The 102,436-nt window shown below is 38.8% G+C and overlaps 3 protein-coding genes and 1 long non-coding RNA gene across 9 annotated transcripts; 2 read left to right on the top strand and 2 right to left on the bottom strand.

Annotated features, from left to right (window-relative positions):
* Positions 1 to 2,373: 2,373 nt before the first annotated feature.
* On the bottom strand, positions 2,374 to 12,891 carry XRCC3 (X-ray repair cross complementing 3). Its single transcript, XM_071426350.1, has 8 exons — positions 12,358 to 12,891; positions 10,920 to 11,030; positions 10,440 to 10,577; positions 9,321 to 9,533; positions 6,629 to 6,783; positions 5,597 to 5,809; positions 4,195 to 4,241; positions 2,374 to 3,160 (listed from the first exon to the last, which is right to left on the bottom strand). Exons 2-8 carry the CDS (start codon positions 10,972 to 10,974, stop codon positions 2,938 to 2,940), a joined length of 1,044 nt encoding a protein of 347 aa, XP_071282451.1. The 5' UTR covers positions 10,975 to 11,030; positions 12,358 to 12,891; the 3' UTR covers positions 2,374 to 2,937.
* Positions 8,612 to 88,346, top strand: LOC139589734 (uncharacterized). The gene is made up of 2 exons (XR_011679100.1): positions 8,612 to 8,760; positions 88,105 to 88,346. It is a non-coding gene; the product is annotated as an uncharacterized lncRNA (long non-coding RNA).
* On the top strand, positions 13,030 to 27,510 carry ZFYVE21 (zinc finger FYVE-type containing 21). Of its 2 annotated transcripts, XM_071426351.1 has the most exons (8): positions 13,030 to 13,210; positions 18,007 to 18,057; positions 19,357 to 19,525; positions 21,219 to 21,294; positions 21,665 to 21,756; positions 22,539 to 22,592; positions 24,070 to 24,212; positions 25,035 to 27,510. In XM_071426351.1, the coding sequence occupies exons 1-8, from the start codon at positions 13,088 to 13,090 to the stop codon at positions 25,068 to 25,070; spliced, it is 744 nt and encodes a 247-aa protein (XP_071282452.1). In that variant the 5' UTR covers positions 13,030 to 13,087; the 3' UTR covers positions 25,071 to 27,510. The 2 variants fall into 2 exon arrangements, with proteins under 2 accessions (XP_071282452.1, XP_071282453.1); XM_071426352.1 differs by lacking the exon at positions 22,539 to 22,592 and having other exon boundaries at positions 13,033 to 13,210.
* On the bottom strand, positions 26,117 to 95,338 carry PPP1R13B (protein phosphatase 1 regulatory subunit 13B). 5 transcript variants are annotated; one of them, XM_071426336.1, is made up of 18 exons: positions 95,193 to 95,338; positions 70,082 to 70,229; positions 63,389 to 63,508; positions 61,849 to 61,916; positions 44,531 to 44,632; positions 43,340 to 43,514; positions 42,770 to 42,966; positions 40,864 to 41,028; positions 39,855 to 40,035; positions 38,017 to 38,172; positions 35,062 to 35,231; positions 33,724 to 34,225; positions 32,431 to 33,197; positions 30,746 to 30,883; positions 30,535 to 30,668; positions 29,669 to 29,835; positions 28,521 to 28,720; positions 26,117 to 27,651 (listed from the first exon to the last, which is right to left on the bottom strand). In XM_071426336.1, exons 1-18 carry the CDS (start codon positions 95,199 to 95,201, stop codon positions 27,610 to 27,612), a joined length of 3,441 nt encoding a protein of 1,146 aa, XP_071282437.1. In that variant the 5' UTR covers positions 95,202 to 95,338; the 3' UTR covers positions 26,117 to 27,609. The 5 variants fall into 5 exon arrangements, with proteins under 5 accessions (XP_071282437.1, XP_071282435.1, XP_071282436.1 ...); XM_071426334.1 differs by lacking the exon at positions 95,193 to 95,338 and adding an exon at positions 81,669 to 81,809; XM_071426335.1 differs by lacking the exon at positions 95,193 to 95,338 and adding an exon at positions 81,669 to 81,809 and having other exon boundaries at positions 40,888 to 41,028.
* Positions 95,339 to 102,436: the final 7,098 nt, after the last annotated feature.

Raw genomic sequence — 102,436 nt, 5'->3', positions numbered from 1 at the left:
ACACTCAATAGTTAAGGTCAGTTGTTAGAAAACCTGAAACAACAAAGCAAGAAGCCAAACAGAGTGTGGGGGTCTGGTAGAGGTCCAAAGGCCCACGCTGGGAGGGTGCTTGTGCTCACAGTGAAGTTGCAACACTTCCTTGGTTACATCTGCTTGTACATGAGAAATATTTAGGGAACCATAGTTTCTCAAGTGTTAACATTTCTTTTCAAAGTGTAGAAGAATAATTAAGTAGTCTTGCAGGATAAAGACTTAATACATTCTAGACTGTAAATCTTCTTTGTAAAAACTACTTCCATTTTTTTCCTTGTATAAAATACAAATCTCAGTTGTGAAACCCAAAGATGAATAAAGCTCTATAAAGGGAAGGTTCTTAAATTGCATTTATTAAAACTTAAGCACATTTCAACACTTTTGACACAGGGCTTCAATAGACAGGGTGTTGGGTTCCTATGAGGGTTTGTAGCCCAAAACTGCCCTTGGGTCAGGTGGAGATCCTGGGCTGTGCTGGGGGTGGGACTGAGGGATGGGGCAGGAGCTGGAGTGATTGAGTGTTGGCTGTGAGCCTCAGTGGGGCTCAGCTGCATTTGAGATTTCAGGGTTTGTGTGTGCTCATGAGCCAGGAGACAAACTGCAATGTACTCTGACTCAGCTGGAGAGAAATAACCAACAAACCAATGGGGTAATGACACAACACTTGAGCAGGCAAAATGTTCCTTGTTTCTTGGTAAAAGTCTTTTTCACCAGGTAAACTGAAACTTTGATTGCAGACCCATCTGTGACTTATAACACGTCAGGGCTGTTCCAGAAAGCAATTGCAAGTTGCAAAAAAAGGGTGATCAAAATATCACTGACTCATATTTTGATCAAAATATCAAAATATGACTGAGCCTTCAGAGGTTTCACACTGTTCTGGACATGGCTCACAGCAAGGCAAACTCCTGGGATTGGAGCCCAGCATTTGCTGAGGCTCTTCTGTAAATGAATATCCAGGTAGAGTTTGATGACTCCATGAAGCAGCTGCATCTCTGTGGCTGCTTTTCCCAGGCAGCACAATGGGATGAGCATTGCCTTGGCTGCAGTTGCAGCCCAGCTGCAAAGGGCAGGAACAGAAGAGAACTGGAGTGGCACCTGTGCTGCATTAGTTGACCTTTATTGAAGTTATTAGGGAGGAGGCACAGAAGGGGTAAGGGTTTGAGGGAGGAGGTGGCCCTGCTTGTCACTTTTTCCTTGGAGGACACAAAGCTTCCTGGTTGGATTTTATTAAAAGAAGCTGTGAGGTCATTTCCAAATACAGAGAATTAAGACATTTTAGAAAAATTATTTAGACACAACTTGTGCTATTTGCACAAGGGCCCCTGAGACATCTGAAGGGGTTGCAGAAGGCACTGAAAGCAACTCATCCTTTCTGCTTGCTTACACTCTCCTTCCTTCAGCTTCAAGCTGTGCCTGTTCTCCTCTGGAACTTCCCCAGGCAGTCACTCAGGGTCTCTTTTCCTTGAGTCATACTCAGTTGTCCCTTGAGAAATCTGCCACAGTTCCAGCTGAGGCAGTTTACAGCCAGACAAAGCTTTCAGCTACCCAGCTGCATGCTTCCACATGGAAAGAGGATGAATGTCCTGAAGGAGCATGACTGGGGACAAGCAGAGGAGGCAGCTGCTTCACAAACACAGGGGTCCTGGCCAAAAGAGACCTGAGCAATGTCACCCCACAGAAAGATGTGGAGTTCCTGTCTGGGCCAGCAGCAGGAGGAGGGCAAAGGGGAGAGCTCCATGAGTGTGTGATACAAGTGAGCATCACTCACTGCTGAGAGCAGCCACACAACAGAGGCCTCTGGACAGTGTCACTTCACCTGGCTTGCTTTCACATGGAACAGAGCAAAGGAAAAATTCAGCCATAGGAAGAGTGGGTGTCATGGCAGTGGTCTGAGGACAGCAGAAAAATGTGAGAAATAGCAAAAAGACAGGAACAAAACCCTGTGAAGCTGTAACTGAACAAAAGATCACCTCAGAAGAGCAGTAGCATCTGAATGGATGAAAAGAGCTGAAGGTGCCCTTCAGGATCATGGCTGAGCTGAGAGCCCAGCAGCAGGGACACAGGACATGAGAAGCAGCAATCCAGCAAGCCATGAAGAATGCTGATTTAGCAAAACACAGAGCAGGGCAGAGCACCAGGGAGAGCACAGAGAGCTTGCCCTGAGGCTACACAGCTTCAGCAATGGGCAAAGAGAACAGGGGATGTGGTTTGCTGTCCTTCAAATAAAGGAGACTAAAGAGGCTTTTGCTATGAAGGGAAGGGACTGGAAAGCAGGAAAAGAGTGGAAATGAACCATTAAAAATTTTAAAGAGTGCTATGAAGCTAGATACAGTCATCTAGTACAAAGGCAGTGCAATTTTAATTCTTACAGTAGATGTTAAAGTACCTTTATGGGATTATTTTCATTAAAATCTTAATAACAAATGGTTTTAAAATAGGACAGCTGCTTTGTGACAAAGAATGGCTATCCTTAATTGGCAGCATGAGACCCAGAACCACCAGCAGGCAACATAAACTGCTTGAATTTCAAGTCCTGTTGGGTCTGGAAACAGGGTACAAAACTACAGTAAATGCTGTTTCTAGAGGAGCATGCTATTAAAATAAAATTAGACATCATGGGGATTGCTACATCCCACTCTACTGTGCAGCCTCCACCTACCCACAGCTTCCCTTTCCTTCAGAACCTCCAGGACATTCATCTCACAAGGAAAAGCTGAATATCCAAGAGTAAAAAGATCATCTTGCACAATGCAGACAAGGCTAAATGTAGCCACACCATTGCTCGTATACCTCACCATCAGTTTCTCTCATCTAGGAACAATTGCATTTCACCAGTAATTCTTCCTGAAAGCAAAGCCCTGGTACATTTTTGGAGCAGCATTTTTTTACTATGCACAAGTGTTACTTGATTCCTTTTACACCTTCCAGCTGTACTGTATAGTAGCAGAAGGATGGAGGAAGATGAGGAGCAAACACAACACTTAAAGTCCTGCGGCTGCCAGGGCCGGGTGCCGCCGCTGCAGGGGAGTGGCCAGGCAGCCACAGCCGCCGGGCCATCAGCCTCATCAGCAGCTGGTTGGACCAGGTTATCCCAAGGGCTGGAGTGACTCTGCTGCCCACTACCCTGGAAGGGAAGTATGACACATTTCTGCATGCATGGATTTCACAGGAAATACCTTCTGTTGTAACCAAACTGCACTAGAAGGCATCGTGTATTGTTTTTCTAAGATATACTGAAAACTATGGGTCCTTGAAGACAGGTGACAGGGTTACTCACAAAACTTATGTTCTTCCTGTGGCAAGGAAACAGCTGGAGGAGAAGTGATTCTGTACAGAACAGCTGTCATTCTTTCAACTACAGCTAGGGGGGAATACCTGCCTCCATCTGGACAGGCCTCTCTTGCAACAGGAAAACCACACGAGAAAAATGGTTGAACTTTTAATATCTGAAGTGTGTAACTGTTGGCCTTGGATTCCATTTGCAGGTATATTTAGAAATGGTGGGTAAACAGAAGACTGCATTTGTGTGACTTTCAACTCAAGGTTTCCTGGAAAAAGTGCAATTTCTCCAGTAAAATAAATACAAGATAACCAGGGAAAAATAATAATTGAACCTTATTCTTGTTCTGTGTTAGTTCCAGAATCTGAAGAACAGAGTGAACTTCTCACAAAAGCCCATTTATGTAGCACCCAATTTATGCAGTAAATCAAGGTTATAGTTAGGATTCAAACAACAAATATGTACATTTGAATCCTGTTATTATCTTGGTGTCAGAAGATACTATTTTGGGTTTTTTCTTAGCTTACTAACACAGCCAGCTGCTAGGGTTTGGTTGCTGTATTTTTTAAGCAGACAGAAGGTGCATGCAGTTACATCAGAGACAAGATGCAGAAATACTCTTGTGTCAGCAGGTACTCAGGCCATTAACTCCAGAGAATTTTTCCTGCTAACTTGTGATCAGGGATTAAATGTAAATGTGTATGACAGTTTCTTCCCCTTCACAGTATGAGCTAGTGCTGATCTCCAGCAAATCCAGCATTGCTGGGTAGATGCCCCAGTGCTCCTCACATGACTTTATAGCCTACCCTGGAGTGACAAAGATCAGAATGGTTCAGAGCTGCTGTGTTTGACATTGTCACTCTGTGTGGGTGACTCACCTGCAACTGCACTGAGCAGCTTCTGACTCACTCACTGCATCCGTCACCTGGAGCACAAAAACAGATTTGCAGCTGACCTGGGGTTCTGGGTTTGTATTCAGCAAGCACGAGGGCAGGGAAGGGAACCAAGGCAAGAAAATCCAAGTTATCAGAGCATATATTAAGCCAAGTTAGAAAACACTTATTCTTTCAAGGCAAACTAAGATGGATTTGGGAATCACAAGCTGAGTTTGTAGTGTTAGAACTACTTAGCAAGGTACAGCTTACATTAATTAAATTACTACTAGATGGATGCCTTGTTTGTTAAAAAATAAACCCAAACCACAAACAAATCCCCCACATTCACAAAACTGTTCCAGTGCTGTAGCTGGAGAAAAAAAGTACAAAAGCCCAGATCTCCCAAAAGTGCCCTGTTCTCAATGATTTCACTACCTCTGAAGTTTCTCTGTGGCCTGCCTGCACATTGACTTACCCCTTCCAAGGCCACACTGGAGTGTGAATGCTTCACCTCTGGCATTCAGATGCTCCTTCAACTTGTGAGCAGACTAAGAGCAGTGTCTTGCCTTGTTTTCTCAAAAGAAACCTCTTTGTGACCAGTGTCATTGTGAGCTTGTTTTGGTCCAGCTCAAGTCAGTGCATGCACTTTAGTGCTTCAATAATCTCAGCAATCACACAAAAGTGCTGAGTTCCACAGAAATGCAGCAAAGTCCCTGGTACTTCACTGTCTCCTGGAATATAACTGCCTGCAGAGCTCCCAGGGCAATCCTCCTGACAATGGCATTTGAAGCCAGTGGTAAGAACTCTGTTATTTTCCTTTGATGCTCTGTGCAGTTGCTACATCTACCTATTTCTGTTAGCTTTAGCGGACAACTTTTGAGAGCATTAACTTTTGTCATTATATTGCAAAGGTTCCATATTGTTGTGTCCTTATTGCAAGGGTTTCATACCTCCTTGACGCTTCTTGTAGGCAGTTCCTCTAAGCACAGCCTCCTTCTCACATTAGCCAACCAACTCCAGTTCCCCTCTCAACCAGCCAACCCACTCTTTTATAGTGCTCTTCTCATTGGCTACAGCTGTGGCCTGTTAAAGTCAGGTCTGTTCCTAATCTCCAATAATTGGCTCAGCTGCAACTCCTTAGGGGTAAGATTACTTTCTATACTACCTTTATTTTCTTATATTCTGTCTCCCTACAATTAACAGCCTATAAAAGTTTAAGTAATAAACTTTGAGTAGTTAACATTTACTAAAGTACATCAGTTTAAGGAAGCTTCAGTTTCCATCAGTCATCAACTGTCGGTGGTAAATACAGCACCATGAAATCTGCATTTACACAGATTGTTCCATCACCCTCCAGCCGTTTATCAAGCAGTCCCTACAGATAAGAAGCCATGGGATACCATACCTGGTTAATGCACACGATGGGAGTCCTGAACCTGGTGCTCAAGCTGTGCAGCTGAGCCCCAAAGGCCTGCAGGTATCGAGCCTTGAGGGCAGCGTCAGCCGGGCCGAACTCGGCGCGGAACAGCGCGGCCATGGAGTCGATGAGCACGAGGCGCGCCATGCCCCGGGCCAGCAGCAGGGACAGCCTCCTTGTCAGGCACTGCTGGAACGTGTCCTGCCACACACACACACAGGGACAGTGACACAGGGCAAAGAGCCCTGCTGGACATCAGGAGACTGAGCTACAGCAACCACTGCACATGAGCTCAGGGAGTTCTGAATCATGAAGGCAGCTGGTAGATCTCTGAGTCTCACCAGTAACCACATCTGGTGTACTGAGGAAGAGACAAAACTGCAACCTGCATTTACCTGCAGCTCTGACTTCACTGATACTTTTAAATCTCAAAGGTGTAGTACTACACTCCTAAACTGTTCTGTTTTCATGGAGTTATTTAATGTTAAGGGGTTGGAATGGACCTTCAAAATCATCCAGTCCCAACCCCCTACCATGGGCAGGGACACCTCCCACCACACCAGGTTGCTCAGAGCCACATCCATCCTGGCCTTAAACACTGCCTGGGATGGGGCATCCACAGTTTCTCTGAGCAACCTCTTCCAGTATCTCAGCACCCCCACAGTAAAGAATTTCTTCCTAATATCTAAATTTCCCCTCTTTCAGTTTGTACCCTTGCCCTGTCCACATGTCCTGACAGAGAGTCCCTCTCCAGCCTCCCTGCAGCTTCTTCAGATACTGGAAGGCTCCTGTGAGGTCCCCATAGGAGCGACCTTTTCTTCTCCAGGCTGAACAGCCCCAACTTTCTCAGCCTACCTGGGGAAGGAGTGGTTCTCACTGAAACACTCAGGACATGAGACTATCTTAAAGTGTTCCAAACCAGTTACAAACTGTGCTGCTCTAATGACCTTAGCAGTAAAATACTGCCTCAAATCCACATTGATCAAGAGTCTTAGAAACATTCTTTGTGCTACTACTTACCAGGTCTGCTACCTGCTCAACAAAAATATTGTTTCCAAATCTGATCTTCTGTATGATTTCAGCTGGAACATCTGCACGCAGCTTGTGCTGTTGGTCTATGAGCTGCTGCAAACGTTTGCTTGGGAAAACATCTTCTGTACAAATGTAGACAGCTCCTGTAGCCAAGGAAACCACAGGGCTCTTACACACACAGTTTTCTTAACAGCACACATGTTATGGCAGACATTCTGCATTGAAAAGCTACACACACAGATTTGGAAATCCATGTTTGTTTGATTATTTTGTAACCATGTTGAATCAGTGATGAACAAAAACCCCACTTCTGTGACTCTCCTGCAGATTCCTGCTCCTTTCTTCACCACCAGCTGGGAGAACCGGATTTGTACTCACCACTGGGTGACACTCACTGTGCACAGCTGTGGAGCACCTGATCCCCTGCCCTTGGGATCAGGAGTATCACACTTTATCCAACCCACAGAGTGACACTGCACAGTCTGCCTGCTTCAGCCAGAAATCCAAACCACAGCATTAGGAATTTCATGCTAAAAACCTGTGCTAACTTGTGTTGAGACAACAGCTCCTCAGTAAAACCTTCTGGCCTTCTCAGCTACCATGCTTATTTAAGCTGACTGCCTTTTGCACAGTGTTGCTTTAATGCTGAAAACCAGGGATTTCTCTACTATGAATTGTGGGCTCACAGGGAAATCATCTGCTTTCTGAAAACCAGACCTGCCTTAAGCAGGAGGTCACTTGTCCTCTCCTTGGTTTACTTAAAAAGGGTGGAATGTCCATTTCTTCAGATTTCATAGTCACTGGGGTTCTTCCAGATGCAGATTTGCATTTCTAGATAGATTGATGCTCCATTGATTAAATAATTGTATTTTGATCCATAGTTTTGATCCATTGCAACATTCAGGACACTGAAAACACAGTCACGAGTCCAACAAAACCCAAACAGAAATCAGCAATTTCATCAAATCTGTTATTTAGGCCAATAAATGTGTTATGCTGGTCATTGACAAAAAAATACCAGCAAAAATCAACCAAACAGGAATAAAACCTACTAAAACCCCCCAACCTCAAAAAGAAAAAATGTTCCTTCCTATGATCATAATCTGTCAGGCACCAAACCAGTTTGTTACCAAGAATCAGTAGCAAACATTATTTTCTAATTCAGAATTCTAATAAAGATATTAATTTGTTCCATTATATTCACATATTACTTATGAATATGGGCATATAAAATAAATTCAGCCAACACAACTGAACACAACTGACATTCCTAGAACAGCAGAAAGATATCCTGGAGGCAAAGGAGGCCTTTGTTTACTTTCAGCATTTCTTTGCTGCCAACCTCCTTGCCCTGAGAATTACAAACAAGACTAGCACTAAATTAAATGAAGTAACTGTTTAAAGAAATGTATTTCAACATCACCACTTATGAGAAGAGAAGTTTCTAATCAGTAAAAAAATACAATGCAGGGAGGGATAATAATAATATAGAGATAATTTTAAATCAGTAGCAAAATCTTCCACTGGTAGTGCAGAGTTCTGTGAGAGTTTCTAAGCATTGCTGTTCTCCTCAAGTTTCCTAAAGGATAAAACTCCTCACATTTAACCTAAGCTGTAATTGCTGTATTTCTCACAGGAGGCTCAACACAAGAGTGCCAGTAGGGTGTTGGGCACCTTCCTTTGTTCCTTGATTTCAACACAAACAGGAAGAAGTGCTGGATCATGGATAAAAATGTATTTAAACTATGTGCAGCAGTGAGCAGCAGCACACAAAGGAACAGAACAAAATATAATTGCTTCTGCTCTGATTAATGACATCATGTAATGTAAGCCATGGGCTACTCACAGCCCTTTAAGCAAGATCTCAATTTGTACAGTCCATGATTTTTCCACGTGGGTGGATATAGTTCAAGAAATGAGTAAGTTTCCCCACAAGGAGCCACTGAGCTGCCAGATAAAGCCAGTGCTGTGTGGAAGGAGCAGCAAGGCCACAGGCAAAACACACCTAAGGCAGACTACCAAAATTCTCAGAAGTGACACAGGCTTCCTCTCTTTCTATGGCAGCAATAGTAAAAAAAAAAAAAAAAAAAAAAAAAAAAAAAAAAAAAAAAAAAAAGGGAGTTAGATTAATATGACAGAAGGGTAAAAATACCATACTCAAATCAAAGAATAAACCTGTATACTTTGGTAAACCCAGGAAAATCACAGGTACAAAACAAGGTTACCTTTCTTCAATTAAATTTCCATTGTTTTTCCTCTGTAAATCAGTACAACTATTGTTATCAAAACAAATAATCTTTGAAATTTGAAATCCCCAGCTAGGGAATATATACCATAGATCCAAGATGTTTGTAGAAAGTTATCTGCTGAGCTGTTCTGCTGACCTGAGGAGCCAGTGAGCTCTCAGGACAGCACCACTTCTCTTACATTGTTTGAGAGTGTGTTGAGTTGAACCCAGAGTGGCAGACAGGCAAACAACAGCCAACAGGAGTTGTGAATTAAGTTAAGTTGTGCTGCAGGATGTGCACAGCTTTTCTCTCTGCAAACACACATTAGTCACTAGCTGGCCTCCTGCTGAAGTTATTCATGCACTGGGCCTGTGCACCTGCCTGGATGAGGCTCCTGAGGACAGTGTATTCCCTCAGATGGGAACTGAAGCCAGGTTTAGTTCAGCACTTACCAGACTCTAAGCCACCATACTTGTAAGGGTACTGCACACACAGGCACAGCTGTAAACTAATCTGAGTCTTCCCAGCAGAACTCTCCCCAGCAAGCTCTGTGATTCCCACCAGAGGAATGCCTCCTTTTAGCAAGCTGTCCAGCACTGAACATCCCAGGCTCAGCTTCTGGTGCTGGGAGGTGAAATGATCTTTATCTTGGTAGAGCTGAAGTGCTGCAGGGTTTGGGAGTGGTTTTAATGATTGAAAAGAAAAAAAAAAAAAGAAAAAGAAAAAGGTAGTTTCATTTATTATTTTTCCAACACACAATGATACAAAATAGATGCTGTATACAAGGTTTATCCCTACAAGGGATGCTTGCTTTGTTGATGGAGAATTTCCCTAATTCAGCCTGGTCTTCCCCACCTCTCTCCCCATGAGAGTTCTGCTGCTGAGTATCTGTACAAAGATTGATAATTTACACTGAGTTCTTTCCTCCTCTCAAACTCTTTTTTCCTTTCTCTGCCTTTAAGGTGTCCCTGAGGAAAGTTACACTCTGAGAGGATTTTGACAGCAAAGGTTCAAGCACAGCCATTATGGAAACAGAAGTAGCAGAGTACAAAACAGCACAGCAGGCATCTGGTCAAAGCCTGAAGACACATGCAATCACAAGAAAATAGGTTTTAAATACAGATTTGTCATTAAGAATTTGTGCAGAAGGAGCTATTAGGTCCTGCTTGTTTTGGAATGAGGTGTTTATGACAAAGCAGTTTATGAAGCTTTTAATATATGATATAAATTTTTCAACTAGTCTTAGTCCAAAAGGAGAATAGTGAGAGAGAGGAAGAGAGTGTGAAAGAAAAAGGAAATATTTTGTTCCTGTGTTTAAGTGTTTCAGACTGGAGAAACACTTTGTCCTGTTTCAAGCAGGTTCAATCCTGAAAATGACACCCATTCACTTCCATTTACCCCCAGGGAGCTGTCCTTAGCATAGTTAAATCATTCACTACAGCACAATTAAAACACTTCTTCTATTCTCATTTTAAACCCACATTCCTATGTCATTGAGGAGCCACAATTTCTCCCAGTGATAGTTATTCTGAGCTTTAGATAGAAGATTTTTTATGCCCTGACTGCATTACCTGTGACCATGCTGCTCCTCCTCAGTGTGTGAGAGACTGTTTTCAGCAGGCACTGGATGTCTGCACTGGAGAGCTTCATCAACCTCTGCAAGTCTGCTCCAGACAGGTTTAAAATCTCTTTTACTGATTTTATGTCAGCTGAAACAAGAGGAATTGTTATAAATATTTTGGGCTGTCTTACACAGCAAAGTTTTCCCAGTTTGTAATTCTCATTTACTTGGGGTTTTGTACGGTGGGCAGGCAACACTCACGTGGAATGTACCAACACAAGCTGTAAAATTGTTTGGAAATTTATTTTATTATTGAAGCATTGGCAAAACCCAACACTTCTAATTACTCAGAAAACTTCTTCATGAAATACTTAATTACAGTTCTAAAATGTAAGTGTTCATCTGCCTGCTTATACCCACAAACACACAATTATGTCAAGGATGTCACTGTGGTGACAGATCTGTTGGAGACAATGGCAAATTAAATTACCTTTTTTCAGGGCAGCAATTGTTTTAGGGTTCAAGTCAAACTGGTCCCAGTCCATCTTTTCACACAGCACAGCAATGAGCAGCACATCCCATAATTATCTGTGATAATTATCTGTGATAAAAGATAATTATCTGTGATTAAAGTGGCTTTTATCATAGACACAGGCAAGAAAAAAATAGGCATAAATCAGTGTCAAAAGTTTCCAGAACTTTTTTTTTCTTCCTATTTTTAACAATAGATTTATCAGTTATCTTAGAGAAGTAGCAATTATTCTGGGGTTATTATGTTATCATGAGAATTATTGCTATTATTATTATTTTATATATTGATATAATTTTATTTGGAAGAGTGTGGCCAGCAGGCTGAGGGAGGTGATCCTCCCCCTCTATCAGCCCTAAGTGAGGCCACATCAGGAGTGCTGAGTTCAGTTCTGGGCTCCCCAGCACAAGAAACACAAGGAGCTACTGCAAAGGGGCCCAGCAGAGGCCACAAAGGTGATGAGGGGTCAGGAGCATCTCTCTGCTGAGGAGAGCCTGGAGAGGAGAAGACAGAGAGGGGATCCCATCAATGCATATCACAATCCAAAGGTGCTGCCAAGAGGATGGAGCCAAACTCTCTTCAGCTTCAGCTCAAGGTGAAGAAGAGCTCTTACACTGAGGGGGGCAGAGCACTGGAACAGCTGCCCAGGAAGGCCACAGGGACATTCCAAACCCACCTGGACCATTCCTGTGTCACTGCTTTGGGTGAGCCTGCCTGGGCTGGATCATCTCCAGAGCTCCCTTCCAACCCTGGCTATTCTCTAATCCAGCCCTTTGGCAGAAGTCTTCCCTGATGGCTGTTTACATTTATCCTATTAAAGAATCCAACCAATAATCCTGCAGTTAAGAGCTCCTGCTAGTTTTAATTGCCTGTAATTCTGCATAGTGCTTTTGCTCTATGTGCAGCTCACAAGCTAGCTGGAGCATTTATTCCTGCCCTGTCACTCTTCACACGAGCCTTTCATTTTCTAAGAGAAAAAAATCTCACACTCGAGCAGTTTAGGATGACCCAGGATTATTCATGCATTGGACAGTCAAATATACATTTATTAGCTAAAAGAAAATTTAATATTAAATTGTTAAAATCTGTTTGTTTCTTGTAACGACCTTAAACAGTTTTTTAAATACTTTGGTACAAAACAAAAACAGTTTAGCCCCATGGCTGCTTAGAAAGCACTGTGAGGTTCTTAGCATTATTCTGATATATTTATGAAGGATTGCAGCAGACAGCCGGTGGTTATATGAGCATACACGACTTTATGAACAATCCCTTTTTCAACATGGGGGGAGAGGTTGTGACGGGTGCTAATAACAGAATAAATCTAAAAGACAAGCAAATTACTATTAAGTAACACCCATTTAAAGCAACGTTCTGAAAAAATTCAGAAGCCGAAACTTACCGACATCAATCATGGTTACGACGGCCCTCGACTGAAGGGCTCCAAACCATTGCTCCGCTCACAGGGAGCCGCTCCATGGATGAGGCCCAGGGGAGACCGAAACACCGGGAGCGGGCCACGGTGCAGCCAGGGGCGTCCCACGGGACCGACGGCGGCCGGGGGAGCGGGGGGCGGACAGCCGGACACACGGACAGCCGGACAGAGCACGGCGCCGCCGCAGGGCCCTCACGCAGTCACGAATCTCCCGCCGCCCGTGCAGCCAATCAGCGAGCAGCCTGCCCGCCGCAGGCCAATCAGAGCTCCCTTCAGTGACTGCCCCGGCGGGACAGCCAATGGCAGGGCGCCGTTCCTTCCCCTCCCGCTGGGCCGGCCGGGAGCGGCGGGGCCGGGCCGGGCTGGGCTGGGCTGGCTCAGAGCCTCGGGCGGGCGCTGGGGCCTCTCTGCGGAGCCGCTCTCTGCGGAGCCGCCCCTCGCGGCCGCGGCGGTCCGGGCTCGGTGTGCCGCTTCCTGGAACTCGGCGACGCGGCCCTTCGCTTCCGGGTTGCGGGGCACGAGGGAGGCGGGACTAGCGCGCCGAGGGGAATAGGATTGGCTGGCAGCCCTGAGCCTGTGGGCGGGGCCGGAGAGCCGCTACTTTCCATTGGTTGGGTGCCGTGTCCGTCGCGCAGCGCCGCGCGGCCATTGGGCGGCGGCGCGGCCGTCCCTTGGCGGCGGCGGCGCGCGGGGGAAGATGTCGGGCGGCGACGCGAAGAAGCTGGTGCGCTCCCCCAGCGGGCTGCGCATGGTGCCCGAGCACCGCGCCGCCCGCAGCCCCTTCGGCCTGGACGAGCCGCCCTGGGTGCCCGACAAGGAGGTACCGCCGGCGGCAGGGGAGCCGCGCTTCCCTTCCCCTTGTTCCTTCCTCCCTTTCCCTCCCCTTTTTCACTTCCCTTGGGTTGATGGGTTAAAGGACGCAGGGACGGGGCTGTCACTCGCCCCTCAGCGCTGTGCGGCCCCGGCGCGAAAATTCGCGAGCGATTGGTGATGAAAAGTGTAGCGAGCTGTGCAGTGTTGCTTTAAATGCGGATAAAGGTGGTTATCATTTAAAACTAAATTGCATAAATTATTGAAGCAATAGGGCTGAGGTAGAAGAGCCCTTCTGGCTCCTGGTGCGAGTGGTCGTGGTGTTAAACAGCTCAGTCTGTTTCAGTCAACTTTGCTTTAAATACTTACTAAGTAAACGACGTGATGGTGATATTTTTAATTTCGCGTAACGAGAGTTGATTGTTGCCAGCCGCCGCACCCAGATGCACATACAACACAGAATCCATTGTTGGTTTATTTATTTATTGCCAGCGTTCTGTGGCGTGGACACACGCCAGCGCATTTAAATGTGAGCGGAATGAAGATTTATTTTAGCTGGGGCAGTGTGGGTTTCAGCCGGGGTCACCCCGCAGAGCGTTCCTGGGCAGATCCGGACGTGCTGGGTCTGTTCTGCATGGGAATACCGAGTGCTCCTCCTTCGGTGAGGAGTGGATAACAAAGCTTTTCCCACTGCCTCGGATCTCTTCAGGCAGAAAGTCCTGTGTAATTCAACTAAAGATTGTTTGGGGACTGTGGTAGGATCTATTTAAACTTGTTGGATATATAGAGGGAATTGAGCCTGTATATTTTAGATACATCAGTCTGATATAGTGTGCAGATCTATAGGCTGAGGGTGTTGAATTGTGACTGAATGTGCTCAGTGATATTTGCTATTGAGAGGAAGTGTGATAGAGGTAAATATTTAAAATGCATTTGTTTATGCAAGATTAAGACTATAAATTGTTATTTTGTGGTTAGTTATTTTACTAGATTTCTGGAAGTAAAATATTTTCTTACTAGAAAAAAATATTTTTACTAGATTTCTGGAAGTATGTTAGAGCTCTGACATCCCATTGGTTAACAATTGCCAAATAAGTTGCAAACTTTTGCCTTAAATAAAGCAGGTGTGTGATACATGGGGAAACTTATAAATCCCATGTTTTTGTTAAGAACAATTAAATTTAAAGATACAGGGTTACCTAGGCAATGAATTAGTTGAGATGCTTGCTCTTGGTACCATGTCAGACATAATTAAAAATGAAGGGTCTATGTCCAAGACAAGACCTTGAGTGGTATTAGCAAATTCTGGTCTGGCTTTTCAAATCCATTGGCTTTTGCTGTGCAGCCAGTAACACTCACAAATCCAGTAATTTTATTTTTCTTATGCAAGAAGAGTCAACTGGCTTATTTTGTTAAATTAAGGCCACTTAAGAATTATGGCAGTTGGTAGTTTTGTGCAGCTTATACAGCATTGAAATGTAATTAAGTTTTAAATTTTATTAATCACAAGATTATACAGTCTTAAACTATCAGTAACTATGAGGAATCTGAAATGCAAGGCTGGAGCAGGACTGCTGAAAAGTTTACTTTTTAAAGTAATCTTATTTGTAGCAGAGGTAATGAGTTGAGGGGGATTTATGAAAGTCTCTGCTGAGCATCATTACACCCAGGACAGAGCTTAGAATGTTGGTCTCTGCATGTGCCTTGTCTGACTCAGAATTTCTTTGTTGATCACCAGCAGAGCTCAATTGATGATATTTCTGTTAAGGAAACCTTGGACTAGAAATGGAGTGAGATGTGTCAGTTTGCCTGCAGAGGTGGCCAACCCTTGTGATACCCAGCTGTGCACCAGATGTTTCTGTGGCTGAGGAGCACTGTGTGCTGCAGAGGAGCTGACAGCTGTGCTGGGAGGGTTCCCTCCCTGGCTGCAGGAGGGAGCTGAGCCCTCCTGGCCAAGCCAGGCTCAGGCAGTGCCAGGGCACCTGAGCTCTGCCTGCCCTGCCTTTGCATCCTGCGCTTTCCCCCTCTGGCCAGGTGTGCTCCAGGTGGGATGTCCTGGACTTCCTCCTTTGCAGAGGTTCCCTGTGTTAGGGAGCTCAGCCAGGGGTTCCCATGCATCCCTTCTTGAATCACTCTGTTATTATTTATGCAAATAAAGCATGTGAAGTGTAACTATAGATTCCTGGCCATCCATGGGATTCTCACCTCTGGCTGGATCTGTGGGATTATGGAAATAAGTTCTCACACTTGAGCCAACCCATGACAAGTTTGCAATGAACCAGCTCTTGGTATTTTTAAATTAATGCCAAGATCCAACAGCTGTTGGATGTTCTTCCATTTTCCTCTTTCTAGATAAAGTAATCTGGTCCTGGCATTGGTGCTTGACTGCACATGAAATGAATGTACTTCTGACATGAATTCTTACTTAATTTCTTGCTTCACATCTTTTTATTTGAAGACATGAGAAGTAACTTGGACACTGTGCTTCCTTCTCTGTTAATGTGATAAAACCCCTCCAAGCAATGAAACTTAATTAAAATCTAGTCACTCTCTGATTATGTCAGTGCATGGATGAATAGGAAAAATTCACCTTTCAAGATGTTCTCAATAAATAACTTGTCCCAGGCAAAGCAGAAATAAAGCAGAAAGCAAATAATTCACTCCATTCTGGTTACTTAAAGCAGAAATACCTTGAAGGAACAGTATCTTGAGCTTGCTTGTGTCAGAACATTTTCCTAAGAAAATCTCATTTTGCAATGCCAGCTACCCTGTGCTACTTGACTTGTGATTTATTTAGGACTGCTGTTTATATCAGGCAGGGCAATCATCATGGGTCTGGAATTCAGAAATATTTTTCTATAGTTTGTGTTAAGTAAGAGGATGGATAATCTTGTTCCTTCCTAAAAATCACTTTTATGTTTAGCATAGCATTCTGTATGAAATCTATGTAGAACAGTTAGAAGAGTTTGGGTTTAATTTTTTCCCCCCTCTAGCTTGTGACTTGTGCTTTCTGCATTTTGGCAAAAAACAAACAAACAAAACCCCCAAAACCTAACCCCCCTGAAAACCCAGTCCAGGCGAACTAAAAAAGCCCCACCACCACCAAAACTCAACCAAAAAGCTCCCAAATATTTTCATCAAGAAAATTAATTAGAACTCAGGTAAATTGAAGGCATACCAAAATTATTGCCAGGTCCAGCTCCCAGGCAAGCTGTTAAACTCCATGTCAAAAATTAAAACCAGGTAGAGCAGAACATGACATTGGCTGTGGAGTTCTGCTTGTTACAGAGGTGAAACCTGGTGTGTGCTGGAATTGCTTCATGCTGCCATTATTTATCAGTGAGTGTTGAAACAACCTTTTCTGTAGCCATTGTGAAAAAGATGTGTTTGGATGCCTCAGTTCAGTGTTAGTTAAAACAATTCAGGAACACTTCCAGTGCTCTTCTGTGTGGGATTTAGAAACAGCTTCTTGTAACAAATTCTGCAAGTAGGTGTTTACCTTCCACTACAGTGACTGCCATTACTGTCTAATGTGTTAATGTCTGTTTAGACAGAAGAGCCTTTCATATAAACTATTACCAATTATTAACAAGCTTACACTTCAAAAGGACATGAAAAATTTCTGGAGAATTTTTAATTTAGCTGCCATAATATTTTCTTGGCTGCAGCTGTTGAACTTGTGACAGTGATTATCTGCAGGAGCAAAAGTCCCTGAATAGAAGCTGTTGTAACCTGAGGGGATTTATAGAAGGAAAAGGGTTAAGTATTGAAATATGTTAATTAAAGGCAAAGGGTGATTACTGTGTGCTTAGCAAATAGCACCTGCTCAGGTCAGGGCATGTGGTGAAGAGGACATTCTGCTGTAGTCTGAGATAGTCTGGTTTGAGGAATTTCAGTTTCTGGAGTTATATAACCTAGTACAGGATCTAACCACGTTCTTGTGAGTAAGTTGTCAGGCATAATTTTGCATTAATATTTGCTAGTAAATAAAGCAAAAATTGCATTATAATAAGCCTCAGACACTGGGGCTTGATATGGTAGATAAAAAGATGTAAGGTTTTGTTGAAAATCCAGTGACCTAAGGGTTGAGAATCAACCCTTTCATAGGTAACTTTCTACACAGAAAATTTTGATTGTCCAGCAGTCACTGATCTCTTCTGGTTGTTAACACAGTCAGAGCTGTCACCCCTTAAACTCTACTTAGTTGGAAGGGAGAAACTCCTTCAATTTTTTTCTGTCATTTTTTTTGAAAGGAGTGTGGGTGTAAGTTTGTTTTAGGAAAGAGATATTTCAGGAAGTGACTTTTTGTAGCTGGAATAAGCATTAGGTCTTGGTGGCTTGGAAGAAAACCAAGTATCTCTTAGCATGTTTCAAAAATGTGTGAGTATTGAGAGCATTAAATTGTGTAAACAATGTTTTGGCGAGTCAGCAGAGCATGGTAGTAGAGTAAAGTGAGGACAACTTACAGAAAACCAGTTGACTCTGGAATATGGGACTGTGTAGATAGCCAAACATTATCAAGAATGGTAAATAATTCTGAGATGTTCTTTTGCCTGCTGGCAGGATGCACTGTTCATTAGGGGGAAGTTTGGCAGGTTTTTTTTTTTTTGTCTTGCAAATGGAGATGACATTATTTTGCTACATCAGTATTAAATGAAAGCTATTCATGGTGAAAAGATAAGGGATGGAAATTTGTTGGAGGTGTTTCTTTATGGGGCATAATATGAAGCTCATTCTTTGTATATGGTGGTAGAATTAAAGGTTTAAAAAGATTGTAGACTAATCTTAATTTCTACTGTTTTCTAGTGCCCGAGATGTATGCAGTGTGATACAAAATTTGACTTCATAACTAGAAAGGTAAGATAAATTAATGAAATATGAAGCAGTAAGTGTTGCAAAATACTAAAATTGACATATTTTGAAAAGTAAACCAGGATTTGTCTTGAGTTTGGAAGAGAGAAATTCCAATTAAAGTAGAAAGTGTAAACTACATAATTAGGCTCACTGGATGAAGAGAAAACACTAACATTACATTCTGTTTATTAATGGTAAGAGGTCACTGGAATGCAGACTGGTGTGCAGAATATGACATGGAGAATTCTACAAAACACCCTTCCAAAGAAGGCCAGCAGTGATTTTTAGGAGGGAACATCATTCCTGTGTATAATTCCATTGACACTTTGTTAGCACAGGCTTACAAAAGGGAAGAAAGATGTGAAAGTGTGACTTGTAGTGCAGTGACATAGTTCATGTTTTTTAATTTAATTGTTTGGTGGGAGAGGGAAGGAGAAATTTTAAGCCAGACACACTCATATGTTATACCAGATGACAAGCTGCTGTGTTTCCCTTGTGTTAGCTGTGGGAAGCAATTGGAGGTAGCCCTGGGAAATAGGTACTCCAGAGAATTTTGCAGAACATTTGGAAGGAAAGCCTAACACTGACCAAAAGTGCAGTGTTATCAGTTCCTTGTATCAAACTTTCAGGCTTGCTTTGAGCCACAGATGAGTTCCTGCTTGCCTGGGAGTACTTGTTCTGTCATGAGAACTTGCATCAGGAAGATCTGCTGGCACTGTCACACCCCTGATCTGGAGCACAGGCCACTGGTTGCAGATTTAGGGGCTGTGAAACACACTGCAATACTCGGTCTGGTTTCACAACTTCACTGGATTTGTGCTGTGCTGCCTGATACTCCTGATAAATGGAATAGCTTTAGGTTCTAAGTATGAAGATTCTTATATTTTTCCCATGGGAAGAAGAGAATAAGTTTTAAAAGAGAATAATAGTATTTTTAGTTGAAGAAGAATAGAAACTTCAGTTGAAGTTCTCCAAGATCTTTTGTCAGAAGTGAGAAGGGACCTGGAAACTGCTCTTCTCATGGGTTTTTATTGACAGGGAGGTGAAGGATTTCCTGGACACCAGAGAAGCCCTTTCCAGTGTTTTCTGCTCCAGAAGCATCTTTAGAGAGTGCCAGCAAAGGCTTAGAGTGCTGCTGTTTATATTATACTCAATCCTTTGTGTCCCACCTTCAGAGATTCCTGTAACAGTTAATTTCTTCTACCTGTCCCTCAGCTTGCATGTTTCACACCTGAGAAACTTGTAGTAACCTCTTAGTTTCCTTAGTAAATAAGTAAAGGAGGTGTTCTCTCGTGCTTTTAGCATCACTGCAGAAGGTGTGGGAAGTGTTTCTGTGACAAGTGCTGCAGTAAGAAAGTGCCTCTGCCTCGCATGTGCTTCGTGGACCCCGTGCGGCAGTGCGCCGAGTGCGCCCTGGTGTCGCAGAAGGAGACGGAGTTCTACGACAAACAGCTCAAAGTGCTCATGAATGGTAAGCACCCGGGGCTCCTGGTTGTGTTTATTCAAATTCCAGTGAACAGCAAGAGCAGTGCTTCTTGTCCAACAAGCTGTGGTTTTGTTTCCTCTTTGTCGCTCCTCTTGTTTTGCAGTTGATGATTTTGTGTTAGGGGTTTATTTAGAGAGAGGTTCACACCTCATAGTCAGTGTTTGCACCTCTCAGCTTGTACTTCTTGGTCTTGACAAAGAGTGATTTAATTAAAGACTAATTCTTAATACCTGTGAGAACAGATGAAAATGCAGTTGGCATTTTCCTTGAAATAATGCATCTTTTAACCATACTTCTGTTACATTAAATAAGGATGAAAAATACTTGAGAGAATATTTTAACATTTTCAAACAAGATACAGTGCTTGTTTCAAGCTTCATCTGAGAGCTTTGATCTTGTCCATGGCCTACAGCTGTGGTTGATGGCAGATCATCATGAGTACTCAATTTTCCATAGGTTTAAACCTTCACAATACAGTAATTCATGTTCCAATTACATTAAGAAAGCTGAAACTTCGGTTTTTAAAATAGTCTGTGATCCTTCAGTGCCTTTTGATGATCTCTCAGCATGATGCCTGTGTGCATAATGGGTGAGCTAAGCCCCACATGTGATGGGAAAGGATGTTGTTCCTGGGGAGATCTGGCTTCAGAAGGGAGTGTGCTCATCCTGGAGCACATAAATCATTCTTCACTCTGCTTTACCATGAGGGCGTAGACGAGTTTTTAAGTCACATCTTTTAAACGGAGGAGGTTTTTTTAAAGCTTGTCCTGTTTGCTTTCATGTTGTGAAGTTGTTTCTGACTTGCTGTAGAGCCACAGATGGTGGTCAGAGAGGTGGTGGTGGTGGCTGTAATGTCCTTCTCCAGCCTTGGTGCTGCTGTCTCTGTCTCACTTCAGCAGCACAGGCTCTGTGCTGGGGGTCAGTGAGCCTGGGTGAACTGGCAAGTAAGGAGGTGAAACTCCAGGGCTGCATGGTTCAGGTTATGGGGATGGATTGCAGACCATTGGGCAGGGCTGGATGTTACTTTCTTCATTTCCCAGGCCAGCAGTATTGGGATTGGGTAATACAGGGAACATGAGGCATGCAGGAAGCAAAGGGGTCGGGCGTGTAGGGCTGCTTGGAGCTCTGAGTCACTTCTCCAGTGTAGCAACAGTGACCTTCCCCTTGCCAAAGCAGTTTTCAGGGGGAAGAATCAACATGAAAGCTGAAGTTCATTGACCTCACAATAAGACTGAGCCAGCCTTCAGTAATGAAAAAGAGATGTCTTTACAGTTTCTTAAGCATAGAATTGAAGGTCACATCCTGATAATAAATGGGTTTTTTTAATACAGAAACAATCATTTGTGTTACAGTGATGACAGAGGGTCTTTAATTGCCTGTCTTTGCCACCTCCAAATCTCTTCTCATTTTTAAAAGCTTCCTCTTGGATATCATCTGCATTTCTACACATGGGAGAAATTGCATAGCATGTGTGAAAGGTCCTGTAAGTCAGAACATGATAATTAAAGATCAGCTTTTTATACTTGAGTGTTTTGTGATGTTAATCAGTTTAATATTTCAGTTATTCTCTTATTTCACTCAATTCAGTGTATTAGTAAGTCAAAGTTAGCTGTTCTTTCTGATACTTGAATGTTGCTTCTTGAATTCTGTATTAGAATACTAAACCATTTCTTTCCAGGTGCTACATTCTTTGTAACTCTGGGAACATCTGATAAATCTGAGCTCATGGTTTGTCGACTTTCCAACAACCAGAGGTGAGAAAGATTTATAGAAACTGCACTTGTAAACTATAGCATTGTTGTACTTACAGCTCTATTCTTACATAACTTAAAAAAAATATGAGAGTAACATGCCCTGAGGATATTGGAGAGAGTAATCAGACTGAAAGGGTAGATCCAACAATACTGGAATGTTTGCTTGAATTTACTAACAGTGTGGATCAGAATGTCTTGGAAGGGTGAAATTTCAATGAAAAGTAACATTTTCTACTTGATTTCTATCCCTCCTCACCCCAAAGAACAGATAAACAATGTCACTGAGAGATTGTTTAATTTTTTTCCTCTGGTTTGGACTTGATATTGTTGAAAAAAAAAGTGAAAAAACTCTTTTTCTTCTATTATGTAGATACCTGGTTTTGGATGGAGACAGCCATTATGAAATTGAAATTATACAGATTTCAACTGTTCAGATACTTACAGAGGGATTTACTCCTGGAGGTAATTTTTTTCTTTTAATATAAATGAACTATTAAGAAAAAAAAATGAAGCTGCAGTTACTGAGCTAGACAATGCAGTCAGTGTGTAACTGTGTTGGTTACAACTGCTCTCAGAATGTCCCATGTGGCTGCTGGGATTTGGGGGAACACTAAAGATGGAGAAGTTCCCCTACAGCCTTAATGTGGGAGAGCCTCTTGATAAACCTGAGTGAAGGTGGTTGTCACCTGTTCTCTTGGGTATGTACAAATATTTACTGATTTAAGAGCTCATGGGAGGGAACTGTTAGTCTTTAGTAGCTTCCATTTCAGAATCCAGCTGAGATTTTGCCTTGACTGTTTCGAACATTGTTAACAGAATGAAGTGGGGGAGGGAGAGTAAATAATTCAACTATCTTTTCTTAATATCATTCAAGACAAAGGGGTGGCCAAATGAAACTGGTAACATCTAAATTGGAGTGCAGCAACTTACTGCCCCATCTCTTACCAGATTTTAGAGTTTTTCAGGATGAACCTGAATATGAATTGACTGAAATGAGAACAAACAAGGTCAGGAATTTCAATAATTGTTCTTTATCAGCACTTCTGTCACTGCTGGGTTTTTCTAATTGCACAGCCCATCTGTGCATTATTCAGTCAGTGCAGCATGTTAACTTGAATAAACTTACCTTGGTTTTTAAATCACCCAGGTATATTGCTGAGCCACTTAATGCTCCTGTAACTCTTTGTTCACTACCCTTCTGATTGCTTTATCTCTTTTCTGCCTGCCTTCCTTGTTGATGGTAGAAAAAGATATTCACACTTACACCAGCCTCCTGGAGAGCCAGCCTGTTACTGAAGGTATCTGCAGTGCCTTTCAGCATGACTCACCCAAGCATGTCATGGCCCCCTCACCTCTTTCTCCTCTGCAGTGCTGATTATTTGCTTGATCCATAATTGCTGCTCAACCTGAGTTATGTTCGAGTCTGACATGTATCTGTTCCTTCCCATATGTCTGTTTAATAAACCAAGAGTGAATGTTTTGTAACACTCTGGAGGAGAACTAAAGTACTCAAGGTGTTCTTTAGACCAAAGTGCTGTTGTCCATGCTGGGAGAAGGGGAGATGAGAAGTGCTATCTGCAGTAGTACACAATGTTACAGATATCTGCTTGGCAGGTTGCTGAATTGAGCATACTAGAAATGAATATACTCCCTGTGTGCTGTCTGGAAAGGCTTTGCACTGAAACTGTTAATTATTGGCTTGCTTTTACACAACTTTAAAAGAAAGGCCTCTTTGTTGTGCAGGGTGTGTTCTGTCTTAGTAATGCCAGACATGGGCAAACTGGTCAAGGTTGTAGGTGTGTGATTTCCCCTGGTTTATCTTTCAGTAGACCCTTAATCCATTGTTCTGACCATAGGTGCAGAGAAGCGATTGATGAAGTTGAATTTCCATTTATCCTAGGAGAGTAGAAAATAGCTCTTTTATAAACCCTTCTGTGGGCTTCTGATTGCGTTGGCTGCATTAACAGCACTAACTAGATTGAGTTTGGCTTAGATTGTGATTTGTTTTGGCTCCTCAGATATTGCAGTAACAGCCTCCAGGAGCCCTCTCATGCAGACACTTCTAAAAAGAGCTTTGTAAGAAGTGTCCTCTGTATGCTAGTGCTGTTCCTAGACCTTAGTTTATGCTCCACTGCTGCAGGAAGTCATGACAGTAATTGTCATTCTAAAAGTTCTCATTGAATGTCTGTATTTTTGCTTTGGTTTATCTTCATCTCTGCAGCCTCAGGAAGAGAGATACAAACACACCTCGCTTATCATGCTGTTGGCAGAGCAGCATTTTTGGCACCAATTTCCTTCAGGAAGTAAATGATGTTGCCAGCTGTTCTCTAGCCTTATGTAAGCACCATTCCAACCTTTGCCAGGTTTGGAGGGACTGCTGCCTGCTGTGTCAGACTGTATCCAGCAGGACCCTGCTTTGCCATCAGTTTGATTGGACCCTAGGCCTACAGACTGCAGGCTACTGTATGAAACTGTGGTAACAGTGTCTTAACATGGTGCTAGTAAATCATGAGGGTGTTCCAGGTGTGTGGCTTTACCTGAAGGCTGATGCAGGTTCTGCCTTGGTGCTTGGCAGAGAGACTGAAGCAATATGAGGCTGCAGGTTCCACTGCTGGCACTACGAGCTGTGGTCATGAGCTCCTCCGATCCAGCAAATGCTTGTGCTCTGAACTGAGCAATGAGCACATTTCTCCAAACATACTCATGAGCTGGAAAATGTTGTGTTACTTAGCTGGTAAAACCTACTGCTGTTCCAGATGTTGTTTCTCCTTTCAGGAGGCAACACTCGTGCCATAGGAATGATCCTGCAGTACAAGGTACCGGGGTCGGAGGAGGTGATGCAGATGAAGTTTACTGCTGGTGAAGACTTCAGCTGTAACAAGAAGCTGTCAGCAGCCTGGCTGGCAGCTATGCATAAGGTAAGCAAAGCAGCCAAAACTTAGACAAGGCTGAAGAAAATCTTTACCTAGGGTGTTCAGCAGCACCACAGAGAGCATTCAGCCTTAGGAATATTTCTATTATTTTTTTATCAAGGACTTCAGGGCCTTGTTGCTTAGAAAACAGAAGCTATGGCTGGGTGTAATGAACATGACTTTAGCTTTCTGCTCAGAGACTGAAGAGTTTATGTACTCTGAAGGATTTTCCAAGATCTTATATATGTTATTAGATGAAAAGAACTAAGAATTTAGCTTTAAACTTCCTTGGATTTTGTTACTGGCTAAAGAATGTGCACTATGAAATACTCGTTTGACCCTAAGTTCAGCTAATTATTTTTACTGCTTCATGAAGGTTCAAAGAAGTTGTTGATTTTTGGAAATGGAAGAGTTTGATCTTTGGAGCTAGGCCTTGCATGGGTAATGAAACTGAGCGTTCATATTTGCTACATCAAAGTTATGGTGGGAAAAAACCAAGGCCACTCTCCAATCAGTCACCTGATCAGTTGCTGATCAGAACTGTCATTTATAATGTGTATGGGCAGGTTTGTGGCTCTTTGCTGCTTTATTGCCATTTTGGAACTCCCCAGGTGCCCCTACCCCAGCCTTTACTCTGCTCAGCACCGTGTGCTCAAACTTCTATCACTGTGCAAGTGCATTCAGCACTTCCTCAATGCTAGTAAAGGCCTCAGATGGAGGAAAAGTAAGAATTTAAAGCCCTGGATTTAAAGGAGGTTTTTGGAGGGGTGGGAAGTAGATAAGGTGGCTGCAAGTGAACCTTTAGTTAACATTTTCCCTTTATGTTAGGCAACAAAACTTCTCTATGAGTCTCGGGACCAGTGAGAACTGCAGCTGTGGCCTCCTGAGGGCACCCACAGACACCAGCCTCCACAGACCTGCCTCTCACTTTGTGCTGATTTGACAGCTGGAAATATTTGCTGTTCTTGACTCTCTCATTCCAGCATGGTTCATTATGTAAGAACTGGCAAATGCAATGTGAGTATTTTTTGGAACCATGAGTATTCACGGTAGTGTGCAATATGTATACAGTTAATGCTTTAAACAACCTCACCTTTTAAGACTTTGTATATTTTGTTAAGCCTTTACTGGCACTTAATATGAAAGTGACCTGCACTACAGCTAATGTACAGCACAACTTTTATAGTAACCATTATATATACTGTTTGCTACAGGAAGCAAACAAATGTGTATGTCTCTTCTGCAGAGAATAGCTTTTGGGTATAGATCTCAGGTTTTTCCCTCTATCCAAATGTTTAAAATCAATGTACAAAAAAAAATCTGCCTTAGATATGATTTTATAGAAATCACGTGAGTTTTTTTAAACATTTAATTTTAAACATCTAAATTTTTCACCGAATACCACCAAATTTGACTTGTATGAACTTGACCGTGAAACTTCACTTCTGTAATAAGCTTCCAGAATAATTTTTAGTTTTGTATTTTCTTTTTTGGTAATGAGCTTTTGTTAATCTAACTGTAATGCTATCTGAAATTGTATACAATTTAATGTACAAATATTGTGTACAATTTAATGTACAAATAAATTAATTCACTTATTTAAAAAAAGAGGTGTTATTTAATTTTGTAATATACAACTTCTTTAGTAATGGCCACCATGGTCTCTGAACTGTGAAATTTTTCACTTTTTCTAAAGAAAACAATAATTTTAGTTCTAATTTAGCTTTTCCCAGTTGGAATACTGGGATACTAGTGTGTAAGCACATCTTCAGTGAAGCTGATAAAACAAGGAGGAAAGGTGGGTTGACAGCTGTAACCTTGGCAAGCTACAATTAGTGTTTTCGTGCAGACTCTGACCAAAGCCACATCTGCTGTCGAGACCTCTATAAAGAGAGTGGAGAATGCAGCCATGCCTTAGCAGTACTTTATTGTGCACATTTACATGTTCTCTGAATTAGTGTATCATAGGCTCTTGAAATCATCACATTCATGTAGCAAATTCTTCAACAATAATACCCTTTCACTTTTCACCACAATATATACAGTTAATGCTGACCTGTGGTAAAAGCAAGTTACAGCACTGCAGAAATGGATATATAAATTATACACAGAACTTGTACATGAAGAGTTAATCAAATTGCATACTGTTAAATGGGAGAAAATTACAAGAAATATGGCTAAAACTTATAACGGGAAATTCAAAATATGCTTTTGGTATATAAAATAATGTACAATTAAAATTCCAGTGAAGTGCCTGTTTGTGGGGTTTTTCTTTTTTGCTTGAAACTACAATGTAGTGGAATAGGTTATTGCATAACTTGCCTTGGCAGCAGTTGTAGGCTGCCAAGAACCACAGAAACTGTCCTCAAATAAGCTATTGCCTTTCTTAAATCCTTCTCTAAACCTTGTTTCTTTCTTCTCCTCGACTTGGCATCTACACGACCCTCTTTCTCTACTTCTATCCAGTCCTTCATATTTTCTTCTAGACTGACTCAGGCAGACTTCAGGTGACACAGTATAACCCTTACCAGACTCTTACCCTTTTCAACTATTGCACTTTCATCCCTGCAGACATACAAATCCCTTAAGCTGCTGCAACTTCAGTACTAACTGTTGTGTCCAGGCTGGATGAGCTCGGGGGGTTAGTAGGGGAACCTTTACATTCGTAGAGGTAACACCGGTGCTGTAAGCTGAATAATAAGAAAATAAAACACCAAGTGAAATATTGTGTAGGGACTTTGAGAAGTGTACAAATACTGTTGGTTTTTGTTAGTTCTCTAGCTTGATTCTAAATGCAAATACTGCAAGATGCTAGACTAGGTAAAGCTTTCGTTGGGTTGTCCAGACTAGGATTTAAGTGTTTACCATGTTGCCACCTAAAATCCCAGCCTTCACCAAGCTTTGGTAACTACTTAATTATGCATGTAACAGGTGAAGATCTTGTGTCCTAGAACCCAAAGAGTTGATCGGTAATGAGAACTCAACATTCACTGGTATGGAACAGAAATACCCAAAATCCCGACATGGGACAGTTGCTGTGGGGGGTTGGAGCAAACTGGACAGTGCATCTGCACTCTGCAAATGACACCTCTGAACATGGAACACAAGGAAGCTCCTACCACAGAACTCTGACTGAAAACACCGTGTGAGACGAGAGCTGGCGCAGCACTGGCGGCAGCGGAGGCATCGCTCTTCTCCTCAGTGCTGGTCACACAAACAATCCTCGTTTACAAACTGCAGATCTTGGAAATCATGGATGCTGTCCATTTAACAAGAGAAAGCACCATTAAAACTAAATATCATAGTTTTATTTCTCTGTGTGAAATGACCAAAAATGATGGCTCCAGTGTATGTTCTAAGTTTCCAGTTACCAGCATGGTACTGCACTGTTGTACAACTGAATTCAAGCAAGGGTTCGCTGTCGAGGTTTTATTCGTGGATATAACTAAAAAAAACAGAATAACAGTATTAGGCTTTGCATGGTTAATACAAACTTAAATAATTTATAACTGAAGGGGTACTTTAGGCAAAACTTATTAGGCAGAACTGGGTGATGAAGTGTTTTGGGGGGTGGGGTTTTTGTAAGCTTGAGAGTGTTCTTAGGCCACTCCTGAAAAACAAGAAGCAGGAGGAAAAGGGCTGATTTACTCCTGCTAATGGCAGCAAGATGGCTGCTCTGAAAATGACATGGTGCATTTAGCTAAAGATCCAGAACAGACAAAGGATGCTTTTACATAAGTACAAAAATTCCCTGTTGAGCACTCCAGAGAGCTTATTTCCTGCTCTGCAAGGTTCTCTTATGCATTTTGTCCTCAGTAGCTCTCTACTTAGTCACCTTACATTCCTGGCCTCTCTCCTGACAGTGTTCCATCTGTCTGAGCAGCATAAACAATGTGCCCACAGTTGACATCTTCAAGGCTCTTCTGTGTTTTAAACTCACACACACCTATGTTCTTATCTTGTGCCAGGTATTAAAAACCTTCCCAAAGAACTTTCTGGAGCAAGTCTTCAAGCTGCCTAATAGAGCCACCATATTTTCCATAAGGGCTCTATATTTTAGCCAAGGAGGAGAAAAAAGTCTCATTAAAGCATAAACTATATTAAATATACTAACTTGCTCAATGACAACCAGCACCAGTCTAACAGTAGCCTCTCCTGTTTGTTTACAATGGCACAGAGGCCAGAGAGAATAATCTGCTTTACACCACTTCATAGTGCTGTGGATGGTGCACAGAGGGATTCTGACTAAAGATCCATTTTTTGTTCTACTTCACGTGCAGGTGACACAGAGAAGGGAGAGGTAAAAGAACTTACCCCGAGGAGGTTTTTGGGCACATAGCCTTCCTTGTCATTGAGGCGGGCCCACCACCACTCCGTTTCATTGTCATCCTTGCGCCTCAGGATAGTGATGGCATCGCCCTCGTGGAATGACAGCTCGTCATTGTTCTGGGCTTCATAATCCCACAGAGCATACACCACCCCTTTATTCATCACTCCCAGCTTCTCCTGCACTCCTGTTAACAACACCAGATGGTAAAATAGCCTCTTTTGTTCCTCTGAGATTCTTACTATTGACACAGTGGCCCTAATATTAGTCTCCCATTAATAACATTTCATGAACAGTTTTCAGAACTTCCATGATGAATGCTGTCAGAAATTTAACTGCATGATAAAACAAAATCTTAGAGAATGAGGTTTCTTTCTTTTATTAAATGTGCAGTGGAAACTGCTTCCTACAGCAGGCCTTGTACAGGGACACTTGAGGCTTTCAGAACTCACACAATATCAGATCTGACAGAGCCTTAATGAAGCTTAAATCCTCTGATGGACATTAAAAATTTGTGTGCTCCATTGAAGTTCTTTTCTTGCAAAATATATTCTAGTAACTAAGCACTCCTGTAAATTAATTATTCATGAAGCTTATATCTTTCTTTGTGTGATCTGCTAGAAATTTGGGTATAAATCTCAGGTGATGATAGATAGCTCTGAATTTCAGCATAGGGATGAAAATCAGAGCACAGCACCACTACACAGAAACACGCTGCCTTGTCAAAATGCCTTGGAAACACCAACTCTTAATATAATTTTATGGGAAATAAAAGGCTGCTCCTACTACTAGAATTCAGTTGACAGCCTGTGCATCAGGAAGTTAGGAGTCTCTCTGTCAAAACACTTGCCAACTCACTGTTAAGGTCAAAACCTCCCTGTAGAAGCATTTCCTGAAATGAAGCCAAATTAAAACTTGAAAAATCTTAACATTTGAAGGAGCCTGTGAAGTAATTCAAAACCCAGAAGGACTAAGACCAACATCACAGTGAAAAGGTGATGCTGGTTTTAGCACTTTGAAAGCACAGGGACATGATGGGCCATATCATCCAGTCTGGGGCCTAAGCAGATGTTTCACACAGATCAGAGGCATAAATCAGGATGAATCTTAAGAAAGAGTTGGTGTCACAGCTTACCGTACAAAAACTGGGAACACTGAATATAACCTTCTTCCATCTCCTCACACTTGTCTGCAGCAGTTTCTATATCACTTATAGTTGAAGCAAAAATAGCTGCCCCAGATTCAACCAGTAGTTTACAGAGATGAACACTATTGCAAGAAGCTGCACAATGCAAGGGTGTCCTGAAATAAAGCAAAAAAATGTACATGTGAAAAAAGAAGTTTCCATGAATCCTAACTTTCATCTTACCCTTTAGAGCCTGTCTGTTTTAAAAGGAAATTTTTCTTTATGTTTAAAGGATGTGTATGCATTGTCTAAAACCTGTCAAACAGCTAGGGTGGATTTCAGGATTTACCTGACTCCAGCAAAGCCAAGCATTATGAAACAGATGATAGCAAAACTAATAATTTTCACAGCTTAAAAGCTGTTGGGTGTGAAAGGGTATTTTCCAGTACAAGCAAACCTGAAAGGTAAAACAAAGTTGAGGATTCAAAAAGACTTCAGGAATGCTACAGCTACCTGTAAGGTGAGATTGTTCAAGAACACCAACATCTGTAGTGGTATCTTTGATGAAGAAACTTAAGCAAAACAACTTTTGTCATTTGTTATTTACAGTTTAATTATTTCAGCATCTGAACAAGAAATGCAACTCTACCACTAATTATCACAAATGGTAATCTAATTTATGGTTAAAGTGTGCTGGCTTGGGAGCTGAACACGCTATAACCTTGCATTTGAATTTATCTCCACCTACAGAGAGTACTCATTTGATGGGGATAAAGAGGAAGGAAATTGTTCCCAAAACAGGCTTCAATTAAATTTTGAATGTGCATCTACATGGTGCTTCTCCCAGATACTAGGTTAAAAATCTTGACACTTACCAGCCATCACTATCTGCTGCATTTACATTGACACCAAAATCGAGCAGGAACTTCACAATGTGGTGATGACCAGCACACACTGCATTATGCAAAGGTGTAATGCCCTCATCATTTGGTTTACTGGGATCATCAACCTGTTGAAAACATAAAATAGTTTAGCACTTCCTTTTCCCTGAATACTGCATGGGGTTGCCATTGTTTAAAAGCTTACCTCATATATGATTCGTTGTACCAGATCAAATTCACCCTCCAAAGAAGCATCTAGGAGGAGAGCCAAGGGATTGAACTTCACTCTCAAACCATGGCCTGTTCTTTCTGAGTTGGGTTTCTTCAAGTTGGTACGTTTTGTCTGAATAAAGATGAAGGTTGGAAGGCATCATTTCAGGTTGTACAAGTGGAAAAAATGATTCATTTATGAATCTCATCTTCCTTAAATCATATTTAGAGCTATGAAATCATTTCTATTCAAGTCTCTAAATAAAAGGCTTGATACATTACTACATTTTATGCAGTTAAAAAAATGAAAAAGCAAGCCAATATAGTTTCAAATCTTCTAATTAAAGATAATGAGTATAAGGCATGAAGTACTTAAGTCAGTGTTTTAAGCATCATCATCTTAATTGTATCTAATATAAACTGTGCATATTACAGGTGGATTATCTAAGACACTGAAAACTTTTGCTTAGCCTGGAAAGTACCACACAATTAAGCCAGAGTCTGTACTTAGAGGAATCAATGCCTTGAATTAGCAGGAGTCTCTGTTGTAGGTCAGACCTGGCAAGTTGGGAGTTTTGTTGTAGGAACAAAAAGTACAGAACATGAAGCTATTTTATGTGACATTCTAGCAGGTTTTATCAGAAGCAGCGTTTTCAAGATCTGAAGCACATTTAAATGTGTTTTGAGAATATTCAGAATCCCTTACATGTGTCCTTGTCACTTGCTGTGGAAAAAATATTATTAACTACAGTTTTTATAGAATGCTTTTAGTCTCTAGCTCTGTAGGATCTGTTTTCACTTATGGTCCTATATAGGATGGCTATTTCAGTTTGGAAAATAAACCCTTCATATTATGAATAATATTAGCTGCTAGCATATCCCATTCTCCAGGAGTCTCCTGGCCCTTATGTTCATGGAAAACCATACAAAGCCTTGTGCACACTGCAGTCAAATTCTCAGAAGAATGCCAAGGTTCCTATCTGAATCTAAAAATGAGGATGAACCTTGGTTTCAAAGAGTGATTGATATCACAACAACAAAGAATAAAATCCTTTTTTTTCTGTACTTTTCAATTCCCCAATGTGGTAGATTTTGGTAATGGCAAGTATTTAAAAGATTTTAGTGTAGCTGGAGGATGGACTTTGAAAGCAATTCAAAGTATGTGACAAGCCCATTAGAAAAACATTTCTGCTATCACAAGCCAGCTATGCTGCTGCTGGAGTTAGTCCTTTTCCATCTCCTCTGAGAGGGGAAAAAGAGAGCAGTCTCCCCAGAATAGCTATTTCAGCTGGCCTGCAAATTAAAAAGCTTCCCACTGACCTAGCTATTTGTATGAAACTAATGATAAGCTATCTTTGAAGGCCTGAACAAATTAAAAAAATTAATGGAATCTCCAATTCCTGAATTAGTTCTACAACAAGAACCTCCAAAAAGTTGAGAAACACACACACAACCTCCCGTTACCAGTTTGCTTATTTTCCTTATTAAGCAGCTAGAGTAGCAAAGAAACTAATCCACCAGAATTCTCCCTGGAACTCCTCTGGTTTTCTTTCCTTTTAATGTCATGAGACTTCAAATGCAAAGATACCGCTGAGCACAAGCTTACCATGTTCTAGTTATGCTTAAGCACAAAGAGCTAATTCTGTAGTTCACAAAGTTTTCTTTTGCTTTGTTACTTACTGGAGGAAGTGGAGGAGGAAGAGCAGGTGGCAAAGGAGCTTCATCTTCTACTGGAGAACTGACCTCTGGCGTGGGACTGGGTGACTGCTCAGTAGAAGGAACTATAGAAAGGTTGTTGTTGTTGTCTTCAGTTGTCTCAGGTGTTTGATTTGTGGTTTCAGTGCTTATCAACTCCTCGGTAGCAGGAGAAGGTAACTCATTGTCATTGGCATCTGACGAGGGGGGTGGTTCATCAGGGACAGGAACCGTAGGTTGCACGGGGATTGGTTCTTCAATATTGCCATTGGTGCTGGCGTTCCCATTATCAACGTCAGCTAAGTTGCCTATGAAGTCCTGTGGATTGCTTGGCTGATAGAAAGGAGCACTTTCTATCCCTCCAGCCAGGGTATTAAAGCGCTGGTACAATAATTTCTGTATATTTGGTCCACTCGGGCCCTCTGGCTCGGTGATGGAGCTGCGCTTCTTTAATGGCCTCGGAGCATTGGCCAATTTCCTCCTCAGAGCCTCCAGGTCAGCGTCGCTCTGATACCGCAGGGGCGAGTGCACGATAGGGGTGAGCTTTGTAGGACTGAGAGGACGGGGAATATTTTCCACATTGCTGTTTTCACTGGCTGGTGGAGCATTTTCCAGCTCTTGATCTTTTTCAGTGACCTCAGTCTGAGGCTGAGATGGTGGCTGTGAGGGAGACTGGGCAGGCAAAGAGCCGTGAAGGAATGGCAAGGGTGAGGGAGAGGTTGAACCAGACTGTAATACAGGCTTTCCATAAACTGAAGAAAAGAAAGATGGAAAACAGTGAAGAGCTGTTCTTAAATTACACAATAAAATATTTATAAATAAACTATTGATACTTATTTGACACTAATACAGAAAGAAAAATTGTTCTGGGGACTGTCAAAACAGAAATAAATACTTACCTGTTGGTGATGCTGATGCTTACAATTATAAGCTGCAAGGAGCATCTGGAATGTTTTTCCTCTTTCACGAGGAAACAGTAAGAGAAGCAAAACTCTTATCTAGACACTGGTTTTTCAACTTATTTATCAAAGTATTGATAAAGTATCCAGGCTATATTGTTCCAATTGCATGTTGTTTTAAAATAAAAGGTAAATCAATGCATACTTATTGATAACCTCAAAAAATATACTGAATGATTTTTCTGCTATGCTGCATGCACAAAAATTACTTTCCTCACAGATTTAGACAAGTTTTCCAAACCGATATGGGAAGTGAATTAAGCCAAACAAGTAGATCTTAATGTATTTCAAAGAAAAAAAAGAGCAAAATATATTCTACCTGCTTTTACTGACTTATTTAAAGTATTGTACACAGCTTGTTGGTAATTCTTTGGTGGTGTTGCTTGCTGAAGATACACTGAGTAGATGGAACTGGAGTTCACTGTCTGTGGCCCTTTTCTGGGAGACTGAGGTCTGGATCCTTTATCAGCGAGAAAAGGTCTGATTGCCACAGTCAAAGGCAGTTCTGGCCTGCCCTCTCCTCCTGGGAACAAGGGGGGGCCAGAGGGTTGATACGTGGGGCTGGGAGGGACAGAAATTCTCTGCTGGATCTGCTGAGAGGAGCTGGGCTGGTGCACGTTGCTGGGCGGCGGGAGCGGAACCGGCCTCTGCCGATTTGCTATACTGGTGCCAGGCCTGGGCAGGCTGCCATCCTTCCTCCTTTCTAGAGAGTTTGTAGAACCTGTTCCTAAGGGAACTGGGCTTGGATAGGTCCCATAGTTCTGAGGCAGCTGCTTGCTTACACCAGGAACCGTTGGTGGCACCTTCCCCAGGTCAAGACCCTGTGTAAGAACAATAAATAGTATACACCATTTTTTAAATTAAAGTACTTCTGAGCAAGAACATTCCTTTTTCAACATACCATACAATCTTGTGGGACAGAAAAGGAGTCAACATAAACAATTTGTGTTCCTTTATCACTAGATATGATTCTACCTGAGTTTATCTGAGGATCTCATCATACCTCAGACAAAGGCCACTGTTGAAAGGCACTTTCAGCTCTAACACATTCATATCAATTTAAAACTATTTGCATACATGCAAAGCCTGATTAACTTGTTCTAGGTTCCAGATCTCAGTGTCTAGTTGATCTTGAAAACACAGACTGTCAGAGTTTACCAAAACAACTTAAAGACCAAGTCCTTAAAGATTATAGTCTTAAAGAATTGATAAAGTACTATCACAACAGTGAAGACAGATACCACTATTAGTCTCACTAAAGGATGAATTTAATGACTTCTTTTGTGAGATTTTTGGGAAAAAGAGTACACTGAAAAAGTAATAATCTATACAAAGGAAAAAGACTAACAAAGATATGAATTAGATAAACATGAAGGAGAGGGGAGAGGATTAGGAGAAGCAATGAGGGAAAAGGGGAGACTAGATATGTAAAAGAACAAGAAGGAATACAAAGTACTGAAGTTGAAAGAAACCCACACATTTTAATGTGATAAGAACAGGAAGGAACAGAAAAAATATAACTTTCTTTATGACTTTTTAAATAAACAGCAGAAGGGAAATGGAATGTGTATCTAATTGAAGTGAGTTCAGCTATGAAAGCCAAAGGTTCCTAATTTCAGCAAAGCAAATCTATAAATGTATCACAGATGAAACCCACCAGCTTATCAGTACTTCCTAATACTGAAGTTGGCAAAGGCTGGCTGGATATAGTTCCTTGTTTTAAAGCAGTATCCATGCTTGATTCTTTCCAGTCTGTGTTGGAGATCTGAGGGGGTTTTACCACAGGGGCTGAGCTCTGTTTAAGTATCGGCCAATTTCCATCATTAGCTTGAAAACAGAGAAAAATACTAGATTTAAGATAATCCATACTAGTATTGCAAACAAGCAAAACAACATGTGAAATAAAATAGCTTAGATTACAGTGGGATTAGTTTTATTCTAGAAGTGACACAAATCATTATTAACATTTGATTCAGAAATCAATATTGAAAGCCAAATCACTGCATAGAATGTGCTGTTCACAACCCTTTAAAATTCAAATTAAACTGAACATTTCCACAGAAAAATGTGATCAAAATTTTGGCTTGAGTGTTGCATATTCTGCTATTAGAAAGCAAACAAATTCAGAGTAACAATCCGTACAGAAACACTTCATCAACACAATTCTTTGGGTACTATCCAGAGACAAAGTCAAACTACAGTAAATGTTAAGTCTATGTAAGCCCTGAGTGGACTTACTCCAAATTTAAACTATGGTTACCAGATTCATTCACCCATAACAGGATGTAAAAACTCCCTTCAACAGCAGGGTGGAACAAAAGCACACATTCCTTTGCTGGAAGTGGTGGTTAACTCACCTTTGTTTTTCCTCAACATACTCACCCGATTAGAATTGCCCCAGAGATTTAATATTAAATAAATTTATAAAGTCAGCTGACAACTTTAACTCACAGCATGAAGACACAAGTCATGGGCTTTTATCTTCATCATATGCAAAAAATCATGCATAGCTGCACATCAACTGAAGCAACAAATCCTTAATGAAGTCCTAGATGCGTTGATGTTACTTTATTAACTGTGTGAGACTATTTAGTTTCAGTTCTCTAAGTAAGCAAAAGAGTTTAAGTAGCCTAATAATTAGATATAGCTTATAGTAACTAAATAAATCCTATGTTAGATCCTAAGGACTTGATTTGCCTTTAAAAGATTAAACATCAGGCATGTCTTCCTATGGGGAGACTGGAGATCATTCCTCCATCCCTATGGCTTGTAATTTTTGTAGTGGAGCACTGAAATGTGTACAGGTGATGTGTAACATGTAATGGACTTTACTACAGGACAGAAGCTAAAATGAAGGGGGATTGTGCATTTGTGGAGATTCAATGATATTTCTGGACCCTACAGTAATACAGTATCAAATGAAAATCAGGTATTTAGAGGCCAAGTTTCCTATTTCAGTTCTAAGCCTCTGGAAAATAGACTCAGCAGGACTATTTCTAGAATTCTCTGTCTGGTATAGTAGATAGTCTCAAAATAAGCTGCATAGGAACATTCTAATGAGTGAATTTTCCATCACCATTCTACTTTCTATTCACGAGCCTTACCCTCTTTGTTGAGTATCTCTCAAAACAGGATTAACACTTGCATATTTTTACACTGAAAATACAGTATATAGTCCAGAAATCACTTTTCACACTTGCAAGCTGCCAGGAAGTAAAGTAATAAGGCCCAGTTTTAATACTGGCATTATCCATGAGCTGAAAATGTTGTGGGTTTTGTTTGTTATTGTTTCTAATCATCTGGTTATCAAGAGTGAGACGAAAAAGGTGAGAGTCAGACCAAAAGGTGTCTAAACACTTAGGCCCTAAGTAATGGCAAATTTTTCAACTATGCACTGAATTAATGCTTACTGTACAAAATACACAAGACATTCTATACCTCCAGTAAGGTTACAGTTCAGTAAAACCTTTTTTTTGAAGATCAATGAAAGGTGTTATAATTGATTCATGCTAAACATGAAAGCATCCGGATCTGTAAGTTAGTTATGAAGAAAGCACTTAAAGAAACAACAGCAAAAGACATGACACATTTAAACATCTTACCTGCAAATTCAACACTTTTCTATTAGAAAGACAGATACACAAAAACTTATTGTAAGCAGCATGTTTATCCCCAGATTCTGAGGTAACAGACTGGAAGTAAATTCAGACTCTCTCTCCTCTCTCTGACCTACACTGTGAGGGTGGGGAGTCAGTGGCACACGTTGTCCAGAGAAGTTGTGGATGTCCCATCCCTGGAGGTGGTGTTCAAGGCCAGGCTGGCTGAGGCTTTGAGCAATCTGGTCTAGGGGGGATCTGATGCCAACACCCTCCTGCTCTCAGCCACCCCAGCTCCTGCTCTCAGCCTCCCCACAGCCAACTGGCTCCATCTACCCCTCCATGTGCACCCTCTTGCTTGTGCCTGTTAATGTAACACCTAGGGCATTTTAGCTCTCACCAGGCAATTGTGCATTTACAGAAATAAGACAGACACACAGACACAAAAGGTTTTGTGAATTTTCTCTGACTTTCCTTAAAATTTTTGTAGGTCTGGATCCAGGTTACTTACTACAGCAATTGAAGCACACTCCAAGCCCAATGGAAGGCAGCAAGACTCTGGGTATTGACTTGGGCAGAGTGAGCTTTTATCTCAGCTCTGGGGTCAGTGCAACACAGAAACTTGAGGTTTCCCACAAAGTAACTCAAACTAAACCTCAAATTAAGTAACTCAATTAAGATGTATTTTATGCATCTATCCAATCCAAAATATACTAAAATGCTTTAGTGATTGCCAGATATTTCTAATATTGAGAAAATGTAGAGGTTTTTCAGAGAAGAAAACTCATCCCTGGTACACTACTCCAGTACTCCTGGGATGCATTTGCTGCAAATCTGTTTCCTTCAAAGATGAAAAGCAACTTCTCAATCAATTTACATTTCAACAGCATCATCTACACGCCAGACCACAACACAAGTTCTGAAGATGCTGTTTAATATGCATCTGTGTGCAAGAGCTCAGATGACCATATTAAAAACTGAGTTCTTAGCTAGCCAGAGATCTTCTACGGACTCACAGTGCTGGGTGTCAAACAGAGTAGGTGCCAGGCGGATGACATTGTGAACAGCAGACTGAAGAGAAGTGGGAGGTGACAGAATAGGATCCACTATTATGTCTAAATCAGAAACCTTCCAGGTGTCTGGAGATTTTTTCACACACCCACAGTCTGTCTCTACCGGACACACCAAGGCAGATCCAGTTACACAGAAAAAGAAAGAAAAAAAGTGGTGGAAAAATTATAACAATGACAATGGAGAACATTAGAACAGGAACACTCAGATAATGAGAAATAAAAGCATGACATTTGAAATAAATTCTCAATTTCTTTTCTTCCTGGAAGCATGTACACTTCTCCTTACATAAATGTATTTTACAGAACTTCATTCAAGTATCTTCAAAATAATAAATACAAAGTCAGTCCTAAGGCAGAAGAATTACTTTTATAATATTAAAAGTTCCAAGGTAGGTCTAGAAGTGGGTATGTATATTTTGGGAGGTCGATATTACAAAATTGTGGTTTTTAGTTGGTAAACTTAAAAGTTAGGAACTGTCCTTTTCCATATGTGGAAGAAGGATCCACGAATCTGAAAACAAAACTGTTGCAAATCTGTACCTTCATCCCCACAATTAAGTCATTCCATCTTCTTGAGACTTTTCCATAAAACCACAGTGATGGGGTTTGCACAGATTTTGAATACTTTTAGCTGATAAAGGTATTGCTAGGAATAATAGGAAATACTGGAGACTTATTTTTAAGTTCTATTTGGCCAGTTTTACTTTCTGACCTTGGGGCTTTTTTGAGGGGGGCATTTCTGACATTCTTTCCTACAGAGAGGTTCAGATTATCTTCTCCTAGCTCTTCCTCCTCATCTGGAAATCATGATGCAAATTTTGCTGGAATATTCAGTTTTAAGTCCTTGAATGTAAGTGAATATTGCAACAGATTTTGTCTCCTAGTCATTCCTTATCCCCTTTTTGATCTCTCCTAGGAGACCAGGTAAATTAAGTCCTATGGTTAGACCAATGGGATCATGCATTTTTATTTGTATTATGTATATTTTCCTAGCTTATAATTTCTTAAGAATTCTGATTTTTCTAAGTTATGAGCAGACACGTGGGATTTGCTGGAATTGAGAAGCTAAGGCACAAATATGACCTGCTTCCTTCAGCCTCCAACAAAAATTAAATAATAATTCTGGAATTATTAATAGTGGGAAACATGGGAGCCAATTTCAGACACAAAGTTCTGGAGAGCTCTGGAGGGGCAGCTTCTTCACTAAATGGGGCAGAAACAAGTAAACAGCATCCATTTTATGGTTATTCCATTTCAAAAATGCTTCAAAGACCACAAATTCCCACATCCCAGATGGAGCAAAAACCTCTCATAGTTTTATTCTATTTTCCTATTTAGTCTCCTTCTGAGAAGTATTATTCTTATTATTAACTCATTAGCTTTGTTTTACTTGACAAAAAGCAACAAGGTGTAAATAGTTATTTATAATACAGTTTTCCACAAATCTGATTTCATTATTACATTCAAACACAAAAATAATTGAAAAAGCTATTAAAGACACAACATAGAATCTGTGAAGAAAACGTGCCCCTTTTAGGGATGTACCAACCAGTAAAATTTCAAAGAAAACACTAAATTTCCTAAGAAAAAATAATGGAAAGAAGCAAAAATGCCACAGATCAAATGACTGATGTCCAATTCACAGAACAGTATTAACACATCTGGAACTTGTCTCCTCCCCTACACCAATTATGCCAACACTGGCTCTCTTAAAATTACTTCTTTTCCTTATTGCCCCTTTTCAAACCATTTGTATTGATAAACATCACACAAGTACTTACCAGATTTTGATCTTCCATGTGTTGAGTTGGGAGCAATGGTGAGAGACTGTGGCTTAACTGGATCTACTGGTACAGCATAAGTGCCAGCACTCGGAACTTGGATGTAAGGTCCTACAGCTGCCACCCTTCCTGAAGCACTCAGGGATGACTGGGGCGATGAAGTTCCATTAATTCGATTCAACTGAAAACGATCAGACAAATTGACACGTGAATGTCCATTTAATCCAGGCCCTTTGCATGAACAGGGAGGTCTAAACTTAATTATCTACAACCATGAACTCTAGCTAGGACACCTTACAGTTAAGTTATCATACTCTATGCTTCTACAAAAAGAGAAAAAAAAACATGGTAGAAAGCATAAATTTTGTTCCTTAAAATCAACACCTCAAAATTTACATTTTTTAGTCATGGCACATACATCTCTTGTAGATACCTGTATGTCTGTAAAGTCTCTTTCATTGTGCCTTTTTCAAGGCAAATGGTCTAAAATGAGTTATTAAATGATCAAATATGTACATGTTGGTTTTTTTTAAAGCAATACCTCCAGCTAGTAATACATATGGAAATCCAGAATTCATCTCTTAAAATCTTTCTGAAGCTCCAGACAACTATTAAGCCTAACTTTATTAAACTGTTTATATTTTATCCATTTTCCATACTGGAAGGTATTTTATAAAACCCAGTTTTTTAATGCATTCATGCTTTTAAACACTTGCTTTTAATGCTTTTAGAATGCTTTTAAGCACATGGTCATACTTTCCTTCCTAGAAAAATAAACTTTTCTGACTTTTAATATAGTATTGTCTGTGCCATAAAGAAAAATAAAAGGAAACATGTTCTGTCTTACAGTTTTTGGATATACCTATGAGAAACCTTAAAGTAGTTTTAAGAGACTTGCTACTTTTATCATAGGTAACTGCATTTTTTGAGTGAGAAAAAGGGAGATTCTATGTAGTTTTTATAGGCCCTTGATAAACTGAAGTGTGGCCCTTTAAACAGTTTATCTTACAGGAATGTTTTCTTTTTGACGTGCCTCAACTTTTTTCTTGTACAGTCGTTCGCGCAGCTCGTTGATTCTCTTGTCCATCATGGCCACCTCCATATTGCGTTTGTTCAGGAGCTCTTTCTGCTGCTGGAGCTTGGAGTTCTGCTCCTGGTTAAGCCTGTTACGGATCTTCAAAACAAAAAAAATAAAACAAATAAAACCCCACTTGTTAGAACAGTTCTCGTTCTGTCTCTTGGCAAGATGGTTTGCAATGCAGCATTAAAAACACAAAGGAATTTGGATCAAAAACTTGTTCTGGTGTCTCTACAGTTCCACACATCCTGTCAAGTTAGCATGTGCAATCATGAACAACTCTTAGAAGAAAACAGTGAAAAAATATCCTAAAAAAGCTTGTGGATGCCTATTAAACACATACAGACTGCATCCCTTTTATAGAAAATGGATTGAGGAATTAGGCAGAAAGATATTTCAGAAAATTCTACTGTGAAGAACTAAATCACAGAAAATGTTTGTTTAAAGTTATGCTTAGCCAAGACAGTTTGCCTATCATGAAAACTAAGTGATACAAAACTTGTAACAGAAATTACGCCATTGATTCTGTTTCCAGATCCACATGAGACTTTGTGATGTCTGGAAGGGGTGTTAACTGAACTGCTAGTTCAGGGACTCTGCACAGATTTTCCTCTCTGCATGGGGATTAAACTGAAACCTTCACAGCAGTTTTCCAGTACATTATGAGGTGGATTACTTTTATGGTTTAAATCAACCATGACACTCTTTATAATTACTTTTCTTGCTTTGCTGTTGGCATTTTTTCACACCTTCAATAACTCAGACATTGTCTCAGTGTTCTTATTTTCATGGCAATGTTACAAGCAAAAAACACCTGAGGCAAATTTAAGTCTTAATAAACACATATGGGATCATGCAAAGCACAGAGAAAAATCTTCATCTATTGAGCATCTTTGCACTTAGAAACACTCAAAGGCAGATATGCCTTGTATAAAAGGGGAAGGAGTAAAAAGAGAAAAAAAGGACAATTATTCCTAATGCATGAAAACAGGATTGATTAAGTTCTGCTGTATTTGCTCATCTAAATAAATAAGACTAATTTTTAAATTTAAATTAATTTTAAAATATGAAATATATTAGAGCTGTTACCTTGATCACAATAAAGCCCTCAAATAAAAAAGCCCTCAAAATCCTAATACATTAGCACAGAATTTGACAAAATTTCAATTTAAACTAGATACTTAAGTACTTGCATGAGAGCTACACTCTAGATATAACAAGCTTCTTGCAGGAGATATACAATATTGTTGTAGGGAATACTGTGTGAATATACTACAACTATTGCACTATGTTACACTATCTAGTGCAGGGAATATAGTGCAGCTTGCATTTTTAATTACTCTATTAAAATGTGTTATTTAATTCCTATGTATTTTGTTTATCCACACCAGACCATGTAGCTATATTTTTACAGTACACTTTTGAAGTTACAGTCATGTCTCCAAGTTAAGATGACATGTAAGTGAGCTTGCAATACCCAGATCAGTGCAAAATAGAGAAATACCAAAATTAGTTTCACAAAAAATTTTTGAGAGAGGTTAAAACAAATAATAAATTATGTAGACTTTCAGTATTTCAGTATTAGGGCCTGAGAAACTCCCTTCAAAACACTTGCACACTTTGTATCATTATGTGTATAAGAAACAAAATAGTTTTTAATGCTAATGAAGTTCTTTCTGAAAAAAGGCTGTATGGCAACTACAACCTCACACATTAACAGCATTCCAACACACTACTTTTATAAGGTGTAACAGAACGAAATTGCCACTCATAAGAGCAGTAACAAAACTTTTAAAATCTACAGTTGTAATTCAAATAGCATCTTTTTGTTACTTACCTGTAGCTCTTGATACAACTTTTTTAATTCTACTGCTGCAGGCCCTGTCATTTGTCCATTGTAAGACTGAAACCCATTCAGTTTCCCTTTCCTTAAATCCTCCAGTTGCTGAGTGAGTTGATCCACTTTTAACACCGCAGCCTGCAGTTCCTGCTGCTTTTCCTGGAACATGGCACTTATATGCTCAATTTCAGTTGCTAAAATTAACAAGATAATAATAACAAAAACCAATTAAACAAAGCAGAAGTTGTTAATTTTTTAATTCTACAAGTACTAATAAACACACCATACTAGCTCTACATCTAAAATACATATAAAATATTTGTACTGCAAATTTGCTAACAGTCATAAGATTTCCTAATGGTTAGAGAATAGACTTAGTCTGACATTATGTTTGACAGTATAACACTAACAAAAAGTTCTGTTGCATACAAACATCATGGAAACACAGAACCTCCATAAAACAAAAAAATGTAGCTGAAAACCTGCACCAATGCTATAGTGACTTAAAATATAGCATTATTTGTTAGTCATGCAGTGAACAGTAAATAAATTAAGAATTCCACATACACAAATTGCCATTCATCATCTTGCTGTAGTCCACTTGTCCTCTCATGGCACGGATTTTTTTCAGCTTTGTCTCTTGGGTTTCAACACGTTCTTTCAGTTTTTGGAGCTTTTCACTCTCAGAAACAGATTGCTGCTGGCGACGTTCTTGCTGCTTCAGGTAACGCAAACGTTGCTCCTGACAAAAGGAGGTTTTAAACAAGAGAAATCTGTTATACATTTATTAAAAAAAAAAAAACCCAACACATTAGCTTAGAAAACCCTATAATTTTGATCAGGTTTTTTATTTCCACAAAATAGAAAATGTTGTATTTCACTGAAATATGTACCAGCCCTAGAAAAAAACTCTTTTATATTAATTAATAAATGTGTTTTAGAGCAGAGATTCAAGATTTTTTTAGACAAAAAATAACATATTTACATAGACATGCCCTAGTCTGAACACTCATTTGAATACATCTGTGATGCTTCCTCTGGCATTTGTTTTCTGCCACTACTAACAGTTTTCTTGCTGTTGGCAAAATAAATTTCCAGTGATGTTACCCAGCTTCCCAAAGATGACAAAGTATGTCCAACAGACCATTTTAAGGAAATTGAGCTGCTGTAAGAAAATGCTCCAGTTCTAAATAATAATTCTTCTGCTGGGTGCACAAGGAAAAATATTTTTTTAGTATTATTTCCATCAAGAAAGAACAACAGAATCAGTAGGTTGACTCTTAGGTATTCCAAGCATCAAAGGCATGCTGTATAATACTTCAAACAACAATGTCAAAATCATTAAACCCCCTACCCACTCTGCAAATATACCTAGATTCTTCTGTCTCTGAGACATGGAAATGCAATACATAATTTTTTATGAATTTGGCATATTCTCACTCCACTCCACTATTACTCTACTGAATGAGCCACTAAAGATGAGCACAGAGTCAAGCCTGTTCTGCCACAGATCATGAAGGGGACACACAGAGGTAAACATACCCTAGCAATATTTTTATAAAGACACATTACATAGGTTGTTCTAGCAGTATTTATGCCAAAAGACTGTGCACTGCCTAGGATAAGATTATTCTGGTAAAATGATGGATTTCTCAAGCAATTTCTTGAGCTTAACTGAAATGACTTAGTGTGTTTTTTCCTATCCACAAACTTATGCTTGCATATATTGAAAAAAAATGGTCTGTATATAATTATTACCTTAGCAACCAACATTTGCTGTTGATTTTCAATCTGTTGCTGTTGTCGGGCAGCCATATCCTGCAGTTCAGAAAGAGTGAGCTCCACACGTGGATTCCCAACCTGCAGAACAGAAAATGTTCCATGAATGTGTCAATGTGTATCAGGGCATTCTGAGCTGAAAACCTAAACCCCCACTCATCAGAGGAAGGTTAAAGGCTCCTCCCAAGTTCTCAGAGAAAGAGGAATGATGGGCAGCTGTGAAAGAGTGAGGAACATCAGAGCAGAAGGGAGGCACATAGACCTTGCAGAGGGCAGAAAAAGCAAAAAGTGGAAGGAGATGAGAACACTAAGAGACAAAACAAATAAGAGGAGAAAAAAAGAGCCTTATCCTACATTTAACTCCCCTCTGTTCAGATGTTTGGTAGCACTGGCACACAGTAAGGCACACATGTTAACACACATGCAAATAGGATTTTAGGCAGTAGGAGAATCTGAAGCTGCTTTCCTTTCCTAATATTTTCAGCATAACTGCCTTGGCAGCTTAACTGCTGGTTCATATTATTGACCTGGCACAGGACAAGGCCACATGAGAACCCTTAGATAAAGGGTCAATAAGAGCACATTCAAAGATGGTGAAAATTGTGATATATTGGGCTCATTCAGGGTAAGGATCTGTGAAAAACAGTCTGTACGAGTGAAGAAAAGTAAAGCTGATTCCCTTCAGATAAGTAAGTGGACTATTACTTTGAATAAAATGCTAAGTATTAGCAAGGCTCACTCCTTTTGCATTTCAAAATTAACAGAAGCTAAAAAATTAGGATGGAGACACAAATGATGAAAATTCTTTAAAATTCATACCATGTGTGTGACCAAATTTCATACGTTTTAAAACATGAATGCATTCCTTCAATATATCTATAATTCTATCAACAAATACAGTTTACATTTATAGACCAAATTACTTCAACTACACTTTTTGTATGCAATCTCAAGGAAAAGAGTGAAATGTTTCAAGAAAAATTCCAGAAGCTGACATTTGCTATTCAGAAAACCAAAACTCATAACCTTAGAATTGCAGGGTTTAACCACAACTTCAGAATTTCCACAGAAAGAAAATATAAGTCTTTGAAAAATTATGCTGCAAAGTTCAGAATAGCCAAACATCTGTTTTAAAGTATTTACACATAATTCAGTTAATTTATTGGATCAATTAAAAGCTGGACTACTCTAATAATTCAGTAAACAATGTAATTTTTTCACCAAATTACATGACTACAGTATTAGTAAACCAAACAAACACTACATCACTTGCTACACACAATACAGTCAACGCTGCCGAAAAAGAAAAGATAATTAAATATTTTGGATACATTGATAAATAACACTGTTTCAAATGCTGATAAAATGGAATGAGGTTTCAACATTTTACAGACACACAGAAAAAAACCCCAAACCAAAATCCTCCAGTGCCCAAAACAGATCACACATCAGATTATGGATCTGATCACACCTGACCCCATAGGAAAACTGATTTAGCTGCTCTGCTTTTCTGGGCCCACCCTACTGATAGCCAGCATGTGTAGCCTGCAGTACTTGTACTTTACTCTCAGAAACTTCTTTTTGAGACCACATTATCTCAGGCACTTTGAATAGCTTTTTTCATAGTTCTACATCAAACTCCTACATAAGCATCAATTCTCCAACCAATGCACAATACAGAAGTTTCTTTAAGCTTCATTTAGGAAATTAAAATACTATTTGTTTTAAAGTAACTGAATTATTTTTTGCTACCTGAATTAATATTTCATGTTGCTGCATATAATTCTTCAAATAAGACAAACACCAATCATGAAAATGAGCCAGATTTGGTTCACTAACTTTTAAAGCTGCTCCATCTTGGACACATGACATTGACATGTCAGCTAAAATGTTTAGATAAGGTTACTGTCCCTGTTTGAACATTTCTCACAGAGTAAGTTATGAAGTGAAATTATAATGCTTACTGGAAATAACAACTGAAATTCCTCTTACTAGTCAACACTAATGAAAAATTTTTAGAGTAGAGCAGTAATTAAGAGAGGTAAAGTCCACTCAAGATAATAATTTTCTATTTCAACACAAGGAAAAATTAGAACTTACTATGGTGTACTTTTTTATTAGCATGACTTATGCAGAGAAGAGTCCTTCCCAATATTCTTTCAGGGCAAGTAACTTGTACTCACTTGTGGCCACCAAGAGAGACATTTTATTATTAATTACTGACTGAAAGGCACTAATTGGCTAAGAAAGTAAGGAAGCTTCTCCAAGTGCCATTCACAAACCCAAATGTGCTTTACTTGAGAAAAGAAAACAAAACAGAAAACCAGATGCTGCTCCCAAAACACCTTCAGGCTCTGCTGACTTCAGTTGGCATGACCAACTGCGAGAAAAACAAACTTCTACATCTGCTTCTGCTGGGCTCTGCAGGCAATTCTTACAAGGGGCTCAGAATGGCATCATGGCTTCTCTGGATCACTGATTTTAAAAGTTAAAAGGGGAGCGTGTGTGAATTAATAGTATTTTCTCAATACACATATGAGCTTTTTCAGAAATATGCAACATGCATCAGACAATGCACAGTTTTCCCAATGCTTCCTTTCTTTCTGCTTTAATTTCCAGTTGAAGTTAAAAACATTGATAGCCTATTGTATTTCCAGTAGAAATTTTGAGTATAACACTGTCTAAGAAACACAGAGAACTTTTATTCCACTAAGTGATCTTGTTAAAAATATATCCAGACTCAAAAAGTGATATCTGTAGAGGGATTGTGAGCATTTCAAAGTAAAAAAGCCATTTCATCACATGAAAATTAAATATTTTCTAAATGGATAACGTAACCTGGAAAACACAATGACAGTAAGAAACTGGTTTGTAAAAGCACCAGAATCTAACAAAAAAACCCCAACCTAGTTTAATCCAAGAGCTCAGAATTTTTACTGCTCTAAACAGGCATATTTGGAAGTCTCTCTCATAATGCCTGGCAAAAGTACTGTATTATTTTGTATCATGTAAAATATAGAAGATTAATTATAAGATTAATGCAGATATTAGCATCTTCTTGAAGAAGCTATTAACTACTGTAAAATGTTCCATTTAGAAAGTCTAATGTCTAAAAACCTTCTATAAATGGCAAAGCACAAGTGATAATTAACCATTTAAATATAAAAACCCTATGAGAAATCTTTTAATGTTCACCTCACTGAATACCAATATGTGTCCCTTTCACTTCAAGAGCTACACTATACTTAGGGAAAAAAAATAGCTAAGGAAACACAGCCTTGAACCTGTAACTTCACTCGCAGCTTTCTCCTTTTCATCCACATGGCAAAAGCAGCAAACAGCATGAACAGAAGTCCTCTTCAACATCAAATCAATTATTTTCAGATAGACTGTTGCTGGTTTCAGGTCTCCAAATCAGCACAGCTTCATTTTTGAAACAGCATAAAAACCACTGAATCCTTCTCTTGCCGAGATCTAGTTAAATTGATTAGTTCAGAGCACTTCATATTAGTTGAGTCTGCTTGTAATAATGTGTATGCAAACACCACCACAGAGAAAAAACCTGTCTCAGTCCTTCTCCAGAACCTCAGGCTACGCCAGGCAAAGACAGCTCTGAGCTTTCAGCTCCTTAACCAGGCTGCTGGTTTCTCAGATTCTTACATTTGTGCTGCTCCTAGCAGCTATTAGCAATTCCATCCACCAAGTCAAGACACTCACCTCTCATAACAAACACGAGCCTATCACATTTAAGGTCCAGACCTCCTCCTTTCTCCTGCAGCAAGGGAACCAGACCTCCTACAGAACTGAATTCTGAAGGAGGTACTAAAAAGCCACTACAAATACCTACTCCTCCAGATTCCACAGATTCATTTGCTACATGGTGATACATCAAAGCAGACAGTTTTGCTGAATTGTAAATTTCTTCTCATTGATTCACAGCAGCATTTACACAGGGATGAACTCCTAAATGAAATGCCATAGAGCAAACACTGCATTATTAGGCACTGAGAAGTATTGTGTATGTCCGACATAGGTAAGAATAATTTACACCTATATTCACCAATTTCTTAATATTGATGGGGATCTTAAAAAAATTATACTTATGTTATTTAACATGCATTTTAAAAGGGCATGATGAAAGATAGCATTTGTAATGAACTCGAGTTTCAGCTTCTGACATCATCCTCCTACTACAAGCTAATATTTTACCATTTGATGATTAATATTTTTGAGACAGGTGAGATGAATAGTACAATAGTAATTAAACAGTTTGGGAACCAGTTTACAAGCAGCCTCAAAACAAATCATACCTTAGGCATTTAATTAAGGAAACAAAACTCCTTTAATATCTATTTCTACATATTAGTCTTGTCACTCTAAAAATTTATTTTCTTATTCCTCCTTCCTTTCTATACTGTTTAATATCACAAACTCCTCAGTCTACATACTTCTGGGCTATTATGAATTGCTTACTCACTGGCAACTCATAATGGTAAATGAAAAATTGCACCTGAACTTAAAATATTTCTTTGACAAGCAGGATGTACTGTAGTCAAGGGATGGAAGCAATAAGGGCAGATTCCAGTGGTTTTTTGTCTTTACTCCCAACAGAAAACTTTCTTTTAAGAGGAATCTAATTATGTCAATATTAAAATAAAAACCCCATGAGACCAACCTTGTGAATAAATTATTTTTTAAAAGATGATTAATTGGGATGTGGTCTGATTTTATGCATCTTTTTTGCCTCCACGCTTAACCCATGAAGATACTTATTTCTGATAATTTTCTAAATTTGCACTAGTAAGAACAGTTACTTTGAAAATAATAATAAAACATACACTAAATCCACATCTGAGACTGTTATGATTTCAGAAGAGCTTTAAAGGAAAAACCAAATATTCAAAAGGTTTACAGGCCACTATAAGGACTGGTGGTCCTTATAGGACTGGTGGTCTCATGCTTTGGTTCAGCAACACCCAGCCACTAAAGCATAATGTAACCAACTAATTGAAAAAGCAAAGCAGAGTAATACAAGAACTTACTAATCATTTCCTGCATACTATCTCTTTGGATCTTTTTCTAGGTTTGCAAGAACCACCATGTCATTAACATCCCTTATCTATTTATTCCTTCTTTTTAGTTCACACCCATCTCCCACACAAATCTTCTGAAGTTCCCTTCCCCAAACCCTGCATGAGGAACCACAGGTTCAAGTAACTCAAGCTTCCTGAAACTGGCCAAGCTCCACCTTCTCCCGTGCATATTCTTGTACACTCAATCATGTTCTATAAACTCTCAAATATTTTCTAGTCTTCTTCCTATCATTTCCCCCCATCACCTGTATCCTTTCTCCCTCATATAGTACTTCTCTTCTACTTTTTTCCACCACTCTGTTCCTCTCTTGTCACAGTCAGAAATTAATCTGAGGTTAAACCACCAACTGCCAAGGTCAATGCCACTTAAAATGTGAACAACCAGCACACAGAGTTTAAAAAATCTATGCCTTAGCTTCTACCGTGGAGCCCAGAAGAGCTGGTTCTGGCTTTGCCCATCAAAATGGTGACACAGAAAGTTTTTGCTTCTGCTGCACTACTTTCAACCATCTTTATTAAACCAATATTGTCATTCTGTCAGTATTCAACCAATTTATTAAAAAGTCAATACAGAGCAGCTACTGAAAACAAAGCAGCAGATACCCCACCTGCAGCCCAGCTCCACTGTTTATTCTTTACATAGGCTGCCACTCTAAAACTGTTACACAGATAAGGAAGATTTTGGCCAAATTACCTTTATAACAAAAAAAAACCAACAAACCCACAAAAAAACCCCAAAACACCAAACCAAAAAAAACCACAAAACCAAATCAAAAGGACTTCTCTGAAGTCCTCCATACCTTCCTTCTTGTGATAGTAAAGGTAACCATATCCTCAAGGAGAAAAAATTTGAAAGAAACACTCTTTACCCAAATGGGGTAAGCACTAGCATATCAAAGACTGAGGGGGTGGGGGCAGCATTCACCCATCACCAAACCAAAACCACAGTGCTATCAGAGGCAGAAACTGCAAGAGAAAAAAATTCCAAGAAGCAACAACTTTGAGCTCGTGAAAGAATTTACACCCCCCATGTGGGCTTCATTGAGGAGACATCCAATTCTGCCATGGCAAAAAGAAAACATCTTCACCACCCTAACAGGAGAGCACAGCACAGGTGAGAAAGATGTGCAAGTTGTTCCTGAGAAGGTTTAAAATGGCTACATGGAAAGGCACAGTAAATACTTAGGTTTTACTGCACACAGTGAAAGAGTCAGCTTTCCATAATCCACAGCAGTTTTTTTAAGTTGCTCTTACTTCCTAGGGCATAGGAGGGAATACAAAATTTATCTCCAGGGATTTACCTTTGCAGAGCTGTCAAATCCTGGAAATCTACAGAGCTACATGACAAAGAGAACTGGCAGATCTGGAACTAGGTACACAAGCATGTGGGCAAAAAGGGAGTGAAGTGTATTACATAAATGAGCATCTTCCCAGAAGAAAGCAGAATGACAACTATAAAATGAAAAGGGGTAGGTTGGAGTGCTCTCCAGCCACTGAATTCCAGATAGGGATCAGTGCTCTGACAATTCACAGTCTCTCCACACCAGGCTGCTCTCAGCCCTGTGGGCCATCCCTGCATTTCCTCCCTGTGTGGCATTTACAGCAAAGGAATAACACTTCTGGCTGAAGAACGCCGAAGTGCCAGAGCAGGAGGGAAAGAAACAGCTTGCTTTGCCTGCTGAATCTACCAAAAGACTTCCTAATTCTCCAATGCTAACCTGGACATGAGCAGCAGAAGCCCAGACATGTTCCATCTTTGCCTTGAGCTGCATTCAAAATAACAAAGTTTGGGGGATGCTCTAAAAAGCCCAGTTGGCAACAAAGCCTTAAGGGCTGCTGGTGAGAATATCTGACACACATCTTGGGTACCTGTCCTTGGCACAACAGGAGTGATGAGGAAAACAGAGGGAAGATTTCTGAGTTTATTAAGTCACTCCTGCATCAGATAGGTCTTACATGAAAAGTATGTGGCCTCCTTTTGCTCTCTGAGGTCTATAGGAGGAGATGGAGCATCTACTGAAGATTAGTGATTCAGACCTCTGTAAATTTCTGAAATATATTGACCCTATATATCATCAAATTAAATGTGGTCATATGGAAATGACCACATTTTCCATAAAACCTGATCTTAGTGAAACACACAACAAATTACTTGAAAATCCTTTGTCTAAACTCATGTGTAATGCTATAAAAAGACAAAAGAAAGTATCTGTTTTTATTTAAACTAAAATAGAGTTTTGCTGATCTCGACATGGATGACATTATTTCCAGTTTAGTGGCTTTATCCACAGCTCAGCCTTGCATTTTTTTTAATTGGGTCAGAAACATGCCGATAGCAGAAATCCATTTTAAAGAATCCAATGACAATAGCACGTGCCTTTTTTTAGCTTAATGGAAATGAACAGCTAATTAAACCCAGAAAAGATACCCAGAATATTGGGAATTAAAGAAAATCTAACTAGTGTGTAATATCTCATGATAATAAAATAATCCTGCAATTAACATCACAAACAGAATTAGGTAATTTTACCCCAAAATCCTACTATAAAATATTATTGCATCATGCAAATAAAGACACTAACAGCTTCTTACAATAAAGTTGCTTCAACTGCATGACAGTTTGCTGAAAAATGTCACATTATCTATAGCTGATAAAAATCTTAACCTCTCTCAGTCTACACTGTCTTGTGAGTAATTCCTCCAATTTGCTCATGCTTATGAGTCACTCCATAAGAAAATGTTTAAAGTCTACTCAGTATAAGCTACAGACTCCAGATTTCCTGTTTTCCCATATTACTTTCTTAGTGAGGCTGCTATTTTAAGCAGAATAGCTATGAAAAGACAGAACTTAACAAAAATGAAAACAATGTTAGAATAGATTTTCAAAATTAGAAATGGATTTAAGCATATATTGAACATCTGCTACATCTGAAATAGACTGCTTATAAATTACTTCTAGGAAAGTAGCATCTGAAACTTGTTTATTTAAAGCACTACTTTCTTCCTTGTCCTTGCAGCCACTTTTAAACAGCCACAGAAATCTTAAGTATGTTTATATTAATTTTAGTCTTGGCTAAAATACCCAGTAGCTGATTTTTAATTAAACATCAACCTCATACTCCTAAAAAAAAACATCTTAAAAGAGATTATGCATTCTTGTTGAAATATGAGTTGTACACAAAATCTTAGACCTTTCTACAACACTGATCCTTTTACTCATAGTGATTTTGAGTCATGACAAGTTACAATATACATTGAAAATACACTGTCTAGATCCTTTAGAAATGGTCTTGGAACTATATTATTCTGGGTCTTTTCTAAGAGCAACAGCTTATTCTGATAGGATTGCTAAGGATGATTAAGATGCAGTTATCATTAGTCTGAATAATATGTTTAGCACCAATTCTGTGTTTATTCTGCCCTTAATTGTTTCAACAAAAAGTTTTTGTGATGTAATACTGTTCATATAAGAATAGTATAATGAAACATTTCTAAAACAAAGAAGCACAGAAAGTAAGTATCCTGTAACTGAAAGATGTGTTGTGACCTTAGCATACAACTTGCACTTTCCATAAAAGCAAACTTAAAGGCAAAAGTTGACCATGACATTTTGAAGTAATGAGCTTTTGATAAAGTCTTAAAACATAAGAACGATAGTAAATGCATGTAAGAAAATCTGATAAAAAATTTCAATTCAGAGATAAAGTGTTACAAAACCCAAGCTGGTCTGCATTCTGGTCATGTGACAACTAAACACAAAATCATTTAAATTGAAGTGCAAAAGCTGCACAGCACTTAAATAACATGCTCACCAAAGTGCAAAACAAACAAATTTTGAAAAGTAATTTGTTACCTGTTCACTATTTTCCCATCTAATTGCAAGAGAGCACATCTTTATTTCGCAGCACTGCCCGTCAGCTGTAAACATTTCCGATGCTTCAACACGCTTCAGCTCCATCTTTCTGCTCTTTTCTGTCTACACTACTGGTGTAACAGTTTGTTGTGAGCAAGCCAAAACAACAACCCTGCGCATCTTACGAGTTCCTGCATGGCTGTTTGGCTCAGTGCAATCAATAGTAGGTAGGATGCCTTTTAATCTTCCTCCATATGGGATGCAGGTTTCCCCAAACTCTTTATCGATATGAAAAGCTGTCTCTCTGCATTCATCAGCAATCAGCTAACGGAAAAGGCTAGTGGATTTTGCCAGCAGTAAAAGACCTAATCACGGCAAGATCAAGCCAGCTGTCAACTATAATCAGCTTGATTCATTGCACTTTTCATATTCAATGGAAAATGTTGAGCAATATACAGTTCTTTCACAGTTATCAGGTTAAACTAAAAGTGTAAGACTATAGACAATTTAGCTTGAAAAACACATGGATTATTTGTGCCTTTGTATTTTTGTCGTATTGCCAATGCTGGGCCAAAACTGAATACCAAAGAAATCACAAAAATCATTGCTTTTTGTATGCAATTTTACCATTTAAAGTGATAGCAAACTACACCACCTGAAACTTAACAAAGAGTTTCTTTATTAACAGAGACTGACTAAGATTAAAGGCAAACAGAGTCACAAGAGATACCACAATTTTATGCAAATAACCTTTCCAGAGTTTGCTGTTTGCTTTTCCCTACATAATTCAGATTTTTCTTAAATCTTGCATGCAACAAGATGAATATATGAGCCAGCAATAAAGCTAAAGCATGTGTGCAATAGCATAAATCAAGAATCTGCAAGCCAGAGAAGACTGGAATAAGCCAAAACCTGGACCTAAGGATTTTTAAATATTAAACATTACAGAAAATACTAAACCCCATTAACAATTTCTTATGTATTTACAAATCAGGGTACTGCAGAAGATAAAACCCCAAAACATTAAAAGCTGTAATTTACCTTGTCAAACTCACGAATGCCATGCAAGTTCACCCTCTTCCTTCTTTCAAGAAAGTAATTCAAGCATGATTCACTGCACTTATACAAGAGATCCAGTCAAATGGGTCTCCATAAGAACAGTGAAGAACTCTATGTCCAAGCACAATACAGTGACTATTCCAGCTGAATAAAGAGCAGGCTTATTTTTAGCAAGCAAGTAAAGGTATGAGCTGTAGAGTACGATCATCCACTAGGAATATGAGGAGAAGAACAAGTTTAACTCCCTTGCTCCTAAATTAGCCAGAGGGACTTTCATTTTTCTCGGCTTTGATCTGAGGAAGACTGCAGGGGGAACAAACTTAGCAACCATTAGACCTGGAGGCAGCTGCAGAAACAACAGAGAAATAGAAAGGTTCACTCGCCTGGGAAAAACATGCAGGTGGGAAATAGGTATGCCTGGTGTCCAGAGGCAAGATGGACAGGAAACTAAATGAGCAAGTCTGTGAACATGGAAAGGTGTGTCAGAGAAAGGAGGCCACGGCAGCACTGCATGAGAAACACCACAGAGACCATGGAAAAGGTGAGAGAAAACACTGATCTGCAAATGGCACAGCTATATAAAAGACAGAACTCTGAATTTGGACTGAAAATGAATAGCTGGCCTTGCATGGACCAGTAAAGTATCCTGCTCTGAACTGAAAGCTGTTCAGAGTCAGAGCAGCAGTCTAAACTCTCAAACTTTCACATTTAAGCTCTCAGAGCCACACAGTGAATTTCATAAGCAGTCTCCTATAACTACAGAAATAAAAGAAAAGACAAGTCCCAACTTCCTTAAAATAACTTGATATGAAAATATTTGGTTTAACTAAAAATGTGACTGCAAAAGGATACAGCTGTGACAAAGGATATTGAAGTGTACAGTGCAGGTGTAAGGGCTGCAGAGCAACACTTCAGAAAAATAACAAGTCTTTAAGTAACATTTACTTGAAGTAAATGTTTTTAACATCCTTTTAAAACATTTACTTAAGTAAACATTTACTACATTTACATTTGAGTTTATGTGTGTAATGTTATAGATCAGCTGAAACACTCATTCTCAATTGTTCTAACTTCATGTAAGAGCCAAGCAGCTCAGGATCTCTACGTGCAGTGACAACTGGAAGCAATTCTTCACATGCTTCATTTATTTAGAAATCCAGGGAAAAGAGTGAATGGTATTGCTCCATGTCCACAACACAAACACAAAAATAAATACCATAGTTAGAGTTTAAACAAACATACAGACTACTCCTCCTCCCCCTGCCATGGATATCTGCAGCAAAGTATTATTGTAAAACTGCAAAGCCATGGGTGAAGAAAAGCAAAGATAGATCTGCAAAAACAGAACTAGAGATAGAGATTCAGTAAGTGGTACAGTTTAGGTATTTTCTCCTCTGTAAAATGGGGACACTTCTCTTGGTTGTTCTGAACTAGAAAACCACATATTCAGTTCCTGTAACTTGTTGAACAGAACTCTCTTTGATTCCCAGAGAAGCAGCAGAACTACAAAATCCATACACTTCAAATAAGTGTGTGCAAATGTCTGTATGATACAAGTCTGGATACTGTGACTCTCATATCCACAGCCATCTAGATAGATATCTGGAGTGACAGAGATTAAAAATTACATTACATGGAGAAGACATGGAGGAAAACAGTCCTTTCACAAGGTTCCAAGTGGGTTCCAAGAATGCTCCCTGGTCCCAGCTAGTCAAAAAACCCTTAGACTCATCAAACCAAACGAAGTCAGATGTTAAAAGTGAGTATTAGTCATAAACTAATCCTAATATAATTAAAATTGTAATAGGAAAATAACCACAGAGTAAGTGGAATGAAACCTATGAAATTATTCTCACAAAATCTAAACATACAGTAACTTTGTCCATTATGGACTGCAATTTATTTGAGATTGCACAGGACAAGTTAAAATGCTGGTTTTATTCCAAATCCAAGAAAGATGTGATTCTGCCCAAAAGGTTTAAAAGAGGCCTCAGAGGGAGGTACGAGGTCAAGAGCATTTGAATTCCCTACAGCTTCACAGAAATACTTTCCAGAAGATCACACAATTATTAGTCTTTTAGAGATGTTCCCCTACATAACTATCCTTTACGAGGTATGAAAATACTCAGATTTCTAGTCTGGCAAGAATTCAAAAGCTATTTGTATGCATTAAAATTAGCTTTAGACTTTAATTTTTTTTTTCTGCTTCCTAATTTATTTTTTTTCCCTTAAATCCTTTAGTTGGATTAGTTTTTCTATTTTTTTGAAGAGCAACATACTGCCAGCTGTCTGGAAAATGCTTCAGACAGACTTAAAGAACTGTATCAGTCAGTGGAGAATCCAAACTCTATTAACTCTGAGCTAGGAACTGAACTAGGAATTTGATGGTGTGAAAGGTTGGTGTAGGGGCAGCAAGGCTTCCCTCTCTAACAGATAAACAATTTTCAGAATCTATACCTTATAAAAGGGAGCATCTCTGACAGCAGGAGCAGCAGACAAGTTTTTGTCTTTTTAACAAAAGCAAGAGAGAAATTTGCAGCAGAAAACTAGGAAAACTTGAATCTAATTTAATTACCCTTTTATTAGAAGGTCAAAAGGTTCCAGGAAGCTAACCTGAATATTTCTTCAGAAAAAAATACTTTTCTGCACACTGTTAGAATTGTTTGTGCCTAAATTGTTTAAAATCATCTTTTAATTGAATTATTTGCGTTGACTTTGCTAGGAGACACCTGAATCTAAATTTCAAGAGTGACATAGTTTTCTGTTCATTTTAAACAAATTTGATTAAAACCTGCCCTATGTGAATGGCAGCTCCTTCCAAGCACACTGTTAAATGTTATAAACAGAGTGCTTAATACTTACAAGCTTATATTAAATTGAATTTGCAGCTCAGCTTTGAAGAACAACTTCTATCCAGACTAAGCTCTTTATCCTTCAATAGTTCAAATGAGAAACTTCAAGCAAATACATATAATGTATTTCTCATCTGAGTTTATTACTTCTGTTAAAAATGTGTCTTGTTTGCCTTTTTCCTCACAATTAGATGTGATGTAGCTTGAGCAAGAATACTTGTAAATGGCCCCCCATAACACAATGTACATTAGATGTTTAATGCCTTTTTATCTGGTCACACTCATATGGATGAAATGATTAAAACTAATGAACAATTTATAATTCTATTCAGGGATTTTGGCCCCACTTGTAAATCTATCTAATCTCTAAGCACAGAATGGGACAAGTCACACCACAGGCACTCAAAAGCAGTGTAGCTTTCCTGCTGTCATGATGGAGTGGAATACAGAGACTCCATCAGCAACCATACACTCTTTGAAATTAAATCAGTGCTACAAAAAACTGCTTTGTGCATACACATATGTAGAAGTTCTAACACATCTGTTAATGGAATATCCTTAAGAATTCCCTCAGTATAAGATTCTCCTGATACTAAAACAGCTGGACTACCTGATGTAATTTTTGCTAAAAGCCTGATTTGAGACACTTTAACAGAAACAGGGAACATGAGTTCTGTTATCTAATCAGAACAAAACTTTTAACACTCAACTTCATCTACTGGTCACAGCTTCAATACTAAGAAAATTTGCAGGAGTGTGTCTCTGGTTTGGGATGATGGTCAAGTTTTCTTCCTCTACACAAATTTCCCTTATACTAATGTTAACACAAATTCTGTAGTGAGATAAAATGAGGTTCCACTTTGTATTTCTTGGCAAAGGCTCCAGTCAACATCCACTAAGAAAAAGGCTTATTGATATCATTCTCTCTAAATCAGGGAAGCAACTTTAGAAACAGCAAAAATAAGTTTAAAAAATTGGCACCAGAGACCACAAACTGAGATTTTAGCTCCCCAAGTAAATTATTATGTATAAAATAGTTTATATTTAAAATCCATTATTATTTATATATAAGCAACTACAGCAAATGAGTATTTCCTCATATACAGATTGTTTTCATTACACAAATCTACTTTTATTCAGTCCAACACATTTGACTTCTGTCATGTTCCTGTACCACATCCCTTTTTTCCCCCACGGACTACATCTGTTTTCCTGTTTTCTCATCTCCAAGAAATTTCTGGGTTATCTGATTACCTTTTCACCTGGACAACTGTTATTATCCAGTTGGTGCTCTTTCTGGGAGAGCAGCATGGGATCCACAGCTCCTGCTGAGGGCTGGCAGCTCAGCCGGGATGGGGCTCCCCAGTCCCTCTCCTGTCTGCCACTGACCCCCAGTGGTTTCACCTATATTTGCTCTGCCTCACTGTTCACAGACTGCTGCTGCTTCTGTGGAATGATGCTTGGATCATGCTAGCACATCTGAAAGCAAACAAGACCCAGCATTTGGATGGATGACCACTGTTTCATGGCCACCAATCACAGAATCAAAGAATGATTTAGGTAGAAAGGAGCCTCTGGAAGTCATCTGGTTCAATAAGCCCTGACTGGAGCAATTCAGACTGCTCAGGACTTTATTCAGCTAGATCAAAATTCCACAGACTCTGAAGAGTCTGTTCCAATATCTGTTACTCTCAATGATAAAACACTTTTTCCCTTATTTATTTAGAATTCCCCTTGTTACAACTCGTGTTCAGCTCCAATTGGCTCAGTTACACAAGCTAAAGAAAGGAAGCAGAGGAAGAGGCAGCTGTTCTCAGAGAAGAGAATCCCTCCTGAGACACTGTCCAATCTCCCTGGCAAAAGGAAATGTTTAGTTATGTAAGTCTGATCTTCACTCATCTGTACCTTTGTGCACTGGCATAAAGATCAGGTCCTGACTACACCACAATTCCACTTCTAAGAAAGAAAGTTGTAAACAAAAAGCAAACCCCAAAAGGTCACCTCTTGTCAGTTCACAAAACCTCACTGAGTTTTTCTTTTAGACTTTGTTATGCAGAATGCAAAACTCCCAGATGAATACTTACAGGTAAGTATTCTTTTTACAACAAATGTTTCACTGCTGGAAGAGACTTAGCCTATTCTATTTTTAACTTGAAAAATAATCTAATGAAATTTAAGCATTTACATAATGTGATTTTAAGATAACCATTATTTTAGTAATTGCTGATCAAACACATATAGTTTCAAAGAACAACAACAAAAAAATCTTACTGCATACGACAAAATGCCAATTAATAGAATCATCTAAATTTAACTGGATAGATTGCCCATAATTTTTTCCAAGACTATTGGTTCAATCAATTAAACTAACATTCATCTTAAAGTTTTCTATGCATATCACACTTACAGCTCTACCCAATATTAAGCAAGAAATCAACTATTTCCTTAAAGCAGGTACACATAATAAAAATATACCTGAATGCAGAGTATTTGGTAAAATCTGAGCTGTCTTCAATGTTCCATTGGTTTGTGTTGATTTTAGGGCCAGTCTAACATTCAGCATTGCCAGCAACAATGAATAAGCCTAATGCATTACGTAAGTGTAAGCTGATTAAATCCTTGATCCTGAAGCCACCTCTTTTTCCCCCTCCCCCTCTGATTTAAAACTTAGCACAATTGAAAATCTTAGTTTTAAACACTTCCAAAACCTAATTTGTACCATTTTTAGCATAAAACCCACTACATTTTTACATTACTATAACACCCTAAGGTTTTAGTCTTTCTTCTATTTTCATAAACCTGGTATTTAATACAGTTTATTTCCTACACCTGGTAAAACTCCTTTATAAAGTGATCAGTTCCCCAACAAATTTTAATTTTGTGGCCAACTTTTGGGATTTACAAAAAAAAAAAAAGAAAAATAAGTATCTTGAAGGGAATGAAGATACAAGTATTATTCAAGTTATCAAGTCTGAGCTTTACCCCTAACACTCACAGCAAATTCAATTCAATACAGAGCCATGCTATCATAGAGCTTAGCCCTGGCAAGAAGTGAGACTGTAAGGCATTCTGCACATGCCAGTCCTAATTTCCAAATACACTACATCTCAAATGTAGTATCTGAGCTACAACCCACACAGAGGAGTAGATCAGGGGAGGTCATGAAAGAGTTATATTCCCCCAGCACTTCAGAGCACCATGATCTCACTACATTGTCAATATGACAATGGCAGCAGGATAAACGGATCCATGCAGCAGAGGCTATCAGCCAGTGCTCTCTACAGAAAAGGAAAGCAATACATGATTAACTGTTGTGAATAGGGAAAAAATTCCTCCCTCTAGGTCCACATGCCATACACAAAACAAGCTGCAAAGACCTGCAAACTGACTGAACAACTCTGTCTACATGGGAGAGTGTGTGAATTTTAAATGTTAATTATCAGGCAATATACAAACACAGAACTGTTGAATCTGCACAATTGTTTTTAAGATTTTCAGCTTGAAAAAACTGATTTGTTTGTTTTTAAGCTTTAAGTATTATTTTACTCTGAGAAAGAACCATATGCACATTGATAAAGTGACAGTGCTTCATTGAGACAATGTAACTATGAATTGGTGAGTTCAAACATGTTTATTGAAATTTTAAAATGTTTAAAAATAGCTAACTATAGCTGGAGTGTCTTGGTAAAGGCAGCAGAATGGTCCTGAACAAACAAGAACAGACTATGCTTTGTAGAATCTTCATGAGTATTGAATATAAGACAAGAGAGAAGAAAGTAATGAGAGTTTCAGCTCAGGAGTAGAAGGCTTTTAAGCCATGTTAATTTTGAAACAGATATACTATGTTTTATGTATAAAAGAGAAAATGTTCAAGCCAGGAATCACAAGTTGCCTATGGTATGTAATTTGTATTTTTAATTAGAAACCTAATATATTAGTTAAAAAACCTCCATGTGTAGAAATTAATCAAGTGCATAAAGCCAGTATAAAATGATGGCTCTGAGGTGTGTGCAAGCTCTTCTACCAGCATCTGAAAAATCCCAATTCATAGATACAGCCTCATGTTTCAACATATAACAATATGTCATGAATCAGTACCAGTGAGATAAATCAACGAAAAAATATGTGGACAGGCAATATAAGCATAAAAGAATAATGTTGCTTGTTTTTACTTCACACAGAATGAATACAACAGATTAGAACATGAACTAATAAAACTCCAGAGCTTCTCACATCACATAATTTCTTTCTAGACAGAAAATTCAGAGTAGTTGATGAAAAAGACACATTGTTCCATTCATTTTCTAACAAAATCAAAACAAAATCAAGATCAATATATTTTTACCAGTTCCCATCATAACACACCTTGAAAAGTAATAATTTTTAAAACACAAAGTGTTTGAGTGGTGTTGATCCAAACCTTTAGGACGTATTACATACCCCATTCTCTGTTCGTTTCTCCACAGGTATATTTATGCCATTTCTTTGATTTTGGGCTTGACGTCCACCTAAAAGTAAAGCATCACTTTTACTGCAAAGTTCAGTTTTCAACACAAATGCATTTTACTCTTGAGTCTGTTCTCATATGTTCTGAGAATTCTGTTCAAGAACTTGTATCAAACTTTTACCCATGAATTTTTATTCTGTTAGTTCCAACTCTTTCTTAGTAAAGTTACTTTTTGTAAGGAATGAACCAGCAGAAATAAAGCCTTGACTTCACAGAATTCCTCAGTTAAAAGTACAGACATGCAGTTCTATTTTCCTAACTTCTCTTTAGGCAAAATGTCATGAAGAGCAATGTACTCAAGTTTTATATTTTGTGTCCATAAGAAGCAGTAGCTTCAACTGAACACATTATAAATTAAGATAGTAGAGGAAGTTTTTCTAATGTCTAACTTATAAACAACTTTAATATAAAAATCTATCCATAGCTCAGTGATGAATTAAAAAGCCTTGCAAGCATGGTTCAGGAGCAATGCTTTCCTTGCACATTGAAATTCTTTGGCTTTAAGTGTATCTTAAATTTCTTAACATACTTTATATTTGTATTGCCCAAAGGATAATAGACCATTTTACAAAGTATCCAATTAATACAAATCCCTCACACATTTTTGGGTCTCCTGCATTCAAAACAAGCCGGAACCACTTAAAAATAAGGGAAGCCTCAGCTGAAAGCAATAAGGACTCAAAGACTTGAAATCCTGTTGTTAAAAGCAGTCAGATTAGTTGAATGAGTCAGGATAATCTGGGCATGCAAACACACCTCACTGAGACACCTTTCCTGTCCTTCAGACAGTCTGACAGCCATTAAGTCTACAGTCTCAAAAATCTTCTCACAGATTAAGTACAGTCTACCCCAGTAAGTTCAGAAAGCTAAAACACTTCTATTTTTTTCTTCCAGTCTTTTAAGAAACCCCACTTCATAGGGCACTGCTTCATATAAACACTTCTCCTATAGAACCAAGCAGACCAGCAATTTTTCAAGATGCAAATTTTCCTGACTTTTAAATATACCTACATGAAGTATTGAGAAAGCAAAGGCATTGAAACCTCTGCCAGTGATGTCTGTAAAACAGATCTGAGTTTTTAAAGGAGGCAAAGGAGTTTACCAAGTCTTTCTCTGTGCAACTGAAAGAAGAAAAAAAAGAACCATTCTACCCTCTCAAAATGTAAGGACTTTCAATAAGAAAAAACTACATCAAGTCTCTAATATCCACCAACTTTTCTGGATCCAAATTAAGCAGAATACAAACAGATCTTGCTGTTACTCAACAGACTGGTAAAAATTATTCTAAAGAAGAGAACTGGTGCACAAGAACAAGAATAAAGGTGCCCCTGAGGAAGGTTTAAAATGGCTTTGGTACAAGGAAGTTGTATTACATATAACCACTGAGGTTCACTGAAAGAACTGAAAACCAACCACTTCAGAAATCTTTTAAAATCTGTTTTAGCCACAACACTACAGGATAAATGTACTTACTCTGTTCATTGCTTTCAGCTGGCGACTCTTCATGACGAAGAAAAAATTTCACCTCTTCCCTGCGGGGCCCCCACTTCTGCAGGTGGTCATACATCATGTGGTCAAAGGGTATGGGGCGCTCTGCAAGCACAAAACCAAAAAAACCTCATCACAACTCCTTAAAGTCAAGCAGTGTTATACAGAACTCTTATTAATAGTCAGAATGTCCTTTCTGGTAGCAATTCAACCTACCTGATGTATTTTGTCTCACATGAAGTCTAAGAAACAGGCATCCCCTGGATGTATGGTATTAAAAGCTGGCCTGTCACTGTAACACAGCTTGCTGCTCCACAGGACTACAGAACCAGCTTGCAAATCCATACCAGTGTTTAGGAACACTAATTTAGGAAATAGCAACTTTGCTCCCCTTCAACACCAAATGGGCCATTTGTTCTATTATTAAAATGGTTCATTCAATTTGAACCTCTGGGTTTCCATACAGACAAAAAGCTTTATCATTATATTGACATTTAATCTTCTAAGTACTTGAGCAGGTACTCCCACTCTAATAAACTTTGCCAGACACTACCTTCCAGTATATGTGGAATTACTGGCAACTCTTTGAACAAATAAAGACTAAGTTCTATGCAACAGTCAGTCTCTTTGCTTCTCCCCAAGAAAACATTTGCATGCAGTAATTATTTCATCTAAATTAATCATACATATTGTTAGTAAGACACTGCACACTATATATTTAGTATTTCAAAATGAAAATACATTTAAGAAGACAAGTTTTTCACTGCTTCCATAATTACACTTGCATTTATTACCAGTTGTTTTTATTAAGATAATAAAATCCCCATTTTAAGATCTAATACTTGCTAAGGAACCAAAATATATCTTCTAACCAGAATAAAATTTTATTGTTTTATATACTATACTTTGTTATTAAAAGCAAAATACTTTTGGTCTCCAAAACCCAAACCACACTATCTCCTACCAGGAAAAGTACCTCTGTTATCCATTTCATACTTCACTCATTTGACATTAGAAGTCAAAATGATTCAAAGATATAAGAGCAATCTTGGAAAGGGCTTGGGAAAACCAATTCACAAATTGTTAAAACCCAATACAATTTAATCAATAGTTTTACAATGCATTTAATACAATAAACTTTTGTCAAAATATGTCATGTCAAGTAGGTATGTGATTAACACAATTTAGCCACAGTTAGATCTAGCTGCTTTCAGTGGGGAAGGGTCATTCAAACCACAAGCTAATCATATTCACCAGGTGACTGGTTATTTCTCTTGAAAAAAAAACTTCCCCCCCCCCCCCCAAAACCAAACAACCAAACCAACAACTGCATTTAAAAAATTGATGATTTGCTTCACTTCTTCCTGTCCCTCACTCAAGTGGTGTCATAGAAACATTGTCAATAATGTTTAAGCACACAAGAATAAGGTCAGTAGCTTATTACTACTCAGTTCTTGAAAAGGAATTTTAAAAGCATGATTTTCAGGTTTTTCAACTTCTAAAGTAAAGTAAGGTTTCAAGTGCTTTGAAGCATATCCACCTAAAGTGCAGCATGAGTCTTCTAAACATCACTGAATGTAAAAATATTTAAGTGGTTTAGTTCAGAGACTTTAGAACACAAGATATGAATCTTCAGGAATTTCTCCCAAACAGAAAAATTGCTGGACAAACCCAGCTGTAACAGGGCTGGACTAATTATGGAATGGTGAGGAGTAGCTGCAGCTTCACCCCTGGTTGAGCTGGTCTCCTAATAAAAGCAAGGCCTGATCCCAGGAACCAGTCAAAGTAAGAGGTGTCATTTACATAATGCACCTTCAATAACTAAGACTAATATATTTCAAACAGTGACAATGGAAAGAAATGGCAAAGGTGTTTCCTACTAGTTTAGCAGTTCTTTCACAAAACCAGTTTGGGATGTTATCCTGAAGTAGGACAGAAAACAGGTTAAAGTAGTAACAGCATCATCAACATCACTGAAACCATGAAGAGAAAGATGGAGCAGCACTAATCATTCTGTGCAACCTGGCTACACTAAATAAATTCAGGAAATTAAGAGGAAGAAGAAATGGACATTAACACTTGACACAAGGCACGGTAAGAATTGAAATCCCCATTCCTTCCTACAATTAAAATCCTTTAAATCTATAAGAAGCGCAAGAAGAAAGCATGATTTTATATTTGTAGTATAATAGTACAAGAGATATTTTCTGAAAATCCCTGTTCTTTAAGAACCAAAACCAAATCAAATCAAAACAAAGAGAAACACTACAGTTAATTTTTTCCTAGTTGTTATAGCTTCAGAAATATTTGTCAGTAACTGGTTTTTCAAAACTATTTCAAACTTTATTATAATTTAAAAAAAATTAAATAGAAGAGAGCATTCTGAGAGTGTGACAAAAACATTAAATAGGAAAATGGGTGTAGAGTAATAACAAAAAGGCTGTATTCCTATACTTTAGCAATACATTAAAAATTATCTAGAGAACATTTGTTTTCATGAATAACAAAACAGAAAACTATGATAAATGCTTACCTGAAAAAACTGCCTTTGATTTTAAGCTGGATCAAGATTCTAAAATATTTTTGAGAAATGAGCTATACTCCTTTCCTTTTAAGTAAAAGTTTTGAGGATGGGCTAGTTTTAAGTATTCCAAAACAAAACACCCTGTAAATCTGAAACACAGATACTGCACCAATGTTTCAGGAAAGAGTTGCAAAATTCTTCTAGTGGAGCTACAAATCCACTACTTAAAAGTAAGTTTCAGTCTTCAAATTCTGTTTTTATCCTAACTTCAAGGATCCTGCTATGTGAAATAAACACATTTATGCCTCCTCTACACGAAACCAGAATAAAATAAAATGGATTTTCTCCACAGGGGAGTTGTGATTTCTGGAATGAGTTTTTCCCTGCTCAGGTTTGCAGAAGTACACTCAGAGTAAGAAACTATTTCTTTCACACTCTCTTGGTTCCTATGTTACCACCACACTGAGGAATGTTATGACCAGTTGCTGAAGGGCATTCCAGGTGTAAATGAACTGAAAAATTAAGTACTGGGTGGATTTAAAGGTTGTAATCAATTCTCTCTTGAAACATACTACAAGTTCCTTGCCTCACACCTGTCTTTGACCCTCCTTACTGACTGCTATTTACAATAACAGGGGAATGAGGAAGAACATTTTGGGTTTGTCTCCTGTTACAGCATGAGAAATCCTTGCAAAAAGAGTAAGCTCCAAACTGACAAAGCCTGATATATCAGGCAAAAACCCTATTGAGTTTTTCAACTACTACTGATCTCAAGAAACTGGAAAGGAGAGGGAACCGAAAATGAAATACAAAAATCAAATGTGAATAAATGAAATGCTTAGGCCATGCAGCTCTGAGAAGAATCAGTTTCTTGAATCTAATGCAAACAACACCTAAACTATTTTACAACTCTTGTGAAGCCCTCAACCATATCTTTGTCACACAAAAGCAAAGAAATGAAAGCTACAATAATAAATAAACCAATATGTTTTCCAACAGCTAAACTATTGCAATCTTCCTCTGCACTGTAGAAATCTTACATAATTTTTGGATTTAGTAACATTTTTCTGGAAGAAAATTGGTCTCCCATCCTCTAAAAATAAAATCAAGTGTTTATCATCTACTTGCACATACACATTCAAAACAGGAAGACTATTGAAATAGACAGTATTTTGCTAGAGCAATACAGTTTAGAAAGGCTTTTGGGCATGCAAACTGTTATTTGTACCTGATGATAAGATTACAGTCCACAAGCCTCAGTGTTTGAATTTGAATAGACTGAGTAGAATGCATTATTCAGCTGGGCTGCCTAAAAGAAGCTGTGGCTACCTGTAGAGCAGAGGAGTTAAGCATGTTCCCAAGAGGCCAGGCAGAGTCACTCTTATGGAGGGAGGTGTAATTTGTCATTTGTGCCACAGGGAGAGACTGCCAGGAAAACAGACCACTTACAGTGTGTGACTGAATCTCACGTGTTTCTTCAGCCCATGATTTGCTGTATTAATTTCTGTTTTGAATTTTACTTTCCAAAATGTCCTCTGAAAGAACACTTGCAGATCTTTTGAGGATAAGGGTGAGGGATCAGAGACAGTGTAATAAAAGAGATAAAATATGCTTTTCCACTGGCACAACATGCAGCAGTTTTACTGCAAATTGCCTCACACTTCCCACTCAGAACCATAGTTTAAAGTTGGTTGTTGTAACTGTCGCATTTAACTGTTCAGACTCTTGTTTTCTAAATCAGATCTCTGCTCCAGGCAAAATTCTTTAAAAAAATTTCAGTAGAAAGAGTTCAATTTAGCTCTCAGAAGAAGCAGTGGGAAAAATTATCATCTATATGCCCAGGTTGTTCCACTGAGAAATCTATGCACCCTAGACTTTGGGTCAAGAAGCTGAGGTCACAGATTTTCTAACAGCATCCTACATTTAAGAACAATGAAATAAACATTTGTGCTGAAAGTCCCATCAGAGAGCCTCAAAACCAATGTGCAGGATATCATTTTTGCTGACACTATGGGTCAAAGACCCAGAAACATAAGTGATGTTTTATTTTTTTCTTTCATTCTCTCCAATGTTTTCTGTTCTACACTTTCAGTGGAATAGATCTATACAGTTATCACCTTGGGAATGTAGCAAGTCAAGCTACCTTTTTGAAAGCATCTTCCTGTGAGTTTTACCAGAAGATCAGAGCTAACAACAGGTAGAAGCTCTGGGCAGACCTCTGCTCCTTCACCTAAGTGTCTGTATGTAGATCTCCACTTCAGTAAACTGGGTGAGATTAACAGAAATTTAACAGAATTAACAGAAAACAACCAGCTAAAATCAGACATCTCCTTATTCTATTCACAGCAATATCCAGATCTCCACTGACTTTAATGGGATCAAAGAAAGATAATTCTCAGGGCAGATACCCAAAATTTAGTCTTAGTCCTTCCATTGCAACCTCATGGATAAACTCTATTTCCCACTTTATAGAAGCCTTGTAGCTTTCAATATCTAACACTTTGAGAAATAAAGTATTACACCCACAGATAAAATATTTTCTCACTCTTAAAAGTTATCATAGAAAAACTGTGCTTCTAAGGTCCAAGTTTTGCAAGGTTTAAGTGTTCCAGGAAGATGCTGTGGATCACTTTTCCAGTTTCCAGTCACCCTTTAAAGCTAGGTGACAACATTCTTTCCTACATTTTTAAAGAAGTACACCTTCAAAGTATTGTGAAAGCAAAAGAAAAAACAATACCACATATGACACTATCACTGACAAGGGATTGGAAAATATTAGGAATATCTGAGTGTAGTTGAAGTCTGCAGATCCATTTTAGAAATCTGTGATGCACTTGGCATCATAGACTCCATAACCTAAATTTCCAATTTGAAGAAGTTTTAACCATTCTTCAAGTTCTATCCTTAAAGAGAAGTCTTCTAACTGAGTGTGTACTGAATTTGTATTCCTAGAATTGCAGGCATACAATTCTTAACCTTTCCTCTGTTCACTCTTGCCTAAACTCTGAGTTTCCACTCAGGTAGGAAATTACTTCTTCAGGTACCTTTTCCTTTTACAAAGTCTTAGAACAGTTTAGAAAAAGATGAGGCATAGTTTTTCTAGGAGGAAAATATTATGGACTGCCTATAGGTAAAAGTTCCAGAGGCATCTGAATAATGCCTGTTGTGTCTGTCTGGCAAAACAGGCCCCAAGCAAAATAAAACACCTCTATACAAAATTGAAGAATTCAGTATCAAGTTATGACATCATCAGCCTTTATACAGAACAAATTACATTAAATAGGGGTCACTTTAATAACTAAGAGATAAGAATGGGGGATTGGAACTACAAGATCTGTAAGGTCCCTCCCAATCCCAAGCCTTCCATGGGCCTATTCTGTGATTCTATGAACATGTCTGTTATCCCATCCATCAATTCTGCTTCCATCCATACATTGATAAACAATAACCTGGAGGTTTGTACAACATGCAACTACAAGAATCCATTTAAAACCAGAATTTACTGTGCATGGATTTTGACACATTCCTGAAAAGAACTGCCTGCCTCATGATTCTGTGAAATAATAATGGCAACACAAATAGGATATGGACACTACTACCTGCTCCAAGAGAGACTGGCAAATCTTTGAGAGGAAATGCTCATGAATAGGTGAGAGATACTAACTACGTCCCATTCTGCCATAACACTGTCTGCAGAACATCTGCTATTCATGATACAGAGGGAAAAAATAATCTACACCCTTTCTTAAATTTCAGCTAGTGTTCACATGTTAGCAATGAGGAAATAGGACTGGAAAGAATGCAGGTAGTGATCTGCACCCACTGACTGAAAAAACATCATCATGAGATTCCCTACTGTCATTTAAATACCCTCCATCCTATTAGAAAAACAAACACAGAACACTAACAGGCCTTACACATGCATTTTATCAAATACTTCATGCTGAGGAACAAAACAGAGAAGAGTCAAGAATTACATTAATCTCTACAGTTATTTGAATTACCATCCTTTGCATCAAAGTCTACTAGACTAGAAGAAAAAGAAAAAAAAAAAGAGTACAATATGTAATTGGAATCATTAGTATTGAGAAGTCACTCTTTTTTTATCATTGATGCACATATTAAACTCCATTTCCAGTGAACATTTCACTTACCGTTTCCACGCCATACTTCAGCCAGATGGCAGCTCCCTTCTCCAGGCTCTTTGCAGAACTCCACTACATCCCGACAGGTTGTTTCTGGTGTAATTGGAACTTCTGTCAGAATCTGTTCATTGTTGCTCAGAAACACAGTTAATATCATCTGAAAGAAATAAAGAGAAAAGCAGCAGACTATTTAAAAAAAAGAGAGACATACATAAGATTATGAGTAAATTTTTTCCTCCTCTGTAAATGAAAATGTATGCCTAGGATTATTTACTACATTCCAAAGTTGTTTTCAGTTTCCTGTAACTTTGACAAAGATTTAGTCCTTTGTGTTAATTTTTTTTGACAGTACATTGAATTGACAATTTTTTTATAAAAGCTTGAGTTGAAATGCTTCAGTTCTGTCTGAAAACAAGGTTGAGACGAAAGGAACAAGGAACAAGTTTCAGCTGTGTTAGATGCTTGAAATCATAGCATTTAAATGTTGAAAATAAATTCATACTTTGCAAAATAACCAGAAACTTCAGGATATACTCAAAGATAACTATTCCTAAAATGCACTAAATACTCTGAAAGACACCTTACCCTAAGCTCCTGCTTAAAATTAACTGAATAATTTTATACATTCTCTCTGTACCTTAATTCCCATCTGTAGTGACAACACTGTTCTGTAAACAGTGGATGGAAAAGAGAGAAGAAGATCATGTTTTGGAAGGCAAAAAATACCATAACAGTAAGTGTCCCTAAAGAACATGATAAAGTTAGTAAATTTACATGCAATGAAAGTTCTGCCAGATCTTTCCCATAAATAAAATGTGGCATCACACATTGAACCTAATAACAGCTCTTCATTAAATGAGCACTCTCCAGGTAAATAAAAGTTGTGTTCCAATTTGCATAAGCAACTCCTAAAAACATTCATAATACTTTTATCTGTGGGACACATGCATCAGCCAGACTGGAGACTGCCATTAATAACAGCTAGATACTGAGTAAGAGCAGTCTGTCTACTTTAGAAATAGACACAGGACAAATTCCAAGAAAGCCCAGGCTTCAAGCTCTCAGTCTCGTCAGTCCTCCAGGCTATTTCAGTCCAGGTTTCTACTTTCCCTCAGCCTGCCAAGTTTGCATGCTGTGTCCTGAAGTTTTCAAGTACCTACACTTCAACACAAGAAGCAGTCAACCAGAACTGAAAATATACCAGAATTCACCCCCGAGTTTTTCCAGCAGCAGCATAAAGGAAGCCATGGTAAAAGCTGTAATAAAAGCTGGAGGAAGCTACAGGATGCAGCCAACAGATAATAATGAATGGGCCTGTAACCACCTACTGTAAAAAGCTCAAAACTTTATTGTTCCCCCAACAGAAGATTCAGACAGTCTCAATATTCAGTGACTGTGGTCATATAACAAGTGACTGATGTTGAATCTATTAGTGGAATTTGACCTCATATTGAAGAAGAAAGAGTCACAGACATGAACATAAACCAAGAGGCTTAGAAGAAACCTTAAGAGGTCACCTAATGCAGTCTCTTGGCCTCAGGCAGGATAAACTATACCTGCATTATTCTGCAGAGATGCTTGTCTAACCTGTTCTGAAAAGCCTTTCATGATGGAAATTCCACCACTTCCCTAAGCCATCCAGCCCAGAAATCCAGGATTCCTGTTGCAAGAGGAAGTTTCTTAAAGCCTAGTTAAAGTTTTCCTTACCACCATTTAAATGCCATAGTTCTTTTAGCCACAGGGGAAATAGAAAACACATTTTTCCTCCTTTTCCCTCTACAGTTAAATTTAAAGAATGTGTAATATCTAAGTAAATAACACCAGTCTAACAAAATTATTAGTGCCAGTATTCCAGTTTCCTCACAGCACTTGATAGCAGTTTCAGAACAAAACCCAAACTTCTGAAACTTTTTGAGAATACCAGGTGACCCTGGCTTTACTGCCTCAGAATCATGTGTGGAAGACCTGTTTTCTTGGTATGAAAGGATATACAGAATGTCTTAACATCATGTGACTTTACATGGTTTCCAGGTTTTGATTTCCTTATTGCTGTAAAAGTAACACTAGCCCAGAAAACTTGTATTAAACCTTCAAGATTATATATCTGCTTCTGCAGACAAACTGAAAGAGAAAGAAAAGCCTTGTAGATGTGAGTTATCCTATTTATCTCAGTCACTTCTCCATAAATTCCAATCTCAAGCACTACATGAACTCGCAGTTCCCTTGGCAATACCAGGCCAAAGTTGGCTGTACCTCAATCACACCACTTGACTCCTGAGCTCAGAGGGCATCAGTATTGTCCTGTGCAAAGCTGGGTGGCACAGTTTCAGCCCAGGGAAAGGTATCTCACTAATGAGGAAGCAAGGTGCTGCAGCCAACAGTTGGTGTAACACTCCTCAAAGAAACTTGATTAGGTAAGGATTTGTTTTCAACTGGTTGAGTAATACTAATGGAGACATTGTGCTGCAAAACAAATATCCTGAAACATACACAGCAAGACTCGAAATATTGAACATTATTACAATGTTCATTATATATATATTGCAATATTAATTACAACTTCAAGTCAATGTCATACCTGTCCCTGTTTGTGGTGGGAATGGGTAAGAATCAGAGGTACCACGAAGTGATAAAAATACAAATAAGCATTGATGGAGTCTGGAAATTTGCTGCTGAGGAATGCAAGTGAAATATACATGAAATACCCAAGTCTACCTACTGAAGTAAACCAGTTACACAGAAAAAAAGCATTCTTCACCAAAGATTAGGACATGAAAGAACTGATAAAGTCTTTGATTTCTCATTTTAAATTGATTTCTAAATAGGAGCAGCTGAACAAAACCTATCTTTTAAAATTGTGACCATAACCATTGTAGCATTTCTTTGATCATCTCTCAATTCACAGTTTTTAATATGTGAACACAATGTCACTCAACAGGATCAACCTAACACTCACAAGCAAATCACCTCAGGGATGCTAAATCATGTCTTTTTTCCACAATAAACATCAAGCTCCAAACCTTACACTTCTTCCTTCTCACCACACAGATGGGTACTACCTGTTACTCCCCTCTATAGTTCCTGCTACCCAACCAATGGTTTGATTTCAACTTTCACAAATTCTCATTTATTTTCACTCAGTTTTTTGGTTTTTTAACCTTCATGCAAACTCTAGTGTATCCCATCACATTTCAGGTCTTTTGCCCACCAAATAAGCTACAGCAAACCTCCCAAGCTGGCTTCCAAACTGCTGTCCTCTCACTTCCCAGCTGACAGATGACCTCCTCCTAGGACTTGGAGTCAGTACCACAACTGAATCTTCTCTGTCCAACAGATCCCTGTCTAATATTTGCACACATTCCTCTTAGCATGGTCTCTCCCCTTCATCCATTCCCTCTTCAAACCATACTTCATGTATTATTTAAAGGACACATTTCATCATCTCTGCAGTTTCTCAAGGAGACAGAAACAGGGATAAACCTACAAGAACATTTTCCTTGCTTATTATCTTATCTCCTTCTACAGCTGAATAATGTTACCTACAAAAATTTCAATAGGCATCACTCACACAGATGACAGTTTTATCTATCTAGACCTGAATCTCCTGCTAAGGAAACTGAAATGTTGGCAATCTTCAATTGACTCTTATGAATGCCTAGCTGTCAATTCAAGTTCTACAAGGCAGTAATACAGTTCTTAGCCATGTTTCTCCAATGATTCCCTAGATTTCATTCATCAGATCACACAGGTACCCAATCAACCTGAGCTGCAGGAGAGACATCATTGACATAAATCATTTCCTCAGTCTTCTGTCTCAGATCTATTTCTACTTTTCCTGTACCATATGTAAAACAGAGAAAGGTGTTTTTTCCATAAAGTGGTCCAGCTAATGCTCTCAGTTTGCAAACTTGCAATAAACATTTCCCAACTTTTCGCTGGTGTGCCTTTTTCACTCTTGACAACTATCAAAACAAGTCACCCTTCTTGCCTATAGCCTTTACCCAGCTGCATTTCTGTGTCAGTCCTGATAAGCACAATTTATTTGTTTTCACTTTCAATCTTCTTTCTTATCACTTTGCACTCTCTATCAAGAAATTTATGTCAAATTGGCCCTTTACACCTGTTTCTACTCTCCATGTGCCTGACACTAACAGGTGGTTTTATGGTTTCTTCAGTGTTGTTCACCATGCCTTATATGCACCTGCAAGGCCACCTCATTATTTTCCTTGGAGATCCTCCTTTGCTGTTCTGGCTAGAAGAACACATCAGACACAAATCTAAGTCACTAATATGCAGAAGTGCTAAAGTGCTGCCAAGGAGGTGATAAATATCGTTTTGTCTCCTTAGACTTCTGTAACCTTTCAGTTCATTGCTTTCTTCATCCCTAACCAAGATTCCAAGAGCTGTGCCAGAGATACATTCACCTTGTCTACCAGAGCAGAGATCCCACAAGTCACAACTAAATGCCTTACACACAACTATACAGAAACAAATCATCTTTCAAATGGCTCTAATGGCCTTTCTTCTAAATGAGCTTGGTCTGGCTGTCCTAGAATCCACCTTGACCTCTCTACCTGTGTTTTGCTATTTAAGTTACACTCCCCTAGTTCAGTGTGCAATTACTTATGACTGCAGTAAAACTAGACTGCCACCCCAAAGACAGCTGATGTAGCATGTTGATTCTTAGTTAAGGTATGGTCTAAAAAGCCAACAAAGTCTTTGCCTCACTATTTTTCTAAAATCTTACTGAAAAAACCCAACCTCTTTTTCATCTTCAGCTAATGAATTAAAAAAGTATACAGTTAAGTAAATCCTCTTTAACAGTTTTTTGGAGACAAGAACTACATTTCTCTCAACTATTACTTCATGCTACCAAGACCCAAAACACTGCAGCTTGAGAAGAAAAATTGTACACCCACACCTCCACTGCCTTATGCCCAAGCCAATTTACTACGTCAGACAGCTGATAATATTTATTGTAAAAATAACAAAGTCCATATAAGTAGGTATTTCCTGATACCCTACTCACACCAAACGGAGGTATTTAAGCTATTAGAAAGGAACCTGACAAATATTATTTCAGAACATCCTGCAACATTAGTACTGAAAACAAGTTTAAGATTATTTTCTTACAGCAATATTGGTGTATTCTACTACAAAAAGTAAGTGACTGAAGATGGCAAACTATTCAGCTGACTTTTTCTTTTCCATATAACCATTTTTTAACTTAAACCCATGTTTCCAAACAAAACCAGAGTTCCTGGCAAAAACTGATCTGAAGTTTTTACATTTTCCTGCATGTAATTTTATGCCCATAACTTAAAAAAGAAAGACACATATAGGAAAGTTCAGAAGCAAGATCACTCCAGCAAAAACCCAAGGTTAAGATAAAACACTCCTACATCCCAAGAAAATGAAAACCATGAATTTTTCTCTTTGTGCTATTACTCTTATTACTCAAATTTAGAATGCCTACATGATATTAACAGTAGAGCAGATAATAGAGAAATTTTTGAAAAACTTTTGTCAATTTAAGAATTATCCAACATATGACTGCAATTTAAAAACATACCAGATATTTAAGATGGCTAAAGTCACATACTACTATTTAGTCATATTACACTCTCTCTTTGCCTTTTTTTTCATCTTTAAACCAGCCTAGAACTTTCACTGTGTAAATGAACAAGAAAAAAACAAACAAAAACCCCCTTTCTAGCAGATCACTAAACAGACATTTGAAATACAAGGCTGACACACAATGAACTTAAAGTACAAAACAATTTCTGATAGAAATGCCAACTTGAATCCTTCTGTTTCACAGGAACTGGAAGGCATTATCTTCTCACCATGCATTTTCCCTTAACAAAGAGTTCCAAAACATTCATTCATGATCTTGCAGTGCTTTGCCATTTCAGAGCCTTCAGCGGTGCCTACAACTCTGAGATGAGAACAATCAGTGAAGACAGGACTTGTTCCAAGTTAATTTCTCCAGAATAGCAGAGACCTCAGCATGTCCCAAGAATTTTAACAACTTCTGTCCTTGATTTTGCTAACTCAGGAGTCCCAGGAGTTCGCTACTACAATAGAGTTTTAAGTGGAAATTCCAAACCCATATCTTACTGAAATGTCCTAGTCCCATCAATCAAATAAGAACTTTGAGTAAGACTAAGAATTTCAGTTACTGGAAAATTTATAGAATGAGAAGCAAGCAAAATGTGAATAATTACAAAAATCATCCCTTTGGTGATGAGATATATTAATATGCACAACTTTGCATGTAGAATGGTCAGAAAAAAAGTTACAAGTTATCAATTTTCTCATGCAAGTTTGCTTGCCTGGGATTCATTCTATTATATGAAACTTTCATCAGCTACAGTTGTAGAGGCTGTAGTTGTACATTTCAAGCATTAAAGCAGAGTTTTCATTTTTTTGCAGTAGGAACACAGCCCTTTTTATGATTACAGACGTAATTAGGTAAAACTTTAAGCAATTACATTAAGAAAACCCACAGAGTATGAAATTATAACCACAGAGCTGTTTGAATTAAAGCCATCTAAAGGTCCTTTCTTGACTGAAGTCACAAGTATTTCTTTATACTATTGGGATTTCAGAAGAAACAAATCCCAAATAAATCTCTGCTGTTATTATGTGGAAACCCCAGAAAAACAGAAGTAAGATTAAACAATTTAACTTCTCTGTATTAATAGGAAACATTTCAAATCCATCTAACCAACAAGTTATTCACCAGCATGCTTTTTCCAATAATTATTTATCTTCAGAATGAATCTGTTATTTTTAAAAGTAAGTCTGCTGAAGAAATTTTTGCAGTATGCTTGTGAGCCTTAATTCAAATTAAAGCATCAGGACATACAGCAAATTTATTATCAATTACTGTGGTTTTCACCAGAAGATTTCTTTACTCTAACATCTTCTTGTATCTGTTCCCCATATATGGGATGAGAAATTACTACAATCAATTTCCATATTTCTAAATAGCTTTCCTCACATCCTACTCACATTCAAGCTGTGTAAACTTAGAGTTCATTACAAAATTTAAAGCCCAGTGATGCTTTTGACTGTATTAGTAAAATTCACAAAGGCAGTGTAACCAACAGACTTCAGCTTGCACAGAATAAAAAAATGAGCAAAATTTTCTGCCAAAATGTAGACTTGTGAAACCAATAGTTTCCTACTACACTTTCAAATCTGAAGCCAACTGCCTCCAAATGGCCTGCAAAAGAATACACAAAACTGGGAGTGAATCTCAGACACAAAAAATGTAAAGTATTAAGCTATGGGCTACTAACAAACATTAAAACCTTAAATTTAACTATTGGTAAACTCAAGCATTCATGAAGTTACTCAAAAATATGAACAAGGTCATATGATTTATGGTCAACACTTTTGATTTTGATCAAATCTGAAAAGTTCATGCTGCCTAAATGTACTTCAATCTACTTATCTCACAAAATCTTTTTTGTGCATCAGCTCATATGCTAGTTACATTAACTTGCTATTTTGCTATCACTGGAAAAAAAAAAATCCATGTTGAGATCCACCTTCACCATGCTCTGCACTAGACAAGCTGCCCACAGAAAGCACAACCAGGAACTTGTCAGACAAAAGCTGTGCATAAAATTACTTCTCTTGCTGAAGCACAGGAATAATTTTAATTAAGTATTTAAGCCCTCTTTTAGGAATGTAGAAGTATAGAGTTAAAAGAAAATCTCATAAAGATGTAGGGAAATCTTGTTTAGGGCCTACATGTTGTGAAGGCTTAAAGAACTGACAGAACCACAGAGATTTCCTCTCAGGACTCCCAGGATTGTTGCTTTTGCTCCCTTCACAAGTTGTCATATGCAACAGCAGGTGTTCAACAGGCTATTCCAAAAACCTACACCTACCTGGTACTTATTTGCTGAGGGGATACTTAGGACACTTTCTTTTCTTTGACAGAAAAAGAGCTACAGCATGGTTGTAGATCTGCAATCTGAAGCCCCTTACTCCTGGCAGGGCAGGGAAATAAACCAGCACTTTTGCTAAAGGAAGGAGACAGCAACAATCATCTGCAAGACAGATCCACAAACTGTTTAATGAAAGGTTCACAGCAGTGAAATGAAGGACTTCCAGAGCTCTAGGAAAACAATACCTGCTGAAAACAATAGCAACTAAGAGCTCACTTGTGTAAACAATGAAAACAACCCACAGACTACAGGCTGTGAGAAGCAAAATATCAACAGGACTAAAAAAAAACAACTGACCTAACAAATGTTAAGTTTCTAGCATCTGCCTAGGACAGAAGAGTGACATCACTTAGGCATTATAATCCTGTATCAGATTTTAGACTACATTTTGCTATATAAGAAGTCAGAGTCAATCCATGGGAGTGAACCCACTGCCAGATCTCTAGACATTATCTTTAGGGAAGCTGTTTGTTATTTGTTAAAACATTGAAATGCCTTGCTTTAGATTCAGACAGTTCTGCTAAAACCAAGCAGGAGCTGAGATTTACATAAACTTTAAAAGGTGGGCAGTAAACTTGTGGCTACAGCAGGGGAAAATGAGTATAGCTTAAAAGGGACAAAGTAAAAAAACAAAGAGATTGCATTACATATGAAACTGCTATTTTAGAAGAATATCTGTCCAAGTGCAATATTTATCATCATCAGCTAAAGCAACAAAGCCTGAAGTTAGAGAAATCTATAAAACATGCCTCTTGTGATGTTTTCTAGTGGAAAATATAATTTGGCACTTGCTACAGAATGAGTTCAACATCCCTGCATCATATTATCTTTTGGCTTGATTCCTAAATTGCTACATCTGGAGGAACAGCAAGAGATCTTGTTGTTGCTCCTTGACGCAAATAATTCTACCAAAGGACTGTCAAGACACCGGTTACCATGTAAGAGACTTTGGAACACAGGGATAATTCCAAGTACACCAACAAGTTCTGCCTGATAACATTTCTCCATCAGGCAACACAGATTAAAATGGATTTTTATTCTCCCCAAAACAAGGCTCTGAAATTTTGCTTTCTTTCACTGTTTAAAAGACAGGGCCATATGCTATCTTTTCACAATATATACAATTATTATTAAAAGGTGGAAGCTGGAGACTCTTCCTGAAAGATTTTCTGCTCTGATCAGTTGATGCTTACAATGTTCATGATGATTCAATACTTAAAAATTGCAAATTAACATTATATGATTCCTTACAGGATTATTGCAAAAGGGTCTTACCAACCAAGAGCAGAAGACTGACCTTCAAATCAAGTAGCCCTGAAGAAGTTCCAGAGGTTTTTTTAATAATTGCTGTCTTCATTAAGGATATCCTATCTTCTGGAATATCTTTTTTCTGTGAATCTTCAAATGACAAACCTCATCTAGTACTACCTGCCCAATTTCAATGAGATTTATCTAAAGCAGCTTGAAACAAACCAATAAAATCAGCTGTCAAAATTTTATGCTGATTTAATTAAAAAATAAAAAAAAATTCTAATCTATTTAAGAAACTAGCAATTATCCCAGCTATAACAAAGGATTTTGGAAGTTGATAAGGCTTGTAAAGATGAGAATTCCTTAAATAATGGATTCCTACTAAACTCTCAGAAAACTGCAGCAGCTGCTGCATTTGCAAATGCACAAAATATTACTAATACACAGGAAAGGTCAGAAGGCTGGAGGACAGCAAGACTCCAGATCAAAACAAGGCTGCAGTGGTGCAGTGATCTTTCCAATTGTCCATATACTCCACCAGCTCTATTTAATAAAATATGAACATGATGCTCATAGTTCACTGTTCTTCACATCTTCAGGCCAGGGTCCTCCAAACCAAAGGGTTCAGAGCTACGTGAGGACCCCCAGTACAAGGTCAGGTGTGGCCTCACAGCACCTGGGAAAAGGAGGGAGGAACCCCTGTGGCACTACAAGTGCATCTCATTGTGCAGCATCCCACACATCACTTAGTTCTGATGTTCAGAGATCTAAATCTTTCACATCTGACAGGCTAACCAGTATGCCCCACCTCAAATGCATCACAAGCTTGCTAAAACAGTCCTAAAGTATAAGCTGCCCATTCCATTTCATCAGCTGATGAGATATGAATAACATGTTAAAAATACTCTTAAATATTTTATTCTCCAAATCATTAAGGAAGATGTGCCTGAAGAACAACATAACTGTAGTGCTGTAAAATTTGCAGTACACACGGGTGAACTGGCAATAAATTAAAACCAAAACTAAATGAATTCAAGATGACTCAGCTTCAGAGATCCTTTTATTACATAATAAAACCCCCTGAACCCCAAACTCCACACAAAAGGACACCCTCCACCAAGACTCGAGAACCAGATGATAAATAAGAAAGACAAAAAATTGAGTATTTTACTTTTATTAGGTGGGAGTAAAGTTTTATTATATGGAGCAAAGTCTTTTTTTGCATATTGGAATTGGCAACACTGCAATTTACTTAGAAAGAAAGTTCAGTCTGACAACACAGGCAAACGTGAAGAGAGAGCTCAGTGTGAGTCAATTTTCCTGAAAGAAAACAATCTTCAAAATCCGCATTTAACAGAAGTGTCCCATTGAATTTGCACCATAGAACGTAATGTTCTCAAATTATTAAAAATATTTTGGCCAAGGTTAAGGACAGGGAGGTGCTGATGTTTCTACAGTCTTGTGTTCGACCTTGTCAACAGCTACAGCAAAGTCATCCAAAATCCACTGAATTCCAGAAAAGCCTGACCTACCTACTGCATTGAAAAATCATCCCATGGAAAATGCATAGGATACAAAGACAGGCATTTGTATCTTTTCTTTTACAAACTGTTCAGCAAAACATGAAAAAGACACCCCATCAAACCAAAACAAAACCAATCAACATGGTATTTTTACTAAAGATTATGTTTTTGTCAAATAATAAAGGTGATTTGCAGCACCAATGATAATTGTATCATTTTAGAAACAAGGAACAATTTCTACAAAATCTATAGACACACAACCATATGTAGTGCTGTAAATGGAACCAGCACTATTCTTTCTTCTTTATTTTCAGTAGTGTGAATGCACAAAGTACTACCATAGCTTTCTTCCACTAAGCAGGAAGTATTAACAAAATGCTGATTGTTTAGTGCATTGCTTTCAGGGAATACCAGCCATTCAATCTCAGATGTAAAGATGTTATCTGGCTTGGTAAAAAATAGTAAATGAAAAGTGAATACATCCTTGGGGATTCAACAGGCAAACCAGCAGAATTTTCCTTCCATCAGAGTGGAATAAAGCTTTCCAAAACATTTCTTTAGTTTTAAGGTGGCAGATTTAAAAATTAAAAGCTATTGTTTTATACTCAGAAGTCCACTTTGGTTGAATCAAAAACTAATGATAATAAATCAAGCTATGCAAGATAAAACTAAAAATTTCAGGCATTTTATACACAGAAGAAACTCACATAAGGCAAAAATCCCTGGTGTTCAAGAAAAATCTCACACACACACTCTCTCTCTCTAATGCATTATAAAGAGTCAATGCTTGGTTTTACAAAAAGAAATCCAAAACTGCTTAAGATTACAGCAAATAAACAAAAAACAATGTTGTCCCACCTTCTTTTTTATAATTCTGTCCTTGGTCCACTGTTTAGATTTAAGTCCAGTCTTTTTCGGTAGCCAAGATTTCCCTTTTGATGCTTTTACAATATTCTGAAGAACCTTCCTTAAAATATTCTTCATGTGGACAATTTTAAATAGCAGTGAATATAAAAATGTTGTGTAAAGCTAAAACCTAATAACAGTTTCTGTGCAACAACTACAGTGAAAAACTACTTAAATGGAGTATTTTTGGTCTACTGGCACATGAATTCAGGCAGTAATGACGAGCAGTGATAAGATGTTCTAAAGAAACAAGACAGGCCACAGTTGTGACAGGAACAAGATAGGCTAGATCAAGTTTCACCTAATTAGGCAAGGTTGCAGTACAGGAGTTCTGCTATCCTCTCATTGTGCAATAGCAGTCTTTGTTGCTATTATAATAATGACAAACAGTAAGTATTTATCTTAAATAAATCTACATGTAAGGCTCTGACTGTCTCAAAAGACACAGAAGTGATTTTCCTGTTGAAGAGGCAAAGACAGGAGCAGAAGTCCTAAGATGAGCAAATGATCCTAACAATCGTCAAAAGACATTTCCATGACACATTTTCTTAAATCAAAAAAAATTTTAAGTGGAACAACCAGCTTAACAACAACACCGCCATATATTTATGCCTAAAAATATTATAGTTCAGGCACTACTCCATTCTTGGCAAAGTCTGTCTTCTTGCTGGACATAATTCAAGCAGCAGAGAATGTACTGTAAACTATGTTTCTGACTGTCTCATCATGTCAAGGGACAGCAAATGTTTATCATCCTTCCTGTCAGCACTGTACAGGATCGGGCATGGGGAACAGGCAGTGCAACAGCACCAACAGGGCTTTTAGCCCTTACTCTGCAACTGCAGCAGCAAAGCACAGTTCTGCAGCCTGATCCTTCCCTTCCTAGAGCAAATGGAGAGAGGAGGGACCCAAGGGTAAAAACAAACCAAAACCAAAACCAAACCCAAACAAGCTGACCCACACTATGAAATATCAGCAGAAGCAGACAACCCATCTCTCCCAGAGCTATGAGCCACATTTTGTGTAGTTCATTGCACATTAACTGCAAGAACAGAAAAGTATGGAGCTCTCAACTTTGCTTGTGAGCCATAGCATTTTTACCCTTCCCTACCAGCAGCAGCAGAGCAGACAAAGCTAATGAGATACTTTATTTGATGTGCTTTGACATTCAGAATCAGGACTGTCCCTTCATAATGCATTGTGTCACTAACAAAAACATTCTGATCCCATGCAGTATTCTTCCTTCCTGCACAGCAAACATGTACCATGTTGAGAGATTTATTGAGAGTGTCATTGGTAGAATAGTGTCAGATGTTTAAAATGCTGCAACTTAAAAAAAATTAACCTGTTAGCAGCTAAAACATCTTAAATAAATGAGAAACTCAAGGTTATTTCTTAAAAAGGGAAGGGTTGTTTTGCTTTAGGAAGGATGGAAAAAAATCTAATCTGGTTGTTCTCCAAAACCAGATTGTATCTTGATCTGCCAGAAAAATAAACTATCACACGAATAAATATTTGAGAGGAAAAGCTGGGTCTCTTTTAACACATACTGTGCCACTCTTTCAACCATGGCTATGGTCTGAATTCTTCTAAACTGCCCCCCAAACTCATAAAAGCCTTACTTAGGAAGGCAAGACAGACACGCAGAACAGCAGTATTTGGGAGGATCAAACACTAAAGCTTGTCACACCTATTGGACAACTGGATTCTTTCAAAAGAAGAATAGAAACTAAAATAAACATGTGTCACTGAATTTCCCTTTCATCCTCTCATTGCCTCCTGAAATAACTGAAAACATCTGTGTGTAGTTTGTTCAATCAGATAAATAATAAAACCAATACAAACACAGAGTAGCCCCTTATGTTCTGTGAAAGTACCATTTCCACACTGAGTACTAATCCAGTACTCAGTGATCCAGTGCACTGATCCAGTGCAGGCATTTGGCTGCTTTAGAGCTCTTACTGTCAGACAGGTAAATACAAATCTAGGCTATATGTAGAGAGATAAGAATACCAGTCTCTGGTTGCTTAATGTATCAGCCTCAAAATCCTAAATTAAAGAAAGAAGGGGATTTTCCTCACTAAAATTTCAAAAGTTCTGAATGTTCTAAATGAAGGAGGTAAGATACATGCACAATTTCACTGACATAAGCTGTTTTCCTACATTAAATGCAAAATAATCCCATTTAAGATCCAAGAAGTCTTTACCTGTATGACAAAGCTCATATGTAGCAAATCTATACACCTGCAGACTATGTAAATCACTCAGCAGGAAAGTAAATGCAGCCTGTGATCCCACTAAAGTATTTCAATGTTAACACACTCGTGATCGCTGAAAAATTCACAGAATGATGTAGGAAAAAAGGATAAAAAGGAAAATTCAAAAGTCTAATTCTCTGAAATGTAAACAATTTTGCATCAAATGCTTGTACAAAATGGAAAACTATTGAATATAAAGCTAGAGATGAAAACTGCTAGGTGTGAGCAGTGAAGAACACTTACAGAAATAATGAACAAATAAGAAGAAAAGCAGGAGTTCAGAAGGAATATAACACCATACTGCATGCAGGGTAGCAATAACTTTAAATTAAGGCTTATTTGTTTTAATAATTTACGTGTCACTTGGCCAGCCTATTTCACTCTTTCACTATTGTCACTTCTCTCCTCTTGCTATATAAGCTATAAATTGTAAATGCTGAATGTGCAAATGTACAATTTATTTAAACATGCTTAACTACATATATGCATGATTCCACAGAGGCTCTCTAAGCTAAGCTTTTCCATATTTGTGGAAAATGAATCTAAACAGACACCTTAATATTGTGTCCACATGAAAATTAACTTCTTATAATCTGCATCCCAGACTTTAAAAACCCAAACACCTTGGGTTTTTTTCTATGTATTCTCTTTCTGTTTCTACAGTAGGACCAAGCAAAAATCCATGGATCATACAAGCAAACATAAACACAAAACCCTATCAACAATAACAACAAAATCAGTATTTTCACAGATCATTATAAATGAATAACACTTAATGAGACAGGTATCTAGGTTTACATATCACTTCCACTTCAGTAAACTGACAACCAAGTCTGTGCATTTTTTGAGCCTATTGCATGAGGTAAAAACATGATGTTCCACTACAAACAACTGTACACTCAATAACCTACAGAGAGAATGAGTTTTGGGGTTTTTCCCTTTTCCCATATGAGGCTGGAATGAATGGAAGGGATTTTACAATCTGCTCTGCAAAAGATGTTAGAAACACAGTGGTACCCCTAAGCCACAGGAAACCAGACTGTTTATTCCATTATTACTACAGCTACTGATATATAAAAACATACAAATCTACATGAAAACATTCATATTTTTGCTTTCTTTCACATCTTTGAACACATCTTGTCTCATAAGAAAACTGCACTAATTAACAAGAAGAATCACTGAAAGACTTTGGTCCCCACTTCAGGTGTGGTGGGGGAGGGAAACAAATTCATACACATCAGAACAGCCATCCCTGAGCACTGGAAGAAAAGAGGCTGTTGAAACTTCAGTGCTTGAAAAATTTCTAAATCATGGGAGAGATAAGAAAAAGCTGACCAAAAGCTTTTTCCTGCTTGGAAAAGATAAAGGCAACTACAGGCAGGCTCCAGATCAAGCTTCCTTGTAATTTTGTGTCAAAGCCTCTCAGTTCTTCAGAACTGAGCAGTACTTGGTAGCTTCAGATGGATGGGGGAAGGGAGCAGCAGCAAATGGGGGTAATCCAGTAATGCCTTGAAGACTCAAATCACAAAGATTTGTCAGGTTGAAGGTTATAAAACACCCAGAAACACAAAAATACCATATTAGAAACACTGCACAGTAAATCCTCTGATGCAGTGTGTCTTTTATGTTCCTTAAAGTGCTTTTTCAGGTTATAATTTTGAACCATAAACACAAGAATTCCTCTATCAAAATATTCTAGAGGCTGGAATTCATGAAAGTGGATCCAATTCAAAAGTACTTTGTTTAGCTAAAAATTAGCAAAACCAAAATACCTGGTATATAAATTAAATTATTCCAATATAAGCATTGAATTGGATTTCAAAATCACACTGGGGTAAACAGAATTTAAACTGATTTAACCTCCTTCACAACTTTGCCTCCTATCACTGACAAAAACAAATACTATTGCTCTCGACCATCTGGGGTGAGGGGAAAAGGTAAAAATAAAGTACTGCAGCCAGTAATTTGGCAGGAAGAGAGCACTGCAAACAAGACTTGAAATTTTTCTGTTTGAGTGTAAAGCCTGGATAATGTATAGCACCTTCCCATATCCAGCCAGCCCTTGCTGAAGTGTTAATAAATAACAATAAAATGACAGCTATGCTGTACTATTTAGTAGACCAAAAAAAAACTATTCAGAAAAAGGACTGAAAAGATTTCCAAGTGGCATGGGCTAGAATAGACTCCAATCCATGTGATATGGTTTTAAAATAATTGCATTGAACCTGACATGATTTAGAAGTGTAAAGGAGGTCAACCATTACAGATCTTTTTTCCACAATCAGAAGTATGTGATTCAGACTTGCAGCTAAAATTGACTGAAACTTAGATGACTTGGGACAATAAAACAGTACATTAGGAAATTAAGCATCAGGCATGCTGAGACATTCAGAGCTGCATGCAGAGATGAAGCTGCACGCAGAGAAGAGTTTCATCGTTTATTTTTACAAGACACTGTTTCAAGAACTCAGCCATCTCCCAAAACATACCTACAGTCCAACTGTTTGGTGCCTGAACAGTAATTAACCCATTCACTAGCCTGAAAAATCATTCAAAATTTCAATTCCAAGAACTTGCATTTTAAATACACAGCAGCAAAATCTAAGCACTTCTCTGTGGATAGATCTGAATAGCAGCTTTAACACTAAGAACCAGGTTTGACTACTTTGACATACATATTTGAATAAGTTAGGCATCTAACACAGCCATGTAGTATAAAAATTATCTTGTAGGATTTGTAAGCAATGGCTTCACAGATGCTTTCTCAGATGCCCAAACAAGTTGGTTAAGCTGTCAGTGGGTAAGAGTTTGAGTCAAATAACCACTGGTTGAGGTCTTTAAACTTGTTTGGGTTACTAGTTTCCTATGCTGTCCATACCATCACATGGTTAATGCTCTGGCTAGCACATTATTCTCTGTGAAACACTGACAGCCTGTCAACCATTTCACAGACATCAATTATACCATAACAATGTGAAAATATCCTCTCCTTACAGTTTATCTCTCCAAAGGAAGTGACTGAGATATCAGTAACATTTATTAAAGATAAATCCCAAATATTGTCATAATATAAGTAATTTGAAAACCCCTCTGTCTAGGTAGAATAATTTCAGGACAGATTTTGACCACCACTCCGGTTAAGATTTCAGAAAATAGTCAGATAGGCTTTCTGAAGCATGTTTGTTATAAAGAAGTAAGCATGGGGGAAGGGGGAGGAGGTAAGAAAATAAAAAGTTGAATTATGTTGAAAGTACCATTAGTATGTTGCAAGTATCATCTGCAGAGCAGCCAACAGGTGCAGTATTGTCTTGAAACATAAATTAGACAAATTGCATTAGGAAACAGGATTAAAAAAGGATTTTCTCATGCAAAAATGCATTCAAAGTATGTCTTCTCAATTTAAACTGTACATGTTACTATAAACTAAGACTTTGCCCAGCTTCTTAGAGAAACTAAAAAAAAAAAAAATTAAGCAGGTAAGCCTGTACTTAATGGCTGTGGTAAACCTTGCCACTCTCAAACCACTCTGTTTCTTTCCCTTTAAACACCAGAGAGCAATGCAGGCAAGACTTTTCTCCACATGTTAATGCAGCTCTCTCTACTTTTTTCATCTGATACTGGAACTCACAACAATTTTCAGCTATTCACCTTAGTAGGTCTGGACAGACACATTCTGGATTTAAGGAGAACAAGGCTCACTGGTCTCCCAGTGTCCCACTGGCTCCCAAGAGATTAGAACACAGAATTAATTCAGATGCTAGTCAATGCATTGTGCTTAGAGCATGGGATTTGGGACTGGAGAGACTCTCCTAGATCAGCCTGGCAGAGACCTTAGAAACTCACTGTTTACTTGTTCTGACTTCAGAGAGCAGGGAAGTTATGTTGTTTGCCATTTTGGACATAGATCCAGATGCTTTTGGTAGGAATTCATCTCCCCATCCATATTCATTTACCATCATGGAGTCGTTTCAAGCTACAGGATGATCCAAACCTAAACTGATAAAACTGATCACATCCTTCCTGCAATCTACACACTTCTGCCCTTTCTTGGGCTGGTTCCAGGGCTTATCTGACCCTGCACTGAGTCAGTTTCAGTGTGCTCAGATGGCAGAGAAGCATCCTGGCAGGGAAAAAAAAAGAAACAAAGGAATAAAAAAAAAAAAAAAAAAAAAAAAAAAAAAAAAAAAAAAAAAAAAAAAAAAAGTAAAGGCAAACAACTTCCTGCTGAGTTTGCAAACAGCACAGAAACAGATAAATACCAGAGAGAGCCAGTACAAGGGAGGGAGCAGCAGGGATGCAGGACTTCAGCAACCCCTGCAGTTGCATCCATTTCACCTACACAAAACTGAAGCCTCCGTTTCTTCCCCATTCTCAATTTATAAACAAAAGTTTAATCATGCAAACACTGAAATCCTTTTGTCAAACAGACATAAAGACACATGGGTTAAATACAGTGTCTGCAACATATGCAAGTTTAGATGAGATTGCTTCCTGCTGGAGTTGAAATTCCTTAAATAAAGTATTTCATAGCTACACTCTTCACACATAAATAGAATTCTGCTGCTAAGCAAAGCAGTGAACTGGAAACTAAAAAATCTTAATTGTACTTTCACTAGCAAAGAACTAGGCTAGAATACACTATGAATCTAGAGAATAAGGAAATAATGGGCAGAAATCAGAAGGAATGCACTACTGCAAAGTGAGGGGTGGGGAATGATGATAGACTACCAACTGCCAGTTAAATTTTATGGTTTTCCATTTTTTTGTGTCTCAACTTTATATTTGTTTCTCAAGATTTCTCAAAGACCACATACCAATATCCCTTACTTTTCCCCATTTCAGAGAAAATGTAAAGTGTTACTGGGTATGCAATAAAGATGTGGAAACTGGTGAAACCATAACTTATCTCTGAAGTAACAACATTACTGCACTGCAGAGACTTTAGTTTCACCTCACTGCTCTACTCACCTGTTCAAAATGCATTGCCTGGGGTAGAGCTCCACAATAAACTAAACTGAATAAACAGAAATACTTGAAGAGAGAGATTCCACTTGCCCATCCCCTTCTCTGGTATCAATCTTAGCCAAGCAGTGTGCTCCCTCCTGTACCAACATGGACAAGACAACAGTGCAATACCCACACACAGGTACGTGCACACACTCACATACACACATGTACATAAATCTCTTCAAGGCTCTTTGGATACAGCTCCTGTTACACGTTTAGTGAGCTGGATGGGTTTGCTGAGACAAGCAGGGCGCTCCATTCACAGCCAATGGTGGCAATGGGCAGCAAGGAAGAGGAAGGAGCTGGGTTAACCATTTCCAGAGCTGCAGGAAATGGTTAACCCAGCTCATCCCCATTGTGAAACCTCAGCCCAGAAAGGAATTCAGCTGCTCCAACATCCTACTGCACCACCATGATAAACCTGCTCTCCAGTACAGCACATATACTCGCTTCCAAGCACGATCTAAGAAAAATAACAGGGTGACCTAAAATCCAGGTAAGTGACTGAAATTTGAAGTTCAAACATTTTTTTGTTCCTCCACTAAGCAGTTCATATTCTTGCTGGTCCTTTGAATTATTACAGAATTTGTGCTTTGTCCTCCAGGTACCATTGTTGCCTTTGACACACAAATCTGCTTCTGAAGGATGGTGTCTATTATTGCACAATATAATTCTATCATTGTCTGTCATAAAAAAATTGCTTCCAGAACCTCAAAACATTGAGCACACTCCACTGATAAATTGCCTAACACATTCAAGATTATTACATGCTTTCAAGTTTAATAGATGATAATGGCAGATTTCCCAACTCCCAGAAAAATGTACCAGCCTGAAGTGTTAAAATTCATATCTTAGAATATTTGTTTACTTAAAAATCTTACCACAATTTAAGAACAAATGAGACACCAGATTCAAGGCTGACAGAAAAACTGTTCATAAATGCAGAAAGATTTCAAAGATATTTCGGATCATGTAATAAAATAATGTTTGAATTTAAGAAAAAAATGGTATCATCTCCTTTTGTTGGGGTCTGATACAAATCCAGAAATGAACCTCCTCTATCCCAGGCTAGCACATTCATTTAAGAGGTTAAGTATTTTGAGCTATCTTGTGCTAGTAATTAATGTATGGTAATACTAAGCTTTTAATTTAGACAAACACATAAGACTTGTAAATTCCAACAGTGAGTCATGAGGGAAAGGGAGCAAGACGCCTTCCCCCCACTCCCCAAATCAGGCAATAATTTGTTTCCTTCTTCAAACCTCTATTCCCAGCAAAGATTTTTTATTTTTAGAGATGCCTATAGTTTACAAGGACAAAAAAAAATTATTGAATAACCCCCCCCCCCCCAGCCCAGACATTTAAGAAGATAACAAACATGAGCACTGATTGTAATACCAAGCACTAGACTTCAAATTCTTTACAAAAAAGCACTGTCTTTTTTCTGTCTATGGGCAGCTCTTGGCATAATGGGGGCTGCTCCACAGCTGTATGCATCTGAATATAAATATCTGAATTAGCAAGGGTTTTTTAAATAATGTATTTCATATGAAACTTGGCTTTGTTAGAAAAATCAATCTGGTGGAATGGAATTTTGTTGTCAAACATTATTTACTCTGAAGTCTGCAATGGACAACAAACTCATCTATGTTAACATATGAGATAGCATCCTTTCCCTCAATTTCTCATACATTTCACAGACCAACACATATCTAATAAATATACTTAAATATTCTATTATCAGACTAGTATGTGTATAGTACATTTGTTGACATGGTGAAGCTGATGAACTTGTTTTTACCACAGAATAGGCCATATTCTGTCAACCTAAAAAAATAGTGACATGATCCAAAAAAACATGAAATGGCCTTTAAGCTTTGTTGCAATAAATAACTCCATTAATAATGGCTGATAAACATGCAAATTATTCTCTACAGTCAGTTCAGATTTATTCAGCAAACCAGGATATCAGTATTGCTGAGAACTATACGGTTCTGAATTAATCACAATATATTTTATCTCCATATCACTGAAAATTGCTCTTATTAAAATAATGAAAATTCATAGTATTGATTTAAATGTATTAAAGTGATACATCTTCCTCTACAATGTTTAATTATATCAGTAGCAACCTTCCTACAGAAAGATAGCAGGAGACACTGATTTAAGAATATTTTGGTTTTAAATTATAAGCAATATAATAAACAATGCCCAATTGGGACTTTTTGGGGAATGTTTTAGACCAAACACAGGACAAGTGTATACTCATTTTAAAACAACCAAGAAAACCCAACTAAAGAACAAAATGTCCACCAAACCCCCCACTTTTTCTTAATTCACCAGCTTAATTGAAAAATAACTCCTGCGGACATCCATCTTTGCTTTGTATTTTATCATAGCATTCATCTTCATAGCTCAGGAGCTTCCATAAAAATTCTCTAGTCTCACATAAGATATGCATTAGTCATGGACATCTTCAGAGAAGACTTGCAGTGTCCCACAAAATTAACTAGAAAAAAAAAAAAATCCACTAAACACTCCAGACTTTGCACTCTCTCTTCTGTGAAAATAACCATCAGAATTACCTGATCCTACACAAGGATGTGTCCAGCAATTCTAACCTCACAAAGTCCTGTAAAGCTCCCCTAGATGCTTTCAAAAATGTGAATGATGGCTGCAACCTCACTGATAATTCATGAGTTAAAGGCAACCCCAGAAAAGCTCTGCTAGGAGAACACGTAATAGCAACTCTTCCTCCTAAAAGATTCAATCCATCACGACTTCTTACACAGCACCCACCACCACCTGCCTTATCACATTACTGCAGGTATACAAACAATACACAGCTCTTTACTGTGGGGTTACCTCCTCACGTGCTGGGAAAGAATTATACTCAAAATTAAGGCAAAAAGAGGAAAGTGTCACGCGCTTCTCCAAAGTATCCATTCCTTATTGCATTGTATTTCTTTATAAGTGGGAAAACAGCGCTCCTCATAAGTGACTTTTTCTTGTGTGCACCCTTGTGCCCAAGAAAAATGCCAATAGTTGACAAAAGAGGTAATTCTGGAACTACCATGCAAAAAACCAAAAAAGCATTAATTGCATTATTTAAGGGAAAGTTCCCAACACTCTTTCAAACACAGACCCTGAAGTACCACAAATAAAAGCCTCTCTACTGGGTCAAATAGACAAAAAAATACATAACTAAGTTCCTCCAATCATGTTGTAGATTTTGTGGCTGAAAAAGGAGCTTTATCCACAATAATTTTGCAAATAACTATAACTCTTGTTGTTTTAACCCAAAATATTTCCTCTTTGAAGGGATACCACATAGTTCTATGTTTGCATGCTTGATTCCAAGAATGCAAGAAAGACTAACCTTTACTTTTCAGAGAAAAAATATCCCTCTAATCAAGGCACACTTATAGGAACACTTAGCAGAGGATGATATTCAGTGTAACATCATAAGCTCACCATTCACATAGTCCTTATCTCCTGAAGGCAATGAAAGGGTTTATGATTGATAGGTCTTGTCAGCAAAGCAAAGGGAAAAAAAAAACCCCAAGTGAGAAAACTGTAGTCTAAATCATTAATTCTTCTTCAAGCTCAACTGTGTTCAGGACCAAGAACAGTTATTCTGTATTTTTCAGAACCAGAATAAGCAATATGAAAAAAGATAATGAATAAAATCCTTCTAAGAAAAGGATGCTGAAGAACAGAGTGGGAAGTATCCCACTCACAAAAGAAACTGTAATTGATAAAAACCTCTGAGAAGTAACACTGTTCCCCATGTGAGGGGAGGGAAAAAAATCATAACAGACACCCAAGGAGAAAAACAGGGACTTCAGATACTATTTCATTCTTATAAATGGTTGTACAAATGCCAAAAAAATTACTGATGCAAAAGTGGTCCCAATCAATTACTACAAGTCTAATAAAAGTGAATCTTAAGAAACTACAGAAGTCTAACATTTAGTTTTAACTATGATGAACTCTTACAACAAGTAGGTAAGTCTAGCAGTTATTAAAATTTCTCCTCTTGCTAGTTTATGCTTTTGCTAATTATATAAAAAAACCCAAAGCCCAAAATACCCACAAACAATAACCCAACAGGTTTAGGGGAAAAAAAAAGCTTCCATGACTATGAAGTCAAGGAATTCTCTTAGGTAAAAAGTTAAATCACTAACTTTTCCATTCTCAGAATACAAAAAAATGAGTAAAAATCTAAAACACTTGGTCCAGTTCTACAACCATATCTTCACATTATTTGGATATTATATATTGATGAGTCCAGTAAATGGAGCTGGGTTTTTTTCACCCTTGTAGTCTAGCTGGGATGGAGAACTGGAAGACTGAAGGCACTGTTACAAGTCCATTTAAATACATATATTTATTTAAATATACATATTCCTGACTGATAGACTGTCCATAAGAGCATCTAAAATGGCTTTAGAACAATGAAGTATTTATTATTTTAGGACTTGGACTAAGTAAACTCTAATCTGCAAGACTACTACTCCTGTAGCAAGGTAATTTGTTTTTATTAAAATTCATCCGTCAGTTAAAAATGCTTTGAAGTGTGTTTCAAAAACACAGTAAAAAGTCTGAATCTTCAACCACCCTCCAATAAATATAAACAAACACCACATTTGAACAAGCAAGAAGGTAACACAAGACACTGGCAGAAACATCCAAATAGGTAAAAAGAAACTTTGTAAGAAGTCAATCCCTGCACTACCCAAGTTATGACGTTAACCTGAAACCCACACAGAGGTTAGTAATGGGAAGCAAATACGTTTGTTCTGACTTAGCATGTCATTGGCATGCTGGGTTTTCAACAGGAATTTCATGAATGTAAAGCATAACCAAAGCTGAGATGGAAGATGAAGCTGTCACCTTGTTTTTGTTTCTACATGCTAACATCCATAAGTTCATAGCACAAGGCTAACTCCATGAACTTTGCTGCTGGTTCCTAACACGCCCAGTGCACTGCAATTCTCATCCTTATCAATAGAGCATTTTGGCACCCAGCAGCTGGAAGTTAAAGTGCACATGATGTTAAAAAGCTTGTCATAATACCTGGCTTTTAAACACTACCTGAACTCTTCAATCTGGAATTTTACACCTAGTTTGAGCTATTTATTTTCTCCTCTCGGTCACAAAACAATTTTAGAGCAATAAAATCTTGTTAAAGATGTCTTTAATATTCTCACACAGAAACATTCTGCTGCAGTGCTTTGGCTGCAAACACTGCAGAGGAACTGTAAATAAAAAGCTAATTTCTACTAGAATTAGAGAAAACATAGGAGATAGCCCCTTATATTAGAGTATCTCATAAAGCCACATTTGAGATCAAATAGAGTTTGAAAGAAATCAACAGAAGGAATGTGATTGTTTATTACTCCGTCCCAGAGGATCTTGTCATAAAACGAACAGTCATCAGGAACAACTCTCTTCTGACCACTGCATCAGCCCACAGCGACAAGGGAGGGAAGCGGGGGGCAGGAAACGGACAGGGATTCTGTCACAGAAGACAATCAAGGTTGCTTGCAGGGAAATGAAAGGGTTTGTCTTCGATAAATAAGCGACGGTTTCACAAAAGCGGTGACAGGAATCGAGGAGGGAGCCAGGCTGACACGGTGCTGCCGCCCGCTCTCGCTTGACCCCGGCAGGAGGGCCGGAGCCGCCTGCCCCGGGACGGTTCAGCCCTTCCCCGCACCCGGGCGGCGAGGGATCGGGATTTGGGTGGAAAACCCCGAAACAAACAGACACACCGCCCGCACACCCACTCACCCAAACACAACGCACCCCCCACGCCTCACGGCGGGCCTCGGCGGCCGGCAGCGACCCGGAGGCGACCCCCGCGCTCCGCGCCGGGGTGCGTGAGGCGCCGCTCCGCCACAGCCCGGGGGGACGCGGCCCCGACCTGTCACGGCCGGTGCAGCCCCCGCGGGTGGAGGGGCGGGGGCAGGTCGTCCCCCCTACAGCCGGGGACGGCGGTGACCCGCGGCCCCACCCCCGGCACGGAGCCCACCGACGTCTCCGCAGACCCGCAGCCCTCTGTCCCGGCTGGCCCGGGGATGACGGCGGCGCCGCGCACTCCATCCGCCGCCGGCAGCCCCGCAGGAAACGGCGAGGCGTCCCAGCGCCCGGCAGCGCGGCGCCAGGCCGGGGAGCGACGACGCGAACTCTCCCCGTTCTCACTCACCGGCATCATCTCCGCAGCCTTCTCCGCGCCGGGCCCGCTGAGCTGTGCCGGGCCTCTCCTGCTGCTGCTGCTGCCGCCGCCGCCTCTCACCGCGGAGGACGCCGCGCTCGCCCTGGCGGCTGTGACAGGTGCCTCCCGCGCGCCTCGCTCCGCGCAGCGGGCGGAAGGAAGAGGCGAAGGCGGCGACGGCGGCCGGGCTCCCAACCCCCTTCCTCCTCCTCCGGAGCGCGACCGCCTCTCCCGCCTCCCTCCCCGGGCGCTTCCTGCTCTGCTCTGCTCTGCTCGGCTCCGCTCCACCCGCGCCGCCCCGCCACGGGTTAACCCCCGCCACCGCCTCCTTGCCGGGGCGGGGCCGCGCGGGGAGGCGCAGCGGGGCCGCACGTGACCGCGGGGCCGGGCCGGGAATGCGGGACCGACACCCGCGCCCGCCTCCCGACCCGCCGGGACCCTCTCGCTCCCGCAGCGCCGTGCCGAGCGTCAGGCTCGCCACGCCGGTTCTCCCCCGCCCGGCTTCCTCCTCCTCCCGGCGCTCTGCCGCCCTGCCCCCGGGCCGGCGCCGCCTCCTCTGGGCGGGCTGCCCGCGGCCCATTGCTCCCGGGCCCGGGCGGTGGAGGAAGGGGCAGCGGCCCCGGGCGCTCTCTGCCCCCGGAATGCGGGGAATGCGGGGCGGCTCCGCCCGGCCCGGCCCCGCCGCTGGAGCTGCCTGCGGCCCGCTGGGCATGCGGGGGGAGCTGGGCGGTAACACGGGGGTCGGTGGTCTCCCGTGCCTCTGAGCGGAGGTCGCTTCTCGGCAGCTTGTCCGGGTCCGAAACACACCTTGGATAGTGTCATGCCTATAGCGTCACCTTCCTTCCACCGTCCCTTCCTTGTGAAATCCGTCAGATGTACAAAACTCCGCTTAGCAGCAGGAGGGGAAAGGTATTTTTGTCCTGATGTCAGACTCATGAGATCTGGTCTCGTGTTTGAAAGTGAGGTTCAGTTTCCTTCATTTTCTAGTCTCTCATTCTGTAGTTACAACGGCAAAATGAAAGTTAACAGCTTGGAAGAAGCCAAGCTCATCTAGAAGTCAAAACATCACCATATGTTAGTACTGCAACACATGCGATGTAGACAAATTTCATATTGCTGGGAGTCTTAAATCCTAATCTACAGCATACATGGACCTACCCAGCGCTCCAACTGCTCCTGAAAAATGGCTGGTTTCCAGTCTTTGTTACTTTATTTGCAGAACACCGTGACAGATCTCAGCTAGGAGTGGAAAAAAAAATGTTAACTTGGCAAGTTTTTGAGGAGCTTAGATAACGTTTGTGTAAGTCTTTGAAGGTAAATGGTAATAGCATAATAATCTCACATTAATGTATGAGCCTGTATGGTAAGCATAACCTCTCCACGTAAGAATCTGTAACAGATAATTGTGTAAATTATCTTAATATATACATGCTTAAGATTTCACTGTGTATCCTTCTCAGTGCATTTGCAGGCTCTGGTGTAAGCTTTTTGACAGGTCAAAGCCTCTGCCTCTTCTACTAAAACAGTCCTACAAGGAAAATCGATTAGCATCACAAGATAGTACTTTGCCAGTTTAATGGTATTTTGCAAGTACCCGTTGGAGTGTTACTTGCTGGCAATCACACCAATATCATCCTCAGATTCTTGTAGGCTGTGATTACACCTCACACACAGAGCTTTGGAAATAGGTTACTCAAACCCCATACAGAACTCCAAGATCTACTCAGAAGAGTATTAACCCTGCAACTAGGCTGGCTTGAATAAAACAGGCTCTAAAATGTTCATAGTCATCCATCTTAAAAAAATGGGGGAGTGGTTTGTCTTCATCAAATTCATATTGAACTTTAATCAACAAAAGAATGAGAGTGAATAGAAATTTATTTGTCCTCTTACTACTTACAGTAATTCAAATTTTAAAATCAGAAATTCTAAAATTCTAACACCGAGGGATTTGTGCACCTTTTTCCACACTTGTTCTATAAAAATTAGTCTTTCTCATTGACTAGGTTAATTTTCATTGCCAGCAATGCTCAAACTGGTCTATAAATTTTTTTCCAGGTATACTTGATAGCTGACATTTCCCTGCATTAAATGAATAATAATAAAAAATAAAATACTGTAAATATTATCCCACTATTACTGTAACAGCAGGAATACCTACAAAATGAAAAGTGGGAGAATATGATGTAGACAATTTGCTGGGGATGCAGACACTCCTCCAAGCAACTCCTCTGTTGGAATAATGGCCTGTAGTATAAAAGTTTGTCATTGTGTTGCTTTTGGCAGATGAAGGTTCAGCCAGTGCAGCAACCAGACAGACTGGATACTGAGGGCTGGGAGGAAATGTCTTCAAAAGGTAGAGTAAGTACTTTATATGCAAGTCTGCTCCTACTCCTGTTTCTGCTTCCCTTGAAAACATCACTTGTCTCAAGTCTTCCCATCTCAATTTTTCTACAGAAATGCAGAAAGAAAAAAATATTAACCAATATTTACCAAGTATAATACTTAAAATTCTACCTGCAGCATGGGAAGTTATTTAACACTTCTCCCACAGAAAAATCTTTTTGGGAACCACTCTCTTAGCAGTCAAGAGACAAAACAGCCTATATTAAATTTTCTGATTCCAACTTTTAACCAGAAATCTGTTTACTGTGAGCAAAAAAATGGTCACTTATAATAATGTGGGGTTTTTTTCCCCCATTGTCCATGCATATCCATAGCAAATGACTGGTCCAATTTTGTAGAAATTATGGTGCTTGGCCCAAGGGGTCAGTGATATCTACAAATCAGTTGCCTTTCTGGGATAACTGAGGTTGCATGAAAGCAGTCAGGATTTGGGGAATGCCTGAGAAGGGAAAAGAATTTGGGTATGGAAGCAAATAAAGCCAGAGGTACTAAACCCAAATTATTTGCTTCCAAATCTGCTTCCTTTGTGAAAGGTGTTCTAATTTTGTCAACCTCTTGCTAAAGGAAAGGGTTTGTGCTTATTTGTTGGTGTAAATATTAAAACATGTTATACAAATATCTTTTATTCTCCTCTTGGTTTTTAAAAAACTTCAGCAATTCTATTTAACTTTGCAAGTTGAAACCACTGTAGCTTAACACACATTTTTTGAGCACATAAGACATAAAAAAATAAAGAATTACTGCTTATTGATTATGGTATGCTGAGTTTTTGAGATGTGCAGAAGTTGTATTTACCTAGAAACTGAAATTTGATTGAAATGCATAAACTGTCACTTATTGTTTTGCTAAAACATTTGGAATTTATGGGCACATAGAAAAAAAATGACCAGAACATGGTGTGTATTCAACCTAGGTTTATTGGAAAAATGGATTTTAACTTCTGTTTATAAATTTCCAGGCCTCTTATTTGATCATTATTTTTCTTAGGACAAGCGGAGAGTCCCAAAGATAAAGGTGGCAGACTAATAAAATTTTCAGGAGCACTCCTGCAGAAATTCTGAATGCTACTTGTGTTTTCTAAGTATCTTCTAGCAAGATTTTCAAAGGTAGATGTTTTAAAAATTTTAAAAACTAGTATGTCTGAATCTCTCCTACTTCTTTTCTATGCATAGACAAAAGGAGGAAAATGAGCTTTCCTACCTTCTGAGATCCAAGTGTTCTCCTGTTTTGCATTCTCTTGTTAAGATGCTTTTCCAGAGCATAGGAAAATGTTTTCACACTTTGGAGGTGTCACAGGAAAATATTTTTGAATTAATGTAACACTTTATTTTTTTCTTTTCATGTGGTATTATTTTAAATAACAGATACTGCTATTTATAGCCAGCAACAGTGTCAGAGGTCAAACACTTAGGGTGGGATCCATTTTATCCAACTTGACTAAGGTAGGAGTTAGGTGTGTCATTTCAATCACTCATTGAGGCTGCTTCTACAGATAACCAGGATGGGGAGGGGAGAGAGGCAGTTCTGCAGGTAATTCATTCACCTCGAGATACTCATACCATTATCTAAATCTCCTGGTCTTTGAAGGTGCCTATCTCTGTATTGATTTAGGATGGAGCCTGGATGACTAGCTCTGACTGGGGAGCAGCCTTCTGGAAGGCTACAGTTCAGATGGGTTCCCTCATAACTGGCAGAATAAAATCTCTAAAATTGAGTATGGGTAGGAGCACTGGGGTTTTTTGCATGTATTTAAAGAAAATTATGTCTCTTTGCTAAATTAATAAGTGGATTACAGAATATTATTATTACAGAATACAACTCTTCTTTCAAAAATTGTATTTTACATTTGCTGTAATGCAGGAGGAGCTCTTTCTGAGTAGGTAAGCAATTTGAGAAGCTGAATGACAGAAGTACTTTTAACTTGACAGGCAGTTCATGGGGTGGCTACAGTGTGCAGTGCTGTGTAAAAACAAAAACACTGAATGTTTCATGGGGAGTTTCACAGCAGGAGCCTAAAATCTTTACTGAATTGCAGTGTAAAGTAGGAGTGTAGATGTAAAGGAAAGGTATATTAATTTGTTACTGTGGCCTTAAATAGCCTTTCATTCCAGAATCCCATTGGCTTCCTAAGGCTGCAGCCATAAAGTGCTCCCAGTGAACAATAGTCATATGCTGCCATGCTTGGATTCACATACAGCCAAGGCACTTCAAACCCCACCAAACCTGTTCAGAGATAAATAAACTACAAATAATAACCTAAAGGAAACACTTTGATGTCTGTTTGGTATACAGTATTTAAGACACGTGAACAGGAGAAAGATACTTTTTCATCACTGCCTTGTAATATTCTAAGGTAATGTATGCTGGACTAGGTGACTCATGATCTGAAGTTTCCATAGCCCAGCACTCAGTGCTTCATTCTGAGAAGTGTCACAATTAAAGCAGGAGTGAAGCATTATGTGTGTGTAGCATAGCTGTGTGCACTTCCTGGGATTTGGGTGTCTGGTATGTCATGTGTTCCAGCCCTGCATTTGGTGGATTAGAGGTAATTTCTTTAAACAATAACAGAAATTGTATACTTAATCCAGTGCACATGATGCAGAAGCACATACTTAGTGCAAAATGCTGTGGTCTCATTGGGACTGTGCTGCTGTCCACTCTCATAAAATTATTGCACTAAAAGGGATTGGTTTATATTGTAGCTACAGAAGACACAGTCCTGTAAGATGACATGCCACCATCTTTAGAGATGGAAAATCTTGTTCTGCTCCTCTGTAATTTATAACAAGGAAGCCATTAACCATATGCAAAGAGGTGGAGAAAACAAAAACTTCAATGTCCTGGGAGATTTCTCTCTGCTTGTACTTTTAGGCTTTATAGCCATTTGAGCTCTCAGGATGTTTCTATATAAAAATCCTTTTTCTTGAAATTTTCAATATGCCCATGATGACTGCAAGTATCTGAGATGAGCCAGATGATGGGTCATTAGTTGAAACATTAATTAAGGACAGTCAATCCTTCACTCTTTAAGTCCTCTTTTATTTATGTGCTACTGTGTTTTGGGTGTACCACTTGGTTAATGTGAGGGGAAATGATGGGCCATGTTTTAAGATTGAACCCAGCTTTTTAATTTGTTACTGTAAGACTAAAATTGTTCTCACATATCTCTTCTATGACTTTAGTTAAGTGTTTTTTACACTTAAAAACCACTTAAAGTGTTTTTTACAGTTTCTGTGTGAAGGCATTTCAAATACTTTCTCTTTCAGCTAAAAGGCTAATGCAGAATTCTATGATACATGATTAGTTTTTCCCTCATGCTGCAAAAATTTTGGGTTTTTAGTCTTCGACTTTTCTATTAACCACATCATTCCTTTGTTTTAGATGGCCAACTACTTATTTAATATAGTTGAAACCAATCTCCTTTTTAATGTTTACTGCTGTATCAGATGCAGGTTTGTTTTCGTATTTGATTTGTATTACTGCAATATTCAAACCAAGTAATGCTTAATTTGAAATGTGCATCTCCTACTAGAATTTGTCATTTTCTTAGTTACCTTTCTTGAGGTAAACAGATCTAGTAAGAACAAACATGAAGGGGGTATCATGTAATGAAGCTCCTGCTGTTGAACCTGGTCATGGGTGAACTTGAAGGACTGCAGCTTGGAAGGGCAGATTGGGAAAGTCCTCTGCTCAATTCTGAAGTCTGGGATGTACTGAAAGGTATTTTCTAGCAATTACTGACAAGGTGATGTGCAAAGGAGGCTTAGAGAGGAAAACATGCCTCTGAGCAGAAGAATGCTCATGTAGAGTAGGACAAAAAAATTATAAACCAAATTAAATGTGTATTTAAAAAAAAAACCCTTATCATCTGTTTCTACTTAGTATTTAAACAACTACATTATTAAGACTACACTACTGGAAATAACATTCTTTACTTTTTTTATGTATGTACTTATCACAGATTTTACAGATTAGAATACACAAGGTAAGTCTCCTCTTAAGAGACTAAGAGTATTAAATCTGTTAAATAAAGCACTATTGCAGATGTGAAACAGGTTCTGATTTAACATGCATCTCTATAGAAAACATTTCTGCACTCTCTCACATCTGTATAGATATCTGTATAGATAGAGATACACATATAGATATGTGCATATATACATAAACACCACCTTAAATTACCACTTTTTGATTACCAAAATTTGATTACAGAGCTTGGCTGTCTTCTAAACAGGTATATACAATTTATTGTGAGTCTGAGTTTTTCAGTCACAAACACAATTTTAGTAGTGCATTTTAATAGAAGAACATCTGCACTCAGGTAATCTGACCAGCAGATGTAATCTAACATTCACAATTATGATTTTTGCATGCTATGAAAAATAATGAGTTTGTGCCTTATTGATGCTTAAGGTTCATCCCTTCTGTTTCTGTAAATATTCCTTTTCCACATAAAGCAACAATATTCTAGTCCAGGGAACATTAATGAGACAAGCTGATTCTGTTTCCAAGTGCCCTGTTTTGTAATCTTCCAGAAATACATTTCTGAATAATTTTTTTTTTTTTTACTACTGTGATCCTACAACAAGGTTTACTACAGTTCTTAGCTGAATAAACAGAAGAATGTCAACAGAAGAAGCAGATGAATTGTGTAGGGCATTGATGGAACCTTATCTAAAATATTCAGTGAAAAGCTCTAGAAATAGTGACAGAAGAAAATGTATCACTGGTATGTGTTTAGAATCTATTTTAGGTTGAATTATTCAAAGAAGATACCATAATATGCAGCTGAACCTGAGAATATTTAGAAGGCTGGAAAGGAGTGTGTG

This window comes from Agelaius tricolor, unplaced genomic scaffold (genome assembly GCF_023055355.1).
Source record: "Agelaius tricolor isolate 1412-34295 unplaced genomic scaffold, bAgeTri1.0.p SCAF_5, whole genome shotgun sequence".
In the NCBI taxonomy this organism is placed as follows: Eukaryota; Metazoa; Chordata; class Aves; order Passeriformes; family Icteridae; genus Agelaius; species Agelaius tricolor.
The sequence above is the reverse complement of the archived record's forward strand: the minus strand, read 5'-3'. Positions and strand labels throughout refer to the sequence as shown.

What these genes read in the sequence shown, in the direction of transcription:
- XRCC3 (XM_071426350.1), bottom strand. Translation starts at nt 10,974, where the DNA reads ATGGACTGGGACCAGTTTGACTTGAACCCTAAAACAATTGCTGCCCTG. An exon ending in GTATGGTGGCTTAGAGTCTG is followed by an intron (nt 6,784 to 9,320) that starts GTAAGTGCTGAA and finishes CCTTGGCTACAG; the next exon opens with GAGCTGTCTACATTTGTACA. An exon ending in TTGAGCAGGTAGCAGACCTG is followed by an intron (nt 5,810 to 6,628) that starts GTAAGTAGTAGC and finishes TGTGTGTGGCAG; the next exon opens with GACACGTTCCAGCAGTGCCT.
- PPP1R13B (XM_071426334.1), bottom strand. Translation starts at nt 81,794, where the DNA reads ATGAAGAATATTTTAAGGAAGGTTCTTCAGAATATTGTAAAAGCATCA. An exon ending in TGAAGTATGGCGTGGAAACG is followed by an intron (nt 63,509 to 70,081) that starts GTAAGTGAAATG and finishes TTGTGCTTGCAG; the next exon opens with AGCGCCCCATACCCTTTGAC. An exon ending in GCAGCAGATAGTGATGGCTG is followed by an intron (nt 29,836 to 30,534) that starts GTAAGTGTCAAG and finishes GCTTTATTTCAG; the next exon opens with GACACCCTTGCATTGTGCAG.
- ZFYVE21 (XM_071426351.1), top strand. Translation starts at nt 13,088, where the DNA reads ATGTCGGGCGGCGACGCGAAGAAGCTGGTGCGCTCCCCCAGCGGGCTG. An exon ending in CCTGGGTGCCCGACAAGGAG is followed by an intron (nt 13,211 to 18,006) that starts GTACCGCCGGCG and finishes ACTGTTTTCTAG; the next exon opens with TGCCCGAGATGTATGCAGTG. An exon ending in GCTCAAAGTGCTCATGAATG is followed by an intron (nt 19,526 to 21,218) that starts GTAAGCACCCGG and finishes ATTTCTTTCCAG; the next exon opens with GTGCTACATTCTTTGTAACT.